The sequence below is a fragment of the Primulina eburnea genome, chromosome 1 (genome assembly GCF_022965805.1).
Source record: "Primulina eburnea isolate SZY01 chromosome 1, ASM2296580v1, whole genome shotgun sequence".
NCBI classification, from domain to species: domain Eukaryota; kingdom Viridiplantae; phylum Streptophyta; class Magnoliopsida; order Lamiales; family Gesneriaceae; genus Primulina; species Primulina eburnea.
This window is the reverse complement of record NC_133101.1, coordinates 3184513-3327104: the sequence shown is the minus strand read 5'-3', so window position 1 is coordinate 3327104 and position 142592 is coordinate 3184513. Positions and strand designations below refer to the sequence as shown.

General features: G+C 33.9%; 16 protein-coding genes and 2 pseudogenes across 24 annotated transcripts in view; 12 read left to right on the top strand and 6 right to left on the bottom strand.

The window, feature by feature from the left end:
* LOC140818401 (ATP-dependent RNA helicase DEAH12, chloroplastic-like) overlaps positions 1-4240 on the bottom strand; it is a 7186-nt gene extending 2946 nt beyond the window's left edge. Inside the window, 3 exon segments of the mRNA XM_073178378.1 lie at positions 1-1256; positions 1258-2313; positions 3160-4240. The exon segment at positions 1-1256 is cut by the window's left edge and continues 824 nt beyond it. Of these exon segments, the coding sequence (XP_073034479.1) occupies positions 1-1256; positions 1258-2313; positions 3160-4044 (3197 nt within the window). The 5' untranslated portion in view covers positions 4045-4240.
* Positions 4241-6546: 2306 nt separating this feature from the next.
* On the top strand, positions 6547-10864 carry LOC140834244 (homeobox-leucine zipper protein ATHB-5-like; annotated as a pseudogene).
* Positions 10865-11589: 725 nt separating this feature from the next.
* On the top strand, positions 11590-13295 carry LOC140818312 (histone H3.3). The gene is made up of 5 exons (XM_073178273.1): positions 11590-11727; positions 12378-12449; positions 12543-12619; positions 12703-12793; positions 12895-13295. The coding sequence occupies exons 2-5, from the start codon at positions 12378-12380 to the stop codon at positions 13063-13065; spliced, it is 411 nt and encodes a 136-aa protein (XP_073034374.1). The 5' UTR covers positions 11590-11727; the 3' UTR covers positions 13066-13295.
* A 635-nt stretch (positions 13296-13930) lies between these two features.
* Positions 13931-17667, bottom strand: LOC140818094 (V-type proton ATPase subunit D-like). Of its 2 annotated transcripts, XM_073178057.1 has the most exons (3): positions 17515-17655; positions 16314-16383; positions 13931-15080 (listed from the first exon to the last, which is right to left on the bottom strand). In XM_073178057.1, the coding sequence occupies exon 3, from the start codon at positions 15061-15063 to the stop codon at positions 14278-14280; it is 786 nt and encodes a 261-aa protein (XP_073034158.1). In that variant the 5' UTR covers positions 15064-15080; positions 16314-16383; positions 17515-17655; the 3' UTR covers positions 13931-14277. The 2 variants fall into 2 exon arrangements, with proteins under 2 accessions (XP_073034158.1, XP_073034074.1); XM_073177973.1 differs by lacking the exon at positions 16314-16383 and having other exon boundaries at positions 17515-17667.
* A 3445-nt stretch (positions 17668-21112) lies between these two features.
* On the top strand, positions 21113-23881 carry LOC140818024 (uncharacterized). The gene is made up of 3 exons (XM_073177855.1): positions 21113-21290; positions 21506-21671; positions 21778-23881. Exons 1-3 carry the CDS (start codon positions 21271-21273, stop codon positions 23623-23625), a joined length of 2034 nt encoding a protein of 677 aa, XP_073033956.1. The 5' UTR covers positions 21113-21270; the 3' UTR covers positions 23626-23881.
* Positions 23882-24976: 1095 nt separating this feature from the next.
* LOC140818227 (14-3-3-like protein 16R) lies at positions 24977-27457 on the bottom strand. The gene is made up of 4 exons (XM_073178165.1): positions 26905-27457; positions 26347-26469; positions 25394-25510; positions 24977-25300 (listed from the first exon to the last, which is right to left on the bottom strand). The coding sequence occupies exons 1-4, from the start codon at positions 27382-27384 to the stop codon at positions 25250-25252; spliced, it is 771 nt and encodes a 256-aa protein (XP_073034266.1). The 5' UTR covers positions 27385-27457; the 3' UTR covers positions 24977-25249.
* Positions 27458-28791: 1334 nt separating this feature from the next.
* LOC140817971 (small ribosomal subunit protein eS6-like) lies at positions 28792-30939 on the top strand. The gene is made up of 6 exons (XM_073177782.1): positions 28792-28929; positions 29013-29077; positions 29710-29767; positions 29892-30000; positions 30084-30356; positions 30467-30939. The coding sequence occupies exons 1-6, from the start codon at positions 28924-28926 to the stop codon at positions 30703-30705; spliced, it is 750 nt and encodes a 249-aa protein (XP_073033883.1). The 5' UTR covers positions 28792-28923; the 3' UTR covers positions 30706-30939.
* A 4015-nt stretch (positions 30940-34954) lies between these two features.
* LOC140817916 (polyadenylate-binding protein 2-like) lies at positions 34955-42332 on the top strand. Its single transcript, XM_073177727.1, has 6 exons — positions 34955-35157; positions 35237-35339; positions 37279-37346; positions 41379-41570; positions 41705-41832; positions 41915-42332. The coding sequence occupies exons 1-6, from the start codon at positions 35056-35058 to the stop codon at positions 41961-41963; spliced, it is 642 nt and encodes a 213-aa protein (XP_073033828.1). The 5' UTR covers positions 34955-35055; the 3' UTR covers positions 41964-42332.
* A 9587-nt stretch (positions 42333-51919) lies between these two features.
* LOC140817855 (phospho-2-dehydro-3-deoxyheptonate aldolase 2, chloroplastic) lies at positions 51920-55682 on the top strand. The gene is made up of 5 exons (XM_073177671.1): positions 51920-52578; positions 53392-53669; positions 53923-54199; positions 54289-54534; positions 55150-55682. Exons 1-5 carry the CDS (start codon positions 52060-52062, stop codon positions 55402-55404), a joined length of 1575 nt encoding a protein of 524 aa, XP_073033772.1. The 5' UTR covers positions 51920-52059; the 3' UTR covers positions 55405-55682.
* A 2302-nt stretch (positions 55683-57984) lies between these two features.
* On the top strand, positions 57985-62804 carry LOC140817800 (uncharacterized). The gene is made up of 3 exons (XM_073177610.1): positions 57985-58860; positions 61161-61271; positions 62379-62804. Exons 1-3 carry the CDS (start codon positions 58210-58212, stop codon positions 62556-62558), a joined length of 942 nt encoding a protein of 313 aa, XP_073033711.1. The 5' UTR covers positions 57985-58209; the 3' UTR covers positions 62559-62804.
* A 537-nt stretch (positions 62805-63341) lies between these two features.
* LOC140817647 (uncharacterized) lies at positions 63342-68015 on the top strand. 4 transcript variants are annotated; one of them, XM_073177399.1, is made up of 14 exons: positions 63342-63498; positions 64012-64077; positions 64158-64185; positions 64774-64913; positions 65237-65338; positions 65612-65683; positions 65782-65891; positions 66010-66091; positions 66274-66366; positions 66646-66710; positions 66840-66852; positions 66955-67035; positions 67153-67261; positions 67654-68015. In XM_073177399.1, exons 1-14 carry the CDS (start codon positions 63379-63381, stop codon positions 67791-67793), a joined length of 1221 nt encoding a protein of 406 aa, XP_073033500.1. In that variant the 5' UTR covers positions 63342-63378; the 3' UTR covers positions 67794-68015. The 4 variants fall into 4 exon arrangements, 1 of the variants encoding a protein (XP_073033500.1); XR_012114886.1 differs by lacking the exons at positions 67153-67261; positions 67654-68015 and having other exon boundaries at positions 66274-66710; positions 66826-66852; positions 66955-67036; XR_012114881.1 differs by lacking the exons at positions 67153-67261; positions 67654-68015 and having other exon boundaries at positions 66274-66710; positions 66797-66852; positions 66955-67036.
* Positions 68016-68695: 680 nt separating this feature from the next.
* Positions 68696-71237, bottom strand: LOC140817455 (F-box protein FBW2). 3 transcript variants are annotated; one of them, XM_073177330.1, is made up of 3 exons: positions 70804-71237; positions 69788-70129; positions 68696-69486 (listed from the first exon to the last, which is right to left on the bottom strand). In XM_073177330.1, exons 2-3 carry the CDS (start codon positions 70093-70095, stop codon positions 68835-68837), a joined length of 960 nt encoding a protein of 319 aa, XP_073033431.1. In that variant the 5' UTR covers positions 70096-70129; positions 70804-71237; the 3' UTR covers positions 68696-68834. The 3 variants fall into 3 exon arrangements, with proteins under 3 accessions (XP_073033431.1, XP_073033358.1, XP_073033288.1); XM_073177257.1 differs by having other exon boundaries at positions 70977-71235; XM_073177187.1 differs by having other exon boundaries at positions 69788-71236.
* A 19276-nt stretch (positions 71238-90513) lies between these two features.
* LOC140817275 (haloacid dehalogenase-like hydrolase domain-containing protein At4g39970) lies at positions 90514-100515 on the top strand. Of its 3 annotated transcripts, XM_073177007.1 has the most exons (12): positions 90515-90926; positions 91068-91161; positions 92439-92483; positions 92623-92673; positions 92908-92982; positions 93338-93371; positions 94065-94120; positions 94224-94283; positions 94736-94795; positions 94891-94937; positions 95021-95095; positions 100335-100515. In XM_073177007.1, exons 1-11 carry the CDS (start codon positions 90565-90567, stop codon positions 95067-95069), a joined length of 933 nt encoding a protein of 310 aa, XP_073033108.1. In that variant the 5' UTR covers positions 90515-90564; the 3' UTR covers positions 95070-95095; positions 100335-100515. The 3 variants fall into 3 exon arrangements, with proteins under 3 accessions (XP_073033171.1, XP_073033108.1, XP_073033050.1); XM_073176949.1 differs by lacking the exon at positions 100335-100515 and having other exon boundaries at positions 95021-95270; XM_073177070.1 differs by lacking the exons at positions 94224-94283; positions 100335-100515 and having other exon boundaries at positions 90514-90926; positions 95021-95270.
* Positions 100516-105598: 5083 nt separating this feature from the next.
* On the top strand, positions 105599-107369 carry LOC140817194 (linamarin synthase 1-like). The gene is given in 3 exon segments (XM_073176864.1): positions 105599-105641; positions 105644-106123; positions 106295-107369. Coding segments are annotated over 3 exon segments (1449 nt in total). The 5' UTR covers positions 105599-105613; the 3' UTR covers positions 107236-107369.
* An 868-nt stretch (positions 107370-108237) lies between these two features.
* On the bottom strand, positions 108238-112529 carry LOC140817116 (WAT1-related protein At3g02690, chloroplastic). The gene is given in 8 exon segments (XM_073176755.1): positions 108238-108610; positions 108775-108835; positions 108912-109040; positions 109043-109079; positions 109522-109671; positions 110193-110315; positions 111666-111713; positions 111802-112529. Coding segments are annotated over 8 exon segments (1266 nt in total). The 5' UTR covers positions 112411-112529; the 3' UTR covers positions 108238-108501.
* Positions 112530-113286: 757 nt separating this feature from the next.
* Positions 113287-121616, top strand: LOC140817039 (NADH dehydrogenase [ubiquinone] iron-sulfur protein 1, mitochondrial). The gene is made up of 5 exons (XM_073176634.1): positions 113287-113819; positions 114866-115112; positions 115931-116225; positions 117000-117374; positions 120435-121616. Exons 1-5 carry the CDS (start codon positions 113420-113422, stop codon positions 121332-121334), a joined length of 2217 nt encoding a protein of 738 aa, XP_073032735.1. The 5' UTR covers positions 113287-113419; the 3' UTR covers positions 121335-121616.
* Positions 121617-122939: 1323 nt separating this feature from the next.
* LOC140816964 (glutamine synthetase cytosolic isozyme 2-like) lies at positions 122940-126889 on the bottom strand (annotated as a pseudogene).
* Positions 126890-141045: 14156 nt separating this feature from the next.
* LOC140833567 (protein RKD4-like) lies at positions 141046-142063 on the top strand. Its single transcript, XM_073198209.1, has 3 exons — positions 141046-141110; positions 141269-141818; positions 141899-142063. The coding sequence occupies exons 1-3, from the start codon at positions 141046-141048 to the stop codon at positions 142061-142063; spliced, it is 780 nt and encodes a 259-aa protein (XP_073054310.1).
* Positions 142064-142592: the final 529 nt, after the last annotated feature.

Below are 142592 nucleotides of genomic sequence, written 5' to 3'. Positions count from 1 at the left end.
AAACTTTCCAAAAAAAAAATGAGCTCTTTATCATTGAGCTTATCAGCCTTTGAATAACATACATCTACTGTCAAAAATCTCTTCTCAAGTTCCAGGTGTTTTATCAGTGCACCAGCACCAAAGAGAGCAAATGAAGGTAAGACTTTGGGTCCTCCATTATACAAGCATTTCTCAAAGCATTCATTCTGCAACAACTTTTTTTCATACTCCAATGTACTATTCACTGAATCACACACAGTCTCCATGTTTTGTGAAGAAGCATACAGATGTATCTCATTATGATCAACATTAACTTCAACACCTATACGCTCATCTGCACAAGAAGCTCTGATAGATGAAACAAGATGGCGCACATTGCCGTTCCATTTGCCGCAAAACCTTTTTAGAAGTACACTTCCGAACCCTGACAAAGTCCTCTTTTGCAGCTGATGATTTTCCATCTTCACGAAATCAAAGACTGGAGCCGGTGAAAGGGTTGCCAAACATTTAAAATCGAATGCAGTAACACAAACCAGATATTCATTGGATGCTGAAAGGATTTCACCAAAAACTACCCAGGGTGGCCTCTGACCAAAATTCAACAAAGAACATGAAGGATGAAGTTGAAAATGTTTCCCAGATAATGCCACTTGATAGCCAAGCTGATCGTATCCAGAGTACATAGCCACATTTTCTGCCAGGGAAGAGAGTATAACATTTTTCAAAATTTCATTATGTTCAGTATTCACTTGGGGATCCCAAAGCCAGTAATTTGGTATAACAAGATTAAGTTCATTCTTTAGGCATGCTTCCAGATCTTGGACAGTGTCCTGGCATCTCTTCATGGACTTTGCATTTATGCTGTTTTCCCAACACCAAGTATTTTTCCTTTCCCGAGGCAAAGACTCCCACTCTTTAAAAACAGCAAGCAAAGTGAAGAGATCACCATCAGAATGGCAAAATTTCACCTTCAGGCGATCAGATTTCAACTTGTCTTCATCTGAGCCAACCCTGCAAAATATGCTACTAGAATTGGCCATTACAGCAGCAAGAACAAGACCCTCCCTGCGCAAGCCATGTCGGAAGCATTGTAGAATTAATTTACAAAGCCGAGGTTCAATACCCAACTTCACCATCTCACCCCCTTCCAAAGTTAAATCACAAGACCCGTTTATTTCTGCCACAGCTCCTAACTGAATAAGGCTTCTGACAGCCATATCTATGGCACTGGGACTAGGTGCATCAACAAAATCAAATTCCTGCACGTTCTTGATGCCCTAAAGCAAGAATCCTTAAAACAGCAACACCAAGATGGACCATACGAATTTCCGGTTCCTGATGAGTCTGCATTGACTCAAAGTCATTCTCTGTGTAAAGTCTATAACATGTCCCCGGTTCAGTTCTTCCAGCACGACCAGCACGTTGCTTAGCAGAGCTCTGACTGATTTTGCAAACCCTTAAAACATTCATTCCACTAGCAGGCTCAAACCTACTTTCTTTTACCAGCCCAGAATCGACAACATACTTGACACCTGGAATCGTCAATGACGTCTCAGCAACATTTGTGGTGAATATAACTTTTCTTTTCCCAGGATAGGTCAGAAACACCCGATGTTGCTCCACGTGAGAAAGTTTCCCATGCAAAGGTAAGGCAATTGCGGAGGAGGCTTGAAACTTCTCACAAGCCCATTCAACTTCCATCTGTGAGGTCAAGAAGGCAAGGATAGTGCCATCCTTCTCAGTCTTGTTTATTTGAGTTACAATCCTCATAACATCAGAAACATATGATGGAACAGATTTAGAAGCAATTAATCCTTCAGATTCACATGGTACATATTTAACATCAACAGGAAAGCTTCTGCCAGGCATATGAAATATTCGACAACCAAAAAAGTAGCTTGCAAATTGGCTGGCATCCGCAGTTGCAGACATAATGATAAGCCTAAGATTGGGCCTTTGAACTAGTAAATTTTTTATCAACGCCAGAAGTAGATCTGTGTTTAAGCTTCTCTCATGAGCCTCATCAACAATAATGCATGATATCTTAGTTAGTTGCTTATCACTCATGTAATGCTGCAACAGGCAATTGTCAGTCATAAAAATGACTTTGGAATCAAATGTCTGAAAAGATGAACGTGACAGATAGTAATCAACTGAAGTATCTTTATAACAACCATGGCTTTCCACTTTAACCCTTTCTGCCAACGAGATTGCCGCAAGTTTGCGGGGCTGAGTGCAAACAATCGACTCATGTCTAGAACCTGCAGAATCAGCAAGAAACTGCACCAACTGTGTGCTCTTTCCCGAACCAGTTTCCCCAACAAGTACAGTGATCTATGTCATAGCAACCCAAACAGTTATAAAGAAAAATTACTATTTAAATTAAAAACTTAAATTCCACAATGTGGTAGCCAGATATGTATTTTTGCTTCAGATTCAATGCAAAAGCAAGACGAATGCAACATATAACAGCAACCATACAAAAGGTGGCATCATGCTGAAGCTCTCTGTTTGTTACATCAAAAAGTATTTCCAGTCAAATTTAAGACAATCCGACCATGAAATTATTTCTCATGCAAGGATATGGAATGAATTATAATGGAAATGTCAACTAAGACATGAACTAGAGCTGAGCTGAAGAAAATACAACGTACCCATAGTCCATACATAAGAGGTTTCATTGGAAACATAAATATGATCTGAAACATTTTTTCCAACTTGGCAGGTAATAAATTTTAAATGAAAATAGAAATGATCTGAAACATTTTTTCAATGAAAATCATTTACTTATTACGCACCACTTAAGCTGAGGGCATGCGTTAGGCATTTTACAAGAGATATAGAGAACCTAGAACAGCATGGTAAACCAGGTCTGGCATATACATATTTTCTGAATTATTAACACAAGTCCGACTTTTCAACATTTTTGCGAAACTGTTATGAGTTCCGATTATAGTTGCAACCAAGCAGCAATTTTTTCCATCAATTTCTAAGTACTAAGTGGAGCCCATGATCATCTCGTCTGATTTATTTATTTACATATTTATCTTTTTTGCTTTGCAGCAGTGAATTGACAGGCAAATGTAAAACACATATAATCATCAATATAAAAGATTCTAAAGTAAATGCATCACTGCGGTTAAACAATCGAGATAAACATATTACGATACTGCTAACTACCTGCTGGCTTTGTATCTGTTTGAGGATGTCCTGTCGATGGGCGTAAATCGGCAGTCCATCATCAAGCCTCTGGCATTCCCTCATCATCAACCTGTAAATCCTCCCCCACTCAATCTCTGCATCCCAAAAGTGAAAAATAGGAGTAATGGTCTCTTCTTCGTCCTCCCCATCGTCCAAGTACCTGACGATGCGCTTAACCCCACTCTTAAACTCCTGCACCCTCTTGAAGATCAAATCCCTTTCATCTTCCAATCCTTTCTTTTTTCTCCGCAACTCATTAACAATTCCAATTCTATTCGGTTTAAGCAAGATATCAGAAACCCTCTTAATATCATGCTCCACATCCCTGAGTTTCTTCATCCATTTCTGCACCGAATTCCCCTCCAACAATCCCTTCAATTTCTCCAAAAACAATGGTCTCAATTTATTGTTCAATTCCGCCTTATCAGAAGGCAGATCAATATTACAAATAACTCGAGGCAAAAAATTATGCCCGTTCCCATTCAATTTCATTTCCCACAACTGAACAACTGTCTCCAACGTCTCACTCCACTGCTCATAAAGAAGCGTCCCCGCAATATGCGCAGACACGAGAACATTAAATTTCTGCGGCTGGTGAGTAATTTTCTGAACAATTTCCCTGGTTTCAGCGTCTTCCATCATGCGCGGACTGTCCGTTATCAGCTGGACGATGAAGTTGGGGCGGGTTGAAAAAGAACCCGGGGGTCGATCGCGGTAGTGGTGAGAAAAAATACGCTCCCCTCCCCACTGCTGGCGCGCTGGTCGACGAAAAGGCGGGTTATTCTGCGGTTGAATTATTCCAGTCCGAGCATGAGACGGCTGCTGGCGGGCATCTCCGGCGGCGAAACTTTCCGGTTTATACATGGTAAAATTCAGGGTTTTTCAGAAAATTTGAGAAAATTCAAAAACCCTAGAGTGAAGAGAGTGGCTGGTTGTATGGTGAATGTGTCGCAGATGCGTTAACGAACCGAAGAGTCGAGTGCTGCAGAGTACTCCTGGCAACAATCAGAGAGGAAAATATGAATAAACTGTGAGGAACTAGGCATAAAAATAAATATGGTGTGTTAATAATACTAGAGAGGCAGAGACGTATTGGTTCGTGGAACTATAATCGGGGCTCGGGTAAGTTGGGTCGGATAAGATACCCGATCTGATTGCCCGCCCTAATTATAGTCATATAATTATGTTTTTTAAAATTAATTTAGTTTTTTTTTCAAAATAATATAATTAAATAACTAATTTTATTGTTAAAATTTTATAAGTATCAGACTAAAAAAATTTCTCAAAAATATATATGATATAAATGTTTGTTAATCGATAATATATTTTTGGATAAATGATACTTTATAAAATTTGATAATAACATTTAAAATTTATAATCAAGTTATAAAAACTTATTAGTAAAAATATTTTTATTTCTTTCTATGTCTCAAGTTCCATGAAATCCCATGAAATCTTATCTATTTTGCAAAGATTTTACATGCTTAAATCAAATCTCATCAAATTCCATTTTGAAATTTCATCTTTCCAAATATTAAAATGATATTTTCAATTCTAAATCTTACCAAATCCTATTGAATTCCAGTTTCCAAACACAATGTTATTGTTATGCTCTATTACGAGTAATAAATATTAAATCGTAAATCGACATCTTAAAAATCTCATGGGAGATCGTTTGATTAACAAATTTATCCCACTTTCTGACCACGTGTTCGATTGCATTATCATGTTTTTAAAATTATGACCTTTAAATGATAAACATTAATTTATGAATATTTTTATGGTGATTATTTAAATATCATCTGAAGTTATTCTATTAACAAATTTATCCAAGTTGTAATTCATTTCTGACCACAAGTTCGAATGCATTACGAGTAAATATTAAATTGTAGATACTTTTCTATGGTTCTTCTCTTTGCATAATATTTCCATGATACGAGCGTATATATTTTTGCATTTACACCTTTTAAAATCTTATGGAAAATATCTGATTTGTAATTCACTTCCGATCTCCTGTTCGATTGCATTATCATATTCCTCCAAGTAGTAAGGAGGTATATTAATTCGATTAGATTGAAAATTTATTGATTCTTGTTGCTTAATTTCATTCTCCATTTCTAAAAATGATTAAAAATATGAGCTGCGACTATTTTCGTGAAATGATATTAGAATTATATCATATACATGAAGACAATCTGATCAAAATATAATATAATAATATTTTTGGGAATTGAATATTGTGAAATAAAATCAAAACCGATTATTATTCTCTTGATTGTGAAAAAACTAAACATAATTTTTTTTTTCTGATATTCTATTTTAATCTGCTTTTTATACTATCTTAAAGTTTAAAATATTTATACTAATAAAAAAAATAAGCTCATAAATGCATGCATGACGTGATTTGGAACATAATCCAATTATTATTTTTTAATTATGCCTTTCAGCAGAAGAATATATAACTTTATATGATGTGTGTCTGCTCATTATCTCATATATTAGCTTTGACCTGGTGTTAGGGATTTGGCCTTTGGGTCTAGATGAAAAAGATAAAATAATACATTTTATTCAAGGTACATTATTTGTAATCATTAATAAATATTTATATATAACTTTAATTTTTTTTTCATGTAATAAGTATAGTATGTCTTATTTATATTTGATAAGAGTTTATATTATGAAAGAGCTAGCAAATTCATCTCCAAGCTACAAACATGCACATGCTTATAGCATTTACTATTTTTTGGAGATATATTGGGAATGGACAATCAATTAAAATCTTTTTGGATAGTTGGGTATCAAGTTTGACATCGAAAATAGGTATTCCAAATGGGGCATGGCAAAGAGATGCAACACTGAACTCCTTGATTGAGAATGGAGTTTGGGATACCATATTAATAAAGGACAACTTCAACTTTTTTATTGCAGAAGAAATAATAAAGATCCCCCTCCTCCTGGCCCAAGACTCGTGTGATACAAGATTTTGACGGTTTGATCCCAAAGGTCATTACTCAGTGTGAGATGGTTATCGATTACAACGAGAACTTTTCTTACCATCGGACAACCAGCCTGAGCATTCAATGCAAAAATGGTGGTCTTTTATTTGGAGCCTCTTCCTACCGCTGAAAGTATGTATTTTTTGGTGACGAGTATCACATGACATCGTACCTATATGCTACAAACCAGAATTTGTTTTACCGTTATGTGTCGGTTTGTGGGAATTGCTCATGTTGTCATTTAAAGTATGATTCTATATGACATTCATTATTCTTCTATGAGTTTGTCAAATGGCTCTGGAAGGATACAAAATACTACCAAGTGATTAAAGTAGCAAAAGAGGCTTGCACGATAGATTTCTGTTGGTGGATGAGGGAGCAACTATCACGAGGTGAGTTTGAAATATTTGCTACACAAACTTGGGCCGTTTGGAAAGAAGAGCTAGATATCGTTCGTGGTAATGATAGGCTTTTGAACGAAATGACCATTACTTGGAGTCGAGCTTTTCTCTCTGAATTCCAAGATGCTAGACTTGCTGATAGAACGACAACTAAGAAGCAATCTTCGGTCAATGGATGGAAGAAACCAGAAAAGACCGATCTGAAGCTGAAAGTTGATGCATGTGTCAATAAAAAGCTGAATCGATAAAGTGTGGGTGGAGTGCTATGAGACAATCAAGGCAGACTACTTTTGGCTTTTGGTAAACAAATACCAAAACCTATTTCAGTGCTTATGGGAGAACTAGAGGCCATCAAAGAAAGTATCAAGATACTATATGACAAACAGTTCCATGATGTTCAAGCAACGACAGATTCTTTATTGGCAGTGCAAACAGTCACGAACTCTAAGAAATACATTGGTTATGCGGGTCTACGTGTTTCAGAAATCATAGACCTTTTAAAAGAACTCGTAGTTGTATATTTTATTCATGAGAATAGATTGTCTAATAATGTAGCTCATAACATTGTTCATTTTTCTTCTTATTACCTTTCATCTTTTATGTGGATGAAGACAAGTTTCTTTCGTGGTTAGTAAATCTTGTAACAATTGATCTATCTCAATAAAATTACAAATTTTGCTGTAAAAAAATTTACTTGCATTAGTAATTATTTTTGTCTGTTTTAAATTACTACAAATTCGATGTCATTATCGATATTATCGATATTATTAGGATAGATGTTCGACGAACCAACTTGTGGATGTGAGTTTATATCATAATATTCTATAAAACACTTTTTATTCAATCAATGATTATTTTACTTGGCGTTATAGCATAAATATAAAGACCTTGAGAATATCGTAGCCCATGGAAAATGTAATTATGCTAGTGCTGATAATCATAAACGCATTTTTTTGTGACTGTAAGTATATTGAAAAACTCTCTCGAGAACAATATTTGTATTGTGTCATTGTTAAGTTTCATTAGCTTGGATGTAAGAACATCAATACACTCGAATAACTGTTTATAGATTAAGTACATTGAACAATACCCTATAAATTTTCTAAATGGATATTACTATTTGAACAGAAAATTTATAGTTATAATTGTGCACTATTAATTATCACGACACAAAACATCACTGTAGTTCTATTCGACGAGCAATGCACCATGACTTATTTTCTGACTCCCAGAGGATTACGAGGTGGAAAATTTGGTGTATTGCAAATTAGACATGATCTTGTGTATTGTAGTTGAGAATTCAATCCCTCGTTTATACAAGTGGATGTCATGCGTGTTATGTCAAATAATAAAACCATATACTACAAGTTGGGCCCAAACACAAATAAAAAAATAGCGATCGAGATCTACATCATAAAAAAATAGAGTGAGTCTCATGTGAGACCGTCTTACGGGTCATAATCCGTGAGACGGGTCAACCCTATCCATATTCACAACAAAAAGTAATACTCTTAGCATAAAAAGTAATACTTTTTCATGGGTGACTCAAATAAGAGATCCGTCTCACAAATACGACCCGTGAGACCGTCTCACACAAGTTTTTGCCAAAAAAATAATAAAGATTATAATCTAGATAAGATTTGTTTATGTATGAAATAAGATAAAAAAAAATTCTAACTCGACCTCCTCAATTTCTTTATTAAAAAATTATAATATAAATAATATTTAGTTTTTTTATAATATCATAATTTGAAATTATACACACTGTACCAGCAGTGAACCCACACCCAAATCGCCAACTCATCATCATGGATCGGCTCCGCACACTGTTGGAGATTTTTGTCGACCAAGAATTTGCATTTGTCTTCAATTCGGGGTTCATTTCATCTGACTCCAGTTCGCAAAATATTCCCAACCCCGGTCAGATTCTAACCATGCTTGTGGCCCCAGTTGGGTTTCTTTCTCACTCTGGTGGCGTTAAAAGACTAGCTTCCTGATGAAGAACTACTCTAGGACTTCAGAATATTGAGCAATCATATGCAAACATATTGGGAGAAAAGAAAATAGTTCAGCTTTTGATTGATTATGCTTCTGGGCATTTGATTTCTTTTGCCTCTGGTCTTTCTTGTTCGTGGGTTTTGGGTTTGTTTTTCTTTTCTTGGTGGTAATAATGGGTGAAAAGGAGTTCCCAGTTGAGATTAAAGGCCAGTGTTGAGTTTACAAGCGTACAAATTTGTGCCTTTTGGGATTGTTTGTGTGATGGATTTTTATCTTTACACACAGTCAGATTCCATAAATCACACAGACCGTGTAACATACCCTTTTTGAGCTCCTATCTTCAAGTTGGTAGATTGAAAAGATCTGATATAGACCATATCTGTCCACAATATACAGGTGATTTGGGCTTGGAAAAATATTCACTTTATCATGTTTTCTGGCCTTAGTCTATTGATTCATGGGAATAATATGTTTGAAATCAAGATTCGATCATTTAATTTATTCTTCAAGTAGTATGATTTATAATTACGTGTTCATTTACAGGGCTGCTGATTTTTCCCCTTCCCTTTCAAGAAAACAATCAGACGTATACAGGGGAGTTTCAGGCAATGCAAGAAGGCTCAGATGAAGAAGTTTGCGGTGACGAATCCGGCCATGGTTCGGAGAAGAAGAGAAGATTGGGTGTGGATCAAGTTAAGGCTTTGGTGAAGAATTTCGAGGTTGAAAACAAGCTTGAACCCGAGAGGAAAGTGAAGCTGGCCCAAGAGCTTGGTTTGCAGCCGAGACAGGTGGCTGTTTGGTTCCAGAACCGCCGTGCACGGTCGAAAACGAAGCATTTTGAAAGAGATTTTGACTCTCTCAAAGTGAATTATGATGCTCTTCAGCACGATTATGAAACGCTTCAGTGCGAAAATGAAGTTTTAATCAATGAGGTAACAATCCTTCATGCCTACTGAATGTAAATACGAGTTTGAAATTTTGAGAAAGAGTAGGAGATCATAATCTTGAGTTCCATAGACAGAATCGGATTTCGATTTCGTTGAGGTGGTTTCATCACTTTAATGTGGTTATTTATGGCCCTTTGTTACGGATCCACCACAACTTGCTCTCATACACCTCGAGTGCTTTCTCTGTCTTTGATTTACGCATGGAGCAGAAGTATGAATGCTATTATTGTGTCGATTCCAGAGAGGTAGAACCATTTAGAAAGTGAATTCTATGGTGGTATCAGATAGGCCAACAAGATACTATATGTGCATAAGCCGCTAGGATATCGATTAGGGGTTCGTATTTCGGCCTAGGCATAAGTGGCATATTAAGTTATTAACTATGTGTGTGTTTGTGTGTTGTATACTGCCATGTTGAGTGAATCAGTTACTTAATGATTGTTTGGAATTTATGTATTGTAGATTAAAGAGCTGAAATTAAAGCAAAATGAAGATGGTAGAAGTGAGAGCAATCTTTGTGGAAAGGAAGATGCATTGGTGTCTGATGAAGACCAAACTAAACTCGAAACTTCGGTCCATAAATCGCTATCTTCATGTGATCAAGAATCCACCACCCAGCAGAACTTTGTAAATTCTGGGGAAGAAATCAATGCATTGATGGTGGATGCTTCATATTTCAGTGATTTGAAAGATGGAAGCTCTGATAGTGCTGATTCAAGTGCAATCTTGAACGAGGACAACAGCAATAGCCCGACTGCAGCAATGTCTTCATCTGTTGGGAATCTTTCACCATATCCAGAATCTCTCCACTTCTTCTCTGAATCCAATCTCACTGCTTTCAGACTTGAACGCGAGCACGAGTGTTCTTGGAGATGTCCGCATGGCGAATTTCCAGCTAGAATTTTTGAAAATTGAAGAGCACAATTTTTTTGGTGAGGAACCCTGCAGCACGTTTGTTTTCTGATGATCAAGCCCCCATCCTCCACTGGTACAGCTCCGAAGAATGGAACTGAACTTCAGGTTTTCACAATATCTTGTTCCCCACAACAAGAAGAATAAAAGAAGAGACAACCATGTCAAAATAAGGCTAAAGTTAAAAGATCGAACATACCAAGAAACAGCCGCCTCAAGACAATTTTGTATGGGACTGGGGATATGGAGTTTTGTCTCTCTTGGCACTGTCCAACAATTAAAGATATAGGGGAGAAAAGGGGAGAAGGAGTTGAAGCAATGTTTATACAGTTTGATATAAATTAAATGGCATAATATTTGTTTATTATGGAAGTTGAAAATAGATTCTTCTACATACTCATCTTTTAAAAACACAATGGAAGACATGATTTTTTTTTAAACATCAAATATCAACTCTATTGATCTTCAACTTGAGAGTGACAATCGTTCATAATGATTGTGTTAATAGAATTAGGCATTACCTAAGAAATATCAAAACAAGTTTGTTGGAGAGTCGTTTTAACCAATATATAAGCTGCTCTATTAGCTTGTCTTCTAACGTGATCGACTTTGAATGAAGTCTGATTCTTGATGATGGTCCGACCGGCTGTGATAGAAGTGAAAAAATATTTGAAATCATTTAAATATATAGTATTAAAATTGTGTCAATTATTTCTTTTTGTTATGAATCTCGATTATTTTTTAATATTAAAAACCTGATTTATCATAATTTGATGATTTTATCTAAATTTTCTTTCGATGATTTTTTTTTCATTAGTTTAAAATTTATTTAATAAAAAAATAATCTTCTTATATTTATAAAACCATTCTTCTTCTATATCATGTGTAAATAAATAATATAAGATTATTAAAAATTATTACCAAGAAAGAGATTTTAAAAATAATAAGTAAAACAAAATTTATAAATATCAAATAATCTTAATTTAACTATTAAATCCAGTTATTAGTCAAAATTCCAAACATATTGTTGAAGAAGAATTTATGTTTTTTGGGTTTACAAACGTGCGATGACTTTGTCGATCCCTGTCATAATCTTAACTTGACATCACAACCGTTGATTAACTAGAGAAAACACAATTAACCTCATTCATTACCGTCAGATAAAAGATAAGCACAAATTTTTTTGACCGTCCGATTTTCCAAGCCGATATATAGCGACTAACCTACAGCTAATTTGAAATTTGCTCTTGCTTCTCCTACAAATCCAAGAGAAATAGATTACCTCGTGTCCAAGTAAGACGCCGCTTTTACATTTTACTATTGTGAATTCAATTGTTATTGAATATTTTATGGATTACTGGGATGTAATTAGTGTTTTTTACATATTCAAATGGAATTTTCGTGATGAGAAATCAAGTTGGCGCAATCTGTGTGGTTAAATTTTTGTTTACATGTTTTATGATTTTGTTGTGATTTGAATTTTACGATCAGGTATTACTCGTCTATCCGATTTCTATTTTTGTGCATGGATGGGAATTACAGTGTTTGATTTTCTGGGGCTTTGTTTTTCGTACCTCTAATTCGAGAAGCAGCCGTTTTATTAATGTGGTTATGTTAAGAAGACTCCAATCTTGGACCTCTTAAATTCTTGTTTTTTATTTTACTTCACAATTCCGTGGTTTTGATGAACTAATTTTTCTCACGGTCTGCACGTTGAGGAATCCTTAGAACTTACTATCTTTTGAGGTCTCTGGCGTTCTGTTTTGCTTGGATGAATTTCTTGTTCTAGAATTGTGGATGCAGGATGTTTATTTTGCGATTCTCGCAATAATTAAGTTGTTTTTTTCGTGCCTTGATGAATTTTGAGTTCGAGTTTATATTCATTCGAGAGACTATGGAGACTCTTTCCATGACATGCTCTGGATATCTTTATGACACTGCAGATGGCCCGTACCAAACAAACTGCTCGTAAGTCCACTGGAGGAAAGGCTCCCAGGAAGCAGCTTGCTACCAAGGTTTCTTTCTTTCTCTGATTCGACTGCTTTCTCATGCGTGCTTTGTTTCTGGTAATTTTTCATGGGTTTAACTTGGTGTCATTTTTTATTCAGGCCGCCCGTAAGTCGGCCCCAACTACTGGTGGGGTGAAGAAGCCTCACCGTTATCGTCCAGGGACTGTTGCTCTTCGGTGAGTTATCCCTTCTCCCTTCATTGCAATGATATCTATTGTGTACGGAGTGATTGTTGACTCGAACTGATTACTGATACCAGTGAAATTCGCAAGTACCAGAAGAGTACCGAGCTCTTGATCAGGAAGTTACCTTTCCAAAGGCTCGTTCGCGAGATTGCTCAGGACTTCAAGGTATTATAGAGATTCTTATGTCACTGTTTGATCACATTTAGAATTATGGATCGTTTATTTTTCCAAATGTGTTGGCTGATTTCTTGCTTGTGCTGTTGCAGACTGATCTGCGTTTTCAGAGCCATGCTGTTTTGGCACTTCAAGAGGCTGCTGAGGCCTACCTTGTTGGTCTCTTTGAGGACACTAACTTGTGTGCCATCCATGCCAAACGTGTGACCATCATGCCCAAAGACATCCAGCTTGCCCGCAGGATCAGGGGAGAGCGTGCTTAGACTTTTCTGGTTGGTCTTTAGTTTGTTCTAGCACTATATTAGACCATTTCAAATTTTAGTATTAGTACCCTTGCAGGTTACTGGTATAAGTAGTGACAGACGATCTGTGTTGAATCAGAATTGTGACGTTTTAGTTTTACTTTATGGTGGTTTTAACTTTCTTGTCTCACACCAGTAAGTGAACAATATTCATCTTTTTCGAAGTTGGGTTGTGGATTTCAAGTCTATTATATTGATGTAGCAAATTCTTTGAAGCAAAGACTTTTGTGCATCATGGATGGTTGGATTATCGAAAAAATGCACCCTGAATCTTCCTATATTCTAAAATGGATAGAATGACAATTCTAATTGAATTCAATATTATACCAAGTCTTGTGTAGACATGAGGTTAGAATAAAATGGTCATTTTGGTTGCGTTCTATCATATTGAACAAAATAAAGATGAATTCAATATCTTATCCTCTATAAATCAATCATGCCCCGTTACAAATGAATGTACAAAATGTGATTGCCCATATCTCGATGTGGATTTGCGTACACAACGAAGTAATTCGATCGAATTGCAAAGAAGTCATGACGCTACAGAGGATTATTTTTTTTATTAAAAAAACATAAAAATTGACCACACCCATTCTTGTACATCTTCAGAATTTTTTTTTACTATTTCCACAACTTTTTACAAGACAGTTGCTATTTTTATACAGTTTTTTAAAATAATTTCCAAAAGCTCGTCTTTCTCTCATCTCATTCTCATACGATCTCTACCATTGGAAGCACAAAAAACGAACAAGTCCAGAACTAACACGAGCACCACACCAGAACCAGATTCAGAAAAACGAGTGGAGGCAACAATATTATACCGAAATATTCCAAAGGAAGAGCACCAAGCACATCGCGCTCGCAAGAGCAGCTCTCTCACTTAATTCATTTATTTAGTACATCAACGTCAAGATATTACATATATGCCAATAGTTCGTGGCGTAAACTTGGTTTCTCTACATTACTGAGCAATAGAAACAACCAGTGCTGTAATGGTAGACCAAGGAAAGCCTAAACCAAGAAAATTCTCACAATCGAGGTTTAAAAAACTGACGAGATAAACATCAACAAGCATGCGATCTTATTTTGATACATAATCTCTCTTGCGCCGAATAAAACAAGGGGCCAAGCAAAGCCACATAGAGTACTTGAGTAGATGAAACTAACCTTGATTCAAAAGATTATGTCCTCATCTTTCTGCATAGCCTGGGACAACATGTTGTGTGCTGAATTAACAGAAATGCCCCTCTTCAAAGAAATTTCCTCTGCAACCTTCTCATCGGCATAGGCCTTGGCAGATTCACGCTGTCTCTCAAGCTCTCTCCTCTTGTAGCCTTGTATCTTTTTCAGCCTAAAGAAATCCTCCCTTTCCAATTCATCTAGCTCTCCCTTGATGTAACTTATCGTATTCTCTAATCGTGGCTTTACAACATTCTCCAGGGCATTGACTCTGCGATTAGTGGTCTTGATGGCCTCGTCAAGGGTCAAGAATGACGTTTGGAGAGAGGCAAGCTCAACAAGAAGCTCGATAGATTTCACATATGCTGCGCGACAAGCTTGAACCTGTTGGCCTCCTCTTGCCAGTCCGGTTAAGGCATTTTTAGTCTCTCCATCAACGTAGTGTTCAAATTTAGGAAGTTTTACCCCAGCAATATTTTCCTGACGCGATCGCACCTTAAGTGATGCAGTTTGGACATTTTCACGAACGATGTGCTTGATATTCTCACCAGCCACATATTTAGCTTCAGTAAGGGCAAAGGAAGAACTTTTCATGATATCTCCCATTGATTCTTTTGTTGTGACGATCTTCTTGAGAATTTGTCGAAATTGCACAGTCAAAGCATCACTCTTCTTCTTGAGCAATGCATGGCCTCTTGTGGCCCCAATAAGTCGAGCTTTCATTGCTCCGAGCATTGTAACAGTCGGAACAACATTCAAGCGCTGGGTTTGTCCAGACATTTTGTAAAATTTTATGGCTGAAAGAGAAAAGGTAATGACAGGGTAAATAGTTTAAGCAAACAAAATCTTTTTCTGCTCTCAGATGGACTTGATTCAATTTTGTTATTTTTTTGGGTTGAGGAGGGTGGGGAGGACTTGGTGCAACTATCTGAGTGCATGGTGTTTGGGTGAAGTAAAGAATAAAGTTAATATACAGGCCACACTTGCTCCAATCATAAATAGATACGAATTTTCTGCACATAATATCTCAGATAGAACATTTGCATAGATTGGCATGAAAAAATGACCAATTTTTAATTATGGACCTCCTCAGAAAGAACAAAAATAAGAGTGCACTTACAATTTTAAAAGATAGTTCAATTCCAATTGCAAATGTTTCTATTTTGTATAATTAATTCTAACTCAATAAAAGAACTTCAAATTCTAATTTTTTTTAATACAAACACAAGTGTGACTGTAACCAAAGGCTTCTTAGGTCTTTGGGACCTGACCCTTACGCCTAGACTAATGGATCCTTGGCTCTAAATAAAACTACATTTGTTAATTGATTTATATAGATCAAAAAATAATTTGAAGTATAGCTGTAGGGCCTGGATTTCCTCAACGAATCGAGTGCAACAATTATGATCAACCGAGTTGTTAGAATATACTGCTTTCTTTTTCAATGAGCCGATTAATTTGTTAATTTCGAATAATTTTTTTCTTAAAAATTATAATAACCAATTCCATCAGTGCAAGCCTAAGAAAAGGAAAAGAAAACCATTTATCACGAAAACGCTTAACCATTTCAATCCACATCCATTAATAAAAAGAACAATAAAAACACAAACAATAAATGTTTTATGAAATTCCTGGGTATATAATGTCCAAACTAAATAAAAAAATGTTGACAAAATAATACCAAGAAATTCTATTGATCCCAAAATAAATAATCATGTCCAAGCCCCACAAATCAAACTCCTAAATCACCGTCTTACTCAGACTGTTTCCTCCACACATTCTACATACACCTCCAATCGGATCATCATTTGAAAAGTTTAAATTTAACAACAGTGCGATAAACTCAGTACGCACCCTTGATTCCGGCCACTAAATCGGCCTCAAGGGTAACGACAAAAGCTATCATAACAACAAATAAAAAATACACATGCAAACAAAATGCCAAAATTCATGAGGAGTCAGAATAACAGATTACACCTCAAAATTAAATCATGAAGCACGTTGACCAAAGGAAACATGAGGTGACTCACATGCATGATCGTACACGCAACACTTTAGTCCACAGGAACCAAGAGGGCTCACGTGATAGATAGAACAAAACTGGAACATAACGGAACAGATGTACGTGTTATGTTGACGATGGGGAAATAAGAGATGCCTTGCATGCATTGTCATATACATAACACGTTGATCCGCATAAACCAAGAAGTAACTCTCATACCATAACAGAATACTGAGATAAAGAATTCCAAGAGATACTGATCAATATGCAGAATTAAATGATGCAGTGCTAAACAAAAGTCGTAGACTTACCCAGGACTCAAAGAAAATATATAGATCCAAATTCATAGGATCAGAAAAGTTCTAATGGTTCAAAAGTATTGATAACTTAAATATAATCCCAAGAATATTTTATCAACATCACAAACCCTTAAAATATTTATTCTCGCACTTAAGAGAACTAAAGTTTGTAAATATCCAAAAAAACAAACCTCGACTTATCTGTTTCAATCCAAAACGCAAATCAAACTCAGTTTAAAATGCGCTAATTAATCCAAGACCACTCCCAGATTTCATAAAATCTTTTTATAATTTGACAAAATTCTCTTTAAGAACATAAGCTATCAAAATCGTTGAATTATAATTTCAAGTTCTAATGTCTTGTGGTCCCAAAAGACCCAAAACTTCGAATAAAATACAGAACTTAGTGTAAATCAATGAGCCAAACTCGCATTTATACAGAATATATATCTTTCAAGTTTTCAGACTTGAATTTCATAAACAAGATATTATCAGAAAATATTAAATTTTAAAAATAATCAAAACTGATCATATGACTATAGGTATTAAGAAATTTATGTGATTAAACTTCACAGCACAATTTCAAATAATCTGTCAATACTCCAACTCCTCCAATTGATTTGAAATTTCATCTACAGTGCTCCTTCCACCTACCCAATTTCATTAAACACCTTAAACGCTAAAATCCCATTCGAGGCTTCCAAGGTTGTTCTTAGGATATATCTCTTAATTATTTTACAAATTTAAACTTAAAGGCTGTTTGAATCATGATACTGGACAACCAATCTAAATCAAAATCCAAAATTAAAAAAATAATAATAAAACATAGGTCTTTGAGTGATTATCTCGAAATTAAACCAACTTCAGAGCATAAATCCATTGAATCTGAATCCAAAAGAAACGACACCACAAAATGGAAGAAAAACTAACCTTGGTTTATGCTAATAAAGATGCCAAACAGAGTGGTTAGAGAGCAATAAGCGAGCGTCTCGATCGGCAACTGGAATAGTTCTCTGATCTCGGTTCTTTACAGGCTTACAGCAGATGGGTTTGTAGTGAGGGTTTTTTTTTTTTTTTTTTTAAGTTAATTTTAAATGTATTGAATATATAAAATTTAATTTTAAGTATAATAAATTCCGTATGAAATATAATTATATTGGTATATTTTTCAAATATTGTTTTTAAGTTTATTTTATTTTTTGATTAGATAAAACAATCAATTTATTAATTAATAATAAATACCACTTCCAAGATTTCAAGCAATTTGAAATTCTTAATTCAATCCGTTTGACATCTCAAAGTACTAAATATATGGAGATTCAAATGGAGGTGTTGTGTGTAGTATTATAACATTGTAATATTAACCTGAATAATATAATTTATCATATAATTAAACTTTGATGAATAAAACAAGATATAATTAATCATTCACAGTTGTGAGCATTGCCACATGACAAAATATTCACTATAAAAACTTGCGGTTTACAAAATTAATAACAGTGAATAAAGAAAAACCAACTCTCTTAATAAAATGAGATAACAAAGTGCATCCAAAATATTTATCAAATCAAATAAGCAAAACTACGGATTCAACATTTGTGGAGCCGAAATTCTGTTTGATAAATAGCACTCTAACAACACTCTGATTAGTCTTTGTGTCTGCATGACTTCAACAATGCAAGACAACATAACAATCCGTCTTAATTTGAGCACTTGATCTCTTCAAATATGGATGATTGAAACGGGACGGAGATCTCCGATTTTTTTTAAATCCTCAAAATAATCAGGTACGTATATAGAGATATTATCCTTATCCTCAAACATGTCGAAAAATAATAATAATAAGTTTTGATTCAAGGATCCGTCCAGCTTTATTATATTTTTGAAACAAAAATATAAGAATTTAATCCTGGCGGTAGAGGAAATGCAGGGATCAATGCCAATATAGTCTATAGAGACAACGATGGAATTCGGGGACAGTGGCCCCGCCCCGGCCCATGGACTTTCCTACAAATTAAGGTTAATTGTTTAAAATATCGCACATAAAATATCACATACGAGTTCATTTCAAATTCATCTTGGGCTCAAACATACGGGCCCATGTCTAATTTGATTTGGACTAAAACTTGGGCCAAGATGCCAAGAATTCAACCAACAAACAATGGGCATTTCATTGTGATGTAGAAGCATGGATGATTTATCTATGATGTCTTTTTATGATGCATGCCAAACTTGATATAAACTACAAACTTTCAAAGCAACATTTTGCAAGAACAAAATTTAACGAAAAACCCGAAGCATAGAGGTTCGAGAATAGTGTTAATATATATATATATATATATATATATATATATATATATATATATATATATATATATATATATATATATATCTGGGAGTGAAATTTAAAAAAATTGTTGTATTTTAATTTATGTGGGAAAAAATTGAATAAGAAGTGGAGACATATATACTTAACTTGGCAATATATTTGGCGTTTTAATAAACAGTAGGTCTCTTGCGAGACAGTCTCACATATTTTTATTCATTAGACATTCAACTCTGTCTATATTTACAATAAAAAACAATATTTTTCATTACTGACCCAAATAAAATACATATCTCACAAAATTCACATAATATATCGTTTGACAAGAGTTTTTGTGTTTAAAAATATACGAAAGATATTTTATAAAATCTTGAAAAGACTCTACCAACATACCGAAAGTTAGTTACTCCATAAAGTAGGTTTCTTGTACAATGATGTCATAAATTTATATCTATTAAACGAATCAGTCAGGTCCATAATTGCAATAAGAATGATATTTTGACATAACACGATATGTTTTCATGACACGATCATAAAATGATATATTTACAATGAAAAATAATATTTTTGACATAAAAAAACAATATTTTCATGTGTTTCGTACTTTCAAATCAGCATATATTATATAATATTTATTCACGATATAACTAACGACTCAGTTTCTCAACCTTAATAATTTGATAGATAATAATACGGGTTTATAGAGAAGAAATATTAAAATGATTAAATATGGTTCCAAAAATTAAATTAGTATTTAATTGTCATATCTGAATTCCGAATTACCTAATAAACTGATTTTTGATGTTAATGTTAATTGTGATTATTCAAATAATATATAAATTAATTATCGGACAAAGTCCAATTTAGAAGCTCCAACTTTCAAATGGGAGCTTCGTATCGCGTGGAATTGTTAAATAAATGAACGTTTTCCCAGGTCATGCTCGCCGGCACCAAGACAACGTCAACCTACTAATAAATTCTCGAATTAAATGGACAAAATCGAATTTTTTTTGTCAGAAATTTTTTTGGCCACGCGATCCTAAAATGTTGACTATTCATACATATATAAATATAATTATAATTTCACGAAAGATCGATGACACTGAAATTATTTTTTTATGAGAAAGAAATCCGTGGACATTGAGTAAATTTTCGTACTAACAAATAATTTACAAAACAAGTTAGTAAAGTAAAATGTATTTAGCAAACTCCGTGCGACAAATTTTTTAGTAAGAAATATCATACTATAGTTAAGATCAAATGTTGATTTACTCTATCAATTGGAATGAAATTAATTTTAAGACAATTTTTCGTGGGTTGTAATATTAATTGTACTTTTGGTAAATTTTATTATTTCGATGGTACGAAATTAATTATTTTAATCGTTTCATGTAAAGAGTATACTTATATTTAAATATGGAGACTGTTGCGCTCTTCAAGCATGTTACATAAATTTTTATAATTCAATATTAATTATAATACTTTTTTCTTGAATAAAAAATAAATACATCTCTTCTATCAAGGTAACAAGCATGCTTAAGCATGCTTGACATGATTTTGTATTAGTTTATGAGTTTACTCAATATATATCGAAAAATAACGACTATAGCGACTTTCACATTATTAAACAAAAAATCTTGGATGATATTTTATCACTTTAGTTCATGATAAACGAATAACACCTGCCTTAAGACATACTTAGAAATTGTTCATTTTACACAATAAGGTAGCGTGGAATAATATCAAATCAAATTTACTTCCCATTTTAGACAAATCTTCATGATTTCTTAACAAAATAACGTCGTCTTTATGTGCCAAATACAAACCTGTTGTTGTTGTTGTTAAATTAGTACGTTTAGATTTATATCCGGATAATGTTTTACGAGATAAATAAAAAAATATGTTATATAATTATGTTAAGAAATGAAATTTTTCGACATGCGGTCACGAACTTATCAAGCCATTAATTTTTGTAATATGTTATAAGTTTTTGAAATTGCCATTAATTTTTGTAATATGTTATCAGTTTTTGAAATTGTATTGTGTTACATTATGCTGTAATGTAATAACATAATTATGTTGGGAAATAATTACAAGTAACATTTGAAAAAAAAAAAGAAAAAATGATTTTTGATTTCCCTTGAATGAAACATTTCCCAAATGGAAACATCACAAGCTTTTACTTTTGCCGTTACGGCAGATTGCCATCAAATACCCGCCAACTTTGGACTTTGTCTTCGAGCTCACAGATAAAAATTGGTGCTTTTTTTAAAAAAAAATTCAGATTATTTTTCTGATTTTCCTAAGATAGTAAAGCAAATCCACAGCCGAGGAATCGAGAAACAACGCATAATACCAAGATGTTACGTTCCAAATCAAGGTATTTGAGCAGCCTTTGTTGTACCACAGATTTTTTAATGGTATATTCTGAGTGTTACAGAGACTTTATCGGATTTTTTCTGAGCTACATGCTCATAATCTTGATGGGTTTATTTTGGGTCAATTTTCTTGAATATTTTTTGTATCATCGAGTTTTTATGTGAGATATTTTATTGTTTCGTTGGATTTTTTTGGTGTTTTCCTCGGGGTTTGTAGATCAGGGTCGATCGATTTTGGCCAAAAGAACAACTATTCATCTGTATTTTCAAGAACCCTTTCTGCATCAAAGCTGTGTAGGGGAGGTGTTTTGGATTCACAGATTGATTCAAACGCCCTTAAATCTTTAGATAAGAAGCCTTCCAAGAATTCAAATTTATCCCAGGTATTTTAATATCTGATTTTTTTATATATATAGATGTGATGATGTCATTTGTTTAACGCCGAAATGGGATTTCGTGGGTGATTTTGTTGTGATGTAATATATATAGAATTCGATCAATCGGATCATGTCGATGCAACAGCAGATGGGAGAGCTAGAGGAGGAGTTGAAAAGAACAAAAGAAAAGTTAAGTGTTAGTGAAGTAGAAAATGATCGAGTTTTCAATGAACTTGAAGGGGCTAGAGAAGAAGCTCGGGAGGCTAATACGAGGGCGAGCGACGCTTTGTCTCCTAAAAAGGCAAGGGAACTGAAAATGGAGCTCGAGAATTTGAAGGACGCTGTATCTTGTTCACGAGATGAGTTGCTTATCAAAGATAAAAAGATTGAATATCTTGAACTGGAACTTGAAAGAGCGCAACAATATGAGGTTGCTTTTGCTGAAAATACTGAGTCTTTGAATAGGCTGAAAGAAAAGGAAAGGGATATGATGCTTTTGGTTTCGGAAAATAAGAGAAGGGTTATAGAACTAGAAGATGAATTGGGGAGGGAGAAACATACGGGATCAATGATGGCTGATTCGTTGGCCAAACAGACGAAGCAACTTGAGGCAACCAAGATTGAACTCGAGGAAGCTAAGGGAGAAATCATGTTTCTACGAGATAGGATTGAGTCAGTGGGTAAAATTTCGAAGCTAAGTGATGGTAAAGGTGCCTGTGATTCGAGCGAAGGAGATGTTAGAGGTGTCGAGTCTGAGTTTCAAGAATCAAAGGAGGGTGAAAAGAAAGCGTTTCTGAAGAATAAGAGTTTAATGGTAGAAATTGAGTCGCTAAAAACTGAACTAAAATTGGCTATTGAGGGTGAGGAAAAGACCAGAAAGGCCATGGAAGATTTAGCTCTGGCACTTAAAGAAGTTGCGACAGAAGCCAACCAAGCAAAGGAGAAACTTAGCATTGCACAACTTGAGCTCGATCATGTAAAGGGAGAAGCCGAACAGTTGAAGTCCATGATACGAAGTACAGATGAAAAGCACCAAAAGCTGTTAGATGAAGCGAAACAAGAGGCAGATTTGCACAGAAACACTGGAGATAGGCTTAGATTAGAAGCCGAGGAAATGCTTTTGGCTTGGAATGCTAAAGAAATTGGATTCGTAAGTTGTATAAAACGAGCCGAAGAGGAAAAAGCTATTGCACAACACGCAAGTAGTAAAATCTCTGAATCCTTAAACTCAGCCGAGAATATGACAAGGGCCGCGAGGGAAGAAACATACAAGTTGAGGGACATTCTTAAACAGGCTATAAATGAATCTAATGCTGCAAAAGCAGCAGCTGGAATTGCTCGGGATGAAAATTCTCAATTGAAGGATTGTCTTTCAGAAAAGGAGGAAGCGTTGCATTTCCTTACTCAGGAGAATAAACGACTCAGAATCAATGAAGCCGCAGCTAAGGAGAATGCGAAGGAGTTCAAGAGATTGCTTTCAGTGACATCAACAGAATTGAAAGTCGAAGATTTTAAGGAACATAATGGAATAATACATAGCTCACCAGATTCCTCTGATCAAGAACGTGAGAGCAAAAATATGAAAAAGACCTTTAGTTTTAATCTTGAAGATTTAAAATTTATGACCGAACCAGATGAGTTGAATGATAGTGTTTTAGATGACGACCCTGAGAAGGCCGAGGCATTGAAAGGCTCAATATTTGATGTCAATGCCGAAACCCCGAAATCTGAGATTCACACGCCAAAATCAGTCTCGTCCCACCAAAGAAGGCACTCTTCGGCTTTTACTGAAGATGGAGGAACACCATATAGCGAGGATTTTGATCATTCAGATGGTACACACGATGAGTCGGATACTGATAGAAGCTCCAATAGAAGAAGAAAAACAATGTTTCGTCGAATGGGAGATCTCTTGATGATTAGAAAAAGTTTTAGCAGGAAGGAACCAGGCATTGAGTAAGTAAAGTATTTCCACACATTCTTAAATTCAAATAGTTAAGCTTTTTTTGGATGATGTTGTTGTATACGTAGCTCTTACATATTTTATCAAGAAACGAGTATACTTCTATATAGTGAACCATTCTTGGTTCAAGATTGTTGGTTGTTAGTTAGTCCTTGAGGTGTTCTTGGTTTTTCATTGTTAAAAGTCATACATCTGTAGTTGTTAACCGTGTCTAAGATTCATTTGTTGAATGAAGTTTTGGGCATTTCAGTATAATTTTGAGTGAATAACTTAAAAATGAAGTTTCTGTCCTGTTCCCATATGTTGCTTTTGTGTGCAAATGCGGAAGAAAATAATAGTTTTCAATGATTTTTATGAAGAAAAGGTTATATAATCTGTGGTCTTTCTCCTCCAAATCTGTTAGAGATATCAACAAAGAAGAAATGTAATCTTTATTATATACTAGTGAATGATGTATATATGAGTCATATATAAAATAATGACTATTATAAATATGAATCTCGAGTTGATTTATAAAATTTTGTTATAAGATAATCATAATTTAATATGTAATTTGTAAAGATAATTTGTGTATTTTTTAAATGAATTAAATATCGTAGTTATCAGTAAATTATATGAAAAATATTACTTATCTAAATTAATAAATAATTTTGTAAAAACTAATTATTGTTGCAAAGTTCGACCAGTGAAGTACTCGACTTTTGTACATGACTATTATTATATAGTTATCACCAAACTACATGTGAGAAAGTGATAAATGAGATGGCTTGGCACCCATAACATCACAGTAACTAAAGTATTAGAGGTGACATCTAGCAAACCTACGATTGAATGTGGATTTTAAAAATTCTCTCTGTCTAACATTCTTATTTAATAAACGCAACATTCGTTTATGTTTGAAGTGTTTAGTTTTACTATTTTATTGTAATTTTAATCTCTTTTTTTTCCGACATGACAATGCTGCAGTGGATATGTGTCCGAAAAGCCTCACTATGATAGATACATGATCAAAGAACGATGATTTTTTTTCTAGAATTGTTTACATCATATCAAGGGATTTATGCCCATTCTTTCATATGGTATTTTGCTTTTTCACATAAGAGATGAACACATTTTAACCCGTGAAAAATTATAAACTAGTTTTATCACAATATTTTCTTTGTTCATACTCCAACGTCGATAATGTTTCAACTTCCCAAAGTATTTAAAAAAATAAAAACAAGTGCCCGGGTGGGGGATCCCAATTCAGCCACAATTTATGCGTTCCCAACAGCTACCATATTGGCATACTGTCCCTTGTCAAAAACTTCAAGGGAGGATTAGGACAATGATAATCAAAGGCATTCCAAACCGTAAACTGGGAGCTTCATAAAGAAAGTAGTTTATCAAGGATAAATAAACACAATATAACCGACATTTTGACGGAGAAATTAGTTTTACAAGAAGAAACAACGATCAGAAATCACAAGACAATGAGGTGAAGACATCTATAACCAGAGGTCACCAAATTTGACAATCAAGACTAAAAACTTTTGCCACGAGTAGCAATTTTTTTGATTAATTAAGAAAACTACTACGGAAAGCATAACAATACACCCAAATTGTAAACGACCATAATTTACTACTCATTATCAGGCTTTGCAGATTCCTTAATCTCCTCAGAATTGTCATCCTACAAGAGAGAAGTAGGTCATCAGTCCCCATTTACATGATACCCAAACAATCTGGAGGAAGTACTCTGGAAGGAATGAGAAAAACAATCTACCTGCATGTCTGAAGTCCACAAAGTGAGGTTGTCACGGAGAAGTTGCATAATCAGAGTGCTATCTTTGTATGATTCCTCTCCAAGGGTGTCCAACTCGGCAATCGCTTCATCAAATGCCTTAAAGAGTACACAAGTAAACATTGTATCCATGACCCATAGTCATAAAATCAAACAAGTAAAATTAATTTTGGTCATAAAAAGCTAAAATGGGAGCTTGAATTTTCAATCATATCAAAAATATGTCCTCCCATCATTGCACTAAAGCAAAGAAGATGTTAAGATGTAGCACTTAGAGATATATTATATCTATCATATATAATAAAGGTAAAATTTAAGAAAATAACTTTGATCAAACTAAATTTTCGAAAAATAACCCTCCCAAGTGCTAAATACACATAACCCTCCCAAGTACTAAATACACTAATACACTTGAGAGGGTAGGTTTTTCAAAAAATTGACCAAGTGTATTCCTCAGTGTTCTAAAAAACGTTAGGCGATAGGCAGACAACCACCCATAGCCAAGCGAGGCGACCGGCTACGCAGTTTTCTTTTTTACTTAAATCTTTAATTCTTGTTAATCTTCATATTTCTCCAATAATTCATCTTTATCGCATTCAAACTCAAATTCAATGATATATGCCTCCTCTTTATCAAATATAAATTGATTGAAAAATAAGTCGAACGATCTTTTTTAAAAAATTAAAAAATTCTACATATTAAATTAGGCAGCTGCTTAGGTGGATTTTGAGCCACCGCCATAGCCTAGACAGTCGATTTTGTAAACAACACCCAGAGACATCATCTTTATAAAAATTGAGGCCGTCAAGTGCCTAGGCGCCGCCTAGGACCGCATAATCGGGGTAGGTGGGTTACCGAGCAACAAAGGGGGTCCTAGATTGAACTAGAAATAAAACAAGGATTTGAAAATCACTAGGTTGATTTTTTTGGCACACCTGTTTAGCAAGATTACATGCACGATCAGGAGAATTCAAAATCTCGTAGTAAAACACGGAGAAGTTGAGAGCCAGTCCAAGCCGGATAGGATGAGTAGGGGCCAATTCAGCATTAGCAATGTCCTGCAAGCATGGATGCACACACATTATTCAATAATTTCAGTTCAAAGTACGGAATCTGTGAACCCAGTTATTGTTGCAATTGGAAACAGAGCAGGATCCATAAAAGGTCAAGAACACATAGGATGTGTTTGACGAGGTTAAAATCAACCCCCAACTTCAGCATACTCTATAAGGTCTAAATTCGAGTAAAACTAATCACAAAACATTTTCACAGCCACACCTGCACTGAAATTCTCCCAAGGTGCCACAAGCATAATCAAAGAAATATGTAAAACAAACTGTCAGAGCCACGTTAAAGAGGTCAAGAGATTGGAGTAGATATTATATTCAAATCACCATATAAGGAAGATAGTATATCTTGAATCTCCATGATCCATGAAGTAATTTTCGTCGTACAGGAAGTTAAGGAAGATAGATAAATAAAGAAACCCTAACCTGAGCCGACTTGTATGCTGAAAGGGTGTTCTCAGCGGCTTCCTTGCGCTCGGCTCCAGTCTTGAATTCAGCCAAATAGCGATAATAATCACCCTTCATCTTCAAGTAAAACACCTTGGAATCACCGGAGGCCGCGGATCCGATCAGCTTGGTATCAAGCAGCTTGAGAATACCGTCACAAATGTTGGACAGCTCGGACTCGATCTTAGATCTGTAGGATTTGATGGCCGAGACGTGGCCCTCGTTCCCGCGGCTCTCCTCCTTCTGCTCGATGGAGGAGATGATACGCCAGGAGGCGCGGCGAGCACCAATGACGTTCTTGTAGGCTACGGAGAGGAGGTTGCGCTCCTCGACGGAGAGCTCCTCGCCGGAGTCAACGGAGACGACGACCTTCTCCATGAAATCGACCATCTCCTCGTAGCGCTCGGCCTGCTCCGCCAACTTCGCCATGTACACGTTCTCCTCTCGAGTGGACGCCATTGAGACCTAGGGCTTTGAATTTTCTGGTGTAGTGAGAGAATTTCTTTTCAGATCAACTTACAGGGGAAAGGCAGCCAAACTTTAAAGATATCTCTATTATTTATATATATTTATTCCTTTTATCCTGGGCTGTGGGTTAGGATCATGGGCTTATGTTGGACTGGCCTACATCTTCCGGTGGCCCAAATTGAATTAGTAATAAAATATAATAAAATAGTATCATTCCATTTTCCTTTTTAAAATGCCACGTGTGGTCAGTTTGTATTTTAAAAAATTCAAACTGAATTATCATATGCGGTCGGTTAGTATTTTAAAAAATTAATCGCGGTTTTACAGATATAATTAATCTTATAGTTTTGAGCGGTTTCAGGAGGTTGCGGTCGGTTTACGTTTTTTTCAACGAAAAAGATTAAAACTTATATTCTAATTTATTTTAAAACAATAATAATATAGCGTCTTCAAATATAAAATATAGTTCAAATCACACAAATATAAAACTAGATAAAACAATAATTAAGATTCAAAACTAAGTTAATAATTTAACAACACAACACACTCACAACAAAAATGACATTTACTCTATTTTATCTTTTTTATTTTTATTTTTAAACTTCAAACAAAATATTATTGTAAACAAAATAAATAATCTAATAAATGAAGATGAATATAAGTTTATTTTATAGGAATAATATTTTGAAAAGAGTTGAGATATAAATGAAGGAAGACTTCTTTAATTGAATATGCTGTTGACAAATTATTATAATCCTAGGCCAAATATGCATGATCAAACACTAGATAAAGTGATAAAAAAAAATAATTGATTTTTAGAAAAATTATTAAATTATTTTAAGCTTAATTCTGAAACTAAAACTTCAGCTCCTTTTGGAAATATTTGGTTCAAGTTATAAGATGTTCGTGGGCGTATAAGTTTTTAAAATTTCAATGTTAAGTGTTTTAAAAATATTTAAAATAAGTTGTTTGACAGTTTATAAGATGTTAAAAAAAATTTGAATATCTTAACTTATTTGAAAAGATCTCATTTAAATAAATTTAACAATCCAAATCTCACACCGGATAATATTATAATCAGTTTATTTTTCTAAATCAATGATTGATTGAATAGATTAAAGATAATATTAGTTTTTTTTCAAATAGTATCGAATATATCAATATCTTTAAATTATTTAAAATAAGTTTATCTAAACATTTTAACAATAAAATATTACATCTTATATAAATTTATTCAAATTTTTTTTTTTTAGTTTTTTCGTTATTTAATTCTAATTAACTTTCAAGTACATCCCTCAAAAAAAAAAAAAAAAACTGTCAAGTACATCTACTAATAATAATAATTAACTCGGTTGAGTTTATAAAATTTCAAAAGCCCAATCAATATATTTCGTGCCATCTAAATGAAGCCCAATCCATAAACTGCGCGCTATATTAATACAAAACCCTAATTTGCTGCAGAGAGGAAGGTTTCTATCTCTGTGGCCTCTTCATTCCGATCTCTGTGGCCTCTTCAACTTTCATCGCAGAATGAAGGTTTCTATCTCTCTCTGTGATGTTTATTTTACCTTCGAATGATTTTTGTTACCATTTGTTAATTTTCTGTTCGATTTTGTTAGTTCAATATAGCGAATCCGACCACCGGATGCCAGAAGAAGCTCGAGATTGACGATGACCTGAAACTGTATGTTAAAGTTCTTCATTTATTACTTATCCTCAATAGTTTTATTGCGCTTAGCTGGGATGTGGCCTTTATCTCTATCAAATTCAATTTGAAGTTTTCGGGTATGCTACAATCATTTGGTCTGGGCTTCATAAACACGATTTTTTTAATTGGTTTCTAAAATATTTGCATTAAGCGCTTTCCAAGCAACACGGGCTGATATGTCGGAACGTGATTGTACTTTATGTTTTAAGCAGGGAAAGCTAGGTATATATCATTTTTTTGTTGCTTACTGAGCTGCCTTGGTTTGATCTGCACTGGACAGGAATTTAGGGATATCCGATATTATGCCCATCTTTGAAGATTGTTAAATGATACGAAGTACATTAGTAGGGATAAATGGCAAATCGGTCGACATCGTGTTACATGTATATGTTCTCCCGTGGGTCAATGTTAGATTGAAAATCCACATCTGGAACTCTAACTTTAGAGAATTGCATGGATTCTAGTCATTTTCCATCTTCAAGTCTTCATCTCTATTTAACCTAAGAATATAAGCTCACTAATGGGATAATAAACTAAGCCTTTTGGTAATAATAATAATTATTATTATTATGGGAAAAATCATAGTTTCTTTATTTTCATAATTGCAGTCGGGTTTTTTGGGACAAGAGGATCTCTCAGGAGGTCGTTGGTGATGCCCTGGGTGAGGTATGCCATTTTTCTTTCATGCGAAGTGAAAGTTAGCTTACTCAGTTCCATCCATGATTTAGCACTTTTTATGTGGTGTGACTCATTTAAATTTTTAATGATGATACCACTAATAATTTTACAGGAGTTCAAGGGCTATGTATTCAAAATCATGGGAGGTTGTGACAAGCAAGGTTTCCCAATGAAGCAAGGTGTATTGACACCAGGTCGTGTCAGGCTCTTGCTGCACAGAGGTATGTATAATTATTTGGATGGCACTTCACGTTTAGTTTCCATTTTTATCTTATTTTTGAGACCTGCATGTTTGTTTAAACAGGTACCCCATGCTTCCGTGGATATGGTAGGAGAAATGGCGAGCGCAGGAGGAAGTCTGTTCGTGGATGCATTGTTAGCCCTGATCTCTCGGTTTTGAACCTAGTAATTGTTAAAAAGGGTGACAATGAGTTGCCTGGGCTGACCGATGTGGAGAAGCCGAGGATGAGAGGTCCAAAGAGGGCTTCAAAGATCCGCAAGCTCTTCAACCTTTCTAAAGAAGACGATGTTAGGAAGTATGTCAACACCTACCGCAGAACATTCACTACCAAGGCTGGTGAGTTACTGTGTCCATTTCTTGGATACAACGATGACTGCTGATAGCTTTTCCAAATAATTTGAATTTTATTTTTTCACAGTTTAACCTATGTCTGGATGCTATTGCAGGTAAGAAAGTAAGCAAAGCTCCTAAGATTCAGAGGTTGGTGACTCCCTTGACTCTGCAGAGGAAGAGAGCTAGAATTTCCGACAAGAAGAAGAGAATTGCCAAGGCCAAATCTGAGGCCGCAGAGTACCAGAAACTTCTTGCTACACGGTTGAAGGAACAAAGGGAAAGACGCAGTGAAAGCTTGGCTAAAAAGCGATCTCGACTCTCTGCTGCCTCTAAGCCATCCGCTGTTGCTTAAGCACATTTCCCAGATGCAACCATAATCTGGGTCGTGTGATTGTCCGGTGCTGTTTCGTATTGATGTAATTTTGACTATTCAGCTCAAATGGGTTTTCCATCTGCTGTGCTCTTTTGTTTCTATGCATCGATTTTGGGATATTTTCTGTTTTTATTTTCGCATTAACAGATCCGTACGGTGCCTAATTTCATTCTTGAACTTTACTGTTCATGTGATTTACATTCAAGTGCTTCAGGCTCGTGTTATTCGCTTATCGTTGGAAAATTTCCAGCGTATTGTGTGTTTTTGTTAAATTCTTCTTTCTTTATTTTTTATTCACATTGGGGGGACGGAGTTTTTAAGTCTTGAACTCAAGATCTCTCTTATATCACTGTGCTAACAAGCCTTGACATGTTTTTTGTGAAATTCTATGGTAACCTTACCTTCTGATATCATTTTTTGTTATGTCGACGATATTCCGGCTTTAGTTCCTTGGTTTTAGTTTCACTCTTTTATTTCCGTATTTCCAACGTTGGTTCAAGATCTCTTGCTTGTAAAAATATTTCGTCATTTGAAGAATTCCCTTTGCCTTGTTTCCAAATTTCCCCAGCAGTTTGTTCGTTTACTTTGGATTAAACCAAAGATAATAGAACCGATGTTCAATCAGGATCCATTTTTTTGTTTAATTTAGGAGTTAGATATATTAATCTTTTTACAAATTGGTGATAAATGACAACTGACACGTCCACAAAAATGAAGGGATTCCCCAACTGCAAAAGTTCAAAAAACATACCGTAAAAGACAGAAATACAAGACACGAGACTCAAAAAGTTTTAGCAGACGACTAGAATAGCATCACCTGCGTACTTTAAAAATCTAAGTACATAGATTAACTAGAAGGAGAAGGCCTATTGTCACTAGATACAAGTATTAAAGAGATGACCAATGTTTTTCACAACTATGAACGACTTCATGAAAGAGTTCAAAGTGCGGCACAAATCATCAGAAGAAAGCAAACCTAATGAGTTTGAAAGTAATAAAACAGGGGCTAAGGACAAGGATCAGAGAATTCTAAGCAGGCAAAAATCACCGCTTGACAGTGCCATAATTCAATCCAATGGGGAGGATAAGCAGTCCACCACACTGAAGGGAAGAGGATGTGTAGCTGAAAACTCAAAATGGGTCGTGGTAGTGGAAAGCAGGGCCGATCCTATTAATATTTGGGCATGAGTCTAACTTTTAAAAAGAGGCTCCTGAATCATAATGTGTGTTCATATTTTTTTAGTTCCATAGCAATTTTTCAAATTAAATCAATACGTTACAGACAATATAAAAAACTAAATGAATAAAAATATTAAACATGTCCAAAATGATCACTAAAAAACAACCTGCCTAACAGTTTTAGAGCTAAAAATAATAATCAAGTATGTATAATCAAGTTGTTCAGTAATTTCTTTCTCAATTAATAACATAGCCAATCCATTCAATGTTTCTCGTGACATGGTTGATCGTAGAAAAGTTTTGATGAGCTTTAACTTTGAGAAACTTTGCTCTGCATATGCTACTGTGACCGGGACAGTCAAAAAGATTTTATAAGCAATATGAGCATTTGGGAAACACCCATCCATTTTCTTCAAGTAATTCACTACATCAATGACATATTTTACTTCTCTTGATAATGAGCACCTCAAGAATGTCAACTCCGAAAATAGATCATTCCCATTAAGTGTGAGACCCTTAGAGGATACCATAATATTTAATTTCATAATTACACATCTTACCCTATTAAAAATTTCCTCAACTCAGTTCATATTTTATATAAAAAAAAAATCTAAACAAAACTTCCCTTTTAAATCGAAAAAATCTTCTAAATTAAAAATATTTCCTGTTAATTGTTTAGTATTATTTGATCAAGTTAAAAATAATAATAAGACATGCAATATGTGTGCATCTTTTACTAGTATAACTTAGTGAATAGAGTTTTTGTTTCATAAGCATCAAGTATGTTCAATTCCTAATTTGATTTTTTTCTTTCTTTTTTCTATTAATTTTTTTAGTTCATATATCAAAATTACATTGTAGTCCCTCATGATTTCTTATAATTACTGTAACATCTACTAATTTTTAAAATGCAAAATTTTTTTTTCCTAGCTCTCATTTTAAAAATAACATTTAAAATGATCATATTTATTAAGCAATGAAAATAACACAGTTAAAAATAACCAACATCAATGCAAACGTAAATGAGTAAAAATCATGAAAATCCTCAATGTAAATGAAATGTTTAACTCCTCTCCAAAAACCATCACTCGAAATGCGGAAAAACTCGCGGTCCTCAGGTTATGTCACAACACCAGGACTGCCTACTCAGAGTTCAGCACCTCCTGTCTCCTGTTCAACATGCTCACCTGCGTCACACACGCCTAGTGAGTCTAAAGACTCAACACACCTGTACCAGTAATAACAAGTACATATACGTAGCACGACGTCCCGAAAAATCGAAAAAAAAAATATGCATTTTAAAAATTAGTAGATGTTACAATTACATTTTGATATTCATTTAAATATAACCCAAATGAATTATAAAAAATATTGTATATGTACACAACATGTGCGTTGGTGCATTATTTTATCTTAAAATTATTTATAGATTAATAAATTTCTATTCAATTATTAAATAAAGAATTAAATACTTAAGTATGTGTCTATATATATATATATATATATATATATATATATATATATATATATATATATATATATTAGAGATTCAATAGTTTGGATATCTAGTATTATATATAATAATTATTTTTAAAATTTTTGGACCTCAAAAAAGAGATGAGCCTGGATCATTAGACTCAGTGGACTCTAAATAAGCACGGCCCTGATGGAAAGCAGCTTGTGATCCAAACTTATATGGTGACTAACCCAAGTTCACATCCATGCTCGTATGAGGATGGAATAAGCCGTGGGGGATCTACCATAAACACATGAGGAAACACTAGGGGGCACCCTATCCTTAACATCCTTTGAGATATCCTCCAACTATAGATTTTGAGACCATCATAGTGGGTATTCAAGAACTCTACGGACCAAGCCTGAGGCCACTTGACCGTCCGGAATTCCACAAGTTATATCCAAAAATCATTGATTGTTATAATGCTTATCCCGGGGATATCGTGCGACATATTTCAATTTATTCTCTGGAGAATATGGTTAGTCTACTCTTTGAACATATAAAAAAGTTTCGTGAATCAGGGCGATGGCCGATAAATCGAAAAATGCTGAAAATTTCATTAATTTGAAGTTATGAATGTTCCATAACCCACTAACAACTTTATGATGCTCGTATGAATAATTGAAAATTTTGCAAATGATCAACTGCGAACACTTTGTATAATTACATCTAACACGAGAAACATGAACATCGAAGAAATTAGAACAAATTGTAACGATCATGGGTCATTTGGTTGAACCAATATGGGCCTCTACTCATACCCATGAACCACTATTGGTTCCGTGATGTTAAAAAGGATTTTTCTGGGATAAATTCAAAATCTTTTAAGACGAACTGAGATAATACGCTAAAACGTCTTTATAATTTGAGTTAATTCTCAATCCAGTCTCTCATTTTGTCCTCATATCCAATACAGTTTCTAAAGATTTTAAATGTTTCCCAGTTCAGTACTCAATGTTAAATGAGAGAGTATGTCTCTTGTGAGACGGTGTCACGAATATTTATTTATGAGACGAGTCAACCCTACCAATATTCACAATAAAAAGTAATATTCTTAGCATAAAAAGTAATACTTTTTCATGGGTGACTCAAAATAAGAGATCCAGCTCACAAAATACGATCCGTGAGATCGTCTCACACAAATTTTTGCCTAAATGATATATCCTCATTTAATGGAGGCAAGAGTTGAAAATGTGGTTGCCATAAATCTCCCACATTCGAACTACTCTCCGTCGACACCTTAATTTCAAGTACTTTCTCAAAAAATGTAACATATTGATACTCGAGTCGATAAAACATGTTTTTCGGGAATTTTTTTTATAGGTCATTCAACTTAAACAAAATCTGCCTTCAAAGATCCGCAGACACATGCGTGTTGTCTATATTATTAATCCACTTATAAAGTAACTAATTTTGATATAATAATAAAATTTTTCTATAATTTAAAAAATATATTTATCTTTATAAAAATATAATTTTCTTAAGTTGGGCTGGTTTTCCAAAGGGGCCCATAAGAAGTTTATCAAGTTCATTTTTGTGTGGAACTGGCCCGGCCAAACATTTATCATTTACACCAATTTATATACAACAGCCGATCGAATCTTCTCGCGAGAGATCGAGTGGGGGGGATTCATATGGACGAAGAGGAACACGAAGTTTACGGTGGGGAAATCCCAGACGAAGACGCTGATGCCGACGTTGACATGACCGCTGCCGACGGTGACGCCGCCGCCAAGGTTTCGTATATTGTACACGGCTGTTGTATCTAGTGGATATGTGATTGTATGTGTGTTTGATTGGATCTGCGGTGTTTAGGAATTGGACGAGATGAAGAAGCGGTTGAAGGAGATGGAAGAGGAAGCTGCGGCGCTTCGTGAAATGCAGGCTAAAGTTGAAAAGGAGATGGGTACTGCTCAAGGTGTCTCATTTTTCTTTCTTTCTTGGAATTATTTTTCTTCTGTTTGCTGATTATCAGTTTTGTTATTGGTTGTGGGTTTAATTTTTTGATTAGTTCTTGAACTTGAAACTGGTTTATTGGCTAGGTTTTGGGTTTAGAAAGAAGCTTTGTGATTAATTACAGTGATTTGATGGTAATTAAATAATTAATAATTTGATATTCTCGTATGGATCATTTGAACTTACAAAAGAATCTTATGTATGCGGTGACTGCTGTGTGCACCATTAAAAATTGTGTATATCTGGCGGGTTGGTGACTTGTAATTTTTTTTTTGCTGGCCCAATACTTGTGGTCTTTTACAAAAGTCGAAATTCGGTCCAACTAATATTTAAACCCGACTTTGCAGTCTACTAAGGTTGTATGGATTGGGGAAGTATTCGCTGGTGATCTTTCTCTTTTACAATTTATCATTCTCCAAGTATAAATCAAATTTGTGATTATTTATGATTGATGTTTGATATAAATTGTTTGAGAATTTTTAAAAATTTTCTCATATACGATCAAGTTTTGTGAATTCATGTAATGTGTGCTACATTAATATTAATATTTTCAATTAGTGAAGTCCACTTATTGACCATTTTAATGGTAAAAAGTTTGTTACTAAACAGCTACATGAGAACTTGTTATCTTACTCAGTTGTCGCAAAGGCTAGACAAAACTTTTTAACTATTTCTTACAAAATAGTTAGTATCATCGAATATAATCGATAGATTTGTCCTTGTCCGCTTGTGATTATTAAGTCGTATGAATATCATCAAAAATCTTTTTGAGCTACTAGTTTGTTAAATAATGTGTTGAAGGAATGACTTATTTAGAATTCCTATATTGTGGAATAAAGCTTGTTGAATAAGATATAATTTTTATGGCTTATTGAGGAAGATATTTAAGGATTTGTCATTGTCTTACTTAATCTCGTTAAAGGCTTTCTTGGAATGCATATTATCTGAATTGACAAAACATATAATTTTAGTGGCATATCTAGGTCCCCGATAGCTTTATAAATAAAAATTATCTCGACTAATAGTTTCAAGCAAAAATCAGTTATCTTTAAGATTAGAAATGTTTTGAGGTCAAAATTTGGGAATAAGCTATGAATCAAAATTGCAGTAGGGGTTAATTGGTGTTGAATTATTTAATTTAATTGGACATTAGTTTTGAAAAATTAGCCATCCATATTATTTACTAAATTAAATTTATATAAGCTAGAAAGTTAAAGGTAAATTTAATATTATCTTATTATTTGTTTGAAAAAATTATTATATACATTTAGGCATATAAATATATATGGGTAGTTAAAAAAAATCAAAATTCAAACCTGATCACATAGTTTTTCTAAAATAGCTCGAGATCAAGCCATAAAGAACCTGACAAGCTAAAAGCTGTGGGGTTTTGGTAGGCTCAATCAGTTGGTTCCGTTCAGCGGTTTAATTGCGCACCTCTGGTATCCCGGTCTATTAAATCCGGTTATTTTTTGTTATACTGTTGTCTTGAGATGCCCATCCTGATTTAGTTGGCGAAGTTGTGAATGGAAGTTGATACCAAAGTTCTGCGTTAAGTTATGCTTTCCTAGAGAACATATTACAGTGCTTTACCCTAATAATTATCTGTTTTGGATTATGGCTTAGTGACAATAAAAATTTGGTCCATTAACCAAGTTAGGGATTTCCTAGTTTCAAAAAGTCTTTTTACCTAAATAAAATTTGTAAATGATCTTTGTGGTATTAGTTATCACTTTGTTCAATTTGTTATCTACATGGCCCTGGACCAGTAGTGAATTGACCTTTTTCTCAATAATAAATATATGCAATTATTCAGTAATTAAACAAGCTGTTTGAACTATTTGTGAATTTTTACAGAACGGTTTTATAACATCTATCACAACTATTGCATGGTCTTGCAGACCCTGCGAGTGATGCTAACCAGGCGAGCAAGGAGGAGGTGGATTCACGGTCTGTCTTTGTTGGCAATGTGAGTACCACCAAATGTCTAAAATTTTTTTATTTGTGAGTGATGCATTTATCTTCTTGGATCTATATTTCCTCTAATTTTTGTTGTGATAATTTTTTACTGAATCTTTACTACCTTTGCATTCATTGTTTTATTGAGACCATTTTTCCTGCTATTTTATCCCTTGGTTTGGCGGCAACATTGTCCAATCTTTTGTTCTGAGAACCAATCTTTCTTTTATAATTTTGCAACATTCTTTGTCCTCCTTTCATTTTTCAACCAGGCATCGCATATGTGCTGGCAACATTTAGTTTCTTGAGGCAAGATAATTCTTTATTGCCATTTTTGCTTATTATTGGGGTAGATGTTTGGTTGATTGAGGAGTTGAATTATAGGGATTCTAGAGTGCACAGTGAAGGCTTCACATCTCCAAATGCAAATTATTCTGTTTTTGTTGGCATGAGAATGTGGATAATTAGTGTAGTTTAATGAGCTTGTGAGAAATATTTTAAGGATAAATCCTTTTTAGTCTCTCGTTTTATTGCATTTTTCCGATTTATTCCCTCGTTTTTCAGTTGTCCCAACTTAGTCCATTTTTTGTAATTTTTCCCTATTTAGTCATTCGGTTAACTTCACAGTTAAAAATGACGGAAAGTAAGCATACGACTTAATGATTATTCCGGAAAACAAAAGATAAATGGAGGATCAATTTGGGAAAATTGGAAAATGGAGGACTAAATCGGGAAGATGATATGAAACGAGGGACTAAAAAGGGGATTACCCCCAATAATAATTGTTAATAGGCAAAAGACCACAATTTTGTGTCTTGTAATGGCATCAATTTGACCAAAACTTGGGAGTTCCACACTCCTCAGAGCTTGCTTCAATTCCGCACCACAATGCCTCGTGTTCTTTCTCTCCCCTTTGGCTTAAAGAATTTTCTGTACTTAGGGTCTCGCGATCCTCATGCTCGGTCTGTATTTTGAGATCTCCGGCAACCGTGTCTTCGGTTTCTTCTTCAGCATTGTGGTGAGTTTTCACAGGGTTACTGATTTGTGATTCCTCTCTGAAACTCCACGCCGAAATCTTAGTATTTCCATTCAGGAATCCTTCGAGCAGCACTTGTGGTTTGAATTCCATTTTGTCTCCCAAGGTAATTGATCGATTTCAGTCCTTCAATCTTTCTCTTCCTCCTTCCCATCCTCAGTTACGCCGCCCCGTACCACACGCATGGATTGCTGCATTATTGTCCTGATTCCTCTTTAAATTTCAGATTGTCAGCCACCATTTCTTCCACCTTTGCTTATGTTGTTTTAAACCTCTGCTGCGACACTCGTTCTTGCTCTTCAAAGAGAAGGACCAGCTTTTTAAGTCCCTCGTATTCGACATCTGATTATGTGGTCGTCATCTCCCCCTTCGATCGGGTCCGGCAGGTCGGACCAATTGATTTGTTCACAAATAATAGCGCGAATAAAACATGAACTTAGCATATCGAATGTTGAACATTGAAAACTAGAACTGAAAATGACAATTCTCCAGACTCCAATTACAATTATAACTCCCAATTACAATCATGAACTAAAACAGAGAAAATGAGAAAGATGCTACCCCCTACTCGCCTCTCACAAGGAAATTCTCAATCTCCTGCTAGCACTCAACGGAAGCAAAAATATGCTGAATATTTTTCCCTCCAACCCCGCTTTATATCATTTACATTTTTTCTCCCAAAAACCTTTTCACTTGCCCAAGTCATGGCTTCTAAAATATTCTTTACAATTGAAATAATAGTGTAGGCTTAAATTATTTAAGCCTATAACAGGGTGAGTGTCTGTTTTCATTATTTTGTATGCCACATGTTCTTCATTTTGTTGAAGTGAAGTGCCCCTATATTAAACATACAGTTGTAGATCTTTCTTCGTTGTTTGTAAATAGAAACAGAACAGTAAATGAGGACTTTTAGATAAACTGTCATTTCTTTTGAACATCTTTATAGCTGCCATGGGGTTGAAGGTACGATGTTAACAAGGGTCTGCTAGTGATGTAGACTACAACTCTGAATTCATATATGTTCTATCATTGCTTTTGAAGTTTTAATGCTCAACATGTTTCAAGATCGATGATCTGTGTTATGTTATGAACGTAATATGAGAGACTTCTGAACTTGGATTTATTTTATTGTGATTCTTTGATTGGAGATCTTATGGTTTTTTCCTTTGATTTTCATGCTTCTTCAGTTGTTGCCAGACCATGTGTCTCTGTGTAGCATTGGAGCTAACTGTGTATACTGATGGCGAAAAGGACTTCTTGTACCTTCGATTAGGCTTGCCTATAATCTAGATAGTCCTTGTACTCACATATTTGTAAAATGATGTGTATTCAGAGAAGGGGGAGCGAAAAAATATATCTGAAGTAATGTTCCCAAAAAAGAAATGAAAAAAAGAGGAAAAGAAACAGTAAAAATGTCTCAAGAAAAAAAATACTAAGAAAGAAAAGAAAAGAAAAGAAGCAAGAAAAGAACGAAGAGAAAAAAAATGCAAGTGGGATGTTAAATGTCTCTTGGGTTTCGTATTATTCTTAGGCGACAAATTTTTCAATTACGCTGTGCGGCATGCCCCCCTGGGGTCATGTTATTCTTAGGTGACTAGTATTTCGTTTATATATGTGTAATATTCCCCTGGAGTCATGATATTCGGAAGAAGACAAATGCGTGTGCATTTGAAGAGCGAAGGCTGGTGATTGACAAACTCGATTTTTTACCAAGTTTAATTACTGAGGGTGCTGGTGGACAAGATGTCTGAGATTTGATTGGATATAGAACCTGATGTGGTGAGGCGTTACTCTGATGTGGCATTTTTCTTCTTTGTCCCCATTTTACTAGTATCGATGTGCTAATTTAAAATTGTTTTTTGTTTCTTGAATACTGTCTCTAAAAAACTAAAAGAAAATGAAACAATCCGTCTTACGTGAGAATTACACCAGTATGCAGTGTTGCATTACTGTTACCTTCCTGAAGCTTTTAATTCCTTGAAGGAAATTAAGAATAATTTGAACCTTGGCACTATCTAACATCACATTTACTTTTAGCACAATGCATGTAGAATGAGTTGCAGTATTGTATCTCAAGTTACATTCGCGTGAACCATTTGATAAGGAGAAAGTCAAGGTGAACTGTGTGGCTCTTCTCCCACTAATATTAGCAATAGATTTATTTGGTTTACAATCATACCATGAAGATTACTAGTGGTTTGACTCAAAGGTGAACTAACAAAACTGAGATATGTTTCCAAAAAAAATCCAAGTGAAAATTATTCAACAGTGTAGTTGAATTTGACGTGCGATTTGAAGTTAGTATTTGCTGATTGAGTAGATTGGGGTTTCTCCACATGATTGATGAAAGAGATGGTATGTAATGAATTCACTTGGGGTCACCTGCGCCAGGCTTTATAACTCTCAACTACTACTAGTCCCCAACAAGAATTCATTGGAAGTGTTTCGGAGATGAAGATGGAAAATGGTTTGTGTGCTTCATTTACATTACGTATGGTCTAGATACCTAGAGAATTGGAAAATTTACCCATTAGTACCGCTTCACAGAAAATGTGTTTTACTTGCTTGATTTATTTTTTCAGTTGAATATGATTACTATTGTATTTTGAATCCTGGACACATGACCATGTATGACTTTTGGCAAATTATTTTTTAAATCTTTACAGTAATAAATGCTTTTAGTATTATAAGAGCTGTAAATTATTCACTTGCTTATTTGGTGAGCTTCTTTTTGAACATGCGTTTGCACGGATGCTTTTGGGTTTCCTATAGTTTGTTTGGTGCTGTAAATTCAAAGAATAAACAATGATGAGAACGATGTGTTGGCAATACAGTTTTCCGGATTTGATTATACTGCCTGTTGTTTGTATCAATTGTACGACTCTAAATGTCTCTTATGCTCATTGCTTGTCCTTTCTTGCATAGGATCAAACTTTCTGGAGAAAATCACATTTTCTTGAAACCTTTTTTTCACTGGTTTGCCACTTAATGAATCTGATATCTTAGGTCGATTATGCATGCACTCCCGAGGAAGTTCAGCAGCATTTCCAAGCATGTGGAACTGTTAATCGTGTTACTATTTTGACTGATAAATTTGGCCAGCCCAAGGGCTTTGCATACGTGGAGTTTCTCGAACAAGAAGCTGTTCAAGAGGCTCTCCAGCTGAATGAATCTGAACTACATGGTCGCCAATTGAAGGTTCAAGAATTTTCCTTGAAAAACATTTATTTTACAGATGATGTACCTAATCTTCCCGAGGTGCTTTTAGTAATCATATTTGTGTTTTGGCTGTATTATAACTCTTCTGTGTACTTCATATTTTATGTTTAAAGGTAATGGCAAAAAGAACCAATGTTCCTGGCATGAAACAATATCGTGGAAGGCGATTCAATCCTGCACTAGCGTATGGATTCAGGAGGCCATATATGCCCCCTAGTTTCCATTCTCCTTATGGTTATGGGTGAGTTGTACCGTCTGATTTGCTCATGTGATCACTAATAATGGATTCGAGATGAGTATCTTATGTTATAACATTGCTGCAGCAAGTTTCCAAGGTTCAGGCGGCCAATGCGCTACATGCCTTATTACTAAATTCAAGTGCATGTCGAAAGTCACTTTGCCAGATGGAGAAAGCTATCTATCCATCCCGCTTACTCGATATTCTGTATTACTTCTAGAGAGGCACTTTGCAAGATGGAGAAAGGTATCCCGCTTATTCAATAAACTATCTTACACCTATCGAGACATTAGAAGGTAGCTCTATCTGGGATACTTGTTCTAGACATCTGAAGGTAGTGCAATCAAATGACACCTATCGAATACATTAAGCTATCATCTACACAACTTTCGAAATCACTATCATTTTTCGATTTCAGACGGTGGTTGTGTTTACTTACCCATATGACATGGGTGGGCTATGTTTGGAGATTCATACCATTTTCTAGTCAAGTTCATGTTTCAGTGAGGTGGTATCTAAATGAGTTTATGTCGAGAGTTCCATCTAAGGTCTCCAACTCGATCAAAACTTTTAATCATGTAAACTGGGACATAGAAACACTTGGGACTGAACCGAGAGATAGGTCAAACATCTGGGACTTAAACGAATCTCGTTAATTTTAACAATTAAATTGACGGAATGATCAACTCGGATGAATTTTTGAAATATGTAGTAGTAAACAAAACGTTTGGGACCGAACCAGTAAAGGGTCAAATATATGGGACTGAATCAGGTGTTTTCTCGGATGAGTGAAGATTGATTTTGAAATTTTAAATATTTTTAAGTTCCACGTGAGTTATTATCAACATTAATTTTTATTTTTTTCTTTAGCAATCACTTTATATATCTTTAGAGTTTATTTTTAGTGTAATTTCTAATAAATAAGGATTGATATTTGTTTGTTTTAATCCAAGTAGAGCTTCTAAAATTAAAGATAAATTGGTATGGTAACACTCGGGGAAAATATTATTTAAGCAAAAAAATATTTCTTTTTTTGTTTGTATTTCCATCCAAATTTCATTTTAAAAAGAGAGAAAAATAAATATTGTTTTTTTATATTTAAATCAAGTTAACAAAAAATTCAAAAAAAAAATATTTTTGATTATCACGTCCGCTGGTTAGAACTTTTGTTTTTCCTTTTTCATTATATTTTCTTAGATATTTTTTTTTTAAAGTCACATGGACTACTTTCTCACTTGAAACCAGAATCCATGTATTCATTTTCCAACTTATGTACTTGGCCGCCAGCTAGACAACTTCTGGTGGTCCATTTCAATTTTGAGAAAACATGCAAGTTCTTGCACGTATCCGAAATATAAATTTCGCAACTAATGAATATTGGTATTATTCTACTTGCAGTTTTTTTTCAAACATTAAAAACTTGAGCAGATTATTACATTGAAGAATAAAAAGGTCATGGATCCGTCAACATTTTCTCAAGTAAGTCGATTTCGCAAAGTTTGCTAATACGATTTATCTAGTTATCAAGATTTATAAATTATTGTGTGAGTTTATACACACCAAATGATAAAGACCGTGAGTTCTATCGTTATCAAGAAATATGGAAGAAAAATAAAAAGACTCCTTAAATATCACAAGATTGCTAGCATGTTGAGCTCAATCGTTCTTGCACTCTTATAACTTCACCCACAAGACCACAAAGTGGGCATAGAAGGACATAGCCTATAATATTTTCTCTAGTGGGCACAATGTTTTAAAATATTAATTTGAACCTCACATATAAAAAAAAAAAAGAAATTAAAGAACATATGGAATTCTTGTAAATATTAATTTGAACTCACATAATAGAAATGAAAGACTAAAGAAACATTCTATATGCATATTTCTTTTTTGACATGTTAAAAAATTCGTTAGAAATCTCAATTATACAAAAAACTTTCTAATTTTTGTCTGATTTAAAGAATATTTATATAAATGGTTTGTTATTTTTCCGATAGATAGTAAATTATAGGACCCCCAATTTTTATTTTTATTTTGAAAAAACAAGACCCCAAATTAAGTATGGATATATTAGTAAAAGAGTAAAAAAAAATGTTAAATATGGTACATGGCAAAAACTTGTGTGAGACGGTCTCACGGGTCGTATTTTGTGAGATGAGTCTCTTATTTGGGTCATCGATGAAAAATTATTTCTTTTTATGCTAAAAGTATTACTTTTATTGTGAATATCAGTATAGTTGATCGTCTCACAAGAGACCTACTATTGATACAAATAGATTAAGTTTTAACGATTTCACACGTTTTGCAAACAAATTTCTAAAATAATTTTTTTAAAAGGTCGCCAAACATATACCAACCTTCCAAAAACATACCACAACCTTCCAAAAACCGAAGCATTAATTTCAGGTTAGTTGGAATCTAAATTTTATTTAATAGCTAGGTAAGACAAATATTTTTAATAGCATAGGGTGGTTACTTGTTGAATTCAATTAATTAGTACAAAAAATAATGACACGTTGAGATTCATGTGTTTTAACTCATAAATGATATTTAAATAAGTGCGAGCTACTAAAATAATATTTTCACATAACATGCTACATAAAGTGTAGGGTTGATAAACATAAGTAATCTTGATTTTGATTATAACAAAATTTAATATTATGTTTTTAATATATTTATCTGAGTGTAAATAACTTAGTATGGAAGTTGAAACTTGCATTTAGCCAAACTGAAAATCTGATAAATTTCAGTGTTTTGATGATATCTCACAGTTCAATCATTCAAATGACCCAAAAAACTCAGTTTGGCACAAGTTGTTTTTCATGTTAGTGGAGTTAGATCGGATGTTATTTAGGCAAACTGATTGCACAAGAACAACAATCAGTTGAACATAAGCAATTGAGGTATTTTTGTCATCCTGATTAACTCGATTATCCAAATGAAACAATTCAGTATGAGTTACAAAGCTAAGACGATGATCTACAAATCACATTCACAAATCAAAGTCTGAATCCGAGTATAAGATGCTGATACATGACGATGAAGATACACGTTCATTTGAGCAAAACTGAATGTTCAATTGAACTTCAATAAAAATGGGTGGCATATAAATTGTTCTTCAAATACCCAAAATATTACATGTCAAGTTTGATAAAATGTTTCGACCAAAATATTTTTACTCATTCAACTTGCGTATATTTTAGATGATTTACAAAACATTTAATCGATTTCTGTAAAAGATTATTCTGAATGTCTTCTACTTGGTTTGAAAATCAAACTCTATTTAATTAATCAATGTTCAATATATCAAAAATCGAGCTATTATAACTCAATAATTATCTCACAATCAATCATATCATAATGTTAAAGTTTTGGTAGTATCTTACATGTGTTATTCATGTAATCTATTAAACAGATTGAATAAAAAATTACAAGCATTAAATTTTATATTTGATAGATATTTTTTTGGCCAATTATGTCTCAAACTATATAAGATACTATTGGATCATATATTGCAAAACATATTTTGGCCAGCTTTTCATTATTTGACGACTAAATATTTACACAATTGAATTTGTTATACCATATATATTTGTATAACAAGAAATACAGCACATAATTTCCTTTACTAAATGACAATCAAAACATTATATTTGGACGATTGGATTGTTTAAAATATTAGAATTCCATCGTAATCACTCACTATAGTTTTTCTTAAAAAAATTACAAACATTTGTATGCTTTACGTTTTCATTGTATTTATTTTCTCAACGGGTCTAATACATGATTGGCATAAAATTTACAATGTAGCGTGACAAAACTGGTAGCTTGCGTTCAATATTGCTGGATAAACGAAACAATTGGGGCGAAACTGCAAACGGTGAAGATGGATAATAGATTTTTACACATTGCTAGCATTTGACTGAATTTGGGAGGATTATTTTTTTCAAAAAATAAAATTTCTCCGATGTTATTTTGCTAATTATCTCCTTCTACGATGACATATATCCATCCATATTTGAATGCAACCAAAAGATCTTATCGGACAACCGATAATCCTACAATATGGGTCGTGATTCGTAAATGCACCATGGTCTATGTAGGCAAACACTGATAGGATCACGATTCGACTTTGATCGTTATGGACTAGTACCAAGATCGAGTCCTAGACAAGCAGATCTAATTTTAACAGCCGGAACAGTAACAATGAAGATGGCCCCCTCCATAGTGAGATTATATGAGCAAATGCCCGAACTAAAATATGTTATTGCTATGGGAGCCTGTACAATTACAGGAGGGATGTTCAGTACCAATTCTTATAGTACTGTTGGGGGAGTCGATAAGCTAATTCCTGTGGATGTCTATTTGTCCGGTTGTCCACCTAAACCGGAAGCAGTGATAGATGCTATAACAAAACTTCGTAAGAAAATATCTCGAGAAATCTATGACGATAGGATTAGGTCTCAACAAGCAAATCGGTGTCATTTGTGTGAGACGGTCTCACGGGTCGTATTTTGTGAGACGGATATCTTATTTGGGTCTTCCATAAAAAATATTAATTTTTTTTCTAAGAGTATATTATATTTTATTGTGAATACCAGTAGAATTGACCCGTCTCACAAATAAATATTCATAAGACAGTCTCACAAGAGACCTACTCGTCAATATAAACAGGTTTCCCAAGCCAAACTGATATCAATATAACCAAAGACTTGTTTTGTATCTTATCTCACGTCAAATCTTTAAGTTTGGAATGATCTTTGAGACCTAACAATAACAATCATTTTCTCTCGCTAATTAAATATTGCACAAAACTCTTATGAGACCGTCTAATGAGTCATTTTTTAGATGAGTTTTTGACCTGGCTTAACCTATGAAAAATATTATTTTTTTAATTCAAATTATTATTTTTAATTGTGTGTATGGATCTTATCGATTCGTCTAATAGATATAGATAATTGAAACCGTATTACAAGAGACTTAATCTAAAAAATGTTGCACCAATAAAAATATCTTTAATATATTATAATGAGTAAGTCTCATATGCAATAGTTTCACGGATCTATGTTCGTGAGACAGATCAACTTGATTCATACTTGCAATGAAAAATCTTACATATGATATAAAAAGTTAAGATTTTTCGCTCAAATCACATATATACACAATAACATTTTGACAAAAAAATCAATATTTTTCAATCAAATCGACATATATTTTTTTTCATAATATAACTAATTTTAAAAAATATTTGAGTGGGTCTTATGTGATACCGTCTCACGGATCTTAATCTGTGAGACCGGTCAACCTTAACCATTTTCACAATTAATACTCTTAGCATAAAAAGTAATAATTTTTCATGGATGGCCCAAATAAGAGTTTCGTCTCACAAATACGACCCGTGAGACCGTCTCACACAAGTTTTTGTCAAAATATTTTTATGGTAAAAATAATACTTTACACACAAAAATATAACTTTTGATGAGCGATGGCTAGTATTTTATTGAACAGGAGAACTATACATGTTGAAAATTGAAAATTTCTAGTTCAATTCAAAACTTGCGAGCTATCTTATCTTTGCATGGTTATATTACACATGTCCCTTGCTAAATAATAATAATAATAATAATAATAATAATAATAATAATAATAATAATAATAATAATAATAATAATTTTCGTTATATTACTATATATAATTTTATTTATTACAAATATTATATAAAGCCCTTTATGTCACATACATAAAAAAATTGTTTTACAGATTATTTACAATTTTTTTCGTGAAAATGATTATTTATTGAAATTCAATCAAATTAAAAACTATTTTATTCAATATGGTATTTATAATCAGCTTTACGATAATGAATATATTTTTTGTGAGACGGTGTTACGGATTTTTATGTAAGACGGGTCAGCTTTGCCGATATTCACAATAAAAAATAATATTGTTAACATAAAAAATTATATTTTTTTATGGATGACTCAAATAAGATATCCGTATAACAAAACACGACTTGTGAGAACGTCTCACACAAATTTTTACCTACGGTAATATACATTTTAAAAATTTAAATAAAAATACAGATTAAATAGTGGTCAGACTATTATAGTATAATATATATACTATTTTTACTCATTCAACTTGCATATATTTTAGAAGTTTTACAAAATATTTAATCGATTTATACAAAAAATTATTTTGAATGTCTTCCACTTGGTTTGAAAATCAAACTCTATTTAATTAATCGATGTTCGATATATCAAGAACCGATCTATTATAACTCAATGATTATTTCCCAATCAATCATATCATAAAGTTAGTGTTTTGGTAATATTTTACATGTGTTATTCATGTAATCTTTAAAACAAATTGAATTAAAATTACAAGCATTGATTGTATATTTGATAGATATTTTTTTGGCCAATTATGTCTCAAACTATATAAGATACTATTGGATCATATATTGCAAAACATATTTTGGCCAGCTTTTCATTATTTGACGAGTAAATATTTACACAATTGAATTTGTTATGCCATATATATTTGTATAACAAGAAATACAGCACATAATTTCCTTTACTAAATGACAATCAAAACATTATGTTTGGACGATTGGATTGTTTAAAATATTAGAATTCCATCGTAACCACTCACTATAGTTTTTTCTTACAAACATTTGCATGTTTTACGTTTTCATCGAATTTATTTTCTCAACGTGTCCAATACGGGATTGGCGTGAAATTTACAATGTAGCGTGACAAAACTGGTAGCTTGCGTTCAATATTGCTGGATAAACGAAACAATTGGGGCGAAACTGCAAACGGTGAAGATGGATCATAGATTTTTACATTGCTAGCATTTGACTGAATTTGGGAGGATTATTTTTTCAAAAAAAAAAAATTCTCCGATGTTATTTTGCTAATTATCTCCTTCTAGGATGACATTTATCCATCCATATTTGAATGCAACGAATAGATCTTATCGGACAACCGATAATCCTGCAATATGGGTCGTGATTCGTGAATGCACCATGGTCCATGTGGGCAAACATTTGTGTGAGACGGTTTCACGGGTCGTATTTTGTGAGACGGATCTCTTATTTTGGTCATTCATAAAAAAATATTAATTTTTATGCTAAGAGTACATATATTACCTTTTATTATGAATATCAGTAGAATTGACCCGTCTCACAAATAAAATTGGTGAGACCGTATCACAAATAAATATTCGTGATACCGTCTCACAAGAGACCTACTCGTCCATGTAAACAGGTTTCCCAAGCCAAACTGATATCAATATAACCAAAGACTTGTTTTGTATCTTATCTCACGTCAAATCTTTAAGTTTGGAATGATCTTCGAGACTTAACAATAACGATCATTTTCTCCGGCTAATTAAATATTGCACAAAATTCTTATGAGATCGTCTAATGAGTCATTTTTAGACGAGTTTTTGATCTGACCTAACCTATGAAAAATATTATTTTTTAATTCAAAATTATTATTTTTAATTGTGTGTATGGATCTGATAGACTCGTTTAATAGATATAAATAATTGAAATCGTATTATAAGAAACTTAATCTAAAAAATGTTGCACCAATAAAAATATCTTTATTATATTATAATGAGTAAGTCTCATATGCAATAGTTTCACGGATCTATGTTTGTGAGACAGATCAACCTGATTCATACTTGCAATGAAAAATCTTACATATGATATAAAAAGTAAGATTTTTCACTCAAATCACATATATACACAATATCATTTTGACAAAAAAATCAATATTTTTCAATCAAATCGACATATATTTTTTTCATAATATAACTAATTTTAAAAAATATTTGAGTGAGTCTCATATGAGACCGTCTCACGGATCTTAATCTGTGAGACGGGTCAACTCTACCCATTTTCACAATAAAAAGTAATACTCTTAGCATAAAGAGTAATAATTTTTCATGGATGACCCAAATAAGAGTTCCGTCTCACAAATACGACCCGTGAGACCGTCTCACACAAGTTTGTGTCAAAATATTTTTATGATAAAAATAATACTTTACACATAAAAATATAAATTTTTATGAGCGATGGCTAGTATCTTATTGAAGAGGAGAACTATACATGTGGAAAATTGAAAATTTCTAGTTCAATTCAAAACTTGCGAGCTATCTTATCTTTGCATGGTTATATTACACATGTCCCTTGCTAAATAATAATAATAATAATAATAATAATAATAATAATAATAATAATAATAATAATTTTCGTTATATTACTATATATATCATTTTATTTATTACAAATATTATATAAAGCCCTTCATGTCACATACATAAAAAAATTGTTTTACAGATTATTTAAATTTTTTTCGTGAAAATGATTATTTATTGAAATTCAATCAAATTAAAAACTATTTTATTCAATATGGTATTTATAATCAGCAGTATCACGGATTTTTATCTGTGAGATGGGTCAATCTTGTCAATATTCACAATAAAAAGTATTAGCATAAAAATTATATTTTTTTATAAATGACTCAAATTAGATATCTGTATAACAAAATACGACATGTGAGACCGTCCCACACAAATTTTTGCTTACGATAATATACATTCTAAATTTGAAAAAAAATTACAGATTAAATAGTGGGCAGTACTATTATAGTAATATATATATATATATATATATATATATATATATATATATATATATATATATATATATATATATTATTTAAAGAGTCAAAAGGCATCAACTACCACACAGAGCCACCATCCACACGTGACCCGATATGGGCACTGCCTCACCAAACCTCACATTGCACCTACTTGGTCTAAATCAGATCTCGCTTCAAAAAAATAATAATAGATCTAATGATTTTATTCCCAATTTATTCATTTATATTTTTTAAAAAACTGTTATTTTTAATTTTTAGTGGGTTTTTATATTTAACTTTAATTTAATTCCAATAATACATACTTTTGCTTTTTATTAATAAAATAATAAATCGTTCAAACTTTTTTTTTTGAGACATATCGTTCAAACTTTTATCTCGTGAATGGGTTTTATGAACTATTGTTGGTCAAGGTCAATAATTGCACATCTTAAATCATTTACTATAAAATATAAACATTGAATATTAAATTGGTTTTGAGCTACACGTTTTAGCTAGCGTAGTAGGTGGTATATTTTTTAAATCTGTTGTACATTATCACAATATTACAAATTTATTTTTCTATTATTGTCAATACAAAAACTCAGATAAGACGATTTCATTAATCAATTTTTTATAGATAATTTCGACATGATTAATAAAAAGCACGATTTTTATGTAAAAAAATAGTAATTTTAATTGTAGACATGAGCTGGTCGACCTGCTTCACGAATATAAATCTACAAAATCGTCTCACAAGAGACCTGTTTTATTTCGAAACATCAAAAAAATTCCATATAAATAGTGAAATCAAGAATTTTTAATTTCTAAGACATGAAAAACAAGAAAATCATTTTAGTCAAAAAATGAGGCAAATGGCATTCATAATATTGTAAATCAACAAAGAGATCATATATATTTTAAATCACGAGCACATGCAGCACATTCTAATGATTACATTCAAGTAATATATGTTTTCGATTTAAAATAATAAAATTTAAAATATATATTATATTTTGTTTTTTTAAAACTTTTATCGAATGCCATGTATCTTTTAAAAATAATTCAAATAAGATTTCAAGAATAGAAACATGGCTAAGCATTATATTTGAAAATTTATAATAATAATAAGCATTATGTTTCATATTATTAATAATAATTTATTAAATATCAAATGAGAAAAAAAAATCGATTATATATATTTTTGGTTAAGACAACAAAATTTGATGTATGACATGAATTAAAAGCTAGCAGAAGTAGTTGAATGGAAAGTGCCTACCAAACATGGCCAATTTGTGTTTATGTATAAATAATAATTTTTTTTTTGTTTTTTTGTTTTAATTGGAGAGAAGATTTGATACAAATTGTGAAATTATTTGGGATTTTGGTGGCAAACTGGCAATGATTTACAAATTTTTTTTGGCTATAAATAATATATTCTCGTTGCATTTATTTTGTGTAGAACTAGTCCATCTGCCATTCTTCTCTTTTCTCTCTTTTCATTCAAGATTTCTTGAAGCCAAGGGATAAAAGATTTGAGAGAGAATCAATCTAATTCAAGAAAATATCATTCTCAGTAATGGCGATTACCAACTCTGCTGCTTTGTCTTCCAAATCTGTTGTTCAACCCGAGATTTTCTTCCCATCCTCCCACACACACCAGAAATCCGCTTCATTGGCTTATAATCCGGCTGCCCGCCGCCACATCTCAGCCGTGCATGCGGCGGAGCCCGCTAAAACACCTGTCATGACCAACAACAAACCCACTGTCCTATCCCCGGCGCCTGCGGACAAGTGGGCACCGGAAACATGGAAAACCAAGAAAGCGCTGCAGCTTCCGGAGTACCCAGATGAAGCGCATCTGCAGTCTGTTTTGAGTACTATGGAGGCATATCCTCCATTGGTGTTCGCCGGAGAGGTGAGGAGCCTGGAGGAGCGGCTGGCGGAGGCGGCACTGGGAAGAGCCTTCCTGTTGCAAGGAGGGGATTGTGCTGAGAGCTTCAAGGAGTTCAGCGCTAATAATATCCGTGACACTTTCAGGATTCTGCTTCAGATGAGTGTGGTTCTTTCTTTTGGTGGGCAGTTGCCGGTTTTTAAGGTAAAAATTTGATTTTTTTTCCCTGCATTTCTTGGACTATCATTCTTGCTACTGCATGATTAGTTGATTGGTTATGGATTTGAAATCCGTATGTTGTTGTGAGGTTGTCTTTATATCTCTGAGGATAAAAAAAATCATTGATCTACTTTTTTTAAGTATTGAGGATCTGAACATCTTCAAGTGATATTCATAATGGGAAGATTTTCCATTTTGTTGTATCTGATCGATTTGATGTAAGGCTTTAAAGCACGAGAAATTTGTGGCGTAAAGCCTGTATTTCCGAATATCTAATTTTTAAAATGGAATAGTATGTCATGCCATTTCTGTAGGCAGGTAGAAGGTTTGGATTTCGATTAAGGTGATTAATTGCTTCATATGTTTTAAGTTTCTTTGGACTACTGGGAAAGTGGAAGAAAGGATAAATTTGGCAATGGTTTGTGGATTGTTGTTTGTTAATTGCTTTGATACGTTAATGTGTCGTGATACATGTTTGATAATATTAGAGAAACAATGAAAGGTTTGAGACAAATAATTGAGGAAAGAAAAAGGTCGAGATGCTTTTGAAAGAAGAGGGAAAAATCCCAAGAAAAATGGACCCTACGTTTTCAATAAGATGCATATGATTATTGTTTTTGTTTTTATGGAGGACCGACTGAACTGTAGGCTTTCGTGTTTATTTGCAAAAGTGCTTGTACTAAATAGGCCAATTTTATTTGTTTTTGAACATTATTGTTTTAGATTTGTTTAACATTGGAAAAAAAACCATATTAATACACATTTTTTGAGGTTAAGATTTTGGATGATGTGTAATAGGTTGGAAGAATGGCTGGCCAGTTCGCCAAGCCAAGATCAGATCAATATGAGGAGAAGAATGGAGTGAAGCTGCCAAGTTACAAGGGAGATAACATAAATGGTGATGCCTTTGATGAGAAATCGAGAATCCCGGATCCTGATAGGATGATTCGGGCTTATTGCCAGGCTGCTTCGACCCTTAACCTTCTCCGGGCTTTCGCTACTGGAGGTTATGCTGCAATGCAGAGGGTGTCACAATGGAATCTTGATTTTGTTGAGCACAGTGAGCAGGGAGACAGGTGTGTCTCTTTTAATAATAATAATAATAATAATTCTAGGAGGATGTTGTGATGTCAGTAAAGAACATGTTTGATTGCGCATGTATGCATCGAAAAGGAAAATTTGTTACTTTTTTGTAGCCTTTGTGGAAACCACTCATGTTTCGCAGATTTTCCATCCTTTATATTCTAGATTATCTGTGTGCCGGTTTTTCGGTTTTTAGAATGGGGAGTGTCTGTTACTTAATGTCTCTACGGTCGATTGGTCCAACAGGTATCAAGAACTAGCGCACAGGGTTGATGAAGCCTTGGGATTCATGGAGGCTGCTGGACTTACAATAGACCATCCTGTAATGTCCACAACTGAATTCTGGACGTCCCACGAATGCTTGCTTTTACCTTATGAGCAAGCACTCACCAGAAAGGACTCTACTTCTGGTCTCCATTATGGTTGCTCGGCTCACATGCTCTGGGTCGGCGAACGCACAAGGCAACTAGACGGTGCACATGTTGAGTTTTTGAGAGGAGTAGCTAATCCCCTTGGTATCAAGGTATCCATCTTGTTTAAATGCAATTTATAAAACTTTGCCTGGAATTTTCGTGTTCTCTGACCAACTTTTTATGGTAAATGACATTCCAGGTTAGCCAAAAGATGGATCCGAATGAACTTGTTAAACTCGTTGAGATCCTTAATCCCGATAACAAGCCTGGAAGAATTACTGTAATTGTAAGAATGGGTGCAGAAAACATGAGAGTGAAACTTCCTCATTTAATCAGGGCAGTTCGAAGAGCTGGACAAATTGTTACTTGGGTTTGTGACCCAATGCACGGGAACACTATCAAGGCACCTTGTGGGCTCAAAACTCGTGCTTTCGATGCCATCTTGGTACCTCTTAATACTCTCTTGCTAAACTTTTCTAATGTTAATTTTAGAACACTAGCCACAAATTTGTCGGCTTGCAAATGGAATCGACAATATATTATTACAATGAGAAATAATTATCGCATCTTAAAACAATTCAATTCATGGAAATGGTGTTGGTAGGTTCAACTATGGAAGTAGGTGCATGTTAATCATTTAAGCAGTTGCCCTCCTGATTCACTGCTTTTCACATGCTAGTCACATGTTTGCATTCACTCTCGATTTATTAAGATCTTCTCGAATCTTTCGAATGGTAGGCTCCAAAGTTTGGAATCTTGCATGTTATATTACATGTGCAAGTACTTTTTAAGGACGTTTTGTCTGATCATCTGTTTTCACTATAACATATATATCTTATCGGCGCTCTAAGCCGCTTTACAATGGTTAAAAAGTTGATAATATCTTACAAGACAGTATAGAGTTCGGATTACAAGTTGGAGAAGCCCCTGGTTAATGAAATATTTAAACTTTTTTATTTAGGAAAAGCATTCCCTTTCTTTAAAGGCTTGATAAGATGGTGCTTTCCTTTGGAATCTGAAAGCAAAATGATAACATGCAAATGAAACTTGTGATTTGCAGGCGGAGGTGAGAGCTTTCTTTGATGTGCATGATCAAGAAGGAAGTCACCCTGGCGGAATCCATCTGGAAATGACTGGTCAGAATGTGACCGAATGTATTGGAGGATCAAGAACCGTGACCTATGATGATTTGAGCTCTCGCTATCACACACACTGCGATCCAAGACTAAATGCTTCCCAATCTCTCGAACTTGCCTTCATCGTTGCGGAGAGGTTGAGGAAAAAGAGGATGGCGTCTCAACGTATGCTTTCTTGATTCGAGACATGGCTTCATGAGTCGCGGGGTGTCTCCAATCAGTCGATATTTCTAGGTTGTTTACAGAAACGCATCTTCCGGCCTTTGAAACAAACGTTGAGGTGAGGTTTCAAGGTTAAAGCTCAATGCTTTAACACAGGTCTCTTGGATGGAGTCTTTGGAGAATAATCTCACTTATTCTAAGCTTGCATTTCATGTATTTATTTCGTGCAACGTTATATTTGTAACTTATAGACCATGTTTTGAACTATTTTGGAAATAAATTCTTTGTTTGGCTATTTCAGCACTTTTCTGCTTTATCGTCGGAATTCAATTTGCATTAATTTGATGGTGCAAGTTTTTGGGACCATCAATTAATTTAAAAAAATTTATTTTTGTATGATATTTTATTCCACATGGCTCACCTATTATGTGTTTCTTAAATCATAAAAAAATCAAACGTTCTTCTTGCAATTCTATATGTATATTATATATCATTAATCCAACCAGATACTATATTTTTTTATATCACTTTTATTACTTTCAGAGTAAATTGTGAAGTAAATCGGTTAAAGCTCATGCATCTTGTGTCTGAAGTAGAATAAATTACACTATTTTGGCTCAATATCGAAGAACAAAATGGATTTCTAAATTCATCTTGAATTAAGTAGTTTTTTTTTTATCTTTGAAAGATGTTTGATTCGAATAAATCTTCGACAAAACAGATGTCATATTTGATATAAGTCGATTATACAAGTTATTGAGTGAAAATAAACGTATAAATGTTTTCTCATGTATGCTAACGATGACTAAATAATGAACATACTTTAAATTTAATAATTATTGTTAATAGTGCAAGTGGTGGGTAAAAAGATATGAAGTAGGTCTCTTGTGAGACGGTCTCACGAATTTTTATCTGTGAGACGGTACATAACATGCAGCGGAAATTAAGTATTAACATACAAATATAACTTTAATAAATTAATATCAGATTTAAATTATTCACAAGTACGAATACTATGATGTGATGGATGATTAAAGGAAAGAATGTGGCGTACCTTTACGTTTTAAACGCACGATTTCTCGTTGACGATTGCGAAGAACGACGACGGCAACCTTGGCTTGAATTCCTCTTTGAAACTCAGGAAATTTTCTATCAAATTGTGGAGTGTGTGTGTCACGTTTTTCACAATAAAAACTAATACTCTTAGCATAAAAAATAATATTTTTTCATGAATGACCCAAATGATGGATCTGTCTCACAAAATACGACTCGTAAAACTGTCTCACACAAGTTTTCTCCCACATATAAAATTTGACAAGCTAGATTATAATTTTTTTGCTGAGATGTAACATGTAAAATTCTAGATAGTGATTGCAAATTTTTTAAAAAGTTATTATAAACTTTTACTTTAAAAATTTGCAAAACTTAAAAAAAAATTGCAAACATTAGCTAAAATCAAAGACTAAAATTCTTAACTCGATGGTTTGTATTAAAGGTATCAATGAAGCGAGTCGGCTCGTGAGATATTCGAGCAAATTCAAAAATATTTGATTGAAATCGAAATATCAATTTTAAACCGAATTTGAGTCTAAATTATTTTATTCTATAATAGAAGCTGCTCACGAGATTAAATATAATTATAACTATATATTAAATAATATTTTCAAACATTTATAATATTTATTTTCGAGTAATAAATTAATGTTACTTCTCTTTGTTTCATTTGTGTTAGCTCTAGACCCATATTTAGGAGATATTTTAAACTTCTATCTACAACCTATTAAAACTAAATATGTAAATATATAATATATCCCAATTTTATCTAATTAAAATTCGAGAATGGATAAGATCCAATATGAGTTTAAGTTTTAACGATGACGACAGATCCTTCAAAGTTTTAAGTGTTTTTGGCCCCCATTGAATTGGATGACATTTGTTTGGGTTTGGAATTATAAATACATTTTTAATGTTTTGCAAAATTACATTTAAAAATAAGATTCATATTTGATGGGATTTCCAAGAAAATATTTACAAAATTGGTAGGATTTCATGATATCTAATTTTTCAAGTATTTTTTTTTAAAATGTTACGAAATACCATTTATATATATATATATATATATATATGAATTAACCATATTATATATATTTATATATATTTTAGAAAATCGAATAAATAATATTTTTATATTTAAAAATTTCTATAAATTATTTCTTTTTCCTTAAAAAATATCATTATTTTTAATACTAAAAACCTAATTTATCAAAATTTACTAACTTTATTTTTAATTTCGTCTTCATAAACTTTATATTTTTTATTTTATTACGAAAGTTATCTAATAAAAAAATTGTATTTTAAAAAATAACCTTTTATTCTCTCTATATATATATATAAATATAAATAAGTATTTATATTAATATTATTAATGAAAAAATTAAAAAAGAAATATTTTTTAATATAAATAATTTTATTTTTAATTGTCAAAACAAATTGCAAATTACACTTTAAAAAATGTTTGTCAACCACCAAAATAAAATTCCAATTTTAATCCGATTCAAATTCCAAATCTCTTTTTTATATATATCCAAACACATCAACCGGTGATGTTTCAGGTTGAACCGACCCGTCGCAAATTCACAGTAAGTGTCCAACACCGTAATCTAGCAATCTCAGCTCTGTATCAACTCTCCAAATCCGCAAAATTTTGAAGAAAAACCCCGAAATCTGTGCGAAAAGGCACTAAGAATCCAGCAATCTACCACTAAAATCCGAGTGTTCCATCCCGAACATCGAGCACAATCAGCTTCTACACTCAGCATGAGATGATGTCACTTGCACTTCAAGCCGTCGTCATCAACCAGAATCCCACCATCCTCTATCTCTCTCTGCCCAGAACCCATTTCTTGAAACCCTCGAATTTGCCATTTTCACCCCTGAATTCAAAGACCCAGTTCCCCACTTGCAGGATTTTGACATCCAGCAATTGCCTTTCGCCGGTCAAAAGAATCAGTACTTCTTTCGGGAAGTCTTACGGAAATGCACGGACACGAGCTAATGGCGAAAGAGCTGCCTCCGCTGAGTTAGATTTCGATGGTTTCCTGTCGATTCTCGAATTCATCACCCTCGCTTCCTCCGCCGTGATTTGTGTTTACATTGTGGTAAGCTGTGGATTGCAAAAGGCGGAGATTTTGAAGTGGGTGGGGAGCAAGATTTTGGCGTGGCAGTTTGCGGCTTTGTTCAGTGCTGCGGTGCTTGGGGCTGTCATAAGGCGGCGGCAATGGAGGAGGATTTCTGGGCCTGGGTTTTCGAGAGGGTTGGCTTCTCCTGGGTCTAATATGTTGGAGAGGGTGGAGAAATTGGAGGAGGATCTCCGTAGCTCAGCTACGATCATTCGGGTTTTGTCGAGGCAACTTGAGAAGCTGGGGATTCGTTTCCGAATCACCCGGAAGGCTCTGAAGGAACCCATTGCGGAGGTAATATCATTAACATAATTCTTGTTTGAATTCACCCAATAATTCATCATGGCATTTGGTCAGAAAGCTGTATATTCGTGTTTTGTTTAGAATGGAAATATAATTAGTTGATCAAACATGTTTCTCTTGTCTGCAACGGCTTAGAAATGTTGAGCTCTCTCTTGACATACAGCCTCTGTGAAATGAATTATATGCACTTCACTTTTATGATATGGATATATTTTCTTCTAAAAGTGGGCTTTTATTGAGTTCTTTGCAAGAGATGAAGTATATTGATAATAGAACATATGCGACGATTCAAACTTGAAACTTTGGTAAAACTTTTTCCTGGAAAGGATTTTTGATGAATCATAAGTTGCAAGGAAGTGCCTTTTACGGTTGTGGGGCTTGCTGCAAAATTTCGCCCCGCTATGCATATTCTTCCCAAAAATTTTATGGATAAAGATAAATTCCTCTGCTGCTCCTTTTTAGGGAAGGAAGGAGATTGGGAAAGAGTGTATCGGGTAGGTGCTTGCTGTTTGGCGTTTAAAGAAATGTTTTTTGGCTCATAAGACTGTTAAAAACATCTGATTGGATTCAGATGCCAGGATATAAATATTAAGTCCACTTTTTAATGCTTGGATTATAATTCAGCTATAGAAGGAAATTGAGGTCATACATCATACTAAGATTTCGCGTGGCTTGTTTAAAACTTTTAGAACTCAACGATTGCCAAAATCATTCAAATATCCATGGTTCGTGAGGTATATTATCTATGAAAAGTAGGTTCCTTGGGATGACGGCAATTTGAGTTTGGTGAATCCGAAATCGCGTTGAAAAAGCAAAACATAGAAGTCCAAATACCCGCTGAGTCAGTTTCTGACTCATGCTGCCTATCACTATTAGAAGATAAGTAAAAACGACATTCCTTAAATAAATTTTTGTGTTTATTCTATCTTTTCCTTTTCCTTTGCCGGTGTATTGTTGATTGATATGAAAGTCATCAGCAAGTGATGTAACCCAAATCCAGTATATATGGAACACAACCCAAGAACCATTATTTGGATGTAAAATCCTGGACCCATTACCTATAAGAGATAAGAAGGTCACATTAGGTGATGGAGAACTTGATATATAAGTCAAGAATGAATATCTAGAAATCGTTTAAGTTTGAAAAAATTCTCAGAAGAACCAGAGAAACTCTTGTTTTTTTTCTGAAAAATAATTATCTGATCTATTCCAGTTTATACAGGCTGTATTATATCAAGATAAATTTCCCTAAATATCTGTAAAAGATATGCAGCCTTATGATTATTATTGATCCATGATTATGATCCCTTAAGAATAGGAGACATTACTAACTAAAATTCAAAATGAAGTTTAAAAAAATAATCTTAACTAGTGCACCGCGCTTGCGCTGCATGCTTATACAATATTTTTTATAACTATTATGAAGATTCTTAATAAATAGTAATAGATAAGATAATGAACCAGATTGTTCTCGATCTTCATGCCTTATTCTTGATCTTCATGCCTTGGATCCATGCTCATCTGAATGCAAAGGTGGCCATGCCAATTGTGCCAAATTTCACGTAAGATGGCTGTTTAAAGAAGTTGATCGAGTTCTGGTCTCTATATGGATTTGCTTGGATTACCTGAACCACTCTAGTTTCTCCATCAGGAATAAAGATACAATCTTCTCCTTTTTGAACCTCTTGGAGTAAGCCATTAAACGCTGCTTCGAATCACTTAGCACGAGCTCTTGTGACTGTCCTACCGGCACTTGAAGCGGGTGTTGACTCGATTTGCTAGTTCATGTCTTGTCCCCATTATAAACTGTGTAGCAGAAGTGCAAGTATTATCAAGGGATGTTGTAGCGAATGACATAAGGTGCTACACTATATCAGACCAGCAGTTATAATGGATATTTCCATTCCAAGGCGGAAACCAAGCATGAGAATGGGAATGAGGTTGGGAATGCATATTCCATTCCCATGTACGAAGCATGCCCTTAGAGTTAACGGGTTTGAAGATTTCTACTTCATTAGTGAAATATTATTGACTAGGGTACAAACTAATGCATAACAGCAAATTAATCTCCACTTGCGAGTCTGCATTTGCTTCATCAAGCAAGTGTAGTTTGGTTTTGGATCCACTCAATAAACTGAATCTCAAATGGTGATATTTCACAAGAAAAACTCGTCAGGCAGGTAAGATTTCTCAATTTCCTGAAGCCCTAATATGGAGCTAGAATAGGTTATTAGGCATTGTTTTTGGGGAACTTCAAATTGACGACTCTTCCGTTTATTCGCTTCTTTCAGACCGCAGCTTTGGTCCAGAAGAATTCTGAGGCAACCCGAGCATTGGCAGAGCAAGAAGACATGCTGGAGAAGGAGCTTGGTGAAATTCAAAAGATTCTACTGGCTATGCAGGTAAATATCGTATATTGCATTCGATGCTGAGAAAATATGATTGCTGCACATCGTTTGAAACCGAAATTTGGCATTTTATGTATTTATATTAGTTAATTCTTTTAAAGAACTTCCTGTGAGTTTTTATTGTAGCTCCAAATGACACATGTTTACTCGTTGTACTGCCTTCTTGTGTGACCGGATAAAATTCATGTGAGTCAAATCACTACTCTCCCTTTTTTTTAGCTAGTAAATATAGAGATCGGGTAACTTCACTTTGGAGTATGTCAGATAATTTGTTTGGGTGATACATACTTACAAAGCACTCTTGTATGACAAGTGGCCCAAATTCTCACTTAAAAATTCCAGCTAATGTGGTCCATTTCTACAGGTTTATATATTAGTTTATCTTCCAATCTTAAGTAGTGATTAAGCCAATGTAAAAATTAGTTTCACTTGAATTGTTGGTGGAAGAATCACGATATTTCCACTTGATAGAATATAAAACTTTTTGTAATTCTCTCTTGCATGTAATTTCTCTCAATTTTAATGTCCCAGTTTTGTGTTTAGGAAGCCCCTCTATTACTATTCCATTTTTTACAATAATATATATTGCAGTAAGAAGAAATGGAATCCTCTCCTTGAAAAATAATGGTGGGATGCTACTAACTTATTGCATGTATCTTTGAAAGTAAAATTTAAATCTATTTACAAACTTAACATTGTCCATAAAATTACATGGCTAACCAAAATGGCCCATCAAATATGGTCGCTGGAAGTAAAGCTGTTTCTCAAACATTTTTATTGACCTGTGTAAGGCTTTAGTCATCTATATAAATTGATTTATACTGTTAATGGTTTCATTCACATAGAGTTCGAAATCCTTCAAAAACGGGTTTAAACGACTCTTTTTAATTGGAGTGGCTGCCATCCTAGTCTCATTATATTTCTTTTGACTGGCTAAATATTGTACATCGACACCTTTCTTTTCCAAATATATTTGTGATTATGGTTCAAAAGTGTTGTCAACCAGCTTATGGCCTGAAACTTGTACAACGTATTACATATTTCTCAATTTGTTTTTATTTTCTATTTGATCAGTTTACGTGGTGTGTATCACTTTTGCAGGAGCAACAGCAAAAACAGTTTGAGCTCATTCTTGCAATCGGGAAAACTGGAAAGTTCTGGGACGCCAAACAAGCAACTATTCAAGACAGGAATTCAACCGAGGCTTCTAAAGCGAAGGTAGATGGATTCCCAAATTCGGAAATCAACCAAATTGAGGCCATCATTACAGACGGAAGCTAACAATGACAACCGTAGATTTCATTAAAATCATGTGGTTTGCTCTCCAGACGTGTTTGACGGAGGACTCAATCGTGTCTTCATAGCTCGATGGTCTCTACATGATCTGCTTACTTCAACTTCGCGGCCAAGTTGGCATGATTCTTACAACTGCACATTGTGGAAGAGGGAAATCGAGGAGTGACATTGTTTTGTTCCAATATTTGAAAAAAAAAAAAAACTTTGTATCAATAATGTGTTTTTCTTTAATGGTTCTCAGGGATCATATCAACTTACCGAATTTGTGTCTCGGCATAGCGTGGTGTTTACGAGAAGGGTGGTGATTCATAGGGGTACAATTTGAAAAATTGATTTGGTTCGAGGTTTAAACAAAAAAATTCTAAATGCCATAATTATGTGTTTTAACAACCAAAATTGTCATATATAAAACAAATGACAAAAATTTATGTGAGACGGTTTCACGGGTCGTATTTGTGAGACGGATCTCTTATTTGGGTCACCCATGAAAAAATATTACTTTTTATGCTAAGAGTATTACTTTTTATTATGAATATGGGTAGGGTTGATCCGTCTCACGAATTATGACCCGTGAGACGGTCTCACATGAGACTCAGTCAAAACAAATTAGTCACGTTTTTTATTATATAAATAAATATGACATAAAATAGTCCAAAAAAATATTAAATTTTTTTTTTCAAATTACAATACATGAATGTATTATCCTAAGATTTAATTGGAGGTACAAATATTTAGTTTAATAATATTTAGAATAAAAAATGATGAATATTTATATAGTAATAAGTAACAATTAGCAGAATCAGTAATGGAAGGGCTGGAAAATCTGGAGAAAGTGCAGAAGGCCATACATTTGCTGCGATCGATTGGGGTACCCGACGCGGACCCCTACTCCCTCCGCTTCCTCGCTGATTTTGCGCTCCTTCTTGTAATCACTCCTCAACCTTAATCGTAGCATTATTTTGAATTTCGTATGTTTACCGACTGTACGCCATTATTCCGAATCAAGTTAAGATTTTGTTTTTGTCGTTACTTTGTTTCCTCTACGTCTTTGATGATTTTTCAAATGAAAGGCGGGATACTGGAATTTTGATTATCTTGTGTGTGTCTGTTTTTTTTTTTTTTTTTTTTTGAAGTTCTGTAAATAAGTTGAACAGTTTTAGGGAGTGATTGCAATCGCTATGGTTCTTTGGTTTTGGATTTTTAAAAAAAATCATTTTTTTTAAAACTTAGCTTCTGCTTTACTTATACGGACGCTGATTATTCTTTTAAAAAGTGATTCTGAGTCACAAATACCAACCACTTTTGATTTTTTATTTTTTATAATCTATAAATTTAATTATTTCAACAAACATAATCTTTTGCAAATACTTCCTTGGCTTCTTTGTATGATTTTGTTTATTTCTCTTCATCTCTTTGATTTGGTTCCATTCTGCTGAAGTTGGAAAATTACGATGGACTGGACCTTACCTCCAAGTGCCAGTTGATTTTGGAAAATATGTCAAAGGTTTGCAAATTGTTGATCATTTTTCTCTTTGTTCCTAGCAATTCACGAGGTGGGGCATGTGACGTTTTTTTTTATCCCAGATATCTGCTGCATTATCAGGAGAGAAAGGTATCTTGCATATATTCTGGCACCAGTGATTATGATTGTGTTCCTGCGATCAAGTGAATTGCAAGTTTTATGTTGTCTAGTTGCTCATTTGCTGATTTTAACAATTGTTGTGAATGCAAAATCTTCTTGGATTGAATTACATAAGTGCCCATGATTTATGGTGTGAAATGCATATGGAATCACATATTTTAGTTATATTTTATGCTGCTTCTTATGAAAACTAAACCTCTCCGACCGCTGAATGAGCAGGTGGCATCTGACTCAGTTAAATAACCGAATTCTGATGAAGCTTTGATTCCTTCATCCTTGTGTTGTCATCGTATTATTGCCACCACCTTCTCTTTCTGGTTGGTGCAAATTCATGTTTTCCTCTGCTAACCCGTGCGAAGTTTTAGACTCCCATAAATTCATTATCTATCTTTACAAAAAAGGGACTTTGGAGCATAAAACGTTGGCAATGTGAATTTAAGTCATTTTCATTACCTATTTATGGGCAGATTTCGGATGTTGAGAGTTCCATGGAGACAGATAATATTTTACAATTTTGAGTAAATGTTCTTCTAAGTTCTAACATTGAAGCTTTTCCAGGTGGCCACCAAATTGAGAATGCTGTGCGATTTTATCATGATGATAAAGCAAATCTGTGCTCTGTGTGGAGTGTCTATGATGATGTTGCTATGGTTGGGCTGGATGCAATGAAACGTTCAAATTCTTCGCTAGAAGATTTTGTGAGTAACTATTTTGAATAATCTGGGTTATTGATGACTTTTTCCTCAGCCTCCTTCTTCTACGGAAATTTTTGTCGGCTATCTTTTCTAACTAAATTGCAATTCTCATTATTTGGTCCATTTTGTTGAGCTGGTAGAACAATGATCTAGATGTAAGCAAAATGCAAATGTCAAAATCTCGATAAATGTCAGCTTTCCTTTGTACTCATGGATATAGGATCTTATGATCAAATTCACTATAATTTATATATAAATCTTTGTCGCTAAACCCATGTCCAGGAAAATTGCTGTAATGTTCATGTTTAATTGTTTGAAGTCAACAGTGCAGGTCATATTTTATGTTTCACACAATGGAAGCAAATGAGCCACAATCAATTTTCAGATACTTACCTTTTCTTTCATTCACAGAAAGTTATATTTATCAGGTGAGTTATCCTACTTGTCGGTTAGTCAGTATTACCGACAAACAGGACTCGAGGGATTTTTTATTAAATAGGTACATTTGTATAACATCAATAATTCCTTCTGTGATGGAGAATTAGTTGGTCTTTTATTTCATTCTGGTATCCTAATTTTCAAATGGTGCTTGTGATACAGTTGGATGGTTTAAATTTGTATAACATTCTGTGTTGGAGGATTAGTTATGGTCTTTTATTTCATTCTTGTGTCCTAATTTTCTAATGGCACTTGTGATACAGTTGGATGGTTTAAATGAGAAATTGCTGCTGTTGTCAAACCATGAAGTTCCAATAATGGGCCCAGAGTTTGAGGTGAGTGCTTGCTAGAGCTTTAAATAATACTGTGTAGAACTATCTTAAGCTCCAAATCAGTATCTTGTTGACCTGGCCACTTGTTTACTGAAGTTCAGGTACTTTGTCGAAACCTGGATGGTGAGAAATCTGTAATAAGAAGGTTTAGTAAGGAACCTTTTAGACCACTCTGTCTTGTACTTGAACGCCATGGGCTTTTGACTGAAAGGTTCAGCATTTCACTTGTCTTCCATTTTATATTTTCCCTTTCTCTTTGAAGAGGAAAATTTAGCTTTTGAAGCATGCCATCTAAATCTGCATTTGAATTTTCTCCATGTATAATCAAGAATCAAAGAAGAGTTGAAATGCGGAGAAGAATATTGGGCTCTTGAAAGAAAGCTTTGTGGTTCCCTGGTGAGCAACAAGAAGGTATGTCTGAAGTTTCTTCCTTTCAAAAAACAGATTCATCAGCAAAAGTAGATTGCATATTGTAGCATGTAGATTGAACTTCTCCAACAGAATATTTATGTTCTAAATTTGTTATATCTATTACTTGTATGAGTGTTGTTCTGTTGTATATGACTGTTTCTAAGTGGACATAATTTTAGCAGATATCCATTGAAGACGTTACCAGAGCAATCCATCTGAAATCCTTCGATTATCGAGTGCTGAACCTTCTATTGTATCAGTTAAGAGTGGCAATGGTATCTCGATTTCACAATTGCAAATGCCTATTTGCGACCAAATTTTTACTTGGCTTTACAACAATTTTCCTTCAATTTCATGTTACGCTATCTTCTGAACATGCCCTTGAATCTAGACCTACCGATTTACCTGAATTTAGTAGAAAACACAAGATTGTGGTGAATCATATATTCTCTGGTGACATTGCTGCACAAACTGAGTCTATACTTTGAACACTTTGATTCTATCTCTTTCGAACCTCGTGTGGTTCACTAGGATTTTTCTTTGAAGCTTTGTAGGTAAATGAAGCACATATGGAATTTCTCTCAGTTTCCGAATTGCTTGTGGAGATATCAGATGACCTGTGAGTGATTTCTTCTTATCTATGTTATTTTTATATCTGTTTTAAATAAGATAACGTTTTTGCCATTTAATTATGCATGTGGGAAGCATAAATTTACTTTTTCACGATGGATAAGAAAAACTGCCTCAGGTTTGATTATGAGGTGAGGCCAGTTTTCTGTTTTGCTGATTTTGCCTTTCCATTTCTTGTTTTCACCGTGAAAATTGTCTCTAAAAGTTGGTTTATTCATTTGGTTTCTGTATAGGATGATGTAGCAGAGAATCATTTCAACATTCTGCGAATGTATGTCAGATATTATGGAGCTTCTGCTGCACCAATCAAGCTTGTGAGTGTTGATAATTTGCTTATCTATTCAATGTTATGATGTTGACTTTGAGATTTTCTTCTCCTGATAAACGATGATAGAAACATATAAACATTGTGCTAAAAGAAATTTCCATAGGCAAAATTTGTAACGGAGCTAGAAGAGAAGTATGATCGGTTGTTAAAAGCATTGGGTTCTGAACTGGGCACGAAGTACCAGAAAAGATGCGAAGAAGCCACTAAAGAAGGTATAAAAGCTAAAGACCCACTGAACTTGGTTTCAACCTTTTGATTTTGGCTACCAAGCTCGAGTATATAAATTACACATCATTGAGTGAAATTGCATGTTCTTTTCATCCTTCGAAGGGTGTTGAGCTTTCCATTCTACAGTAACTGGTTTAACTGTTCATTCCAGCATTGAAAAATCAGAATATTTCTCTCTTTTGTATGCACCGTACCACATTGTCCACCATTTCGATGTTGATACAAAGTGATTCTTCTAGAAATGTAGGAAACAAAGTTACAACACCCCCTCAAGCATGGGGTGAAAAATGCTATTTCCCTAAGCCCCTTCATGTCATTTACTCCATCAAATGTGTTTCCCCTGCAATTTTATGCTGTATTCGTTTCAATTCTTCAGGTGGGAAGACTTGTGGACCTCCTCTTGGAACATGGCATATACCACCAGTGATCGAAGATGAGGCTCGCTATCGAACTGCAATTTCTACCATTTCTGGAAGGAAAGTTGGCGGGCATCTATCTTCCGGCAACAACGGTTGATGAGTCTAGTGTGTACTCAATCTGACTTGGTTCCCACAAATTGGATATGTTTTGGTTGCTGAGTTGTACCAAACATTGGTTCGTCGTAATGGATGGTTTGAAATCATAGACATAACCCCCCAAGATGACTTCTTTTGTGACGCCAAACATCAATGTCGAGAAAATGTTGTGTAATGTATGAAAGAAAAACGTATGATTTGAGATGGATTTGTTAGTTCGAGACGACCAGGCGGAATTTGAGGTATTTGATTCTTCAAAAAGTGATTTTGAGTAGTTTTCTTCAGTATTTCAACGAAAATGGTTGAATTTCGAGTGGCAAGCAAACACCTTTGCAGATTGCATCTCGAATTCTTTCTAGAACGGACGGTTTTGTCGTTAATGTAATGTAACATGACTACAAGAAAAAGATCAAAAAGCACATCTTTTTCGGGAACAAGCTTTCAGAAAGAACGAAACATGAGAAAACATTGAGGTAGGTCGAAGTCGAACTTAAATATTGGTTAATCATTAAGGAAGCATTTTTTTAGTTTTTTAACATTAATTTAGCTAGTTCGGTAAAATGATATAAATATAATAAGTTCAAGACCAAATGAATAAATTTATACTTGTATTCCTTGATCTTTTTCTGGAGAAGAATTGCATATTGTTTAAATGACATAAAATAATTATATTCTTATAATTTTAATGCTAAAACTAAAAAACTCAACCCTTTCACGCTCAAGTCAAATGTGCACTTTCACTATTTTTTCCCACTTTCGTCGTGTTAAATCTCGCTATCCAGAGTATCTAGAATAGTGGTTTAAAGTTTAAACCCTATCAGGTTTTGCCCTTTCTCGGGAGATTCCACCAGACCACAGCCATATTTTGACAGGGGTAACATTAAAGAAAGCTAAGGCAAGAAGTTATAAACTATATCTTATTCCATTGTAGCAAATTATTAGTTAGTATATAACATTGACAGCATACAAGTCAAATCCCATACATATTATATATATTAAAAAGCTTGCATACCACATGTATGTTATTCATAACCACAGTACTTTAAGGAGATTGAGGCCAATCATACCCAGCATCTACAGCATTAACATCATCATAAAACCACATTTCAACATCATCGATCGGATTTTCGTCTTCCCAAAAATCATCCAACATCTCCGCATAATCATCATCCATATCTCCGGCCACGAAATCCCATGCCAAATAACCGGAAGAGCCCGAGTAATCGGAGCAATTATCCCACCCATTCATATCATAACAATCTACGACAAGGGGTCCGATCACCTTAAGTTTAGGAAATCTTTTCACAAACTTCTCTTCCAAATTTACATTCCAACACCCCCGGACATCAAGTAACTCAAGATTCTTGCAGTTCTCTATAACCTTGATTATACTGGATGTATCAACGAGCAAGTAGGCGATCTCGAGATGCTTGAGTCTTGGCATTGTGGATGCGATGGCAAGGGCCTCGTCATCTTGTGAAAGCTTGCCGATCACCTCCAATGGGTGCATTATTCTCCGCAAACTAGTAAGAAACTTACAGTGCTTCCCTACTGCTTCAAGGGCTCGAGCTCCGATGTTGATGCAGTAGCTCAAATCTAAAACCGTAATAAGTGATAACTTCGCAGCAGCTTTTTCCATTATTGCGTTGTTTATTTCACATCTTGGCAATCGTAAAGTTCCGAGAGCTTGTGCACTTGAAACCAAGATGAATCAATTAAGAATAATTCGACACACGAAAGAAAATAGAACACTTACAATTAGTGATTGCACATTAAATTCAATCCTTCTTGAGAAACTTAACTTTAAACCTAAAAAGCACTGATACCATTGAAATATATAAATAACAATCAAGCATTACTAAAGGTGTTGTATTTTCTGCCAATACATATGGCAAGAAGAACCCCTACTTTCTCATAATTCTAAACAAAAATGGAACAGAAACAAGAAAAATGGAAAGTGATGACCAGAAATCACATTTAAAACGCGACACTTACTGATTTGCTATGAACAAGATGCTTTGATCGCTGGCAAGACCAGAAATGCTAAGTTTTCGGAGTGAACCACCACTTCTAGCGATCAACATTCGAAGCATTCTGTCGACAATTTCGGGTTTGGAATTTCTGCTCCATTCCTCAATGTCTATCTCTTGCCAACAATAAGGCCCTGACACTGCTCTTCCCCATGACTTACAAACCCTCGGTGCCACTGTAAGCACCTCCCGAAGTGAAAGATTCTTGAATATCAGACCAAGTGCATCAGGTATTAATTCGTCCCATTTTCGAAAATCACCTTCCTCATCCATTTATCTTCAATTTTAACTTCACCAAGTAAATAACCTATAGTAAGAAGAATTGGATACCAAAACTGTAATTAACTAACATCAAGAAATGTTTTGTGAGTGGACTGCTAAGATTGAATGAAAACGCACTTTGAAACTTGAAAGGAAGTATCTTTAATTCCAAACATAAAGCTCAAGTAGCATGATACATAAACCATTCATAAATTTCCTCCATCATCCACTAATCGCTAGTATAAGAAGTGTATTACACCTTTTTCAGAAGAAAAAATCTCCGAATGATGAAAAAAAAAGACTTTGGATCATGAAACATTAAAACTTCTTCAGAAAAATGTTCAAAAGCAGACCTACAAAATCAAAGGTGAAAAGGTAGAGAAAGTGGAAAATGATGAAAAGCATACACATTTGACAAGACCATCCAAAGAAACTCACCAACTTGCAACAAATCCAAACCATGGCACCCATTTATTGGCAATTTTTAAACAAAAAAAATAAAAAAATTTACCCAAATCAGAAATGAACGAGATTTACAGCACAATTAAGCTAAAAACGGCAAAATAAAACAGGCCCACATTACACACAGCACTGAAAATCAAGAAATGTTTAGATCAACAAAGCTAGATATCAAAAACACAACTACCATCCAACTCAAGAGCAAACAGAAGCTAAAAATCCAAACTTTCTTCTTCCACACAAATGGAAAACGAAATTTACCTCAGCAAACGCAAAAAGACAGCCAAGAAACCAATTTGAAGAGACAGTTAACACAAATTAACTCAGCACATTACATTTACATGCAGCGCAAAGAAAAATATCAAAGAAAGAATGTCTCATTCCACCAAAAACAACAAAAAGAAACGAAAACGTGACATGAGAGAGAACATAACCCTGTCTTTTTTCCTCGTACACTTGGATCTAAGAAAACACGGCGGGTTATCCGCCTGAAATGAAGGGTCCTCAAGAATTCTCTCCCTTCCCTCTCGGAGATGGAGAGAATAAGTGAAAAAGTGAAAAAAAAAACAGCAGAAGAAAACAAGAAGAGAAGCGAAAGCAAATATCGTTCGTATCTCGTGTCTGTATGTGGTGAATTGATGAAAGATTTCAAGATTCTTTTTTTTTTTTTGTAAAAAAAATTGAACAGATGAAAGATTTCAAGATTCTTTTTCAAAAAAAAATTCGACTTTTTCTTACTGAAAAGAAAAACAAGAAAGCCATATTTATATTTATGGGTAGAATTGATTGCTGATGAAGATTTTAGTGGGTACACATTTTGCTATCAGCCTTTTTTGATGAAATCTCAACGCCTACTTTGTGTGTCGATCAATACACTGAAACCAGCCGTAGATCTCTACGGAACCTAAATTACAGAAAAATCAGGAAGAAATAATCAGCATTGTTGAATTTGAATTGTATCCACGATTTTCTTTAACAATATCGCATTTGGATTTGAGTTTAGACTTAAGCTAGAGTACATTATATTATATTTAATTCTTTAATCTAAGTAACACAAAACAAATCAAGTGAGATATTTGATTTTATCTAAATTAATGTAATAAATAGATTTGATTTTAAAATAAAGAAGTTGAGAGAATCAAGCCAGTCTTTACAAAGAAAAAATGTGTTAAAACATCGACTCGACAGTTTAGAGATGATAAATAAACTTACGTTATTTTTGTAAGATTTTTTAGCATAACAATTGGGTTAGCAACAACATGTAATTTTTTAAACAAAACTGATCATTTGGGCAACATATAAATATTCGAAGTGCAAGAAATGCTCAAGCTGGTGCAGCGAAAATATGTGCATGAGAATTGATGGAAATGCAATTGTGAACAAATTAATAAACAAAAGTGAAAAGCAGAATGCAAACTAGACACAAGGATTTCCCCATGGAATTCGAAGACATAAATCTTTATACCTCTTTCGTTCTCATTTTTCAAAAAAGATTATGCTAGAAGTTTGATATTTTATATCTAATCTTTTTGTACAAACCCAACCCAAATTAGATGATGTCATAGTATCAATGGGAGACTTCTTAGCAAGAACTTTACTCAACATTTTTTACAAGTCAAAAAATCAATACAATGCATTTCACATCTCAACAAATCAACACCGTGAACAACTTATGTCCTGGCGACACACGTGCTACAATGGTCGGGACAAAGAGTCGAGATCCCGTGAAGGTGAGCTAACCCCAAAAACCAGTCTTAAATTCGGATTGCAGGCTGCAACTCGCTTGCATGTAGCCAGAATATCATACGACAGTGAATATATTACAGGGCCTTGTACACACCATCCGTCACACTATCATTTGAAAAGAAAAAAGATTGACAGTACAATAAATGTAACCATCGCTTGAGACGTTACGATTTCTTGAACAAATATGATGGAAACTTGAAGTGGTGCCTCGAGTGATCTCCCTGAATGAACCGTAAACGAAGAACTTTGAATACGAGCTTTAATGATTAATGTTGCAGAATTACGGTGTCCTTAACGAATCATTCGCTTTATATTTAGGCTGTGTTCGGTACCCTTGATTAGGTGGGTTTATTATTTTTAAACCCACTTAATCCAATGTTTGCTACGATTTTTATTTAACCAATTCAGTCCCTCCTATAAATGATTATGTTTTATTAAGTGTTATTAAATAATACCTCTTTCCCCTCTAGGATTATTTATCAATCCTCTAATCCCTACCCTCTTTCTAATTTTACCCTTTCTCTTTCACCAACGTAGGACCACCTCCGTCGTCGAGCCACCGCCCGACCTGTCGCCGCATACAGTCGGACCACCGCCGGACGTCGCCACCGACAGTCGGACTGCCGCTAGACCGCGCGGACGCCGCCGGCCATCGGATCAACTCCGTCACCGGGCCGTCGCCGGACCGTCGGACGCCGACTGTCGTCGGACCATCGGACGCCGACCACCGTCGGACCATCTCCGTCACCAGGCTGTCGCAGGACCATCGGACCACCGTCGGACGATCGCCGACCGTCGGACCACCTCCGTAACCGGGCCGTCGCCGGAGTAAAGAAGAAAAAATAAAGAAAAGGGCAATTTTGTCATTTCATCAAAAAGTTCAAAATTATCCTATACTTAAAAATCATACCAAACATAATACTATTTTACATCTTATATTACATTTCTATTACAATCATTTTTTTATAATTTACATACTTATCATTAGTTTATTTTATCCTCCTACCAAACGCAGCCTTATAGAATAAAAAAATCCAAACGGTCTTAAAATATTCAAGTTCGATTTCGTATAAATATTATGCGACATTTTTTTTGTTTTATAAGCTCTTATACTATCATATAATCATGTGACAACTCTTTTGTTTTATACTGTAACCGTCTTCTTAAATACACTGTCGAAAATAATATGAGATCATTTAATACAACTCTGAAGTCCGCTTACATACTATTTTTGTCTCTTGGATAAGGAAGTGATTGACAAATAATCATCTTTATCTACGTTTGGTACCTTTTTAGAAAACCCGTGATAATATCACGAGCCTTTGATAAATAACTTTATATAAGGATAAAATATCTATTCTATTAGGTTTAATAATTTTAATTTAATAATAAAATACACTACAATTGACTTAATTTCCCTCAATTTATAAAAATCATAAACCATATCTTCACTCATATCATATTATATAATATATAAAATTAGGTAAAAAAAAATAAATAAATCATGCAAGCACTGTCGGCGCATGAACGGATAAGAAATATGAACTCTCAACATCTTTGAAATTATAAAATTTATTATGCTAAAGTTAATTTTATCGTTACAATTTAATATATAAATTTAATCACTATTATTAAAATCATATCGAACATTATTTTAATGAAACAATAAAGTATTGTTCAAAACAAGTTGAATAAAACTCATAAAAGAAACTTCTCCATCCATCCCATTCATTTAGGCATATGTATGTTTTCACACAAATAAAAAAATAAGAAAAATAATATTAAATATAGAAACCGAACTTTACAAGAGTAGGTCTCTTGTGAGACGGTCTCACGAATCTTTATCTGTGAGATGGGTGCATTTACCGATATTTACAATAAAAAATAATACTCTTGGCATAAAAGATAATATTTTTTCATGGATGACCCAAATAAGAGACACGTCTCACGAAATACGACTCGTGAGACCGTCTCACACAAGTTTTTGCTACTTTATAATTAGGAAGAATTTTTCTAAAAAAAATAAAAGTCAGCCTAAATGAATGATAGGGATGAAGTAATAGAATCTGAACATTGTAGCATCAAGTCTCTTGAAATTCAAATCTTGAATGCCTTGAAAATTTTGGCTCTATATTAACTTCTCCACATTAAAATATCCTCAAACATTAAAATACCAACCGTTTGTTTGAATAAAATGTGACTGCAGCTATAAATGATTTTTTCACCTGGAAAACTGAATCATTATTTGTATGATGTCATCATTAAATTAAAAAAAATATGTTTCTCAAAGTTAGATACATAAATTTTATATATAATAGCTTTAAGAAAATATTTTGATGGTGAATCAAGCTCTTCGTATCATCTGTTATGTATATATATTAAAGGTAGAACAGAATCTCATGTCAAACAGTCTAACAAATTTATATTTGTGAGATATATCGATATAATTCATACTTGCAGTAAAAAAATAATGTTTTTTCAACATAAAAAGTAATATTTTTTCATGGATATGATTGAGTAAGAGATCTGTCTCATAAATCAACTCTTGATGTATTCTCATAAAAATATTTGTGTAAAAGGTAAATCTCCTATATTTAACTAGTTTGGTAGGTTGGTGAAGCTCTTTTCAAAATCTCAAAAATGTCTCTTAATTTGCTTCTATTTTTCTAGCAATTTATTACTATTTAATAACTCTCTTCAGATCAATTTTTAAATATCGAGAAAAAAATTAGCTATATACATATAAGAACCTGCATTTAAAAAAAGAAATTCTATAAATATAATTTAAATTTCATACATTTTTCTATAGTTTCGATAATGTCTCGATGATTTTGTAAAGTAACATATCTAAATTAAATACTTTAAATAAATGTCCATCACACATAAATTTCATGATATTCATGTATTATTTTACAATATCTATCTCCGATATTCATGTATTAACCTTCCACTGTTTTAACCTTGTTTACAAATACTTGATTTTTAATTATTTAAAAATAATTCATTCATTTATTTATTTGATTTGATTTCTTTATAACACAAAAGCTTCCAATAATAATTTCTCCTCATTCTCGTTTAGGTTAAAAAAATTAAAATATTAATTCTCGTAAATAAGTAGATATTTATTTACTATTTTATACATTTTTTTATTTGAAATGAACTATTTTATACATATTGTATATACATTTGTGCTAAACTGAGATTACACTTAACCATCACAATCTACGCCTACAGGGAATCAAATAATTTTATTTCCCATGAATATATAATTTTTCTTATTTAATTAAATATATATTAAAAAATTAAATTAATTAGATTCATAATTAATAGGCCATTGGGTCGGTATACGTCACTGTCTGGTTCCAATATTTTGCGTGAATTTTATTTTACTTGAACCAGAATTTGGGTATTCTCATTAAATGAGGGCTCAGCAATGGAAACCTCCTGTCTTTCCGAATGATTCTCATATTATATGTTCTTTGGGGTAAAAATTTATTGATAAAAATTTGTGTGAGACGGTCTCACAGGTCTTATTTGTGAGAAAAATATCTTATTTGGGTCATCCATGAAATATTATTATTTTTTATGCTTACTTTTTATTGTGAACATCGGTAGGTTTAAATCGTCTCACAAATAAATATTCGTGAGACCGTTTCATAATATATATATATATATATATATATATTAATTATTTTTGAAAATATTCTTTAATTGCAAATTTTTAATTTTGTATAAAATGATAAATACCAAGTCGTACTGATATCCACTATTAACTTTGTTGGGCCGCCTTCACCTCTTCTTGGACAGCCTTTATATATTGGCTTTAGTTGGGCCTTGCCCCAACCATTAGTTGTACTTGTGACCATGTTATCTCCCAACAATTTCAATTTATATCCAATTTTTAAATTAAAAATGTCCACAAAATATCAATTAAATATAATTATTCTTTCTACCACACTTGTTTTGTGATCCAATGGTCTCTTTTCCACCTATTGGTCTCCATATCCAACTTGGGATCGAGCCCGATCTTGTGTGTTTTCAGTTTGACGAGCTCAAGCGCTACTCGTCATAGTCGAGTTCAAGCTCAATTCGTGTACACTCTATGTGACTCATTTCCTAATTAACTTTCAAGTTCGTTATTCAGATATGTCCCAAATGAGTAAGCTGAACTAGTTTTGAGATGAGTCGGGTTAAACAACTTTGGTTACCTACACGCACTCCAACTTAATCAACTAATTTCCTGTTAGAATGATTGAAGTATATATTATACTTTCTGATAAGTTGAAATTAATAAAATTAATTTTATTTAGTTGAAATGTACCTCCATTTCAAGGGGGAAAAAGTTTAAACTTATAATCCCACGAGTAAAAACAATATACAATATTTCTACTATTTCTATTTTTACTTGATTATGAAACCAAAAACTCTCACGTAAAATGAAATAATTTTTTTTACCCGATCTAATTTGTGTCGTCGTTGGTTTGTTAATAATTCACGATCTTGGTCACATAAAAGCACGTATTGGATATATATCCCGAATTACTATATGCAATGTATGCATCTAACAAGGTTAAAACAATGAGTTAGTAACATATCAATAACAATGACGACTAAATCAAGTAAAAAATCGTAATATGAGACATCATGTTGGTACAAAGTAAATAAGTGATATTAGAACTGAGATGTATAAAAAGTAACTTGCAATATTTTTCCATTGATTGGCTCTTATCGAAAATCTTATGAGACAAATTCATATGATTTTTTGTGTTTCCAAATATAACAATGAAACCATTTCACCAAGTACCTCAAGCCATTAATAACTTCAACCCACCATTTTCATCCACCCAATTTCCAACAATATTATCTCGAAGAACACATTCAATTTAATATATTAAATTAAATTTATAGTCCCACGAAAAATATTAATTTGTCCCACACTCCAAAGTTTGTGAATCATGTGTTGGAATAGTGATTGAAACTTGAAAGCACCTTTTGGTGGACTTGTCACACTTTTCGATGTTTGAACTGTAGCAATCACTTTAATCTGCCTCAACTTATTCATGAAATTACATCCTTTTCCACACAGGAAAAAAAAATAGTAAGAATATAATCAACCGAAAAGGAATCCATTGTCCCTCTCATCGCTACCGAAGTAAAAAAGAGAACTAAAAGTGTCTTTATTACCTCAATTGGCCGTGATTTTGGGTGGCTAAAGTAGGGTTCTTCAATCACCGTACGGTTTGATTTGGTTCAGTTCAGTTCGGTTCGATTCGATTTTGCGTAAAAATTCCGACTAAATCATATCATGTCGGAACAAATCTAAATCATGAATTTTTTATTGATAAATTTAATTTGATTTGGTTTGGTGTAGTTTGGATGATTCAATTAAATTTTGAGTTTCATAATAAATTATTATATGAAATATCGCAATTCAGAAAAATTAGTAATTGATAATGGAGAGAAATTGAGTGGAAATTGTATTTAATAACGAAATATATTGATTATAAGTAAAATACTATAAATAAAAATAATTATACAGAGTTACAAAATTTTGTAAATTATATAAAAAAAAGATAAATTTTTAGAGGTGTGTTCAATTTATTTTTGCTAAAATCTACAATCAATAAATTATCGAAATAATTGTATTGTCACAATGTTCACTGATAATATAATACAAACTAAAAATCAATTAATATAATATTAATATATGATATTGATAACAAATATTCTCTCGGTTAAAATGACCCGAACCCTTTCGAGGATATCAGCGTCAATGTTTCTGATACTTTAACATGAGCTTGGGATTTCGATTTAGTTGTTGGCTAACAGATTAAGATCGGAATAGCTTGATAATACTATTGACGAGAGCACAACACATAATTTAATTTTAAACGGCATAGGAAAGAACAAACGTTTTCACGGCACTGTCGATTATTTTATTAGTCTAATTTTGTAATTATTTATATGTAGAAAAAAGTACACAAAAAAATATTATTTACCCCATCATAAATTTCTTTGCATCATCCTATCACAAAATTGTGGACTTTCATACAAATGTGAGAAAACTTAAAAACACTCATGGAAATGTGGTACTAAAAAAGTACCTAGGGACTGAAAACAAAGAAAAAAGACGACTGGAGACTGAAGCCAAATTTCCCGAAAATAATATCATGTGATTTATCCCTCTTCGAATCTAGCCCACCTAGTCTTCTTACCGTCGACTGGGACAGGTTTTCTAGTGCTGCGACAAATTAATTTTTAAATTTTTTACACCAATTAATAATATATATAGATATAAGATATATATAAGAGTGGGGTTTTTAAATATTAATTAAAGTTAAAATAAAAATTTCAAAAATGATGAATAAATCCCAACAATATAGTTATAATTGTGTTCAGTTCATATCACATCAAATATTTTTTGCAATATTTTATTCAAATAAAAAAAATTTATGCACTATTTGCGCCCCATGGGCGGAGCCAGCATATGCCCAGTGTGGGCTGCTGCCTACACTGGGTCAATTTTTTTTTTATATGTTTATATGTATATATATATTTATGTCTACATTTTTAATTTGTGTATGCTATTATTACATGTTTAGCTGTCTATACTGATCCAATTTTCTTTTAATAATTTGTAGACCCAAATGTTAGACTCAATTTTTTACTTGTTATTAGTATCTAAGTATACACTCTATATAGCCTTCTGGATGTGTTTTTTTTTCTCGAGTCACAAACGTCATATACTTTGAGTAACAATCATTCCAATTCATTTTAATTACTGCTTAGTCTTTCATAATCTCTAAAAAAATCCAAAATGTTACCAAATTTCAGGTTCGTTGTTTCGTTCAATGTTTGTCGATCATTCAATTGTTTTATAATTTTATGCTTTTTCCAATCGATAATGAATTAATGCTTATTTTTCGAACGTATATTTTATATCATATTTTGTTTTGATTTTGGATTTTGTACACGTCGTTGTTCCTCATTTTTCTGACGTTTTCCCATCAATTATCAATGCTATTGGCTGTGCATAACTTGTGTTCAAACTTTATGAGACATTATTTTTAGCTGTCGATTAATTATTGCTCTCTTTTTTACTTTATTAATTATAATATATGGTTGCCTACGCTGAACCAAGATCCTGGCTCCGCCCCTGTTGCGCCCCAAATGTTTTCTCAGATAAAACTCAGTACAAAAATTGAAAATATGGTGTTAATATATGACAAGTAATGATATTAATGAAAAGTCTTTTCTCATGTGAAAATTTGTACAAAATATTAAAAACATGACACTGATATATGACTCAAATGCAAAATATTTTATATGTGCTTTTTTTTGAACAGAAATAGAAATATTATTAAGAATCAAGAGAATTACAGTCTTCATTCAAAACATCAAAGATAAAATCTGGAGGAGTATTCCAGATTGAAGGACGAGCATAGAAATAAGATACCCTAGCAAGATTGTGGGCAACCTTGTTTGCTTGTCGACGTGTGAAACAGATACTGAACGATGGTCTTTGGCGAAGAACTTCACGACACTTAGAGATAATTGTACCAAACTCTGAGTCATCTTCTATTTCCACCTTTATTGCATCAACAACTATTTTAGAATCGGACTCAAAGATTACATCTTGAACATTCATATCTTCAACCCAGCTAAGGGCTTCCTTGAACGCCATTGCTTCTGCATCTTTAATTCCTACTCTCCCAACGAACACATTTGTTTTAGCTGAAATAAATACTCCATATGTAAAAGTATTAAAATTAATTACTCATGTATTTACCGGATAAAAATTGGTACAAAGCATTAAAAATATGATATTGATATATGATATTTCAATATCAATTTTTTTAGATATGATATTAATATATGATATTTGAGCACACAAAAAAATGTAACAACTATTGATATTAATATAGTTGTTTTAATTTTATATTCAAAATTTTATCTTTGATATTATATTTAAAACATTTAATACTCAAATATCATATATTAGTTCCAAATTTTCAATGTTTTGTATCGAATTTCATCCGGAAAAAACATATATGGGCTCAAAGAGTGTCAACCTTTTTTTGTATGAATCAGATACTAGATAAAAACTTTTGATATGACATATACAAATGCAACTATGGTGGTAAAAATTTATAAACAAATCTCCCTCAAAATATCATTATCAGGTCACATGTTCCTTTCATTAATTATAACAGCGAAGGACCTGTATTTCCATATCATCAGTGGTCATCGCTAACCTTTTCCTGCCAAACAAGCCCGTCAAAAAACACATGCAAATTCAGAACGCCACGTCCCCACCCAACCCATACTAAAAATATCTCACCTTTTTTTTTCTTCCACATTTTCACTTTTTTAAGCCTTGTAAAATTCTGATAAATACCAAATCGAAATCGAGTCGAGTCGAATCTATGATAGAGTAACTCTCCTAATAGTTTGAATAGGTCTACTATAATTCCAAACCCGATGATTTTGGTTCCAAGATCTAATTGTTTGAATTCGAGGTTTTGATATGATTTGAATCCATTTTAATTGAAATTTAATCATATCGTTCGTAAGTGAGCAAACTAATTAATAATAGTTATTTATAAAATTATTACTCAATATTGTCAATTTTATTTTTGTAAAGAAAACTGTACACTTTGCGATTTTAGTTTTTCATGTTGTCAAATTTCAGTTTTAGTATGTTAATCTTTGTTTTTGAAAATTTTAGTCATTTTTCACTTGGGATTGCTGATATGAAATTACACAAGTCGGCGTTGTATAGTATGGTATTGAACAAATTAAATTACTTTCTATTTATAATGTAAAACATATAAAGAAAAATTAGAGATTTTTTTTTAAAAAAATCTAAGAATAACCAGAAATGGTGTAAAATTGAAAAAAAATTCACATTTGTGGGCATATAGATTGAGAAGTACTATATATATATTCTCTAAACCCTTCGATCAAGTGTAGTTTTTCCAAATTTTTTTGATCAAAATATTAATTTTTTACTTCAAAATTATATTTTTGTTTGTTATTTTATGAAGAAATATTGTGTAGTATATGTTGTTTTTAGTAAAAAGTATTCAACTCATGAAAAATATAACGTTTAATGTCAAAATCATTATTATTCCACTGTACGTATGAACCAGATCGATCTGTCTTATGAATATAGTTATGTGAGATCATTTTATCCGAGACATATTATTCGTCTGAATATATCTTTGTCCACTAAATCCTTGGACCCTTGTCAAAAAAAAAACGTGCTTGATTGATGGATGTGATATCAGGAAATATTTGAAGGATGAATTTCAAATGAAACATGTTTTTAGAGTATTGAAAATCAATCACATTTTGTGTCCGGATATTTCATTTGAAAAACTAGATTTTTTTTTATCATGCAGTGTGAGCTGCACGCTGCAGCTCACCGCATGCGTGGGTGGTTGCCGTCTGCAACCCACCCAAGCTGCATGCTTCAACTTTTAAATTTTAATTTTTTAATTTTTTTTAATAAAAATTTGTTTGATCGAATGAAATTCGATAACCAAATTATCGTTGTTAGATTGTTTCCATTTCTTTTTTTTGGTTGAACTTTCGTATTACTATGTTGTACTATTTTTTTTCAAAATACAATTTTAATATTAAACTATTTGTACTAGATAAATGTTAAAAAAAGAAAAGAAAAATACAATATTAAATGAAAAATACCGAGGAAAAAGTTATAAATAAAATTAATAAAATTAACTATAAAAATAAAAAAACCATACCCATTTTAATTAAATGAAAATATAAATCAATCTATACTTTTATACTATTTTATTAAGTTTGAGACACTTAGAATAACTAACTTTGGTGTCATAGTCTGTTTTAACAAATTTTAATGCAAGTTATATGTATTTCAGTGGATAAGAGATCATTGTTTATTTGGGATTTAGGTTATATGTTCAATTCTCATTGAGGTCATTTTTTTATTCTTTTATTTTTTAATTTATTTTTAATTTATATATAAAAATTACAGTTTAGTCACTCACTATTTCTTATAATTATATTTTGATCTTCATTTAAATATAAATCAAATAAATTATAAAAAATATTATACAAGCACGCACCGTATACATCGGTGCACTAGTATTAATAATGTGACAATGAAGCTCATAGATATTTGAATAATGAGATATTTGATTGTGAAATACGAAATATTTTAAGATTGAGATATTTGATTGAATGACGCTAAGATGACAACAGAGTAGGACATGAGCGGGTTTGTCATCTCTATCCCCATCCCTTGGCAGTTTCTTTGGGTTCTCCGGCTTCAAAAATAGTAATGTAGCGGTTTCAAGAAATTCCTAAACCCGAACTTATTATTTCTATTATTATTATTAAGACCGGTTCGAAGAAGAGAGTATTTCCGAAGATTAAAAAAATATTCGAATTTGAATATTAAAATCTATCCCTAAAACCGTTTTTTTTTTTTTGGGTTCTATACGAAAAAAATTATCATCTCTAAATGATATATATCATTAAGTTCACGTGAAATTTGAGAGAAATATTTGAATCATCGGATATTTAGTTACCGTAAATTAATTCCCCTTGTGTGTGTGATATCGTAAGCAAAGATCGTGACAACCAGATACAATACAAGAGACAGTAGCTCATCAAGATTCCGAGTAGATAACATAGAAAAGACATGAAAGGCAGGGAAAAAATACAACAATAATTATGTAATAATAATAATATAACAATATAATAGATGATTAAAAAAATAGCAAAAATTAGTTAATTATTATTATTATTGTTGTTGTGAATTATTTATTGAAATTACAGCCAAAATCAGTCTGAGAAAATCAGTAAATAAATAGATTCTGCACCAATCTGTGTACTTTTCGATGTCCACAAATAAATAAAATAAAATAAAAATAAAAGTACTAAATTAGTAAATCCCCACATTAAATATGGACTGTCCCTCATAAAATCCCAGGGACGCTACAGTGATCTGATATTGATAGTACGCTATTATCAAGAAAATTTTATATTTCCCCTTAAATATATTAATAAATAAATTCCAACCCCTTTTACAAAAAATAAAAATAAATCAAATGTTTTAGGCAGTAATATATCATAATTGGAATTTGATTCATTATGTTTTTTTTAAGGAATAAAATTATTCATCTCTATAATTTTTATAAAATATTTTATATAAAAATAGCGAGATTATGATAAATCCAGAGATACATACATAAAATTTATCCAATTTATCCTAATTTCAATCATGATAATCGTATTATTCTTTAGAGTAGGTATCTTGTCTCTCACAAATTTTTATCTGTGAGACGGATCAAATCTACCGATATTCATAATAAAAAGTAATACTCTTAACATAAAAAAATAATATTTTTTCATGGATGATCCAAATAAGAGATCTGTATCACAAAATACGACCCATAAGACCGTCTCACACAAATTTTTGCCTACTCTCTATGTAAAAATTACTGTAAAATTATTTTATTTATTAAAATATGATTTTTAAACATCTATGCTAGTTGATTAAACAAACCATCACCGAGTTATAAATTCTAATATATTCTCCAATTTTTTTAAAAAAAATTACTTTTATATGAAAAAAGCACAACGTGTGCTCATAATTTATGATTTTGGTATATAAACAACGAATAATTATTATGTTAAAAAACAAAAAACTATCTTTTTTTTAATCATTAAAAGAAGAAGACAAAAATTTCCAAGTTGTGCAGAGAGGATGTACAGTGATCTAGCAATAATTACTCGTACAAGAAAAATTCACAATATCCCAACAACTCATTCAATTTCATGGCGATGGAGATTAATTCAATACAGACAAAAATATTATGAATCGGGTTTGAGGATTCAAGGGTTGTAAAAATGACCGTCGCATCTGCACTTCCACCCTAGTGGCTTGTAATTGGAGTACCTGTTTCCGGCGGACGAAGAGCCCGGGGAGTACTCGAAGTAATACAGAGGACTTGATTGGGAGGCGGAGGCGGTTGTGCTCGGCTGGATTACTTTGTGATTCGGCACCGTCGGCATCTGCACAGCCATGCATGGGTGGCATTGGTTGCACTTGTTGTGACAGCTCGGCGGTGTGGAACCCAACCTCGTCTTCTCCTCTTCCACCACAAGATTCTGCGGAGAAATTCAATATTAAACAAAATCAAACAATCCCATTCTCCCGCATTCACCATGTTCAAACACAATGAAACCCAATAATTGTAACAATATTTCACGTAAATAAAAGCAGAAATTGGTGGGAAAGTGAGAGAGGTTGCTTGTGAAGAAAGGGGATAAAAATTCAACGTACGTACCTTGAAAGTGTCGGAAGGTTGATTATAATTGAGGCAATATGTTGGATAAAGAAGAAAAAGATGGATAATAATTAATGGGATGAGGGAAGTCACAGCCATGGTAGCATTTTTTGTCTCAAAAAAATTCTGAGAAAATCAACGATAAAGAAAGGAAATAAAAAACAAGAAAAGAAAAAATAAAACTAGGTGGGGTGCTAGGAAATTAAACAAAGATCGCAACTTGTGAAGCAAATCAATAACTTTACAATAATAATAATAATATAATAATAATAGTACTCCTACTCGGATTCAGAAGCAAACAGAGGAATGAAAGGGGAAATAATAACAGTTCATTGCAGAATTTGACTGTAAATTCGAAGGGAGCCGAGCTTTAATGGCGGTAAAAGGAGAAAGAGAGAGAGGCCGGAGTTGAAAATAACATGACGCAAAAAGGAAGAAGAAGAAGAAGAATGGGAAGGGCCCCGAGAGTCAGCCGAGGCTTGGCTTTACTAGCTGTGTGGAAAGTGAAATGTCCTTGTATAACAAAAATGGTGGGTGTGTCCTGTTGGGGGATATTGGATTTTTTTCCCTTTCCTATTTTCTATTTTACAGCACACAAATATTCCATCTGACAATATAAATATAATACTTAACAACGAAAATTTGTGTGAGACGATCTCACATGTCTTATTTGTGAGATGAATATCTTATTTGAGTCATCAATAAAAAATTATTATTTTTTATATTGAATATGAATAGAGTTGACCCGTCTCACAGATTAAATCCGTGAGACGGTCTCACATGATATCCACTCAAAATCCTTTCATTATTATTATTTCGTTCTCTTTACATAAAAATATGTTATAATAGTGAATCAATATATTATACACAATCAGTTACATAGGTGACTATAGTAGCTACAACCTAGAGTGTAAATGACCAATTAACCTTAATGGTGTAAATTAATCGAGTTTTTCGAGCAAGTTTGAATGTTATTTCATTTGAATTCGAAATTATTGAATTCGAGCCAAACACGAATATATTAAGATATTTTTCAAAATCAAAATTATATTATTAAAGAGATGTTCATGAACCTAATTCATTCTTGTCGAACATATCTTGTTTTTAGAATTGTTAATTCAATAAAGTCTTCCGGACCTATTGTTGTGAAGAATAATGAATCAATATTTTCATTAAAAAACACTTAATCAACCCGGCAACCAAATGCTTCAGCCCACATTAATGTCGGGTCACTCGTTGAAGATAAAAGTACATAGAACTCATATAAAGTTTTATCAAGAGCCAATTGAATTCATTGAACAAATATGAGTTCGATCAAAATTTGCTTTTCTGAAATACCATAAGCAAGCATGACATAATTATGAACATAAAATCTCGGTGCATGAAATATCTAGAATTTGGTTTTCCTACTCATGGTCGAATCAGAACATATCTATCTCTCCAAGAAACTTGCGGTTCATAATAAATAAATAAATAAAAATAGGTTGATAAATTAAATATCTTGTATTCAAAAAACATCTGACATAACATATATAATAAATAAATAGAAGTTAGTATGATTCTAAGTTCCATTACAAAAGTAATTAGTAGTGTTGCCATCAAAAATTATTTTGGACTAGTAAATATTTCAAAAAACATTATTAATTCTGACAATAAAACCATTCATACCTTGTAATGAATTCTATTATATAAAATATATATCAAGACGTTGTGCTAGTGTGATCTGGAAACCTTAATAATATATTTTATATATGAAATATTGTGTATGCTAAATATTTTCAATAGATGTTTATTCAAAAAGCCTAACAAGATAGCAACTCTCTCTCATTTTGCCAAATCATAAGCCGCCGTCGCTCATCTATTTCCCTTCAAGATTCATGTTCTTCTTTGGTTTAATCCCGACTCTTAGGGGGTGTATTCAATGTGGGAAATTTATTGGCTTTTAATGATTTTTGTAGATTTTAAAAATCTAGAGGTATTCAATCAAGACTTTTGCATACTTTATAGAAGTCTTGTGATATTCAAATAAACTTTCACGGAGTTTTAAAAAGTCAAGTGGTATTCAACATTGATTTTTATAGACTCTATAAAAGTCTACAGGTATTCAAATTTTCCATGGACTTTTAATAACTCAATGGAATTCATTGACATACAAACATTAAAGCCTAATGTACAACTACAAATTGTAAAAAATTGTATTTGGTTCACCCCAAAGATTTGAATGGATTTTTAAACTTCTAACTCTCTCTCTGTCGCTGCACATCACATATCTTCATATCTTCTCTCCTCTCATCTACTCTCTCAAATTTTCGAAGTGTATCTCTATATATATTTTCATCTTTCTTTTTCAAATTTTTCATTTTTTGGCTATTTGTTCATTTAATAATTTTTTATTTTAATAACACGGGGAAATTTTGAATTATAGAATTGATTTTGTGATTTTTAATTTATGATTTATACAAATTAATGTAATATTCAATAATAATAAAAGATGATAAAAAAATGTTATTTAATTCTTAATAATTGAATAGTTTCGTAACAACAATAATTTTTTAAATTCATTTTCGTATTTTTAATTAATATGTAAGCTATGATATTTTTATACAAAATTATATTCACACAATAATAAATAATATTATTTTTACATTTATATTATCAATTTAAAATAAGATTACATGTTAATCAATTGATGTATTTTGAAAAATTTACAAACATGCATATAAACCCACATATATATACATGTAAGGATTAAACGATTTAATTTTTAAATAAGTAAATTTATTTATTAATATAAATATTAAAAATAATTTCAAATTGAATATGTTATATATGTCAATTAATTATTGGTTCAAAGAAATTAATAAAAAATCACATGTTATAGTTAAGTACAAAATTTATAAAATTCTATAAAAAAAATCTACAAAAGTCTATAAAAATCTTACAAAAAAAAGTCTACATAAATCCACATAAATCTGTTTATAAATCTGTGAGATTCCATAAAAGTCAATAAAAATTTATCAAATCTATAAAAGTCTATCATTTAAAAAAGTCATTAAAAGTCATCAAACGATTTATTAACCCACATATATACATGTAAGGATTAAACGATTTAATTTTTAAATAAGTAAATTTATTTATTAATATAAATATTAAAAATAATTTCAAATTGAATATGTTATATATGTCAATTAATTATTGGTTCAAAGAAATTAATAAAAAATCACATGTTATAGTTAAGTACAAAATTTATAAAATTCTATAAAAAAATCTACAAAAGTCTATAAAAATCTTACAAAAAAGTCTACATAAATCCACATAAATCTGTTTATAAATCTGTGAGATTCCATAAAAGTCAATAAAAATTTATCAAATCTATAAAAGTCTATCATTTAAAAAAGTCATTAAAAGTCATCAAACGATTTATTAACCCACATATATATACATGTAAGGATTAAACGATTTAATTTTTAAATAAGTAAATTTATTTATTAATATAAATATTAAAAATAATTTCAAATTGAATATGTTATATATGTCAATTAATTATTGGTTCAAAGAAATTAATAAAAAATCACATGTTATAGTTAAGTACAAAATTTATAAAATTCTATAAAAAAAATCTACAAAAGTCTATAAAAATCTTACAAAAAAAAGTCTACATAAATCCACATAAATCTGTTTATAAATCTGTGAGATTCCATAAAAGTCAATAAAAATTTATCAAATCTATAAAAGTCTATCATTTAAAAAAGTCATTAAAAGTCATCAAACGATTTATTAACCCACATATATATACATGTAAGGATTAAACGATTTAATTTTTAAATAAGTAAATTTATTTATTAATATAAATATTAAAAATAATTTCAAATTGAATATGTTATATATGTCAATTAATTATTGGTTCAAAGAAATTAATAAAAAATCACATGTTATAGTTAAGTACAAAATTTATAAAATTCTATAAAAAAAATCTACAAAAGTCTATAAAAATCTTACAAAAAAGTCTACATAAATCCACATAAATCTGTTTATAAATCTGTGAGATTCCATAAAAGTCAATAAAAAATTTATCAAATCTATAAAAGTCTATCATTTAAAAAAGTCATTAAAAGTCATCAAAACTCTGAATTGAATACACCCCACTTACTCTAACATCACCTATTTCATTTGAATATCTTGCGTGCTCCATCAAATATCGAACACGACGTTGCAAACTACTAAGCTTCTGTGTAAGTTTGCCAACTCTACAAGTGGTATTAGCAGCCTGGCCATCAGGTTTCAGATTTACTCAAACTAATTTATTTTTGAAAATTTCAGTACTCGGATATTAGAAAAATACAATTTTAGTCACTATACTTTATTGCTAAAATGTTTTTGAACCCTAAACATTCTAACTCAGCTCTCAGTTCATAAACATTTGGGAATTAAGAATTTCGATGTAATATAAGATTTTGAATATTATGGAGGATTAAATATGTATTGAAAGGGATATTTGACATTTTGATTAATCACATTATGCAATGACAAATAAATAGCCAACTTCAGTTATTCGAAGTCACAAGATGATCTATTTTTACTTTCACCTTCAAGACTCGTCGAACACAGATACGACTCTCTACTTTGCTAAATTGGGATTCAAGTTAGCAACGCTTCATGAGGAGGAAACACATGTTGGGTGGTCTAATGGAATGACGAAATATATGCGGAAATTGTTGAGATTGAAGGTACCGAGTAAGATCTTAATTCATACGCGGTGTGCGATTAATATTGCATTGCCAACTTGCACGTCTCTCTCGTGCAGCGAGAGGTGCCCAAGTCGACCCATTTTGTCCCTTTCGTCTTTCTTTTGAAGAGGATAATTTTCATGCTTTTGTGAAATGTAAATGTGCGAGAGAGATGTAGAAAACTCCAGCAATTTGGTCACTGCTTGCCACATTTAATGCAAGAAATTTTGCAGACTTATCTGTTGAGTTGTGTGTGGAACAGGGCACGATCGATGACCTCGCACCTTTTACTTTGTTATATGGCTTGTTCGAAATCTGCTTGTGTTTGAAAATAGAAATACCGTGAAGCAATGGCAATATGTGGGGAGACTTTTCCGAATCGTTCCCTTATTTTGGTGTTGGATTTGTTGGGCAAGGCGACGGTGGGACATTATTGTTTGGAATGGTTCCTTGTTTTCAAGACTTGTACTCCCCTCGCCTTACAAAACTTTATGCTCTTTGGGAGGGCTGCTGTTTGAGTCACTAGACAACCATGGATTGTAGGAAATGACGCCTCGTTGGTGGTTAAAGCCGTGCATGATCCCAAACCTTTTGCGTTTGAGGCCCAAATTGTGATGGAAATACGAAAAGATTGCTTCCGGGTTCGTGGCTCCATAATTCAACACTGCTGCAAATCATGTAGCACAGTTGCTAGCATCTGAGGATATTCAACAAAGGGTTTCTTTTGAATTTACGGATTTTGAGCTTTTATTTTTTAAGAGAGACTGTAAATATTGATAGTCTACAATATTAATATAATTTATTTAAAGAATAGTTCTCTTGTGAGACAGTTTCACGAATTTTTACTGTGAGACGAGTCAATCCTACCGATATTTACAATAAAAAGTAATACTCTTAGCATAAAAAATAATACTTTTTCATAGATGATCCAAATAAGAGATCCGGCTCACAAAATAAGATCGTGAGACTGTCTTTCGATATTCACAATAAAAAATAATACTCTTAGCATAAAAAATAATATTTTTTCATAAATGACCTAAATAAGAGATCCGACTCACAAAATAAGATCGTGAGACCGTTTTTCATTAGTTTTTGTTTTATTTAAAATATATTTTTCCCCTCATCTTTATTTATTTAACTGAAGCAAACTACTTTCGGCAACTACATAGCCACATGTAACATATCCAACGCCCCACACACAAATTCCATCTATGGCTTCTTACTCCATGCTACTCTTCCCTCCAAACCTCTCCAACCCTCTCGGTCTCTACTCGAGAACCAGTCTTGCCTCCTCCTTCAAAGCCAACACCGCCGCCACTTCAAAAACCACCAGCTGCAGACCATTTTTAGTCGTCGCCTCAGCTTCATCTCGTGCACTCCAAGCTCTGATATTCGATTGCGACGGTGTGATACTTGAATCCGAACACCTCCACCGCCAGGCCTATAATGATGCCTTTGCATATTTTAATGTTCGCTGCCCATCTTCATCTTCCTCGGGTCCGCTCAATTGGAGCCTTGAATTTTATGACGAGTTGCAGAATTTAATAGGTGGCGGCAAACCCAAAATGCGATGGTCCCTTACCTTTTACACCTCTCTTTTATTATTGGTTTATCTGCAAAATTTTAGCTCTTTTTTTTGAAAGTTTTGTTTTTGAGAAATGTAATTTTCTTCTTTGGGCTGAAATATGTCTCACTTTGGTGCGCTTTCTTGAAGGTATTTCAAGGAACATGGTTGGCCAATTTCTACCATTTTCAATTCATCTCCGGAAAATGATGACGATAGAGCGAAGTTAATCGACATTCTTCAGGTTTCATTTTCTCTGCTATTATTTCCCTTCCGGGCTTAATTTGATTAAGCTTAAACTTATTAAATCAAAGACATAACTTTCAGTTTTGAGTGCACTGGCATGGATTCATCCTGGAATGAAAACATTATTTGGGATTTAGATTTTTCAGGTGTTGTTTTCTAGTCTACATTAGGTATGCTCTATCGGCACGCTGTATTTTATGTTCTTGAATCAAAATATGCAGCCATTTTGTCCTATATTGAGCTTTGAATCATTTTTCAACGAAAATCTTAATGGAATATAAAGAACAGGAATTGCTGCTTCTGTTTCATAGTTCCACGCTGTCAAGTTTTGGGTATAAATCGGATTGTAATGGGCCCATAAATGGTGGAACTAGTGGTATTTTTACATGGAATGGAACATGACATACAGAATGGACGGCATATGATTTGGATCGAAAATATTCATGGTGATCATTCGTTTTGCAACATAAATAGAATTGGTATCGTATTTGGTTATGGTTATGTTCCTAAAATCCTATTACTAGTCATTATTGTAGTTGATTATGCACCAAATCGTATTTGAATGGATGACTTGAATCTATTCAATTTTCTTATTAATATATATATATATATATATATATATATATATATATATATATATATATATATATAGCGAATATCACATGTTGTGACAGGAACAACCAAAATCTATATATATATATATATATATATATATATATATATATATATATATATATATATATATATATATATATATATATGCTTTTATGTTTGTTGTTCCTAGGTGATATTCCATTAAGATACAATATATGTAATAGTTGTGAGTTTTCCATGAAATCATGCAACCTCTGTGGCCGTTCTTTCAAACCATTCTCGGAATGAGCTATGATAGTGAAATTGGGAAGCTTCAATGTTTTGTGGAATTGAAAATTTTCCATTCATGTATAGATATATTGCTTCGAGGTTCCAATTACTTGCCCAAAATGTTGATTATGTGAAAATGAGTATTTCCTGTGTCATCCAAATCCAGATTTTTTGTCGTTAAATATCATTTATATTGGATTTAAACTTTCACTTTTGTGTGGCTACATCCTTATTTCAACAGATCTCCAGTTATTTAGGTGTTATTTGTAATTTTTTCCACGCTCCTTATTTAGCTTGTGCATTTTTTTGTGCTGGCTCTCCATTCTTAATTTCTTTGTTACTGCAATTAAGTTATCAATGTAGTATATTTTGCCTTTTAATAGCTATTGGTTGATGAAATAATTGGTGCAGGACTGGAAAACAGAGAGGTACAAAGAAATAATCAAATCTGGAACTGTAAGAGAACACTTGTAAATGCATGTTGCTCTGTTTATGGATAAATGATAACTGATACGACGAAATATCATTTTCTTTCGTTTTTTGGTTTGGAATTTCAAGCAATTCATTCAGAGCATCATACCATTCTTTGAATCAGGTTGAGCCTAGACCTGGAGTTCTGAAGTTGATGGATGAGGCAAAGGCTGCTGTAAGATCTCTATGTTAAAATGCAATTTATTTCTGTTCATATAATCATGAAATCGTGTTTGGGTTGCTTGCTTATGAAAGTTAACTTAGCTGTGAACAATATTTAATCAATTTGCTGCTTTTGCAATATAATGTTCGGAGGACTGAGTCTAACACGATGCGTTGTTTCCTGAGTCTTGATGAGTTCACTTATCGGCACATCTTAATCATTGCCGTGTCCCCCTTTCTTTTACAGGGAAAAAAGGTAGCTGTTTGCTCTGCTGCGACCAAAAGTTCGGTGATCCTTTGCTTAGAAAATCTCATTGGAATGGTAAAACTCTAATTTTTACTTGTAATTACTACGCTGACTAGTTCTTGGCAAGTTCTTGCTATCCTGAAAGAGTGTCGTATAAATATTTACAATTGGGCCAGGACTTGCCTAACTTTAGAATAGAATTGAATTATATATAGAGTACAGGAGTCTGTTGCTTAAGCACTGACTTAGCTTAAGTAAATAAAATGGGCAAAGTTGTGGATAAATTAATTTATTCAGCATTTCATTTATAAGAACATGCACGCACATATAAAATTTCCATGTTTGTATTATGTCATTTCCTTGTCACCATGCCCATATTTTACATCAAGTATTAGTCGTTTATTGCTGTTTTGTTCTTATCTTGTTGTAGGAGCGGTTCCAGGGCCTTGATTGCTTCCTTGCAGGTATGTCTCGGTCATGCTTTTCTCTTTATCCAAAATAATTAGCTCTTTCTCAATGATTATCTTGAAAGGACTGGTTGAAGAGCGTTTTAACATCCTCATTTGGTTAATATTTGTGTGCTCAATTAATCGATTCACATTCTAATTCTGGTATCTTTTAGTGTATAGTGTGATTTTGATTTGCCATTAATATTTGACACCATTTTTTCCTTTGGTTCTGTGGTACTCGCAGCTTTGATAAATAACAAGACATAGAGTGTTGATCAAAATAAATATTGGCCGTCACCCGTGTTTTACTTGATGTTCTTTTGCCAGGATTAACAATTCAACCAATTTATCCGCCCTTTTATTGCGAAAATCAGTCGTGGTGCCATTCCGTTACCATGAAATGTGATAATTGTTTGGCCGATTTAAACAAGCTGATTCTGAATTGCTTCGCGGCAAGTATTAGTACAACTGATAGATCCCTCGGCACTGCCCTCATACCATAGGTGGAGGACTGACTGTAATACCACTTGCGGGAAAGATGTGAATGTTTTTATAAAAATATTTAATGGACTTCCTTAGTAGCTTGATTTTGTTTATTTCAATCCTGACACCATTACTTTCCCAAAAAACTGACCTCGGCATGTCAAGCACGCGGTGAAATTTGAGCTATCCATTTGACAATGATTGCTCTCCACGTTACTTCTGTAGGTGATGATGTGAAGGAAAAGAAACCCGATCCATCAATTTATATTACAGCCGCAAAGGTAATTAGCGTGGAATTGTTAATTTGTTGTCATGTATACTCATTTTTTTATGTCTGCCCTCTGATTTCTGCATTCCCTGAGTGAAGTTTTTTATATTGTGTAGAGATTGAACGTCTTGGGGAAGGATTGCTTGGTAGTAGAAGACAGTGTCATTGGACTGCTGGTTGATCTTTTTAATTATCATATTTACTTTTCTTTTTTAAAGTAACTACAATGACGAATTTTGATATGCTTTGTGAGAACTTTGAAGTAGAATTTCTACAACACTCGAGTTCGCGCCTTGAAAATTTCTCATACAACAGTTAAAATCATATTCCACGATTTTTTTACCCATTGAGCCTGCGATGGAACAAAAGCATCTAGTTCTTAAAGAAACTTTATGCACTGTTTTCGAAATGAGGGGATCTGAAAATTATTTGAAATTTATCCTTTCTAATGCATGAGAATGGTTGAAACAAATGAAAATCACGAGTTTCAAATTCTGAAGTCTCTTGGCTAAGAAACTTCATTGTATTTAGATTAAGGCATTAAAAAACAACGATTTCGAGTGCATAAAATAGCTCTATCATTTACTTATTTTCTGAGATGAATGTCCGAGCTCCATTCATGCTGCAGGCTGCCACTGGAGCCGGAATGTCATGCGTGATTTCTTATACACCATCCACTGCTAACCAGGTAAACCATGCATTATATTCAAGGTCAAAAGCAAGCAACTGTGCACCATAGTATATAATCATAAAAATTTGATTTGCATGTCAATCATGTTATAGGATTTTAAAGAGGCTGCAGCCATCTACCCTGACTTGAGCAATGTCCGGTAATAATCTCACCACTCGAGTGCACATTATTTTTCAATTTCACTAACAAATCTTATCCTGGTTATCGTTTTTATTTGTTCAGATTGACAGATTTGGAAGCATTGCTAGAAAATGTTGTTACTGCAAAGTAGAGAACCTGCTAGCTATGAACCATCCTGTGAGTAATTCGACCGAAAGCATACTTTGATAAACTTCCCTTACATATCATTCATTGAGGGATTATCCATGCACGTTAAGTTGGGAATCACAACCTGTAAAAATAAGCTTCAACTATGATAAATATAGTTCATTCTTTCGCGAATAAATTCAGGGTTAGTCGAAGTTTATGGCTATTCTTCCCTCGCTCTGTTAAATATTCGGCGCACTGTTTTTGTCCATCTTTTTTTCCCCAGATAGCGCTATACGTTCTTTTATTAGTAACGAGAAACAGTAGTATAAGAGAAGGGGACTAGGCTAAAACATTCCACTGATCACGGTAGAGTTCAAAATCAGGACCTAACTATACACATATATTGAATCGATTATAAAGCCTTTTTCGACGTACGTAACTAAGACAAATCAATCGCGTAAAAACTCGAAATATATGCATTATGATCATATTCAATCGGAAGTTGATGTCATGCTCTCTCTTCTTGAAAGCTTAATTGGCGACATGAATGATACTTATTTATTAGAAATGCATCTAATACTTGAAAATGATTTTGAAGTCCAAATAAGCTCTTCAACTACAACGGTTCCCAATAAGCTTTCCCCATAATCCTATACTCTACTGTTCCTTTTGTTGTGTATATGAGCTCTTTGCTATGTGGATCAAAGTAGTCACAAAGTATATGAGCTATTTGCTATGTGGATCAAAGTAATCAATAAAGTGATCAGCTTTCCCATAGTTGAAAAAGGCCATGTCACTGGATGATGACTCTTTCTTGAAGTTCTAATCGAGGTTCTGATATGTCATATGACATTTCTTCACGAACCTTGAAAATCTCTTGAAGAATAATGACATAGCATCGTTGCTGATTTGCTCGACAGTCATTTCAGATGGTTTTTCAATAGCAACAATAGTTAAAGCACTTGAAACAACAACGGTGATAAGAGCTTTAATTGACTGACTTGATGAAGTCTTCACCACTATTTACTTCAAGTTCAAACTCATAGACCTTTAAGTCTGCAAACAAATCATGAAGTTCCAGTTTGCTCAAATATTTTGATTATCTCATTGACATATTCTTAAGTCTCATTCTCTGGGAAATGCTTTCATAACCTCGAGTGCAATTTCTCTGTTGTCATATTCTTTGCTGAAGAGCGGCTAGCTCGTTGATAATGTTACTAAATCTTTCAACAAAGTTATTTAAAGATTCTTTGACTGTTATTTTAACATTTCAAACTTCCGCGTTGCTATGGAAAGTTTATTTTCCTTTGTCCGATCATTTTCTTCACATGTCTAGATGAAATTTCCCTGATTTATTTTGCAGTATAACACATCTTGATTTTGCTAAATGTGTTTTTGTCAAGAATGTTGTACATAAGTCTTTGGATACATTATCCATGTTTGCTTTCCTTTATCTTCGTTGGTCCATTTGTTTATGTGTTTTTCCAACATTTGTGGATCTCCTTCTGATATAGTCTCAGTTATATCGGCTTTCATAATTTAATGGGATCATCAGTGATGACATACCGCATGCTAGATGAGCTTTCATCCTGATTTTTAGTCGCCGAATTCTTCTTTAGAGAACATGAGAACCTTGTTGAAAGATGTCATAAGTTTTGCAGTAGATTTTTCAAAACGAGATACACCCTATCTCTGATATCGTTTGTTAGGATTGGTGGAGTATTTAGAAGGGGAGTTCCGAATTTTCTTTCTTTCTTCTGCTTTTGAAATATGTGCTTCAAACCTTTTTAGGTGTCAGAAGCTAAACTCGACATTTGAAAGTACAATAGACTACTTAAAAATGCGGAAGCAGTCCACAACACTTGATGAAACCTAGAAACAGTAGAAGGTAAAATAACACAATGTTTGTTTCTGAAAATTCGAAGGACAAACTTTTCTACGTCTCTCTATTTTCTATTTCCAAAAGATATTATTAAAAGACTTTGATCAGTACACACTTATACAAATCCAATTCCGTATGACTTATTTTTTGCCTATTGAAACTCTTAGTATTACAACTCAAAACTCAATGAAGATTGATTCTAGAAAGTGGAAAAGACATTTCCACATATTAAAAACACTTCATATTTTTCCTTGGGTAAATACAATGAAAGAATATGTGAACAAATAATAGTACAAATGATTTTTTGAATATGATAGAACTTTAAAGTGTTTGCTGGTTTTTGTAGACTTTCTAGAAAGTGTGAGTGATCTCGTAAGTTCACAATAGGTAAGTGTATGTGAACGTATTATGAAGTCTTTTTATGAACCATCTTCAACGTTTGAACGAGAACGACTCTTTTTTCAGTTATGAGTACCTGAAAATCGTTTTTGTATTCAAAATGATAGTTGTCATTAAATGATCTGTATGATTTATGTAATGACATTAAATAAAGTTTAATATTGTAAGAAATGCCTACCATAAATAAGGACATTATCTAATAGACTAGAGTAGTATGACAGATTATCGTAAAAGGCTAACTTCTGACTATTGTTACTGATTCTATATTACTTCATTCATAGTTCGGTCTATTGGTATTTGTATTTTAAGGGTTTGTTCTGATTTTTCTAAAATGAATACTGATTCTGGTTTTCTTCATCAAAATATAATAAGTAATGAAATATTAATCACGTTATTTTTTTCTGTTTTAATATATTTTTATTAAGTTGTAGTATTTTAATTTTATTTCTTTGATTATTTTAGTGTCATGTTGCAAAATTATTACATTTTAACTTTGTTATATGGCTATAATTACTATTTTCGTACATTCCAAACAAATAGAATCTAATCAGACATTTTCAGTAGTATTAAAATCGAGTGGATCTAAAATTATGAAGTCGGTGCTATTTGATCAGATTCTTTTTTTTTAAAAAAAAAAAACCAAAGGGGCTGTGCGCTTATTTATTTTTCACATAGAATTGTCATCTATTTTTAGATAAAAGTACATTTTACAGAGAGTTGTATGCAATTTACTCGATTATAAACTGGTCTTTCTTTATTACCGTCGATGCAAATGATATTTCCAGCTTGACTCTGAATATTTTTACACAGATGGATGTTAATAATAAATAAAAGAAATGCTAAATGTGGACAAATTAAACATAATTGCATCCCATGAGCGTCTGTCAACTAACAACAAAGCCCAAAGAATCTTTTGCACGATGAAATCAATTCATGGATCCGTCGGCGCGTTCTTGACTCATCGTGGATGGAATTCGACGGTTGAAAGCATATGCGGAGGTGTGCCGGTTATTAGCTGGCCTTTTTTCGCCGACCAGCAGACAAATTGCCATTATCCGTGCACGAAATGGGGGATTGGAACGGAGATCAATTGGGATGTGAAGCGGGGCGAAGTGGAGCGTTTGGTGCACGAAATGGGCGATTTATATTGCCTCATACCAATGGAGATATCATTCCATCTTATAAACCCATGATCTTTCTCTAGATCTTCCAATGTGAGACTTTGGTTGCATCCCAACAATCCTCCCCTCAAACGAAGTTCCACTATTATTCTCATAGTCCGAGCCTCCCCTCAAGCCTTATTCGCCCTCCAATCGAGGTTACTCCACTTCACTGCGTTGTAGCGCACGCCTTACATGAATACCGGGAGCATCAACCACCTCGAGAGTTTAATCAAGGATTTTTACCGGGAGCCCTCACCTCCTTCGTTTAGGTATCGAGGATTCCACCCACACAGCTCGATCTAGACCATGGCTCTGATACCACTGTTAGGACCAATGGAATCCGGATTTCTCCACACAGGTATGATATTGTCCACTTTGGGTTTTAACCCTCATGGTTTTGCTTTTGGAACCACCCAAAAGGCCTCAAACCAATGGAGATATCATTCCATCTTATAAACCCATGATCTTTCTCTAGATCTTCCAATGCTCTATTACCAGATGGTTATGAAATGCTGTTCTGGAAGTGAAAGACCTGCACACCAGTTTACATAGAGTTTGATATAACTTTACCATGCACGAGCTAGAACCAGCGATTAACCATGACAGCACCAATTGCCATACTTTGCGCAGCAAGAATCATCCACCACTTCCCCACAAAGAAAAGTTATTCTTGTCAAAAGAAATAGCTAGCAGGCTCTGGCGATCAAAATACCGGCCAGCAACTCTAATAATGCATGTAGTTTGATATTTCAAAGGAGCTTCTTGCCAGGTCCAAAAGTTAAGTTTGCTAAGTGAATGACAAGATCCAAAGGTTTGTTTTGAGCACACAATCAGGTACATGTCGAGAGGCAAATTACATTATCTAGAGAACACATAATTTGGACATGAGAAATGCATGTGTTCATTTTGAATAAATGAAGACGTGCAACTACACAAAGGAAATATATTCGAGGAAAAGATGAATGCCTGTGAATATTTAAATAGTCCAATATTACTAGAGATACAATTTTCGAAAACTTCAAATCTATAATAGATGTTAACAGTGCTCCTCCTACTATGAGATTCAAGGGCGAGATTGCTAAGTTTAATATTCATGATATATACTTGTGATGAAACATACTAATTGATGTCATGTATCGATCACTTGTCAGAGAAAATTTAGAGTTTGTTTATGTTACGTCTCATATTCGACGGATGTCTGGTAAACAGAGTCATCATCACAGAATTATCCCAAGTCGGGGACGGATGCGTATCATTTACATGAGGCCATCATGCGACTGGGGCATGAAAAAAAAATGTAACTAGATACAGTGAACTGTTGAAACATTGAGAGATCAGTGCTATACTGGATAAGTGGGGACGTTTGTGGAGAACACCTCTTCAACCGCGAGATAAAGTATTCTATAATGGGAAGCCAACTTTTGAACCAACTCTATATATATACCTCGTGATGTTGGATGTGAACATTATGTTATGAACGAGAGATGATCGCAATACTCTTATTTTATTTCAATTTAAAAATAGACGCTTCAAATTATTTATTTATAAAAGAATTACAATGAACTCATGTCTGTTTTGTTGTTGTTGCTTGCTTTACACTACGGGCTCTTGTGATGCCTATTCAATGTTCGTTTGTATCGAATTCCAGCCAATTAGTTCTAGGATGTACATTTCGATGGATTTTGTGTTTGTGCTTCTTGATTTTGTTTGTTTTGTTATTTTTTATTTGAAGTATATATAGTTGTCTTTTCTGGAAAACATTACTTCCATTGGTGTCCTTGGAATCTTTTGAAGTGGTTATATTACCCCTAATTTTCTTTAGCCTCTATATATTTTGGTGCAGGTTTGTTGTTGCCTTGTTGTCACCTTTGTCTTCACCTGTGCTAGTTGCCGTATGTTGTCTCTCTTTCAAAAAAAATGAAGGGTTGATCAAACAAATAAGTGAATGAAAGTGGTTAGTCCAATTCGAGGACTAAAGTGTAGAATCAAACCCTATTCCTAGGAGGACTAAAGGTCTCCTAGAAGGCTTGTAAGATATATTATATTTCATGGGAATAAACTGGTGTACGATGCAGAATTTATACATTCGAAAAATTAATCAACCAATTGTCATTTAACTAATCGTTAGTTAATCACAGTTCTTATATATATTGGAAGAACACAGTTCCTGTATCGCTGGGAGCAAGCAACAATTATATTATCAAATCTCATATCCAATCAAAAATATCATATCTAACAACAATTATATTATCAAATCTCACATCCAATCAAAAATCTCGTATCAAAAGCTCACACAACTCCAATCCAATCAAAAGCAATACTTAATTTCAATAAGAAAAAAATTCATGAAAAAGACCAATTATATTATCAAATCTCATATCCAATATAAAATATCATACTATTCTCGCATCCAATCAAAAATCTATCGGAAGCTCATAGTTTCTGTTCTCAAATCCAATCCAAAACCTGTTGGAAGCAAACAACAATTATTATTTTAAAATCTCACAACAATTATATTCAAAAGCAAAAATAAAAAATAGGAATGGGAAGAGCAATTGTATTCTAAATCTCACGGTGAGAATCGTGAGACTTGAAGAGCAGAAATTAAAATTGGCGGGATGGATTTGAAATAAAGGATAGTTGGTATATAATAATAATAATAATAATAATAATAAAGAATTCATAATAAATAATAATTTATTCTTATATTTTTAATAATTAATCAGAGTTCTTACTAAAAATATCCATATTTTCATTCTCCCCACCCAGATTTTTGGTCCAGTTAAAGGCTTTCTCATGCAAATTCTCACCCGACTAACTTAAAAGCCTTCTAGGAGACCTTCAAGGTCGTGTTGAGCATGAAATATAATATAATGAAAATGTTCACACGCCTGAATAATTTTAGTTTTAATTTCGTCCAAAAAATGAATTTCCATTACGTGACTTGATTGACCATTACCCATAATATAACGACCAACATTGTATTATCCTTAATAAGATCTCAAAAATACATTTTTATATTATTTATTTCAATTTCTTCCATTAAATTTATATTCTCAACTACAATTTAGAACAAACCCACGAAAAGAAACCAATCGATGGCTGGGAATCTTTCAAATAAATTCGCATAAATTAAACATAGTAGTTACTTGGTGAGTACGTGTTCTTACTTTTTCTTGATTTTTTGGGATTTTTGGGTGTTTGAATGGATTTTTTGTTGAATTTTCAATCTTAAGAACCTAGAAAATTCAAATACAGCCACCTAGCAGTACTTGCTTCTCCGCCATGGTTTACTCAGATAGCTAATTGAACATTTTTTTCTATGATTTTATGAAATATTTATTTGAAGAGAAGGACTTTTCAGTTTCAATGGTGTGATTCACCTATGTGATATTATTTCGTATGTATATATATATATTTTCTCGATGTCCCCTTCATATTTTAAAAATATTATTGTCTCTATGCGTAAAGGATGTAGTACCACCACAACTTGGTTGATGCCATTGAAGGACCGTTGCATCATCTCTCGAGACAAGAACGTGTTGATATCTGACATTATTTAATAATTTAATATAAAAAAATTAGTTTCCTAGTACAATACAAATCAAATCAGTATATTTCACAAATAACTCGTCTTTACAACAAAAAATCCCATAAACGAAATATAATTAAGGAAACGTTTTACAACTTAAATAAAATCGAAATGATAGAACTATATAAACTTCGAATCATCATTTTCACAAGCCCCAAAAATAGATTATTCATCATCGTTAACTGTTCTTAGTTCTTATCCAGGGAGATAGAGTAAGAGGTTAGTATTTTGTGATATACTCAGTAGATGAGAGTTGATCGTTCACACACGCACATATATAATTTGAAAGATAAGCATTTCAAAATTAGAACATAACGAAACAAATGACGTTGAAAATCATATTATTTTCAATAGTTAACTGATCAATCCCTAATTTTTAATCATCTAATTGGTGACGCCATGTTAAAAGTAATTATATCCTACCACATAAGGTCATGACAAAACATATCAAATATTGAAAATTCTTTATCATTTTAGATGCAAATCATAACAGCGTCTTCAAATAAATTTCAAGGCAAAAACTTGTGTGAGACGGTCTCACGAGCCGTATTTGTGAGACAATCTCTTATTTAGGTCATTCATGAAAATGTATTACTTTTATGCTAAGAGTATTACTTTTTATTGTGAATATGGGTAGGGTTTACACGTCTCACAGATTAAGATCCGTGAGACGGTCTCAAGTGAGACTACTCTAATTTCAAACATCGTCTCAGATCTAAGGATCATATCGAAGCAAATTGAAATGACGAAATCATATATCGAATTGAAAATATATTATGTCGATCAAATTTTTTAAACATACAAGTATATTTTAAAATCATAACCCCACTTACAAATTCTTTAGAAAAGATTGTTGCTTGAAACTTGAAGAAAATTCTGATGCGTTTAGCCAATCACCTACCTTTGTCCTGCTCGAAAACATTTATATGATGTGATTGCAACTTCAGAAAATTGGTGGTGTGATTTTCGAATAACTTAGAGCTCACCCCTCTTAATTTTAGCACAAAATCATACTATTATTTACTATCAAATCATTCCATATTTAACGAAAATATCTCTAACATCATCAGATCTAACATTATCATATGTAAAGTATTCTATGAATAATAAAATATATATAAATCTAATAATAGAGATTGTGGCAGATTATTTAAATTAAAAGCACTCCATATGTCCAAATCGATCTCCCCCCGCCTGCAACCTTTACTTTATTGCTGGATTTAAATAGAAGGCAGAGATTTGGACATGTGAGAGTGAATTATTTCGGCCTTTCATAAGCTATAAAATAATAAATTTTGTCTTGGTCTTCTCACTTCGACGTGGATTCTCGGGATTCTTGATTATTCAAAATAGTCCACATAACATTTATTTATTTTAATTTTTATCTCATATATGTGTTTTTAAGTTATAATCTTTCCTCAATCGGTCACGATTATAACAAGTGTTTAGGTGGACGACCATCCGTTACCTACCGCCTAGACGATCTTTTTTACATAAATATATAATATTTTTATCTATCTACGTATTTCTCTAATAATTTAACTAAATCAGATTCAAACACAAAATCAATTACATATTGTTTCTCTTTATACAATCATGTAAATTGATTGAAAAATATGTTAAACAATTTTTTTAAATATATATATATATATATATATATAGTGAGCGATTGTTTGTTGTCTTTTAGAACACTGATTATAACTATATCACGTATGAATCTATAATTTATTTACTGTTTTATGCACACAATCATAAAATTAGTTTATTTACATATCTAGTATATAATCCCTTGTGATGATAGGAAAAGTTCAGGTTAAATTATATTGTATTGGAAAAACAAATTTTATTGATTAAAAAAGTCACGGGGTATACCGAGACGAATGCATGCATATATAGGACCATGAAGGTCTCCTAGAAGGCCAGATTTGGTCAAGCAATACAAACAAGAAACCTTATCACATATATGAGGCTAATTAAAAAAAGTAAGGAGTGAGAGAAAATATTTAAAAAAAGCAAGAACTATGATTTTTTTTTTTTTTTAAAAAAGTGACTTTTGATTATTACATTAACTGTAATTATACTCTTTAACTTAATTAATTCTCATCTTCTCTTTCTTTAAGTTGGTTGACCAAGTATTATAGGACAACCAAGATTAATTTTCTTGGTCGACCAAAATTTTGTTGGTCGACCAAGAAGAACATAATTTTGGTTGGTGTGTCACACTTGTTTGTTTGTTTTTTTTTTTTTTAAAAATTAACTTTTGTATGTTCTCATTCTCTTGATTTTTGTTGAATTTTGTAGGATATACCTTTGGGTCGACCCAAAAACAACAAAGTCCTTGGTCGACCCTTGTTTGCTACACAAATGCTACTTTGTATCGGCCCAGCTAAATATGTGATTCATATATTAAAACATGTAATATTATATAACATATTTGTGAAATTGTGATTCATATGTAAAAACATATAACATAATTGTGAAATTGTGATTCATATGTTAAAAAAATGTAACATAGTTGGTTGTGAAATTGTGATTCATATGTTAAAACAAGTAACATAATTGTGAGATTGTGATTCGTATGTTAAAACAACATGTAACATATTTTGTTGTGAAATTGTGATTAATATATTAAAACATGTAACATATTTATGTTCATATGTCAAAACATGTAACATAGTTATGAAATTGTGATTAATATGTTAAAATAAAATTGTGGCTCATATGTCAAAATACATGCAACATAGGTGAAATTATGACTCATATGTCATAATATGTAACATAATCATGAACAATATAGAACATACTTGTGAAATTATGTGATTCATATGTTAAAAACATGCAACATTGGTCAAAATTGTGTAATTATCCGTCAAAATTAAGTAATTATTGGTCATATTTGTCAAATCCATAGATTCATGTGTTAGAAAAAGGGGTCGATCCAAAAACAATATTGGTCGACCCCAAATCTACATGGGTCGACCCGAACATAGATCAACAGGGTCGACCCAAAAACAGCACGATCGACCCATAAATCACCATGGTCGACCAAGCTACCAAGCCCTGGGTTCGACCAAAAAACATTGGGTCGACCCAAGTCTTGGTTGGTCGACCCAATTGGTTGGTAGACCCAAAAGTTGGTAGAACCAACTTTTGTTTGGTCGACCAATGAAGTTGGTAGACCCAAGCGTTTGTCGACCAAGCTTCAAAGCGCTTGGGTCGACCAAGCTACAAAGCACTAGAGAAGGAAAATACGATTTACATGAGAATCGTCGCCGGAAAGGAAATGGAAGGAGGTCGACCAAAGAGAAAACTTTGGAGTCAACTGAATGAGATGGATAGATTTAATGTTAAAGAGTTTAAGTTAATGATGTATTTACATTTAAAATAAAAGGACATTTATGTAAATTGACTCGTGGATAAGTCTCGGTCGAGTCCCTTTTCCTAAATTTCCCCATATATATGTGCATTCAGAAACCTCTCTTTTCAAACATTTTCTTTCTTGATATTTCAGGAACCACAAATCCATCGAAATGGGTTCCATAGCAATCAAAAAGCCTCATTGGTCGTTGTTCCATATCCTGCACAAGGCCATGTAACTCCGATGATGAGATTTGCCAAGCTTCTCCATTCAAGAGGTTTTTACATCACCTTTGTGAACACGGAATTCAATCATCGACGTTTGATCAAGTCGAAGGGGCCGGATTCAGTAAAGGGTTTACCTGACTTCAAGTTCGAAACGATTCCGGATGGACTACCACCATCCGACGAATTAGATGCAACACAAGATATACCTATGTTGTGTTACTCGACAAGAAAAACATGCTTGGAGCCGTTCAAAAAGCTCCTGTCTAGGCTTAACTCAATCCCGAACGAGCCTCCTGTCTCGTGCGTGGTATCGGATGGAGTCATGTCGTTTGGCATCCGAGCAGCACAAGAAATGGGCATTCCTGATGTCCAGCTATGGACTGCTTCTGTGTGTGCATTCATCGGATATTTACATTATCGCGAACTCATCAAACGAGGCATTGTCCCTTTTAAAAGTAAGTGATTTTCGTAGTATACATTCATGAGCATTTCTTGAGTCATATGTATCTTTTCTTGATTTTAGAGCTCACTGAATATGATATAGTGTGAATATTAATATGACTAGAACTTCATCGTATTCATATTTACCAGAAGAAAGACTTGTATAACTTTTAGCTTCTCTGCAGATGAAACTTTTCTCACAGACGGCACACTCGATACACCACTCGATTGGATCACGGGTATGATCGATGTGCGCCTGAAGGACATCCCGAGTTTCATTCGGACAACTGATCCCAACGACATCATGCTCGATTTCTTAGGAGAAGAAGCGCAGAGTAATCTAAAAGCCTCTGCTATAATCTTCAACACCTTTGATGAACTCGAAAGAGAGGCCTTAGACGCCGTTGTATCGAAGTTCAACTTCCGAAACATATACACAATAGGCCCTCTGCCCCTTCTAGACCAAAAACTCCCCGAAAGTGAAGTCAAGTCACTAAGCTCAAGCCTATGGAAGCCCGACTCGAAAGTTTTCGAGTGGCTGGACAAGCAAGAGCCAGAATCAGTCATATACGTCAACTATGGCAGCATCACGACGATGACCAGCGAACATTTTCAGGAGTTCGCCTGGGGGCTGGCAAATAGCAAACAACCATTTTTATGGATCGTTAGGTCTGATGTGGTGAAAGGAGAAAAATCAGGTGCTTTAGCTGATGATTTTCTTGGAGAAATAAAGGATCGAGGTATGTTGGTGACTTGGTGTGAGCAAGATCGGGTACTGGCTCATGGATCCGTGGGAGCGTTCTTGACTCATTGTGGATGGAATTCAATGCTTGAAAGCATATGCGGAGGTGTGCCGGTTATTTGCTGGCCGTTTTTCGCGGACCAGCAGACGAATTGCCATTATTCGTGCACGAAATGGGGGATTGGAATGGAGATCAGTTGGGACGTGAAGCGGGGCGAAGTGGAGGGCTTGGTGAGGGAGATGATGGAAGGAGAGCAAGGGAAGAAGATGAGGAAGAATGCCAAAGAATGGAAGAAAATGGCGGAAGAAGCTACTGATGTTGGGGGCTCTTCTTATATTAACTTTGATAAGCTTGTCGAAGAGGTTTTTCATCATCAAGATTGAAACTTACGACACAAAATATCCATCTTTTGGTCTTTCACTGTGTTTTTAAGATTATAATAATAATAATATTTTTATATGGAGATGCACTCACATGTATCAATTGTTAAACAGTAATATTAATGCAATATTTATCTTTAATGGCCAATAACACTTATGTTATGTTATTCCCCATTTCCCAAGTGACGAATAACTGTATCTATCAACTTCGATTCAATTATTCCTAATTAGAATATAAGTTTCATAGATAATTGTAAAAAATGTTCTTACTAAGCCTCGCTAAAGTTATACGCCTTCCGAACGCTATAAACATTTAACGATGTGTTCTAATGATCTATAATCCTAGTCCCTCTCCCGAGTTGTAGAATTAATCAAACAACAAACAATTTATGGCCAGTAAATTGCAGTGCAATAAACACAGAGAAACACAAGTAAACATGAAATGGAATTCAATCTTAAAAAATAACCACGTCAAATCATCGTGTCCACAAAGCTACATCATTCTCTAGAATAAAAAAGTAGTTCATCACGAAATTGAAATAAAAACGACGCATGTTCAAAGTTTTAGACATTGACATATGAGAAAATAGAAATGCAAAAGACAGATAACAAATCCGAAGTGTCATCTCTGTCCCCTTATCAAACGGTATGAGATGCTACTATGAGTTCTTTAGATGTGATAAGAAAAGTTTCAAGAGATCATCAATCGGGCGGTGCTAAACATTTAGCCGATGTCAACACAAACAAGAGACAAACCAATATTCGATTTTACGTCTAATTTTTCTGAGATATATATCGTCTCCTAAAAGAAAATCAAGTTACATGAATAATTACAGCCCAAGTGATATAGTCAGATCACATCGAAAGATTTGTGTTTGGTTGCCGACCAAGACATTCTAATCATCTCGTCTTTCGCAGAGCTCAGTTTAGCTTTTCCATTGCAATGACTGGGTAAGTTTTCAAGTTCATCCTCAGTATACATCAAATTTAAACTACACAATCATGATCACCCGTTTCTTCAAACACGAATATCTACCCATGTTGGTTGTGGTCCAGTTTATATACAGTTTGATATGACTTTATCATGCACGAGCTAGCACCAGCCTCTAAATTCTCTCCTGAACTCCTTTACGGTGAAACACAGGTGTTGCCTGATTATATGTACCCTATAGTGATGCTGAATAGATTGCCCCCAGACTGCATTGAACTTTTGCTATTCGGGCATAGGTAAAATCACTGAACTTGATGGAAGCATCCAAGAATAGCCTGTCATTCTGCTTCACTGACAGTCTTGAAGTTAACCATATATATAGCTGCCACTGTTATGAAAGCTCCAACTAGTTGCACTGGACTGAACGTCTCATCGAGATAAAGGAAACTGCAATGAGGAGGGGGTTTCATGTGTTACCAAATGGTCCAGCTAAAGAAATAGTTAGCACATAATACACGTATAGGCACAGAACAGCAAAAACTATTACGCATAAATGACTTTTTCGCAATTTTTTCTAGTTTAAATTGTTTATATCTGGTGACATCTCTTACCCAAAAACTGATGCAAACATCGGAGTCAAAAAGGTGAGCGAGCTCAGCTTCGTCAAACTACCTAAAGTTCATAATTAGCAACCTGTCAATTCCGCCGTTTTGTACTCTGTGTACACGGTATGTAGTATGATGCTCACCTCTTGTAGCATTGTAGAAGTACACACCATAGCTGATGGCACTTCCGAAAATGGATGTATAGAACAGTGCCAAAAGATCACCGTTTGTAAGCTTGTCATAACTCCCAAAAACAGGATCATGATTAATATGGAGATCACAAGAAGAGGGAGACCACCAATCACCATGTGCTGCAATGAGTTTTACTCAAGTATATCACAGACTATTCTTTGACATCAATGAATGGCACAGACAGCAAAACAGATTAATATATCAAGGTTCAACAAAATACTATCCCATAAATCAAAAGAGTCTTAACATATCATATTAAGAGGTTTAAGATCAGAAGATAAGTGTTGAATTCCACAGTTTTAGGACCCTAAAATCACCGCCTTCAAGAATTTTCAACCAAGTCTAATGCAACATCTCCTCCGGAAGAGAATAATTGCCAACGATGGATGATATTTTCACAAGTGGTAAGAAGCTACTAGCATTAAGAGTTCATTTTCAGTTAGATGATAAAGGCTGATTGAGCACGTGAAAAAATAACTCGAGAACCAATACGCATATATCTCTTCCTACTACTTTACCGAAAACTGTTTAGTGTATTCAGATTCGTTCAAACTCTCTTACCCATCCAGTAGCCATAATAGGATCGGAGTATTTGGAGACCCAGCGAACCATGACAGTACCAATTGCCATACTTTGAGCAGCAAGAAGCATCCACCATTCCCCGCTCCCCCACAAAGAAAAGTTATTCTTGTCCAAAGAAATAGCAGGCACCTGTACAATCGACAGAATCGGTAGATCAAAACACCAGCAATTCTAATAATGCAAGTAGCTTGATATTTCAGAGGAGCTTCCTGCCAAGTCGGAAATATTAAGGTTGCCAAGTGAATTACAAGATCCAAAGGTTTATTTTCAGCAGACATTCAGGTAAATGTCGAGAGGCAAATTACATTATCTAAATAACACATAAATTGGACATGCAAAATGCCTGTGTTCATTTAAAATAAATCAAGAAATGACTAGAACAGTATTAAGCGGCTTTACAGCATCGAAATTAGGGTACTGAAAAGTCTATTAGATTTTACAGACAAAAAAAAGTAAATAATGGAGATTGGAGAACATCTACTACATGCCATAGATATTCATTCACCAAAGTGTCATGTCAATATGACAAGATATTAAAGTCCACCAATAGACTCCAGGTTCAGTTGCACCAAACTAAACTAACCGAGTCAAGAATGGGAAAATCCAAAAATTACAAAAATCCAGAACTTAATAGCTATCAACTTTAATACCTCAAGAAGTAAAAGCCCAATGACACCAAGCACAAGTCCAACAGCTCCAACAGGCTCCATTGACTCACCAAAAAATAAGGATGCAAGGATAGCTACAGTTAGAGGTTGAGAATCAATTATCACCTGCAGCATAATGTTGAAAATATGGATAAAATTTTCGGTTCACATGTCTCAGTTTCTGTTCTGTAACCAACGGAACAAAGTTTCCAAGCACTATACACAAACAAAATATGAAGTACAGTGAAGTAATTGCACAACCAAAATAGTAAAACGTGAAATTTATTTGCTCTATTTACAATATTTAAGATAACACCAAAATTATTGAATAGGAACTCAATGGAGAAATATGCCTGCATGGATAGATGCTCGTGAGCCCACAAACAGTATGGAATATGACCATGATCTTAACCATGAGAACCATGAAATCATCACAGGGTTCATATTTTTTACCCTAATGCATTACTTGCTTATTTTCCTTCTATCAAACAAGCGAAGAAAAAGACTTCATTTGGACAAGTATTTTAAAAACGTTTTTAGCGTTCTATAGTGGAAAAAACTTAAACATGCATGAATAAGATTTTTGTAAAACGTTTTTAGTTTTTTATTTTTAAATGTTATCCAATATAGTTTTTAAAGAACAATTAAGATTTGTTTTTTGATGTTTTTAAATGCAAGTTAAATGAGAATTAAAAAGTTTTTATAAAATAGTTGTCCACACCTTCTTAAACTATATACATGTTTCTTTAAAATAATTGTCCAAACATGGATAAGATTACGGAGAGAAGTCTATAATAATTTGGTCATTGTGAAAAGGAGACCAAACACGACCTCAATCCGACATATCTTAGATTGACAGGTTAATAGAAGGAGCACAAAGAAGGGTTGAACATCGAAAACTTGGATAAATGTGGTTAAGTAGGATTTCATAGACATTGATTTAAAAGATGACACGTGATACAATCGCTTAGTTAGGAGAACTAATATACATGTAGCAGACCCGCAACTAGTGAAAATGTGCTATGATGATAATAATGATGATGAATTGTCCAACACATATTCATCTCTAAAAAATATTTTATAAAATAGTAGTCCAAATACATATTTATGCTCAAAACAACTTTTAAAACATTTTATAATTTTTTTTGTATAATTCCAATCATAACCCCCTTTTGTCCTTCCCATGAATCTCAATCTGCAATTTCTGTTCACTGGTTCTTTCTTTTCATAACTAAATAATTAGTGACCCAAAGATCCACCTCTCATGACAATAGATAACTTGAGACAGTAAAGTACAACTGCATGTAGAACGAAATCAACCCAGAATTCGGGGATGATAAGAATATAGAAATATATCTATTCATACGAACTAAACTATTCTCGTTTCATTTTCAAGGTTCCACATTGAATTCAAGAAACGATTATTGTGAGTATGATGATGGTTTTACATAATTAGGACGAGTTTAGCAAACTCACACTACCCAAACCAGCTGTTGTCTTCTCCAATCCTTCAGCAAGAAAACCCTGTTCACCATCAGTGAAAGTAGCAAGAAATAAAGGACCCATTACACACTTTCAAGGATACAAAAAGATTCAAATGCCAAAGGAGGACCTGAAAACAGGAAGCATCAACGAGAGCAAATGCTGAGATAGAGAGCCAAGCTCTGAACCCAGAAGGAAAACCCCGTCCACGAAAAGCCGCAAAGGCGATCAACAAGAAGCCGGATGGAATCAGCCGAAAAGCCGACACGAAGAAAGGCCCAGTCTTGGGCAGAACTTCTTTCATCGCCACCATGGCCGTGCCCCAGAAGAAGAAGGGCGATATCAGAAGCCCAAATTCCCATGCCGCCCGCACCACTTCGAATAAAGAAGACGTCGGCGCCACCAACTCCTCCTTCCCACCTCCCGGCAAATCATCCTTAGGACTGATGATACACTCAACGTCCAATCCAGTGCCTATACAATCAACTTCAGAAGATTTGGATGGATTAATATCAAGTTCTGATTCCGTCAACTTACTCCTGACTCTGAAACGTGGGCAAACGGGTTCGGTTAAAGGGTAGTTGAGAATCTGGGAAGAAGTGAAGTGCAATCTCCTGATAGTATTCCGAGTTGATGGGGCAGAAGTGAGGATAATGGGGAAAGCGATGGTGGGAACAATACCGATTGCGCGCGAAGTGGTGGTTGAAGAAGAAGTGCAGGAACACCAACTCCATTCCATCTTCGGAATTCTATTGTCTTGCACTGGACGAAGCTGGAGAAAGTTCCGAAATTGTAGTAGAGCAGCACTGCTTCATACAAGATTGAGTATTTTATTTTCTATGGTCCTCGAGTGTTTTAGCTAGAAGATGTTCTAATTATTATCATTATTATTTTTTCTTACAGGATAACAAAATCTTTATATATAATTTTAATCTGTAAGTCTAAGTATAGAAAATTTTAAAAATATTTATTCAATCAAATTAAAAAATGTTTAAAAAAATAAAAAAATATACAAAATAAATATTAAATGATAAAATTTATGATATAGATATATAATAATTTTTTTCCCAAACATGCAATATCTAAAAATTTAGACAATTTTTATTAATTATATATTTGTAAAAAAATTAAATTTTCAGGTCAACTCAAACACGATTATTTTTTTGGATCAAATATCAAGTCCAACTCGATTAGTCCTGAATCCGAAAACCTTCAACTCAAACATGATTTTTCGAGTCGAACTGAATCACATTGACGGGTTGGGTCCGACTTTAACACCCCTAAATGATCTCATTTTAAATTTAAAATATCGATGTCGACCAAGTTACTATATTTTGAGAAAGTCCTTTGTGAGACGACCTCACAAATTTTTATCTGTAAGACGGATTAACTTTTTTCATATTCATCAGAATAAAAAGTAATATTTTTTCATAAATTACTCAAATAAGATATATATCTAATAAAATATGATCCATAATACCGTCTCACACATTTTGTCCTCGGTTTTGGGTATGAATTGTGAGGACGAGGAGGGAATAAGTTATACATGTACACAATTATCTCTATAAAATTTTAATAAAATCTATATTAAAAATAATTATAGGCGACAAAAATAAATTTGCGAAGGTACATATGAGCCTCGTGGAATCCACATTACAACTCTAACCGCAGTCTTCCTCCACCGTTGGTTGCCAACGCCACCACCGCTGACACAACGCCGCACCCGAAGGTTTTGTGAGAAGACAGCAATGGGGCTGGCTCAACTCGCTTCTCGAGCCCTCCTCCGATCGACCCGTTTCACATCCAAACCCTATATCCTTCGCACCATCGTCTCCACACCAGACCGCCACAACTCCGAAGCTTCCGCAGCCGCCGCAGAACCAGATCTACCTCCTAGAACTCCTGTTGGGGGAGCCCGAGTCCACTTCCCCAATCCGGATGACGCAATTGAGGTGTTTGTCGATGGATACCCGGTCAAGATTCCAAAGGGAATGACGGTGCTGCAGGCCTGCGAGATCGCTGGGGTTGACATACCGAGGTATTGCTACCACAGTCGGCTTTCCATCGCCGGAAATTGTCGTATGTGCCTTGTCGAGGTCGAGAAGTCGCCCAAGCCAGTGGCTTCGTGTGCCATGCCTGCTCTTCCCGGTACTGTGATATGCTATCATATCAAAATTTCCTGGTTTCTTGAAATTCTTAGTAAAAAAATTTACGAGTTGGGTTGTGGGAAATAGATTATTCGTGCTTAATGTGGTGTTGAGGTTTTCTATTTGTTTAAATGTTTGCTGTTGAAAGTGAACCAAACTAGCTCGATAATTTTTTGACTTTAGAATTTGATGCGATCATCTTGAATTACGATTGAATTTATTGATTGTTAGTTTTGGATGCAAATATGTGGTAATTTGTTTGGTTTGTAGTCGTTAGCTTAACTGTGTCATAATTTTTGGGTGCTTCATGATTTTACTCCTCCTTTCTACTTTTTATAAGAACTTTTTTCTTTCATTAAATACTTGGGTTAGCTTCACCTTCTTAATTTAAACTTCATTTAGTATTTAAATGTTAGTTACTGCTTCCTTGCTTATCTATTTAGGTTTGCTGAAGTCTGAACCTGCTCCAGGTTGAATTAGAAGTTTTTTATCTGTGTCAGGTTGCCCACCCCTGTTTTTCCTTTTTTTATTCAATCTGTATAAGTTATTTCCCTTCGGATTTGTTTCGAGCTGGTATTGATTTCAATAAGCTCCGCTATAACCAAAAATCTTAAGTGTATGTCAGTGAGGTGATAGTTCACCAGTAACAACTGCACCATCCACAATCCTCTAAAAAGTCAACTCTCTCAAGGTACCAATTACAATCTTTAGTATTCTGGATGGGTTTAGGCTAGTTTATAATTGTATGCCGATTTTACCTACAGTGAGGTTGATAAATAATTTCATCTGTGCTGTGACCAAACTCGACATTGCCTGAATAATTAGTGGTTGTTCCCTGTTTGTTATATTTTTTCTTTGGTAACGTTTTTTGTCTGATACATTTAATTGTCCCTCTGCAGTTCTGTAAAGCAAGCAGAACAGTTTTTGGTTTGGGCTTTGTTGTTTATTTTTTATTCTTCACTGTGAAGCACTGTTGAATTGATCTTATGCACAAGGTTGCTTTCCAATCTTACTTTTTCTATGCCTTTATCCAAATTCTGTTGACAGGAATGAAGATTAAGACCGATACACCTATTGCAAAAAAGGCAAGAGAAGGGGTGATGGAGTTTCTGTTGATGAACCATCCACTAGACTGCCCGATTTGTGATCAGGGCGGAGAGTGTGATCTTCAGGATCAGTCTATGGCTTTTGGTTCTGATCGAGGTCGTTTTACAGAAACAAAGAGATCTGTAGTAGATAAGAACCTTGGCCCACTGGTTAAGACAGTCATGACTCGATGTATCCAATGTACAAGGTTCAAATCTCTATTTCTTGTGCTTTATTTTTTCATTTGTGATTTTATGTCTTCAGTTGGAGATACACATGCAATCATGGTTCTTTCCTTCTCTGTATGTAAAATTATAACTCGTTGAACTAGGCCAAAGATTCAAATGTAGTTCTGAATACTATGCTTTTTCTAACTCTTCCATTCATGTAATGGACCTAATGGTTCATTTAATATCTTTCGGAAACAAAGAATGCCAATGTGAATCAAACTCTTGTTTATTTAACTTGTCACCTATACCTTTAAACAGATATTTTATAATTACTTTTGCATTCTAAATAATTTTGAGAATCTATTTGGAATGGATTTTAAATATTAATTTGACATGTGTGCGAATAAGTTTTCATACCAGTGGTATGAAAAATGTGAAACAACGTAATGCCTGGTTGAGTTGGTGAGAATTTAATTTGGCAATAATCGTATTTGAATAATTGATTTAAATGCAAATTTATAAAATAATTGCAAAATTTGGAGGAAAAAAAGAAGCAATTCTCACGGATTTGTGTCCAAATTTTGGTTGAGCTTTTGAGTGGTTAGTGGAGACTGGAGTAATTTTTACCTCAGAAGTCCAACCAAGTAACATTAAGTTTTTGTTTTTTTTTTAAAGCTCATCAAGTTAGGGTTATCTAAAAAATAGATTCGACTGAACAGAACATCAATGCTGGCTTTTTTAAATATCCTCATCTTTTTTCTACTCTTTGCATATATGCTTTAGTTTTTTTAAGAATATTTACGATCAGTATTGATGGCATGCAATCTTATGTCGTGTGGATGTGCTCGTTAAATAGGTGTGTAAGGTTTGCAACAGAAGTAGCTGGTGTTCAAGATCTTGGAATGCTGGGTCGCGGTAGTGGAGAAGAGATTGGAACTTACGTGGAGAAGCTAATGACAAGTGAGCTGTCAGGGAACGTGATTGATATTTGTCCAGTAGGAGCCCTGACCTCAAAACCTTTTGCCTTTAAAGCTCGTAATTGGGAGTTGAGAGGAACGGAGAGCATTGATGTCTCAGACGCAGTTGGTTCAAATATTCGTATTGATAGCAGAGGTCCTGAGGTTATGCGCATTCTGCCACGATTGAATGAGGTATTTTGGGTTTTATGCGCCATATTATGGTTGCGTCATACCCTTGATCTTTAAGAGATCTTTTGTAATGCATCACCTGTATATGGATGGGTTCTTGTCGGCTTAATGAACGCTCTTTCTTTGTTTTCTTTTAAGTAACAAAGCTGCTTAACCTTATATGATGCATAGCATAGATTCTGGTTTCAATTGATTATCTTATCAAAACCTATAATTAATTACAACCAGCTTGGTTAAAAGCATCCTAATAATCATACTTAGCTGTATAATTGTATTTAATTGTTTTTTTTAGCACTAATTCATTAGGTTCAATGACTTACTCTTTGCAATTACTTTATCTAGTTATTAAATTTAAATAGCATATTGATTACATTAAATTGAAATAGCATATTGTTCGTAATTTATTGAGATGACATTTCTCACCAGATGCAAACTTACCTTTGTTTAATTTTAAGGCTCAGTTGTATCTGAATTGTATACAAAATTGTGCTTTTGGTGGATACGGACAGCCTAGGTGGGACATATAGATATCTAAAAAGCTTATGCTACACAACTTATTATATCTAAACTTTGTCTCTGCTGGTGTTAGTGTAATGGCTGATTTGATTTTCATTCTATGTGATTCTTGTACTTTTTGCCATAAGTCTTTATTTCGGTTTTTTGTTGCAGGATTATGCCTTTTGAATCGTATGTTGACCATTTTTTGCAGTCTTAAACAGTTAAACTCAGGGATTTGTTTTTCTGAACTTGAGTTTGTTACTGGCTACGTGTTTGTAGGACATCAATGAGGAGTGGATCTCGGACAAGACACGCTTCTTTTATGATGGTTTGAAGAGGCAAAGGCTAAGTGACCCCATGGTTCGTGGAGCCGATGGACAGTTTAAGGTTGTGAGCTGGCATGATGCGCTTGCGGTGGTTGCAGAAGTAATTCACCAAGTTAAACCTGAGGAAATCGTTGGGGTTGCTGGTAAGCTGTCTGATGCCGAATCCATGATGGCACTAAAGGATTTCTTAAACAAGATGGGATCAAATAACATTTGGTGTGAAGGGAATGGCTCAAATCCAAATGCTGACCTGCGATCTGGATATATTATGAACACTAGCATCAGTGGGTTGGAGAAGGCGGATGTTTTCCTTTTAGTTGGCACACAGGTAAATATTTATTTATTGTTTAACACTATGGAGAACTTTACATTAAGATATCTTGTGTATTATACAACTTTTTTTATCATTTGTGTTTGATACAACTTGCTCAATCATGGTCGTTGCACTTTTTTTTAATTCATCCACATGGAAAAATTATCTGATTTTGGTGAACAATCATCTATAGGTATGGAAGTACCTAAGCATTGGTCAACAAAGTCTCATCTATTACTATTATTAAGTGTAAGCCTATTAGAACAAAAAATGGTGTTGTGGTCTGGTATTTTTTTCTTCTTTTTTTTATAATGTTTTTTAATTTTACAATTTCAACTTGCAGTTTAGTCCCTCATTAGTTTTTACAATTATGATATTATCCTGATTTAGCTCACTACTGGAACTAAGTAAAGACTGTATTAAATGTATTCCAACCAATCTATTCTATTCCACCAGAGTGGAATGTTACTTAGCTCTGAATCAGACTTACCCGATCCCTCAGATGCTGCTTCTACTTGAACTTAGTAATTTGAATTGAAATCCTATAAAAAAACTGTACAAGCATGCAACTTGTTCGTCGGTGTATTTTTTTTAATTATGCAGGAGGACTTCTCCATTAATGATTTGCTTAAAGTTTCAAAAGTTTTGTGGTGAAAAATTCCCCATAATCGCTTGGTTTTAAGTTTTTCTTTATTAGTTCATTGAATTCCTTAAAGTTGGTATTTGGATTGATGGATTTGAATCTAAGAATTTCAATTATATAATAACAAATCTATCTCTTTGTTTGGATGAATCCATTTCACAATATATTTTAAACACACAACTAGTTATTTTTGAATGATTGTGGATTTGAAATTCATTTGAATATGGATCGATTTGAAATTATTCTTTTAAATAATTTCTCAATCAAATCTTCCAATCATAACGCAACCTACGTTGCATTAGGATTGATTTGGATGAAGAGATCCAATTTGAGGAATGAATTTCAAATGACAGCCATCATAGGTGTAAACTCTTGAAATTGCATAATTTAACATGGAGTGGATTTTTTAAATTTAATTGAATTTTGTCCATCCAAGAAAGTCAAGGAATCTGAAATCAATGGATTTGACATCCATAATCTCAAATACATCAATCCAAGCACAAGCTTATGGTACACTTGGATTGAGGATTTGAAGCTATGAATCTGAAATCCATTTGCTTGCTTAAATGAATTTTTATTTGGTGAATTTCATATCCTCATCTTTGTTAATTTACGTAGATCTATTGGTAAATGTGATGGATTTGAAATGCATGAAGAAGTGCATCCTTAGGGTGCACTTGGATTGAAAGATTTGAAGTCGTGGATTTCATATCCATTTGATTGCTGGGAAGAATTTATGTTGAATGTATTTCAAATCCACCCTTCTATCAAATTTTGTAGATGTAAAGGTGATTGTGATGTATTTGAAGTACACTCAGTCATTCTTCAAACCACTCCAAAATCAAATCTTTCCATCTAAGCGTGACCTTAAATTTTGTCAATCCAAACAAGGAAATGAATTTGAAATCTATCAAATTCATCAATCCAACCTAATTGAATTTGCAAAAAATAAGAAAACCCTGTTAAGTAACCTTGAGTTTTTTAGGGAGTAGTAGCCAAAAACGATAAATTAGTTATTAATGCATTGGTCCTTTCTTTTTTGACTATTCTATTTTTCAAGGACTGACTTGTTGATCACAATGTAACAAAAGTAAAAGTTGAAATTTTAGGACTGCGATTTATTAGCTTATATCAAATGTTAGAAATTGCTGAAAGAGGTTTTAACTAATTGAGCTTTTTGTTTAGAGTTGATTGAACAGTTTGCACAATCAATTGTGTACTGATTCGACAAAATGTTTTTGTAATCAGTGTTTTTTTTTATTAAAAAAAATAGGGATTTGTTGATAAACAATGTAATTAAAGTATAAGTTGAATTTTTAGACTTTGATTTATTAGCTTATATCAAATGTTAGAAATTGCTGAAAGAGGTTTTAACTAATTGGGATTTTGTGTTTAGGGTTGATTGGGTAGTTTGCACAATAATTTTGTACAGATTCGACAAAATGTTTTCTTTGATTCAGGTTTTGTTTAAAATAGGGATGTGATGATCTATGTCTTCCATACTCTTAGATGCCACTCCTTTCCTTCGTCTTGTTACAAAATCAATTAATATTTCAGATATGGTGTTACATTTTGTAAACCTACAGTTTACACTGTTCATTGTGCTTGATTGCTTGTGAAATATTACAAAATAAGTGATCTTAGGACCAAGAAACCTTATTTTTCTCCTTGGTACTCTACTTTGTTTCTTATTCCATGAAATTTTAATATGCTCTTCTTGTATCTTAAGATCTCATGCACGTATGTTCAAGTCTCCTGTAGTCGTTTACCATAATCATGTGCACATTTTGGAATTCTGACCTGGACAACTTTTTTTTCCATGTCACTGTTTTTGAATCATGATTTATTTCAGTTTTAGTTTTAAAGTACATACAATCAGGTGGGAAAAGAAACTCGACATGGTGCTGGGCTTTTTATGTATCAGGTTTCAAGGAGTTGGTACATGAAATAAATAAACTTAACGGTGGTACGTGAAATAAATAAACTAAACTTAACATCCAATAGCAACATGGACGGTTTTAATTGTCATCTACTTGAAGAGCATCGTGAATTTTTTGTTTGTTAAGTACAACTTGGAGTAGTCGCCAAAGGCTTACTCTATATGATAGGAGAAAGAGAGGGGGAAGAGGGGGTGGGTTTGGGCATCGCGATACGTTCTATATTCATGAAAGTAGTGTATCTTTATCTAAAATGGTCAAGCGTTCTCAATTATCTCAGTTCATTGCATCTTGTAATTTTCAGAATCGCTCCTGTTCTCTTTATTTTCGTTTTTATATAAATGTGGATCTTTTAGCATTTGCGTGCATCTAGAAGAGTCAATTTTTATTTGGTGGATTTTTTTGAACTGTCGATTTTATGCGAGTCAATGAAATTTTTGACGAATTATTTGGGTATTTTATCAGTCTTCTATGCTAATGATTTTGAATTGTCAGCCAAGGGTCGAAGCCGCAATGGTGAATGCCAGGATACGGAAAACTGTTCGAGCAACCAATGCTAAGGTTGGTTATGTTGGCCCTCCAGCTGATCTCAACTATGATAACCAGCATCTTGGCACAGGGCCCGAGACACTTACTGAAATTGCTGAGGGACGCCATCCATTTTCTTCTATTCTATCAACAGCTAAGAATCCTGCCATCATAGTTGGAGCCGGTATCTTTGAGAGGAAGGATAAAGACGCAATCTTCTCTGTTATTGATGCCATTGCAAAAAAATCAAATGCAGTTACTCATGAATGGAATGGTCTTAATATGCTGCTGCTTAATGCCGCCCAAGCCGCCGCACTGGACCTTGGACTTGTACCTGAATCCGACAAAAGCATTGAATCTGCCAAGTTTCTCTACTTAATGGGTGCTGATGATACTAACTTGGAGAAACTCCCTACTGATGCCTTCGTGGTTTACCAAGGTCACCATGGCGACAAGAGTGTTTATCGGGCCAATTTAATTTTACCAGCATCGGCTTTTAGTGAGAAAGAAGGGACGTATGCTAACACAGAAGGGTGTGCTCAAACAACTGTACCTGCGGTCCCTACGGTTGGTGATTCCAGGGACGATTGGAGAATTATTCGAGCATTATCAGAGGTGGCAGGTGTTAGGTTACCTTATGATACACTCGGTGCTATTAGGGCCCGAATAGGAACTGTGGCACCGAATCTCTTGCAAATTGATGAGAGAGTGGCTGCAACGTATTCGACTTCTTCCTTGAGACCTGAGGTGAAGGAGAAGGTGGATAAGGCCCCGTTTGAAACTTCTGTCTTGAATTTCTATATGACAGATTCGATTTCCAGGGCGTCGAAGATCATGGCGCAATGCAGTGCGCTGTTGAGGAAGTGATAAATTATTCCATGACGAATAATAAAGTGCCCCGTTACTTCTCTTTGGGTAAGGTTTTAGTGCTCATTCCGGACCAAGAACAGGGGAATGAAAATCTGTAACTCTTTTTTCTGTGGTGCCATTGTTATGTGTTCACTCATAAATGGCAAGAAGACGACTTTAGCCTATGTTGGTGTATACCTTTCTTTTGTTAAACTTGAAACCCAGAATGTACTTGGGCTTTTTTGAGTTCAAACAGCTGCAGCTATCTTTTGTTTATAAAATATCAATCGGTTCAGGACATTTTTTTCCCTTAGAAAAAAGCTTATTCTCTTCTTTCTTTCCTCCCACCCCTCAGAGTATAGTGGGTCATACTATAATCTGCTAATGTTTGGCGAGAAATTAAGGGTTGCCTAGCAAATGAAGATAAAAGGTACTAAAGAAACATTGTCTTAGAATTTAGACGTATTTAAGCATTGAAAACCATAAAAAAAAAAAGGTGCACAAGTGAAACAAATCAAGAGGTCGCACGTAAGTCAGGTGGGAAGGTCAAATAAAAAAAAATGGTCCCGGTTTTAGTGTGACAAAACAAAGAAAATCAGCCCCAACAATCTTCTGCTCTGTCATCCGTTCTCATGTAGCACCAACAACATGACACAACACAAGCAGCTCGAGAAAAGCAAATAACCTTCGAACTCCGAAAGGAATTAAAGCCAATCCATCTCAAAAGCATTTAATGAAGAAGCTTACCATTTCTGTCTACTTTGGATCGGACACAGAAGAAGAGAGATTTTACGAGGATCTCTCTTCGAACTTACATAACAATATTTTGTGTCATTAAAACGACATTGTTTTGTAGCAGTACTAATGGGTCAAATGACTCAAAACTTCAATGGAACTTGACTGAATTAGTTTGTGTAAACGTAATTTTAAAAACAAAAAATGATAATTTTTTTTGTTTTTATTTGAGTGATTCTTTATATAATAGTATAGATATACATATATATTTTTTCTTTGTAATAATATGTAATGTAGAAATCACCCCTGTATGTATGTGTATCTGTAATCCTAAAAAAAACCAAAATATTATATTGTAATCTCAGTTTTTTCTATAAAAATTCTCAAATTTTAAAGATATCATAAAAACTTATTTTAATAAATTTATTATTTATCCATAAAATTTACTTTCGTAAATTTATATACCTTATATCTTGGTCTATAACTAACATATGTTACTAATTATTTTTATACGACATATATCCTGATCCTAACAAACGGAGATCTTAACAAACTAAAGTAGACCAAGTTTGGATGTCTCATCCTTGCCACTAGAGTGAGACATCTTTGGCACTAATATATGTTTCAATTTTATCTTTTATCTTTATTTTAAAAAATTTAGATGGCCATTTTTCAAAAAATGAAATAAACTGACTAATGGATGTTGTACTCTTTACATTATATTTTCAAATGTACTATATATCACAATCCAAATATATTTTTGCATAAATATCATCCTTCATCCTTCTAGTATAAAAATATTTTCTTGAAAAACAAAACCAAACATTACCATACATTCTTTCAGCACAATGCCCAAAAGCAGTCCAGAAAATATTTTTCCCACAATACTGAAAATAAACCTGCGTATTATAAATCACTACTCCAAAACCTTGGACAAACAGAACCAAGATTCACCAGAGTTTTCCAAAGGTTAAGGATCTAAAATAAAACCATCCTATCCACTTTATTATTAATAACAATATCAGAAATATTTTATTAAACTGACTGAATCAAGAAACAAACAAGCACTATAACGCCCGTAGAAGCTCAAGGCTTTCCAAGAATGGTGGTCTCTGCAATCATAGAGGTGACAACATATGGATCCATGTTTGAAGCAGGCCTCCTGTCCTCAAAGTAACCCTTGCCTTCTCTCTCAGTGTCTCGGCCAACACGAACCGACGCACCTCGGTTAGCAACCCCCTATAAGCAGAAACATTCCAAACGAAATGTATTCGATAAGTTTAACGTCGTTCGTGAAGAAGACTTCGATGTTTGAAACTAGCATTATCAAGATTCAAGGGATTGAAAATAATGCATGAGCTGCTGGTTATTTAGACGATGAAAGAAGGTTTTTTTTCCTATATAATAGAGAGTAAAGATCAAATTTTTTACCCATTTGAAGGTGTTGATGTCAGCGGTTTCGTGTTTTCCAGTTAGACGACGCTCATTGCCTTCGCCGTAGGCAGCGATATGCTCTTTGTGCTTGAGTTCAAGCTTCCCAATAGCTTTCTTAATGACTTCGTAACCTCCCTCCTTCCTCATGGACTTCGTGCTAAAAGAATGTTAAATGAGAGAATGCGATTAGTTATATAGTCGAATATAACGCTCTCGCGAAATCGTCTAGGAATTCAAATGACTGCGGTACCTGTAGTTGGTGTGAGCACCAGCCCCATTCCAGTCACCCTTTTGTTAAAAACAGCAAATAATCAATAAGGGCGAGAAAAGACTCCATAAATCATAAAGAGATGGAAAATGAATGTGTGCATTATAGAACACCCGAAAATGTAATTTCCCCTATCACCAACTGTTTTGGGTGATGCATTTAATTTTTTTTACGCCAGGTTACCTGAGAAAAATTAAATAAGGCGAGACGTATGAAGGTTTACCTGGATAGGCTTGGGATCGAATGAGACAACCACCCCAGCGATCTCAGGCAATCCTCTGCCAACAGTAAATGAACATTTCAAAAATTCATTTCAGCTTTCTAATTTATTACACGTAGCACGTCGACGAAAGTCACCTCTAGTATGTAACGAGACATCCACACTTCGTCACCAGACTGAGATGCCAACAGACGGTCCTACTTGGTATTCCCACTAAAATGATAGCACGATTTAGAATCTCAATTGTTAGGCCGAAAAAATTATAACAGAAGACATTAAACTATCTCATCATGAAGAGAAGCTAGACGCAGCCAACTCTACCTGGCCAGGCATCACTTCACCATTGATGCCACTTATATTGATTCCAGCATAAAGGCAAGCCTTGTAATGTGCATCAACAATGTCACGTCCAAAAGCTTTGTCAGCTCCAATACCGCAATAATATGGACCCTACATTGATAATGCTGTCAATACTCGATATATGTAAATATAAATAAATAAAGGAATCCTGAAAGAAAATACAAAGAAAATGTTGGATCTAGGATTATAATTACCTGAGGTCCAGGATAACCACCAGTCGGCCATCCAAGAGGCCATTTAACTTCCTTTTGCAAAAGAGTGTATTCTTGTTCAATACCGTACCTATCAAAAATAAAATTTTGAACAATCACAAGCCAATAAATGAGTTGATATATTCTGCAATAGAATTGGAGATATGCTACCATGGCTCTTCGGCTTGAACTTCATGGTTGCTGAAAATCTTGGCAGCGCTGTGTCTCTTGTTTGTTGGAATTGGATCACCAGCCGGAGTGTAAGCATCACACATAACCTGTGAGAGACAAAAATATTTTAAATTTCGCAACAAATCTTGAAGCCAATAAGATTTGAAATATATAATAAGTATTAACGACTCGACTCACCAATATGTTATTACCCCTCCTGAATGGATCTTTGAAGATTGCTTGAGGACTGTTATATTGCATTATAACACATAATGATTAATATTCAAATCTTTCATGGAGAATAATATCAACAAGAGAAAAGTAACAATATAATCGAAATACTTACTATATGATTACTTCACTGTCTTCTCCGGGAGCTTGGCCAGTGCTGGATCCGTCATAGTTCCACTTGGGAAGCTTTGAAGCATCCTTACGGTTCCAGAAATAGTCTGAGAAGAAAAAAAGTAGGCTCAATTATATTGTAACTCAAATACATTCAGAGAACATGTACAAGAACTTTCAGCTAAGGAATTACTTACCCTGGCTTTACTCCTAAGGTCCATACCAGAGCCACCAATCCTGCCAAATATATATTTAACACAGGTTTGAGTAATCTATAATCAATGAATAAACAAGATTTCAGAAAAAAGGGTCCTTAAAGAGAAATCAATGTGGAGTATTATATAAACAAAACCACTCGAATGGAGAGCACCATACTGAAATAGGACAAAAAACAAAATAAATAGTCTCAAAACAGATTGGGATGACGCTAGATTCCCTCGTACATAGGCCACAGTTGAATTACTTAAAAAAATACGACAAAAATTGAGGGAATTATAGTAACACACATTTTCCTCCAGATTAACAAGTTGGTTGAAACTCATTCAGAATCGATCGTGCATAGTTATTAGATACAGAAGGTTCAGTAAGGCTTATAAATATTGTACAGCCTAGGTGCAAGGCAAGGTGTGTGCTTTATTGAACTGAAGTGCCGTAAAGGATGATTATGACAATGACAAAATCAAAATATTTAAAGAAAATTTCATCAAACATAAACAAAATATATAACTCACAAACTATTTTAAACGCCAATGAAACAAATATTTGTTAGTCTACAATAAAATATTAGTGACTGTTATAATACATTTCATCTTTAACCATCCTCACAGGTACAGTGGAGACTTTAAAGCACGCCAGGACCAAGGCTTTTAAGATTGAGGGACTTTCCATACTACACGTGAAACATACACAACACTATATTCCCTAGGCTACACATGAATTCCCGTGATCCCACGATCCCACCATGGTTTCGGGATCCAATGGGGATGACCACCGGATGTGTTATACCCAATGAAACATAAGTCAGACCCATGGATGTAGCCTGCTAAGCATTCAAGATACAGTTAAGAAATTTAAGATCACTGAAAATCGTATATCTCCCATCTCAAGAATGGATAAGCATAAATAACAGAAACAAATACTAGTGGAAGTCAAAAAATAATATGTTAGATCCACAGTCACCATCAGTTTATATATGTATATGTAAACAAACAGTCGAATAGCCAGTTACCATCGTTTGATTGATGGAGGAAATTTATTCAACATTTAATATATAGCAAAATCAGATATTGACACAATATTAAATATATACGATAGGCAAATCACGGATCTCCTTTCATTGGTTAAAACCAAGAAAACATAACAAAAAAGCCACTGGCTTTCCATAAAAACTAACGAAAAAAAGAGATCGTAAAGGAAACAAAATGAAACAAAAAATAAGAAACAGACTCATTTCACAATGATCCAAATCATGTGAACCTCGGAACACAGATAAACAAAAAAGACAACATAAAAACAGATCCAAATCCAGAACCCACAAGCATCGTCCAGCACAAATCTCGTTCCAACAAAAGCAGAGCAAAAAAAGTTACAGAAATGTCAAGAAAGACAGCATCCCGCTGGAAAAGACTCACCAGACATATTCGGCAATGATCTTATCAGTGGTTTCTGAGAGGTTGAGATTGATTAGATCTGAAAGCAACGCCATTTTCAGAGTCTTCCTCTACCTTTACTCTTCTCTCTCTTTTCTCGGTGAATGAATAAATGATTGAACTGGTTTGCGGAACGAGTGTATTTCTTTTATAGTGGGAGATCTGAGGGCTGATGACATATGAGACACACGAACTCTGACATTATCAAAGCCAACCTTTTTATTAAAAACTAAATTTATTGTTTTTTTAATTAAAAACTTAAATTAATTAATTTTCCGATATCACGTTAGACAATTTTTCGATATCATCACATTATAATGAAATGTTAGCATAAAAATAATACTCAACACTATATTCGAATCCAATTTTAATTTAGCTATATCAGTATCATGATCTAAAACGTATTTTTTTGTGTCAGAATGCATATGCACTCAAATGAAATAAGATTAAAAATCAACAAAACGAAAAAATTACATGACTCATACATAATTTTGACAAATTAAATGATAAAAAAGCAAACATAATAAGTTGGAGGACTAGATGTACTATTTTCCCTTCTTTTTTCCTCCAAAATATTTCATTCCATTTTTTTTTTTTCATTTTTATATAAAAAAATAATCATAGGAAAAATATTATTCCAAAATAATCACAACTCATCATATAACTATTTTCATATTTAGATCTCTCGTCAGATTGAGATTACATGATTCATATATGGATTAAAAATTAATATTTTTTGTGTAAAAAATAATAATTTTTAATATGTCGGGTTAGGTCGGGTAGGATATCCATCGTACAAAATTAATATGTGAGACGATCTCATAAAAATTTTTATATAAGGTTCGCTGCAAATGCAGCATGTCGAGTCAAAAAATATTTACAAAAACTCTTATGAGACGTCTCAGAAACCAATTTTGTGATAAGGTTCGTCAACTAGATCCGATTCATGAAAAAATATTATTTTTTAACTTAAAAGTTATTTCAATATTTTTGTTTGAGAAGTTATTTTATTTTATTTCTCATAAAAACTTGGTATTAGGAAATGAGTCTTTTGGGAAACATTTAGCATATTTTAAAGATATTAGTTAATTTAAGGATGTCTCGCTTAATAATATTGTATAAATGAATAATAATTTTTTTTAAAAAAATTGTAGGACAGTTTTCGACTTAAAATGATTAGGTGCACTTTTTAAAATAATAATAATAAAAATATTTATGTGAAATAAAACAATAAATTAACAAACAGATACGAGGTGGGTTGTTGAGATATGTATTGCTCGTGGCTGACTTTGCCAAGGAAAAGGAATCCAAGGTTGGATTTTGTCACATTAATGTTTTACACGCAAATTACAACATAATAATAATAATAATAATAAATAATTTTTAATTTATACTCTTTTTAAAATAAGAGTGGAATTTTAAGAACACTGCGGGTACGTATTTTAGGAAAAGGAAAAAGACTTCACCAAACATAATAGAGTATGAGACTGGTCAACCCTACCGATATTCACAACAAAAAAAATAATACTCTCAGCATAAAAGGTAATACTTTTTTTATGGATGACTCAAATAAGATATTCGACCAACGAAATTGATCTTTAAGACCGTCTCGCAAGAGTTTTATGAACATTAATATTATTAATTTTCGAAAAAATAATATATTTTGTGGTAATTGAATGAAAGCAAGATAGCATTAATATATTATTGTAATTGTATCAAGCATTAAATAATTTGTACCATAGCAAATAAATTGATCAAATGCAAGACCAAACATTTTGGACACACAAAATAAAAATATTTTAAATTTTAATACAATTTCCGTACGGAAAATGAGTGTAAACTGTATATTTAGATGACACATCACTTATGATGTACATAAAAATCTCTAACAGGAAGAAGTCTCGGTTCGATCTCAAGTGAACGAAACATTATAGATTTTTGTATGTTTTCTTTAGAAAATTATGATAAAAACAAAAATAAAATAAATTCTTTTCACAAACTTTCTGTTTTATTTGGAAGAAAAATCTTTCGATTTTAGGGGACAGAGAATTCGTCAAACCCTGAATTTTTCAATGTAGTAATAATAGCCCACGTAAATATTTAACCCAAATATAAATTTTTTTTTTATTTCAATTGATTTATACAATAGGATGTTGTGGAATAGTAAATAGAGTGGGTCTCATGTGAGACCGTCTCACGGATCATAATCTGTGAGACGGGTCAACCCTACCCATATTCATAATAAAAAATAATACTCTTAGCATAAAAAGTAATGAGTGGGTCTTATGTGAGACCGTCTCACGGATCATAATCTGTGATACGGGTCAACCCCACTCATATTCACAGTAAAAAGTAATACTCATAGTATAAAAAGTAATATTTTTTTATGGGTGACCCAAATAAGAGATCCACACAAGTTTTTGCCAAAAGTAATACTTTTTCATGGGTGATCCAAATAAGAGATCTGTCTCACAAATACGGTCTGTGAGACCGTCTCACACAAGTTTTTCCCTAGTAAATAAAGCATTGTCAAAAGGATAATTAATTAAAGTTTTCCATCATGGAAAATCTACTAAAGGTTATTTGTTTTAAAAAAATACATTTGAACTATCTTGAATATTTTTATAAAAAAACTCTAAATTTGCATTTAAATTAGGAAATATGTTTCAATTGTCGGTGAAGCAAATTGACATTTTACCTAAACTTTAGCGTAGAAGGTGGGTGACACGTGGAAACCCAAATGTAGTTCATCATCCGGGGATTCTATTTCTTTATTTTGAAATAAAGATTATGTAAGGAAAAAAGAAAGGTTACTTTTTATTTCCCGTGTTTTGGATGGTTTTAATAAGTCAGCCGAACCCCCCTAATTGAAATATCTGGATATTGGGTGAATTTTATTATGCACAACTTTGGAAAATTTATATTTTTTGTCTCGTGTTTTCTGTTTTGTAATTGCCAAATCGGCATCGTGTTGATGTCAAATCAGAAAACGAACCGAACTTGAAAAAAACAAAGAAAACAGATTGAGATTGAAATTTGTATATACATTACCAAAATCATATAATATATATTGATACTCATGGGAAATTTAGAGTCCGCTCCCAGCAAGTGTCACTAATCCAGACGCGTGTTTTGAAGTTACCCTGAGCCTGAAATAACAAAGAAGATCGTTAAGAGGGGGCCAGGAGGGTGTCCTGGCGTAGCCCCTCCGACGCTCAAGTCAGTGACTGAGGATATATGGGGGGAACAGCTAGGGTGCTGCTGAAAACAATATAGTGAATTCATCCCCTAAATGAACACTCAAACCTGGTATTTATAGGAGAATACCTGGGCCCTAGATGGGCCGGTCTACACCTGGGCCCTAGATGGGCAGGTCTTCCTTTTGGGCTTGAGATGGGCCAGGGGTAGTGGGCTCATCTATGGGGTATCACCAGTCTCCCCCTCCCGAGTCGAATTGAATCGCAGGTTCGAAGTTCGATTAGTCGTGCTGTCCTCGGGTTACCGGGTACGAGTTGGGTATTTTTCCCCGGATGTTCAGTAGTCTCCACAAGTTGGTCCTCCCTCACTTCATTCTCATTTCCTCCTCAAAATTTGTTTTGCTTCTCCGCAACACCTCTCCCTCGCTAGCACCACGCCTAACACCCTCGCCTACCCTTCCCAGCTTGCGCCTTCTCGCCCTTCGCTCCATCCGCAGCGCGCCTTCGCCCAGCACACTCTCGCCCTCACCCCTCCACTCTCGCCCAACTCCCAGCCGCCGAGTCTCGCCCAAGCACGCCCACACTCGCCTTTACATCTCCTCGCCGCCAGCGCCCGAGCCTCGCCCAGCACACCCTCGCCAAGCAGCTCGCCCAGCAGCAGCTCGCCCTCGCAGCAGCAGCAGTATCCCTCAGCAGCAGTCTCGCCCCAGCTCGCCCAGCAGCAGCAGCTCGCCCTCGCAGCAGCAGCAGTCTCGCCCAGCAGCAGTCTTGCCCTCGCCGCAGCAGCAGTCTCGCCCAAGCTCGCCTTGCCTTCGCCTCGCCCTAGAACCTCACCCCCCAGCGCGCATCACACGCTCGCCCGGCATTCGCACGTCACGCCCCTTCGCACGCTCGCCCAACGCTCCCCCCGCCCTGCCTTCGCCTCGCCCTAACACCTCACCCCCCAGCGCACACCACACGCTCGCCCGGCATTCGTACGTCACGCCCCCTCGCACGCTCGCCCAACTCCAGCTCGCCCAGCCGTGCCACGCTCGCCCCTCGCCTGCTCGCCCACGTCGATGCTCGCCCCACACCCGAGCGCCCAGTCTCGCCCAAGCGCTGCTCCAGGCTCGCCCCTCGCCTGCTCGCCCCTCACCCGAGCGACCAAGTCCTCGCCCAGGCGCTGCTCCAGGCTCGCCCCTCGCCTGCTCGCCCACGTTCAACGCGCCCACCCTCTAACTCCTCTGCTAGGTGATGCCTTAGCATGAAGATAAAATCAACACCTCCATCCTCTAACTCCTCTGCTAAGCCGGGCCTTAGCAGGAAAATAAAAATTCAACATCTCGACCCTCTGACTCCTCTGCTAGGTGACGCCATAGCAGGAAAATAGGAATTCAACACCTCCACCCTCTAACTCCTCTGCTAAGTCGGGCCTTAGCAGGAAAATAAAAATTCAACATCTCCACCCTCTAACTCCTCTGCTAGGTGACGCCATAGCAGGAAAATAGGAATTCAACACATCCACCCTCTAACTCCTCTGCTAAGCCGGGCCTTAGCAGGAAAATAGGAATTCAACACCTCCACCCTCTAACTCCTCTGCTAAGCCGGGCCTTAGCAGGAAAAATAAAAATTCAACCGCCCCCACCCTCTAACTCCTCTGCTAGGTGACACCTTAGCAGGAAAATAAAGAGTCCACCTCGTCATCCTCTAACTCCTCTGCCAGGCGACGCCTTAGCAGGAAAATACATATTTTCCACCCTCACCCTCAAACTCCTCTGCTAGGCGACACCTTAGCAGGAAAATAAAATTTTTCTCCTTCACTCTTCTCCTCTACCAGGCGATGCCTTAGTAGGAAAATAAAATTTCTCTCCTGCCCTCTGCTCCTCTACCAGGCGATGCCTTAGTAGAAAAATAAAATTTTTCTCCTTCCCTCTCGTAATACAACAACATTCATGAACTGAAAAGAGGAACCTGATTTTATTGAATATCAACTGATAACGTAACACAAATTCAGGAACGAAATACATCAAAAATGAAGTAAAGATATTCTCTAAGGTGGTAAGCGTTCTCAGGCCTCTTTTAGAGCTTTACCCAGAGTTTCCATCAGTAGCACCCCCCGAGATCATATGAATCATTCCTCTCGTAGGGTGATTATCCTCATTCATTCCCCCCCTCGGTTCGACGGGTCCCTGAGGAACATCTTGATCTCGACCTTCCCCTCTCTACTCCCCGACCCTCTGATTTATCCATGGAGGGCCTTGACCACGTCTAGGAGACGAGCGAGACCTCTGTCGACTCCTGGATGAGGATCCTTCTCGTCTATCCCGCGAAGGCAATCTAGCACTGCTCTTAGCCCTTCGCGACTTCTCCCAGCTCTCCTCGGGCTCCCTCACCTCCGTCACCTCGTCACGACTCCTATCCAGAGGAACATGTGATGAGAATTGTCTTCTGTCCCTAGATTTAATCTCCTCTCTTTCCCCTGCGCCCCTCTTCCTTCCTCCTCTCTCCGCTCCCTCAACTCCACTCCTCCCAGGTCGCTGTTCCATTCTCTTATGCCGCTGGGCATCTTCAAGATTTATATATTTCTCAGCTCGAGCCAACAGATCATCATAGTTCGACGGAGGCTTCTTGACCAGCGACTTGAAAAACTCCCCTCCTCTAAGTCCCTGGGTAAAGGCACTTATCATGATGTCAGGAGTGACCGCTGGTATTTCCAACGCTACGCTGTTGAACCGCTGGACAAACTCCCGTAAAGTTTCACCCTCTTGCTGTTTCATTACAAACAAACTCAAGTAGTTTTTTTGGTGCCTTTTGCTACTAGCGAATCGGTGCAAGAAAGCAGCTGAGAAATCCTCAAAAGAGCGTATGGAGTTGGGCGGCAAGGAATTAAACCATTGCTGGGCTGACCTCACCAAAGTGCCCAGAAACACTCTGCACTTGACTCCATCTGAATACTGATGCAACAGAGCTGTGTTCTCAAACCTCCCCAAGTGTTCTTCGGGGTCCGTATGTCCATCATATTCTCCAACGTTTGACTGTCTGAAATTTGGAGGAAGCCCCTCTTCCAAAATGGCGAGGGAAAAAGGACTTCCTTTCTTGGGGGCTGCATTTCTGTTTCCCAATTGCTGCCTCAGCGTCCGTATTTCCCTCCACATCTCTTCCATCTCCGGATTCTCCTCACTTGGGCGGGGTCGCGTCTCCTCCACCCTACTCTGACTTCCCTCCACATTCTCCTCTCGCTCCTGGCGAGCGGTCTGATCTTTTGTAAACATAGACTCTTGATTCCTCTTCTTGGCCTCCTCCACTATCCGGGTGATAAATTGACCCAACTGTTCTAGGGTCAAGTTCCCCACATTATCATTGGGACGGGGTTGCTCGACCCTTGTCTCGTGAAGGGGCTGCTCGGTTCTTGTCTCTTGACGAGGTTGTTCCTGTCTCGTCTCAAGATACGGCTGTTCCTGTATTGTCTCAGCACGAGATGGTTCAGGTCCTCTCCGAGGACGTGATAATGCTGAGGTAGCTCTTCCACTCCCTCTCTTACCTACCATATCTACGTCTTAACTCAAACTTCCCACAGACGGCGCCAAGTGATACTCACGGGAAATTTAGGGTCCGCTCCCAGCAAGTGTCACTAATCCAGCCGCGGGTTTTGAAGTTACCCTGAGCCTGAAATAACAAAGAAGATCGTTAAGAGGGGGCCAGGAGGGTGTCCTGGCGTAGCCCCTCCGACGCTCAAGTCAGTGACTGAGGATATATGGGGGGAGCAGCTAAGGGTGCTGCTGAAAACAATATAGTGAATTCATCCCCTAAATGAACACTCAAACCTGGTATTTATAGGAGAATACCTGGGCCCTAGATGGGCCGGTCTACACCTGGGCCCTAGATGGGCAGGTCTTCCTTTTGGGCTTGAGATGGGCCAGGGGTAATGGGCTCATCTATGGGGTATCGTATATAATGAAAATTGAAAAAAATTCTATTAGATATGGTGTTGGGCTTAATAAGAAAATTTTCTTATTGGATGGAAACAAAATATAATATTTGATATCTTGATGATGAATGTTTGTATCTTACATATTTATGCTATATCATTGTTGAAATTTATGATATAACTTAACAACTCAGAACAATATACATTAGTTCATTCATAGTTATTCGACGTTCCTGAACAGACATGTTGAGATGTAATAATTATTCATGTTAGGAGAATGATCGACATGTGATATTTGATATGGAGTATGATTTAAAATATCATATTTGTGTAATTGGAATAGATACAGGATCATATAGTCGATGTCCATGAATATCAAGAAGTAAAAGTGGAAAAAATGTCGAACTTTTTATATACCCAGCTCCATACCGAAAAATACCAAATTTTCGGTACGACATAATATCAATACCGAAATTTTCAGTACAATAACAATATAAAATTTGAAAATTTTCATTATATACCGAAATATCGAAATAATATATATAAATTAATGTATATGATACAATAAAGTTCAAATTTTTTTTAAAAAATATAAAGTATTTTCCAGTATAAAACTGTATATACCGATACCACACCGAAATCTCAGTATACCGCAGCAATTTGGTATAATCAAAAGAAATATTTCTAATACCATAATTTTCGATAAGATATACGGTATTCATCTTTCAGTATGATACGATATACCATCACTATCAAGAAGTACAATCTTTTACTATTTATTAAGTTTAAGCATATTAGAATAACTGTTTTTGGTGTCTTTGGTCTGTTTTTTGGTTTCCCTATTTTGCTCTTATTTGATATCAAAATTACATTTTTGTTTTTTTTTTAATTTCAAAAAACATTTTTGTTTTTATTTTTTTTATTACAATTATTCAAATAGCACTTTAGTACCTCGATAATTTGTCAAATTTCATTTTAGTCCATAAATAATTATAAAAAAAAATTGTACACACACGCACCGCGTGTGCAGAGTAGCTAGTTATTAGAAAGAATATCCTTGATGTAAAATAATTGCTCAAGATTGATCAACACATGACAATTTGAAAGATTGAAGTTACACTGGTGTGCTCCACATAATTTGTTCCTTATATGTGTATGTGACAATGTGTGAAGGGGGGAAGATTTTTGAGCCTCCCACACTTTTTTCTATATTTATTTTATTTTGTAAATTATACAAATAATGTGTGTGTGTTTGTGTGTGTGTGTGTGTGTGTGTGTGTGTGAGGGGTTAGGTGGGGGTAAGTGCAAAGATTTTTGAGCCGCCCGCACTTTTTTAAAATTATTATTATAAAGTTTCTTATATAAAAATTATTAAATTGTGAGAGATAAAAACAATTCTTGTCCCAAAAATTTTATATAACCGTATTACTTGACCCAAAATTACATTCTTTTCGTCCCAAATCTAAAAGTCCCAAATATCTTCTCAAACAATTTCGGATTTTTTCTTATTTATTTGCCCTGTGTGTGTGTGTGTGTGTGTGTGTGTGCAGATTGTGGCATTTTGATTTAAAAAAACCCGTGAGTGACATATTTCCTTCATTATGAGTTTCAAAATAAGTTAAATATTGTTATTAATTTTATTTTATTAGTAAATAATAAGCACAATACTAGTATTTTTTTATTAGTAAATAAATATAAATATTAAGCACCGTATTTGTATTTTAAATTTTTGTAATTAATATCTATTTGGAAAAACAAAATCGTTCCCACCTTAACAAAATCGTCTAGTTCCGCCTCTGCATATTAGGACATCCGTATCCGTAGTCATTAATTTATATTATTAACGGTTCATTTCACCCTACCTTGTGAGGCACTGCCCCTATGAGGTAATCAAAGGCCCAGATTTACACACACATACACCCCATGAAGTGATCAAAGGCCTAAATTTAATCACCATGTAAAATCAATGGCTGAGATCCTGTGAGGGCACTGCCCCCACAGGTAGCATCGACATTACCGTTATTAACCTTCTATCTCTTCAAAAAAAAATAGGGTCTGCGAGCCACGTTATCATTATATTAACATTTGCTCATTATTAATATACACTCACATTCATTTAATATCAACCTTCATTATTTATGAGTCTTACTGTCAATTTATTCATTTTTTTATTTTATATTATTTAAATATCTTTCTAATTTTGTTTAAAAATTTACAATAAATATTATTGAAAATAAATAGTATTATTATTTTAAAAATAACTTAATTTAAATATTGATTAAAATATTATTAAAAAAATAAAAAAAACAATTGGACTCTTTGCTATCATTCTTTAAATTTATAAATTAAAATTATTTAATATAATTGTAGAAATCGATTAGTATTTATAGTGAATAAATTATAGTTTTTTCATATGTAATATTTTTTAAATTAAATGAAAGAGTCGTTTGATTTTTTAAATAAAGATTTTTTTTTGGAAAAATTTATTTTTCGGAACAAAACCAAAAGGATATATATATATATATAAAAAGTATGTGAATTAATGAGATTAATACTAATGAATTTTCATGCTCACATGGCAACCAAGATTAATAATATATATATCAACAATGGTGCATGAATATTAATTGATGTTAATAATTATCCATTAATGCACCAATGTGGGTGCTCTTAGAAGTGAATGAATGGAAGTGTTAAAAAAAAGGCATCAAACTCGGTCTAATAATTTTAAATTTAAATATATTTCGAATTAAAAAGTCTCCTTCCTCAGTCCTCAGTCCTCCTTTTTTTTATTGCTTTACGAATTGTTTACTTGTATGGGAAAATATTCAATTTCTCAACCCTATTGTTTGGGTGATTTTCCGGTTCGATCACTTTTGTTTCTCATGTGTCAAAACGAGGTCTAAACTTTTGAATTCGACTCGATAAAGTCATTTACGACGACAATGGTGTATTTGAATCGATGGATTTGAGGATATGTATCACAAGACTAATTCTCGGTTAATGAGATCCTATCTATGTGGGCACTGTCCTCACTTCATTTAACGGGTAAGATCTTGCCACACATACGATTTCAAAAAAAAAGTGGAGCCTATATATGCATGTGTAAATTTTGGCCATCTATCTTATCATGAGGACAATGCCCACATGAATAGAATGAAATAAATCCTAATTCTCCCCTTTAAATTGGCCAATTCAAATCTATGATATATTTCTCTTCCGAAAGATCTAATCACCTCCCACTGTCTTCCTCGGACCATATTGTGGAAATCCAAGTGTTCCACTGTTGACCAATCCGATGAAAGGGAATAACACTATCGACCAATCCGATGAAAGGGAATAAATTAGGTAAGTGGATCATAAAATTTAGAGAATGTCAAAAAACTTTGTCAGATCAATTTCTAAAAATTTAGGAACTCTATTTGTAAATTTCATTTTTATTTTATATAAATGTTATGCCCTATTTATCCTATTGAAGTTGTACATACGTTTCATTTTTTTTTCCTTTGGTTGATTAGCTTTTGTGAGAAAAGAAGAAGTTCAAAAATTGAGCTCTAATAATAAAAATGCCATCTCTTTTATTTTATGTTACTTTCAAAAACCTTCATGTTTCTTTTCCATCCATCCATCCAACTCCATGATCGCGTCCTTGTTCTACGATCTAAAGAGGTCTGGGAACGAGTTAGCTGTTATGATCAATGGAATCCGGATATCTCACACTGGTATGATATTGTCCACTTTTGGTTTTATTTCTCATGGTTTTGCTTTTGGAACCACCTAAAAAGCCTCATATCAATGGAGATATTATTCCATCTTTATTAACCCATGATCTTTCTCTATATCTTTCAATGTGGGACTTTGGTTGCATCCCAAAATTAACCACCTCGAAAGCTATTCGAAATGCCAAAATATGTATGAGAATGTCCTCACGAAACATTCTGCATAACATGTCATTAGCGAACTTTCGATTATTTACTTCACGATTTATAATTTCGAAGTGATATATAGTAATCGACTTCAGTGACAGAACTACGAAGTAATAAACCAATTTAGACTTAGAAAACGTATTTCATTATAGATTCAAGTAATATTTTACAAATATCATCTGATGAAGTAATACGGTTAAAAATTAAAATTTTATTTTAATGATTAATAAAACGCTTCTCTTTTTTAACATTTTCCCACAAATTATAAAAACTATTGATCTCAATTTTTCCCAATGCCTTCTCGTCGGCTTCCCAATTCCTCTCCCGATTTTTGGATCACAAGACTAACAAAACACTCAGGCTCAGTTTGGTTAGTAGTATTAAGGTTGGATAGATTATTAATGTTTTGTTTGCTTTGATTTTAAACTTGACATTGACTATTTGTGGGACAGTTTTCACTGTTTGTGGTGGACAAGAGATCCAGTCATACCAGGAGGATAAAAACTATCCGACTACTCCAGTACAGAATAATGTCCTAAATACCCTTGATTTTAAAAATTAAATTTTCAATCGTGTGTTCTTTACGTCATTCTCCTAATTTCTTCATCAATATACTCTTGCCATTGACCGGTGCTGAAGAAAACAATGTGAGCTCAAATTCACCTTGAAAACAATGTGAGCTCAAATGCTCCAACCTCTTTTTCCCCGGATCCCCGTTAAAAACGTCCTCAAAAGACTTTCTCACGCTCTTCAAAAATGCCAAACTTTTCGAATTCTCCAATTTCACATCGAAAATCGCGAAATAAACCTAAGGGTCCTCGATCAAGAAAGATTAGGTGCGGGAGCGGACGGTGTGGGAGAAGGTGGAATGAAAAGCCGGAGTCTTTTCCAAACATTTCGCGGCAAGATGGAAAATCCCATTGGATGGTTTCTAATTTCTTATTTCGTAATCCCCTTTCCGTTTTTAATTTCTTATTTCTTATTTCGTAATCCCCTTTTGGTTTCTAAGATGGAAAATCCAATTGGATGGAAAATTTCTTATTTCGTAATCCTTTTTTCGTTTCTATTCCTGAAAAAGAAAAATCCAATTGGATGGTTCCTTCAAGTACGTATACAATTGTGGGTTTATCGAAATCGAACCCTTTGAGGTAGGGCAACATGCGGAAACGACGTCAAAAACGCCAAAAAAACCACTCTAGGGATTGGGAGAAGTCGCTTCAGCCGCGGGAAAAGGAGAAGAAGCCTCGAACAACTTCTCCATTGGCTGGCGTGGGCTGGTGGGACTGTACGAATCATATCAGATGAAGGGTATTTTGGTCATTAATATATTTATCATGATTTAATCCATGTCATTAATCTAACACCACACATGATATTATATATCCCTCAAATTATATATATATATCTTATCATATCAACCATTTATCAATCAAATTATTAATCATTCAATTTTCATATATTACATACCAAGCGAACCCTCACTAGTCTCCATTTCCATTTGCAAACCATCTAAACTTGGAATAAAAAAAATGGCGACGAATGTCGGAATGATGTATTCAGCGTATTTCGTCGGAAGATCTGAATTTATTATGTGGATTAACTCCACTCTCCATCTCAACCTGTCGAATCAAGAGATTGCAATGAACTTTGTGTATCTTCCAGGCTTGCGCAGGTGCGCGTAAGCCGTATACGTCCTTGATACTTCACGACGATGGAAGCCGTATGCGTAATCAAAGATAACAATGTCGGTTGCAGAGCTATCCTGCTCCTATTCGGCCTTGATCCTTCACGACGATGGAATCTCTGATACCGTAAAAAAAGAAGCCGCGTATCTGAATAATTATGTGGATGTATGCATCGGGGTGTGATGTGTTTGGCCTTCTTTTTATTCTATCTTGTTCTTCAGGCGGAGAAAATTGCAGCTCCGGTGAAGATCTTCAATGTTCCTTCACAATGTTCTTTTTATAATATTATATTATAAAGCTTTTTTTTATTGGTGACATGATAATTTTTTAAAAATACAAACAATACCCTTTTAAAATTATAAAAATATTCTATTTTAGCAAATTTATGTATTCCCTTATCCTTACATATCCATTTTCCAAAATTTTAAAATTATTATTTTTAATCGTTATTCAAACTTTTGAATTTTTAAAATGATTATATCATTCTTAATATAAAAGATTACCACGAGAAATTATTAAATTATAAATAACACAAAAAATATCATATATATATTTATATATATATATGATATATAAACAACACGTGGTTAGTATAAAGTATAAACTATTGTTTATCGTTTTTACTGAACCGTGAGTATAATACTGAATAATGAACAAATAAACAAAACTAAGTCAATATGGCGGCCAACTCGATCTGAAAATATTTTTTACACAAGTTATTAATCATTAATTATAATTAATATGAGTTTTCAAAAAAAATTATAATTAATATGATAAATTAATAAAATAAAACAAAAGGTACATTGAAATCTATCTTATTTAGAAAATAGTGCCAAAAATCTACGCAAAGATTTTGTTTTTTGGGTCAGTTTGACCACTTTGTGATGTAAAATTAACGGGAAATTTGGGTTCAGTCCTCAGCCGCCATTTTTTTTTGTGTTCAGTCCCTAGGTACTTTTTTAGTACCACATTTCCACATGAAGTGTACCACATTTTGTATGACATAGTACCACAATTTTGTGGGTAGGGAGTGAAGCCAAAGAAATTTTTTGATTGGGGATTTTTCAATAACTTCCCCTAAAATTAACCACAACTACTTATTGCTTAAATTTTTCCAACAAACCAATGGATAAAAAATAAAAGTCAGATTTTAAAAAAAAAATTTACTCCTGATTTACGAGGACATCTATAATGATATAAAACATGAAAATTATTAATTAAAATATATATAATGTTATAAATTTGGCATAAAATATACATATTTTATTCAAATGTAATAATCGTAATTCATTGTATTTCCTCCTCCAAAATCAATTAATGAGTACATGCATTTAATAATTACGTGTATTAAAGTACGTACGTTTTATGTTTTCTGGTACGTGATTATTAACATGATAGATATTAATTAATACATGATCAAAATCAGTACTCCCCATGCATGTTGTAATATTGGTAATCGTTCTCTAATTATAATTCACCATTAATTCCCTCAATAATTATACTTATATATAATAATGAACTCCTCCGTAACTCCCATAATCGTGTGCACCAAATTCAATCCTCATTCATTCTCCAGTTTCTTATATAACAATAATAATATGATATAAACTCACTCTAGTTTCTATTTTTTTCTGGCTTTATGCAATGGTTTCAAGAGAAACTAGCATCCCGAAATTGGAATATTCGACGGAGGAGCAAGCACCTCTCGGGTAAGGAAATTACCAACTCGACAATCTTGTATTCTGTTCGTTTGAATTATAGATTATTGAAATAAAAGTTTGCTCATTAAACCTTAAGTTTTTTGATTAATGTTTAGGAAATGAAAAATAATTTGTACTAATCAATAGTTTTCTTCTTGTTTTACTAGGATATGGGATTATGGATATCCTAAACATGAAGGGGATAACTTCGGGATACTAGGTTTGGACGAATTAGAGCCATATTCATTGGCTCCTCCATTTAATTATAACAATTCTAATGTTCAGATTAAGAGAAATGATTTTTCGAGTGATTTAGCCTCGTGGGATCTCGATTTTAATTTCGATTTCGATACTTTCGACATGTCCTATGATAACAATATTGTCAATCAATTCGAGTCCATTGATCATATTATTTCTTACGAGAACATGGACAAGAACAAATCCCATAGTTCCAATATTCTACTCGTGAGTGAAGATCCGGCGCCGAATCCGCCAACTGGATACGAAGCCGTGGAAGTTGTCAAACATGGGAGGTACAAGTCTTCGACGTTGGAGTTGGATGACATCCAGAAGTACTTTGATATTCCGATAACTAGGGCAGCGAAGGAACTGAACGTCGGGTTGACGATTCTGAAGAAGAGATGTCGAGAGCTGAATATTATGCGATGGCCGCATAGAAAGATCAAGAGTTTGAAATCCCTTATCCATAATGTCAAGGCAAGTATTTTTACAATCCAAATATTTAATTTGATTTATAGAAAATAATTTTAAAAATATTTTTTTTTGTGTATGTACAGGAATTGGGTTTGAGTGAAGAGATAGAGCTGCTAGAGAATCATAAAAGAATGATACACGAAGTGCCAGAAATGGAGTTAACCGAGAGAACCAAGAAACTAAGGCAAGCTTGTTTCAAGGCAAATTACAAGAAGAGAAGATCATTGCACCAATCTGCTCTAATTTGACATATTTTATTTTGGAAATTGTTTTTAGTGATCTTATTTAGAGATTTAATTACTTGTAGAAAATGATGAACGACTTATTCTCAGAATATTATCTTTATCTGTTATTTTTATCATTAAATTACTAATCATTCAATAATCACATCCTTAAAACCAAATGTGGTTAATGTGAAAAATTAATAACAGATAAATTAAATAATATAAACAGGAAAAAAACTAAAGTTTTCGTATTATGCTTTAATATTTACAATTTTGGTCATATCGTTAACAAATAAAATGAGAGTTAAACATAAATCTAAATAAACAATCTTTCATATCTAATCAACCTAATAAATAACAATATAACTAATTACGCGTACATAAATCCATAACGATATATGTTTGATGGAGATACAAACGTTGAAATCTATCGGATTAACATGGATTCTTCAAGAATTTTATAATGATGGGATGTCGATATAATTCAAGAGTACTTATATATGAATTGGGGACTTCAACCCTTATTTGTAAATTGTAATTGAAAAATTATAAA

What these genes read in the sequence shown, in the direction of transcription:
- LOC140817916 (XM_073177727.1), top strand. Translation starts at nt 35,056, where the DNA reads ATGGACGAAGAGGAACACGAAGTTTACGGTGGGGAAATCCCAGACGAA. An exon ending in GGAGATGGGTACTGCTCAAG is followed by an intron (nt 35,340 to 37,278) that starts GTGTCTCATTTT and finishes ATGGTCTTGCAG; the next exon opens with ACCCTGCGAGTGATGCTAAC. An exon ending in GGTCTGTCTTTGTTGGCAAT is followed by an intron (nt 37,347 to 41,378) that starts GTGAGTACCACC and finishes CTGATATCTTAG; the next exon opens with GTCGATTATGCATGCACTCC.
- LOC140817455 (XM_073177330.1), bottom strand. Translation starts at nt 70,095, where the DNA reads ATGGATGAGGAAGGTGATTTTCGAAAATGGGACGAATTAATACCTGAT. An exon ending in ATCTTGTTCATAGCAAATCA is followed by an intron (nt 69,487 to 69,787) that starts GTAAGTGTCGCG and finishes CTTGGTTTCAAG; the next exon opens with TGCACAAGCTCTCGGAACTT.
- LOC140817647 (XM_073177399.1), top strand. Translation starts at nt 63,379, where the DNA reads ATGGAAGGGCTGGAAAATCTGGAGAAAGTGCAGAAGGCCATACATTTG. An exon ending in TGCATTATCAGGAGAGAAAG is followed by an intron (nt 64,186 to 64,773) that starts GTATCTTGCATA and finishes AAGCTTTTCCAG; the next exon opens with GTGGCCACCAAATTGAGAAT. An exon ending in CATGGGCTTTTGACTGAAAG is followed by an intron (nt 65,892 to 66,009) that starts GTTCAGCATTTC and finishes TGTATAATCAAG; the next exon opens with AATCAAAGAAGAGTTGAAAT.
- LOC140833567 (XM_073198209.1), top strand. Translation starts at nt 141,046, where the DNA reads ATGGTTTCAAGAGAAACTAGCATCCCGAAATTGGAATATTCGACGGAG. An exon ending in GAGGAGCAAGCACCTCTCGG is followed by an intron (nt 141,111 to 141,268) that starts GTAAGGAAATTA and finishes TTGTTTTACTAG; the next exon opens with GATATGGGATTATGGATATC. An exon ending in CCCTTATCCATAATGTCAAG is followed by an intron (nt 141,819 to 141,898) that starts GCAAGTATTTTT and finishes GTGTATGTACAG; the next exon opens with GAATTGGGTTTGAGTGAAGA.
- LOC140817039 (XM_073176634.1), top strand. Translation starts at nt 113,420, where the DNA reads ATGGGGCTGGCTCAACTCGCTTCTCGAGCCCTCCTCCGATCGACCCGT. An exon ending in CGATGTATCCAATGTACAAG is followed by an intron (nt 115,113 to 115,930) that starts GTTCAAATCTCT and finishes CTCGTTAAATAG; the next exon opens with GTGTGTAAGGTTTGCAACAG. An exon ending in TCCTTTTAGTTGGCACACAG is followed by an intron (nt 117,375 to 120,434) that starts GTAAATATTTAT and finishes TTGAATTGTCAG; the next exon opens with CCAAGGGTCGAAGCCGCAAT.
- LOC140818312 (XM_073178273.1), top strand. Translation starts at nt 12,378, where the DNA reads ATGGCCCGTACCAAACAAACTGCTCGTAAGTCCACTGGAGGAAAGGCT. An exon ending in CCAGGGACTGTTGCTCTTCG is followed by an intron (nt 12,620 to 12,702) that starts GTGAGTTATCCC and finishes TACTGATACCAG; the next exon opens with TGAAATTCGCAAGTACCAGA. An exon ending in AGATTGCTCAGGACTTCAAG is followed by an intron (nt 12,794 to 12,894) that starts GTATTATAGAGA and finishes GTGCTGTTGCAG; the next exon opens with ACTGATCTGCGTTTTCAGAG.
- LOC140817855 (XM_073177671.1), top strand. Translation starts at nt 52,060, where the DNA reads ATGGCGATTACCAACTCTGCTGCTTTGTCTTCCAAATCTGTTGTTCAA. An exon ending in GGCAGTTGCCGGTTTTTAAG is followed by an intron (nt 52,579 to 53,391) that starts GTAAAAATTTGA and finishes GATGTGTAATAG; the next exon opens with GTTGGAAGAATGGCTGGCCA. An exon ending in GTGCTTTCGATGCCATCTTG is followed by an intron (nt 54,535 to 55,149) that starts GTACCTCTTAAT and finishes TGTGATTTGCAG; the next exon opens with GCGGAGGTGAGAGCTTTCTT.
- LOC140817275 (XM_073177007.1), top strand. Translation starts at nt 90,565, where the DNA reads ATGGCTTCTTACTCCATGCTACTCTTCCCTCCAAACCTCTCCAACCCT. An exon ending in GGCAAACCCAAAATGCGATG is followed by an intron (nt 90,927 to 91,067) that starts GTCCCTTACCTT and finishes GCTTTCTTGAAG; the next exon opens with GTATTTCAAGGAACATGGTT. An exon ending in CACCATCCACTGCTAACCAG is followed by an intron (nt 94,796 to 94,890) that starts GTAAACCATGCA and finishes ATCATGTTATAG; the next exon opens with GATTTTAAAGAGGCTGCAGC.
- LOC140817971 (XM_073177782.1), top strand. An exon ending in ATTGACGATGACCTGAAACT is followed by an intron (nt 29,078 to 29,709) that starts GTATGTTAAAGT and finishes TCATAATTGCAG; the next exon opens with TCGGGTTTTTTGGGACAAGA. An exon ending in CAGGCTCTTGCTGCACAGAG is followed by an intron (nt 30,001 to 30,083) that starts GTATGTATAATT and finishes TTGTTTAAACAG; the next exon opens with GTACCCCATGCTTCCGTGGA.
- LOC140818094 (XM_073177973.1), bottom strand. Translation starts at nt 15,063, where the DNA reads ATGTCTGGACAAACCCAGCGCTTGAATGTTGTTCCGACTGTTACAATG.
- LOC140818024 (XM_073177855.1), top strand. Translation starts at nt 21,271, where the DNA reads ATGTTACGTTCCAAATCAAG. An exon ending in ATGTTACGTTCCAAATCAAG is followed by an intron (nt 21,291 to 21,505) that starts GTATTTGAGCAG and finishes CGGGGTTTGTAG; the next exon opens with ATCAGGGTCGATCGATTTTG. An exon ending in AGAATTCAAATTTATCCCAG is followed by an intron (nt 21,672 to 21,777) that starts GTATTTTAATAT and finishes TAATATATATAG; the next exon opens with AATTCGATCAATCGGATCAT.
- LOC140817800 (XM_073177610.1), top strand. Translation starts at nt 58,210, where the DNA reads ATGATGTCACTTGCACTTCAAGCCGTCGTCATCAACCAGAATCCCACC. An exon ending in TGAAGGAACCCATTGCGGAG is followed by an intron (nt 58,861 to 61,160) that starts GTAATATCATTA and finishes CGCTTCTTTCAG; the next exon opens with ACCGCAGCTTTGGTCCAGAA. An exon ending in AGATTCTACTGGCTATGCAG is followed by an intron (nt 61,272 to 62,378) that starts GTAAATATCGTA and finishes TCACTTTTGCAG; the next exon opens with GAGCAACAGCAAAAACAGTT.
- LOC140818227 (XM_073178165.1), bottom strand. Translation starts at nt 27,384, where the DNA reads ATGGCGTCCACTCGAGAGGAGAACGTGTACATGGCGAAGTTGGCGGAG. An exon ending in CATGTAATCTTGCTAAACAG is followed by an intron (nt 25,511 to 26,346) that starts GTGTGCCAAAAA and finishes GTACTCTTTAAG; the next exon opens with GCATTTGATGAAGCGATTGC. An exon ending in TGTGGACTTCAGACATGCAG is followed by an intron (nt 25,301 to 25,393) that starts GTAGATTGTTTT and finishes TCTCTCTTGTAG; the next exon opens with GATGACAATTCTGAGGAGAT.